General features: G+C 40.7%; 7 protein-coding genes across 12 annotated transcripts; 4 read left to right on the top strand and 3 right to left on the bottom strand.

The window, feature by feature from the left end:
* The first annotated feature begins 20,972 nt into the window (after nt 1-20,972).
* rgs17 (regulator of G protein signaling 17) lies at nt 20,973-37,157 on the top strand. Its single transcript, XM_029521789.1, has 6 exons — nt 20,973-21,130; nt 22,412-22,791; nt 28,767-28,897; nt 31,186-31,260; nt 31,358-31,589; nt 32,021-37,157. The coding sequence occupies exons 2-6, from the start codon at nt 22,789-22,791 to the stop codon at nt 32,207-32,209; spliced, it is 630 nt and encodes a 209-aa protein (XP_029377649.1). The 5' UTR covers nt 20,973-21,130; nt 22,412-22,788; the 3' UTR covers nt 32,210-37,157.
* Nucleotides 37,158-41,725: 4,568 nt separating this feature from the next.
* Nucleotides 41,726-66,359, bottom strand: pcnx2 (pecanex 2). The gene is made up of 40 exons (XM_029521176.1): nt 66,207-66,359; nt 64,524-64,726; nt 63,668-63,785; nt 63,531-63,567; nt 61,626-62,137; nt 61,271-61,465; nt 60,257-60,733; nt 59,981-60,155; nt 59,365-59,515; nt 59,102-59,244; nt 58,611-58,689; nt 58,339-58,474; nt 57,260-57,402; nt 56,998-57,151; nt 56,654-56,686; nt 56,202-56,373; nt 55,963-56,073; nt 55,454-55,545; nt 55,064-55,173; nt 54,517-54,625; nt 53,835-53,927; nt 53,542-53,692; nt 52,125-52,266; nt 51,834-52,011; nt 51,357-51,465; nt 51,133-51,262; nt 49,814-49,872; nt 49,407-49,622; nt 49,058-49,311; nt 47,857-48,090; nt 47,541-47,644; nt 46,918-47,062; nt 46,376-46,606; nt 45,729-45,886; nt 45,394-45,510; nt 43,967-44,145; nt 43,468-43,634; nt 43,285-43,359; nt 42,594-42,770; nt 41,726-42,121 (listed from the first exon to the last, which is right to left on the bottom strand). Exons 1-40 carry the CDS (start codon nt 66,357-66,359, stop codon nt 41,942-41,944), a joined length of 6,402 nt encoding a protein of 2,133 aa, XP_029377036.1. The 3' UTR covers nt 41,726-41,941.
* Nucleotides 66,360-67,741: 1,382 nt separating this feature from the next.
* On the top strand, nt 67,742-90,808 carry map3k21 (mitogen-activated protein kinase kinase kinase 21). 4 transcript variants are annotated; one of them, XM_029521310.1, is made up of 12 exons: nt 67,742-68,022; nt 68,577-69,405; nt 80,552-80,732; nt 80,831-80,979; nt 81,367-81,542; nt 82,968-83,208; nt 83,556-83,678; nt 84,883-84,978; nt 85,709-85,859; nt 86,366-86,460; nt 86,666-87,499; nt 87,593-90,808. In XM_029521310.1, exons 2-12 carry the CDS (start codon nt 68,613-68,615, stop codon nt 87,955-87,957), a joined length of 3,204 nt encoding a protein of 1,067 aa, XP_029377170.1. In that variant the 5' UTR covers nt 67,742-68,022; nt 68,577-68,612; the 3' UTR covers nt 87,958-90,808. The 4 variants fall into 4 exon arrangements, with proteins under 4 accessions (XP_029377170.1, XP_029377172.1, XP_029377171.1 ...); XM_029521312.1 differs by having other exon boundaries at nt 67,742-69,405; nt 87,623-90,808; XM_029521311.1 differs by having other exon boundaries at nt 67,742-69,405; nt 86,669-87,499.
* A 243-nt stretch (nt 90,809-91,051) lies between these two features.
* Nucleotides 91,052-98,585, bottom strand: il22ra2 (interleukin 22 receptor, alpha 2). Its single transcript, XM_029521113.1, has 7 exons — nt 97,688-98,585; nt 95,110-95,183; nt 94,306-94,426; nt 93,804-93,985; nt 92,675-92,817; nt 92,047-92,206; nt 91,052-91,533 (listed from the first exon to the last, which is right to left on the bottom strand). The coding sequence occupies exons 1-6, from the start codon at nt 97,825-97,827 to the stop codon at nt 92,057-92,059; spliced, it is 810 nt and encodes a 269-aa protein (XP_029376973.1). The 5' UTR covers nt 97,828-98,585; the 3' UTR covers nt 91,052-91,533; nt 92,047-92,056.
* Nucleotides 98,586-98,776: 191 nt separating this feature from the next.
* Nucleotides 98,777-109,347, bottom strand: ifngr1l (interferon gamma receptor 1-like). The gene is made up of 7 exons (XM_029521112.1): nt 108,998-109,347; nt 102,154-102,271; nt 101,539-101,720; nt 101,158-101,339; nt 100,739-100,910; nt 99,468-99,577; nt 98,777-99,327 (listed from the first exon to the last, which is right to left on the bottom strand). The coding sequence occupies exons 1-7, from the start codon at nt 109,056-109,058 to the stop codon at nt 99,007-99,009; spliced, it is 1,146 nt and encodes a 381-aa protein (XP_029376972.1). The 5' UTR covers nt 109,059-109,347; the 3' UTR covers nt 98,777-99,006.
* An 829-nt stretch (nt 109,348-110,176) lies between these two features.
* Nucleotides 110,177-115,173, top strand: LOC115055624 (uncharacterized). Of its 2 annotated transcripts, XM_029521563.1 has the most exons (3): nt 110,199-110,221; nt 112,440-112,572; nt 113,019-115,173. In XM_029521563.1, the coding sequence occupies exon 3, from the start codon at nt 113,068-113,070 to the stop codon at nt 113,857-113,859; it is 792 nt and encodes a 263-aa protein (XP_029377423.1). In that variant the 5' UTR covers nt 110,199-110,221; nt 112,440-112,572; nt 113,019-113,067; the 3' UTR covers nt 113,860-115,173. The 2 variants fall into 2 exon arrangements, with proteins under 2 accessions (XP_029377424.1, XP_029377423.1); XM_029521564.1 differs by lacking the exon at nt 112,440-112,572 and having other exon boundaries at nt 110,177-110,221.
* A 19,465-nt stretch (nt 115,174-134,638) lies between these two features.
* Nucleotides 134,639-135,520, top strand: olig3 (oligodendrocyte transcription factor 3). 2 transcript variants are annotated; one of them, XM_029521621.1, is made up of 2 exons: nt 134,639-134,835; nt 134,866-135,520. In XM_029521621.1, exons 1-2 carry the CDS (start codon nt 134,639-134,641, stop codon nt 135,518-135,520), a joined length of 852 nt encoding a protein of 283 aa, XP_029377481.1. The 2 variants fall into 2 exon arrangements, with proteins under 2 accessions (XP_029377481.1, XP_029377480.1); XM_029521620.1 differs by having other exon boundaries at nt 134,639-135,520.
* The last annotated feature ends 8,659 nt before the right edge of the window (nt 135,521-144,179 follow it).

Here is a 144,179-nt window from a genome sequence, read left to right on the forward strand (position 1 = left end):
AACGCATAACACAACAAACTCAAGCCTGACAGGAGAAAATAAAAGCTGACAAAAACATATTGGCACTTCCTTATTACCAAACTACAGGCCGGGACAAAGGTCGAACATAACAGAGTGGCATTGGTCGCATGTTTTGAAAAAATGTAGCTTTACAACTTTGACAGCCCTATAGACAATACATGAATATGGCCATTGATTATAGGGATAATAATGCCACATGCTCACAGGTCACAGGTTCTTAAAAGAAAAGAACACTTGCACTGTAGTGAACATGTAGATGGACTTTGCACTTTGCTTAATGAACATTATTTAATGATATGCTCACTTCCAATCAAAGATTTTTTGTGTAAGTCTATCGAAAGGACACCTCTTTCCTATCTCAGTATAAGTGAAGACGTGACTAACACAAAAGCTGTGCAAAATATAAGATATAGAGCTTCGCCGTGAAATTACACAATAAATATAATCAAGACATAAATGTTCACCATGAAGTTACTCAAGGTGAATTATGCTTTGTCCTTTCATTGAACTGTAACTTTTCTTGTCTCAGTTTGAAATAACAGGCTGTCTGAGTAAGTCTGTTTTGAATTTCTTCCTGTAAAACTCAGGTTGCATTTCTTCTCTGATAGTTTCTTAGAGGCAGCACCACTAAATGCAAGAAAAGTACCCTAGTCTCTTTAATGGTATCTGCTGCAGTTTTGAAACCTCCCCAGACCAGAGGGTGCAGCTCCTTTTATTTCTCTATGCAAATGTGTTTATGCATGAAACATTAGTAAGGAGGAAACCTCAAAAAATCTGGCACGGCCAGATTCTCAGATCTGGCGGCTTGGCTGTGTATTGTTGCTAACTGGCTAGAGGGAGTTGCTTGAAAGTAGACTACAGGATGACAGCAACAGAGGGACTCATTTAGTCCTTATGCATTGTCATAGTTGGTGCCTTATGGCCTATCGTATTGTGTTTGCTGTTGAAATCTGCTTTTCAACTCCACATCACACAGATAACGCCATCTTAACATACTTACGTTCTTCAATGCTATTAAAGAGAGCATGAAGCAATAGATGATCATCACTTGCACTGCTGATGGCTGGTAGCCCACATCTGTTTTTTAATGAACCCTCTTGTACGCAGCAATTCAGCCATCAGTTCTGGGTCCATTTTAAATGTGGAAAAGAAAAATTTGCCCAATTATCCCAAAATTGGGGCAGCAGGGCAGCATAACGGTTAGTGCTGTTAAAAAAGAAGCTCACTGGTTCAGTTCCCGGCCTGGGGCTTCTCTGTGCAGAGTTTGCATGTTCTCCCCGTGCCTGCATGGGTTTCCTAACCCTAACCCTAACCCTAACCCTACCATCCACAGACATCATGTTTGGGTTAACTGTTGACTCTAAATCGTCTGTAGGTCTGAGTGTTTGTGGTTGTTGGTCTCTGTCTGTCTCTTTGTGAGCTGGGATTGGCTCCAGCACCCCACCATGACCCAGAATTGGATAAGCGGTAGAAGATGAATGAATGAATGAATGAATATCCGAAGTCCTCTTTAAGAGTGCAAATTCTCCTGAAGTGAAATACTTCTGAATATTGAAAAAAAAAAATTGGAGCGCAGACATATCCAACTATATTTTGCAAAAGGTTCACATTAACATTAGGCCAGTGATATTACCTATATCTCAGCTCATGCTACCTAAAGCATGTCCCATGTACATATGTATTAGTTCTGTGAAACAGAAGTTTCTCAGCTTCTCGCTTCATAACTTCAACTATGTTGAACATACAATATCTCCAGATTACCCAGAACTCTTCGAAGATTACACGTAAAAATGTTAGTGGTTTAGTATAGGAGGTTTGGGCTTGCTATAAAAGTTGCACCGTTTTGGTCCTCCACCCATTTATCCATTCATGTCCATAACGCCAACATCACCCAGTGTTTTCTCTTTCACCTTGTCCCATCCTTCTTTGTATTCACGTCATTGCTGCACGGAAGCCCTCTCATGCTTTTTAGTATTCCCTCCATCACTTGAGTCCTTGCTTCTCATCTTTTGAAGTTCAGACAGAACAGACAGCAGCGAAAAGCAAAAAGGAGTGTGGATTGGGTGATAACATATCCATTCAGAGCTAAATGGAGTGGACTTCACACACTGTTCCCTGTTAGACAACAGCCAGTCTCACTCAATATGCTTAAAAATTCTTCACACTGATAGCAGTGCGATCTCTTCAAGGGAAAATGTTTGTAATCCTCATTAAATATCTCCACCAGCAAATGAAATAGCTCAACTAAAACCAAACATGGAGATAAAGTTTACTAAAATATTAAGGTCTAAGACCAGCCTTGGCTGTGTTAGGCCCGACAGACACTAGAACAGAAGGACGCTCTCTGGTTATTATTATTTTTTCTCACACTAACTTTACTCTTTAAATATTGAGGCAATTTATTGAATAATGCATAAATAATGAGTTACTCAAGTTGTTATAAAAGCTTTTTTTCTTTTTACAAGGGATGTGTAGGGATATTTCTTTCTGAATTTATAAATAATCAGAATTAATTTCTTGTACTATGTGGCGCCTTTAGAAACCAAACAAAATTGTCTATAGCATACAGTTCTGACAACATTCCAGTGCAAGGAATTATGCTATAATGCAAAACTTTCTTTCTTTATAAGGTTTTTATTTATCCATGGTATAATACATTTCATCTTTCTTGCACCAATCTGTCACCACTCTTTGTGTTTTATTATTTTCCATTCCGATGTGCTACCATCTGTAATATATATATATATATATATATTTTCAATTCTCTGAATTCAAAAACCTGTTTCATCTCAGAGTTACTGGCACACCTGGCATCCTTGTACATTTTGTCTCTGTGCTTGAAAGCTTTTAATATACTAGGTCACACATACACTCATAAATTGGGTTATCAGTGTATCCTGTAAATCACTTCATCTGAGTTTAATGTTACTTAATGATTTCATTAATAGCCTTTAAGCGAGTTAAGAGAGTTTGCCTCTTCCTCCCAGATGTGAGCTCACTGTCTACCGAACAGGAAGGACACTGTTAATTAATGTCAACTTACTATGAACTCATTTCACTCGTGTTGATTAGATAATTCAGTTTAATGCTGTGGCTGTAGCTGGAGACATTGATGGGCAACGACCACACATCATACACAGGGGCTTTATTTTGCAACATAGCCTGGTCTGATTAATTATATATATATTTATTATTATTATTATTTTATTTAATTTTTTAATTTTTTTTACATAAATGCTGCCTGAGACTTCTCCACTTCTCTGAGCAATTATCTGACAAGCCTGAAAAAGCGCATATTAATTGGACTGATTGGTTACAAATTATTATCCACAACCACAACCAGGTGGCTGGTGTTGATTTTTAAATAAGCAATCCTAATGAAGTAGAAAGCTTCACAACCAGCGAACGCAACATTTTTTTGATGGGATTTTTAGCAAGCCTGGCTTTTATAGCAAATCATTAGATCTACAAAATCAAACCTTTCAGTCAGACAAGAGGACAATTTCTGAAGAGCCCATTGCTGTTTTGCCTACAGCAAGTGTAGAGTGAAATCTTGACAGGACTTGGAACTGCCGACGTGTCTGGACCAGGATGTAATATGTTTAAATATTAAATGGAATTGGACATAAAAATTTAAGTAAACTCATTTAAACACATTCACATAATACAAACTCTATTTTTTATGCAAAGATATCTAAGACTAATGGCATTAAGTGAGTATAGAACAAAGTCAGTTGCTGTCTTTGTTCTCTCCTTTACCAGTTTGAGAACATACCATTTGTCTATGTTTGTACACATACACGTGAACGTTCATACGTTTGAGTCCCTGCTGGTAAACCATTTGGAAAGCACTTCCCCTGAGTGAGCTGGCACTGTGCTTTATCAGTCTTCAGGGGAAAGCAACAGCTGTCAAGTTAAACTTGCCCTCCAGCACCAAAACACTGTTTTTGATATTTTTTGTCAACGTCTTTATTCTGTCAGTGTCTTGGTGGCATCCATAAATTTAAGGCTTAATTTAATTTCCCTGCACTTTGTAATAAGGATTTATTAATACAGAGAAGTTTATGACCTGCCAAACTGCCTCAAAGCTGACTCAGAAACTAATTTTAAGTTACTAGATAGAAGTTGGTGGTATAGCTGTGAATGTAGTCACTTCAGGCTGTTTCACGGTGAATAAATGCTGATTTAAGATGGCTGAAGACTGAAGTCCTCCCATCTTCCCTGAGCGTTCATGATACAGGCCTCTTTTCATACTGCAACATGTCAAAATGTCTCTTGTTAAAAAAAAAAAAGTCCTCACTTGTGATCTTTTGGCTGAATCGGAACAAACTGCTACAGCCAACAGTTTCATAGCATCTTCCAGAGAAGAGTGGAGGTTTAGTGGCAGCATACTATTAGCACATTTAGAGCACAGTGTATCTGTCTCTACTGTATCTGCTGCTTCACACTGACCAGTTTATAGAAACCCAGTTATAAATATTTGATTGCATACTCTGTTATTTGTTTGTTTGCTGGGGTATAAAGTTTCTCTTGGATTTATATCAAGCACAAGAAAAATACACAATATGACCTTCAGTGATGTCTTACATTAGAATTTAGTTTATTCCTCCATCATGCTTCAGTCTCCGTCCTTTCACCAAGGTTAGATAATGATAAAAACGTAGACCCTGGTTATAAAGGCTTTCTCTGAAATCATTGTAACCATTGTGCATATTTGTTCATTTTTATTGTTAAGAAGCAAAAAGCACTTTTACTGGGCTGAAACACACTCTTTTTTAGATAAATACAGTATGAATGTGTAGGAGCAAAGACTGAGTGAGTGTAGCTCTAGTATTACCACTACTGTACAGCTAAATTCATTTCTGTTATCCTTACAATAGTAACCAGATTTGCAAGGTTTCTATTTAATTAATGCTGACTATTTGGTCTATTTGTGAGACTCGAGGCAGTTCTCTGAAGATGTAATGAGGAATCTGGTGTCTTGTCTACTAGATTAGTGCAACTACTGCAGGCATGATATACACACAAGTGTAAAGCGCTGAACTTCATCCACATGAATCATTGTGATTCTGTCATGACAAACATCAAATAGTGAATCTCTCAGAAAATGTCAAAACAAATGGAATAGATGAAAAAAAAAGCCTAAGTTAAACACCAAAGCTAATGTCTAAACTGTTGGATATTCGTGAAGTTTAATGTTTGTTTCTACAGCATCTGAATGTGCTCCATTGTTTGAAAAGCAAAAAGGGTACAAATATAGCTCCCATGAAGTGAAGAGCTTTTCGAGAACTGAGTTTTCTGGTTGGCATTCAGTTGTTATATCCAACAGTCTATTTCAGTTTATCAGATTTTTGCTGGCACTCAAAAACAAATACTCCACCTCAAAGAAGGACAGTAACACAACAGTTGGTGATCAGTTGCTGGCATTACAATCTTAAGATTTTATGCTGTTTAAACATTATTTGTGATTCAATATTTAAATTTAAAAACATTGCCATTATCATTTCAATCAAGGTTTCCTGAGAACCACCAAAGAGAGAATGCAAGGCAACGCCATATGACTTTGTTGAATTATATATGTAGAAGAACTGACTTAGATACTTAGATAGTCTTCAATTTTCACATTAGGCTTGTTATGTTTTTGTTCACACTAAAAGCTCCTTTTCCAAAATTTGCAAGTACATTTGTCCTCCACTTTCTTATGGGACATGCACCAAGGTTATGTTAATTGAAACTAAAGCCAATTAGATTGTAACACAATGTTGCTATTCAGCCGTCTGCGCCCCCCCCCCCCCCCCCCCCCCCACCCCACCCCCCCTACACACACACACACACACATACACCCCCACTGCATACAGATTAGTTCTGTGGCTTAGCTCCATTTAATTTGAAGCAACATCTCCTGACTTTATTTATTGTCCATTGTCAGCAGTTCCTGACTGTGCCACGGCCAGCTTTGTGATGCCTGATTAGAATACTTTTCACTGTTCACTGTGAATCCAAAAGCCTCCAGATAACAGGGGCTGCTGACATGGGTCATCCACTCCAACAAAATCCATTTGAACTTTATAAGCGTGTATCCATGGAAACAACAGTCTGCAAACGCCGAAGCTCTTTTCTTCGGCTGCTCATATAAAACCACTTTTTCAGCTAATTTCTTTTTTGTTTGTTTGTTTTGTGCGCATAGAGTGTGCAGGATGTGACTGTATAGACACACACGTGCACACACACAGAGTTAGTTTCGTTCAGGCTAAAAGGAAGTCCAATCTGATTTTGACAGATTTATCAATATGTCAGTCTGACCTTTGGCTGATTTTAACAGACAGATAGACCAGGTAACCAGTTTCACCTTCTGAAACGTTTTTTATGACTGGATCATCACTGGCTTTAGCAGTTTGAATGAGAAAATGAAGAGGCCTTTTATTTACTAATTACTAGCTACACAGGAGACACTAAGGAGGCTCCTAACCAATACAGGAATGCTGTACTTGCTACAAACAGGCAGGATATTTTTGTACAGCCCTCCACAGCCCTCCATGAAACATGTAGAGGCTGTTGCAGAGTTGTATTTAAATATTTAAATGTCTTTTCAGACATTTCTCCAGATACTCCTGGGCTTCATGGCATCTCTCCATTTTAACACCTGCTTCCAAAACTTCCACAACCTTGAAGACTTCCATTACTGTCATCAAAGCCATGGCCATTCCATCAGCCACAATTTCTCTGCCAAAACTCAATTCCTTCAACCAGCATATATAATATATACATAATACAATTTATAAATGCATATATAAAACAAAATGTAACTATCAAAAATCTAAAAAATAACAAAAAAAAGGCAATAGAATAGCAAATTTCCTGTTCGAAACACTTTGCACTCCCATGCTGTATTAATCCATCCATTATCTATATCAGCGTCAGGGAGGGGGGGGGTGTGGCCTATATTACCAGTCTGTCACACGGCAAACATATAGATACATACAGAGGCTAGTGACCGTTCAACCTATGTGCAATTTGAAGTCAACGTCTTACACGTGCATGTTGGAGAAGGCAGACTATGGGTTCCAACCTCCTGCTTTAGGTTTGTCCAGCTGCGGCTCAGGCAAGCTGGGTTGGGGCCTCGCTCCTCCTGTCTGCCTGTCCGCGTTTCAATAAAAGCAGTAAAAAGCCAACAGAATGTATTGATCCTTGTCTTTGTTAGGTCATTTGGTAGCTAACTACTTTAGCTACTACAGTTGTAAAACCTGTTGGCATTGTGTGTTGCAGGGTTTGTGCTGAAGCTTCAATCAGAAAACACACGTGGCAGTGTGGTGTTACAGCACATTATGTCAGAGAGGCCAAAGAAATTATCCAACAAAATGAGGCAGAGGGCACTTGGGAAATCTAGGGATGAAGAGATGTTTCAATGAACTCCAATAGTTTTTCTGACATAGTCAACAATATTGATCCTTTATGGACGAAACAACAATCACAGCAGATGCGGCCGCACAAAGAGACAGAGTGAGCACGACAGATTGAACCTTCCAGGAAAAAAGCTTCAGTTTCTCCTAATCTCCTGCACAGGAAAGCTGTAGTAGAGGGTCATAAAACCCAAAGGCTGCTGAATCATTGCATTATTGATGACTGTGCACACACACACACATAATAAATTCTTCTGTATTTACTCACACTGTTGCTGAGCTCTAATCGACACGTTCCAGCAAGCCCATACAGCTAAAGGTTTGTCCCTGCAGAGTTATGGTTTTAGAGCATTCACTATTCACCTCCAGAAAATACAGCTGCATTATCCCTGAAACAAAAGGCAGAAATAACATTCTGCCAATGCCCTGGTTTTGTGCCAGAAAGGAGTTCGGAATGTTTGGGTCAACCCTTTCCGTTTTAATTTAACTTTCATTATTAAGAAAACTGAAATTAGTTAAAATGGCAGAGTGGTTAGCACTGTTGCCCCACAATAAGAAGGTCATGGGTTTGGTTCCCGGCCTGGGGCCTTTCTGTGTGGAGCTGTTTGGGGGCATGTTCTCCCCGTACCTGCGTGGGCTTCCTCTGGGTACTCCGTCCAAAGACATCTTGTTTGGGTTAACTGGTGGCTCTAAATTGTCCGTAGATCTGTGCGTGAGTGTAAGTGGTTGTTGGTCTCTGTCTGTCTGTATGTGTTGGCCCCCCGATGGACTGGTGACTGGTTCAGGGCTTCTGCACCGCCCGTGACCCGGAAACGGATAAGCAGTTGAAGAGGAAGGAATGAAAAAAAAAAAAAGTTAAAATCTGAAAGGATGAATGGTAAATTCATGTAATGATGGACTTCTGCAGCACCTGTTGTCTTCTTATCAAAGGTACAAACGGAAAGATCTGAGTTGGGGGAAATTTCCCATCTTACTATGTTTAAACTTTTTAAATTCAAGTTCACAGCTACCTAACAGTGATTTGCCAGGAGATATTCCCAAAGAAAGGCACTTGCAAATTCTGTTGCATGCTCGTAAAGAAAATCCCAATGAAACAGAACTTGCTGCTCTGAGAAAAAAGGTTGATCAAGTGTTTGTCTAAAATTACTTTTTAATCTGATGAATCCTGACTTCACCCAGAAGCTGTGAGCATTCAGCTGAGTCCTGCCTCGGCTCAGCATCCCAGTGGACCATCAGTCTGTCAGGCTGGCGACAGCCTCACCGTGCGAGGATTCTCATGGCTGCATCTCCCTGCCTCTGCCGTCTCTGTCTCTGTGGGCAGACGATACTCAGAGGAAGATCATCCCTCTGGTTTTAATTAAGGCTTTTTAATTACAAGGAGGAGACACATTTCATGGAGACTTGCCCTGGCGCAACAGTGAAGTAGAGATGATTGCAAAGGGAGGGTGAGCATTTCAAAGTGATGTGTTAAATCTGTCAAAATTAATGCCCTTTGAACTAATAGCTTGTTTTGTTTCAATGAAAAGACTTTTGAAGCAAGCGGAATAGATGTTTGGTTTCCTCCAGGGAAGGTGAGCTCAAACAATTGATTCACTACATTCAGTCTAGGGAGAGTTATTAATCTTGGTGTGGCTGAAATGTAAATGTCATACATTTTCCAGGTTTGGTAAAATAAAAAGTGCTAAGGTTGAATACTGAATATACTGCCACTACCAGTCAAAGGTTTGGACACACTTCCCTGTTCATTTGAATTTTTTCACAGCAGCCATAACAGCTTCAACTCTCCTGGGAATGCTTTCCACAAGGTTTAGAACTGTTTATGGGAATTTTTGACCATTCTTCCAAAAGCACATTTGTGAGGTCACACGCTGATGCTGGACAAGAAGCCCTGGCTCTCGGTCTCTGCTCTAATTCATCCCAACGGTGTTCAATCGGGTTGAGGTAAGGACTCTATGCAGGCCAGTCAAGTTCATCTACACCAAACTCTCTCATCCATGTCTTTATGGAGCTTGCTTTGTGCGCCGGTGCACAGTCACATTGGAAAAGGAATGGGCCATCCCTAAACTGTTTCCACAAAGTTGGGAGCATACAAATCCCTGTTTCTCCCAGTTCCTGTCCTCACCCTGCAGGTGATGAATCATCACGACCCCATGTTCCTGCAGTGCCTGCTGCTCCCATATCCTCATGAACTCCATCAAGCACCATTTCTGTGAATTCCTCCCTGCGTCAGATTGCCATATGGTTAAGTGCGATTCGTCACTCCAGAGAACACGTCTCCACTCTGCTCTAGAGCCCAGTGGTGGCGTACTTTACACCACTGCATCCATTGCACTTGGTGATGTATGGCTTGGATGCAGCTGCTCTCGACACACTGTTCTTGAGCTAATCTAAAGGGCACATGAAGTTTGGAGTGAATGTGAGGAATGTTATTTCATGGCCATCCATCCAATGGTGGTTTACAGACTATTAATGCAGGAATGCAAGAGGTTAGTGAAGCTAAACCCAGTGTTTGATGTGAGTTGGTTTCAAGGCCTTTACTTACACCTTCATTATTCTGGTTCAGTCTCGTTGGTCTTCTGCTTTTTTTCTAGACCCAGCAGTCCAGTGATGCATTTAGAAGCCAAAGAGTCAATTTTCTCTGAAGTTCATGGAGAGAGAAGCAGAGCTAAAGAACAGTCAGTATTGGATTTATATTCATCATGTTGACACGTAAATCGAACTGAATGTACATACATCAACTTTGTAAATTGACAGTGTGTTGTTTTCACAGCTTTTCTCTACAAATGCCAAGCAGGCTAAAAATGTTAGGTTTATAGGGTTCATTTGCTCACAGTTCAATTTCTTCGTTGGGACTGTTTTAATGAATAACCATTTACTTACCAGGGATGAAGAAACATTCACTCTCCTTGCTCTCAGTGGTGGGAAATTTCACTGTAAACTCCAATCTGCTCGAAGATGTTGCACTGCTCAAAGAGTGGATTATAACCTCGTGTGTTGTAAGTACAATGACAACTGAGGCACCAGCAACCTTCAAAAGGGTTAAACAAAGACACAAAAGATACTATATAAACCAAGAAATAGAGTAGATCCATTCTGTTAAGATAATCTTTGACAAAAAATTATTTAAGATGTCCCTGATGTTTCTTCGCTTGGAAGTTTGAATTTCATTCTACAGAACAAAATATGAGCAGGGTTTAAAAACAGGATGTCACTTGAATGTCCATTTGCTGTGGGAGGTTATGTGTACCTGGACTCCTTTAATCTAACTTTAATGCTGAGTAAAGAAATTATTCTCAAGGCTAGATTTCCTCTTCACAGTTCAGCCAGCAGCACTATTGGCTGCTCCCTTCAACCACAATTGAAGCCTAAGCAATAAATCAGGGTAAATATATTGCCATATATACACTGGGTCAGAGAGGGCAGTATTGTCTGGAAAATTCTGCTTCATAATTGAAACAGAAGCAGGCAATTTAAGACTACAGCAACCCTGTCTTGTCTTTTTTTTTTTTTTGGCTCATATTCACCTGCAAAAGTAAATTTTAAGGGTAACTGAAGTTTCAGGAGAAGACAATGGGGCCCGAGAAGAAAACGAGTAGAGCTTAGACTAAAGCACAACATTGAAAATATAAGAGGTAGAAAGTCATGGACAGGAAGGATGGAGAGTGGAGGAAAGAGACAATTTTTATGGATACGCCATGTAGTCATGGAAACCAAAACAGATATGACTGATCAGTTGCAATATTCAGGGGAAGGTGGGTAGAGATTGGATGAGGCAAAAATTATTATCAAAGGCAACATTAAGTCGGGGAAATGATTATAGTTTGAATAACATGGACTCTTGTTCATCATGTTCAGGTTTTTTGAAATGTGAACTATCACCCAATAATTAGACTGATTTAGCTTTATTTGACAGATAATTGTCTTGGAGTGTAGGCAGATTTAATAAATCTACACAATTGCTCACAAATCTACATTTCCATTAAAAAAAAAAAAATTCTGAGAATATTTATAACTCTCCTATTGGCAGATGTCAGTGTAAAACATGAGGGTTTTTCCAATACCTGACCTACAGCACTATGGTTAGTTCACCCACGCACATTTGTTTTCAATATGCCACTAACAAATGTGACAAAAACAATCGATAAGCAACAATTATTAAAGATATACAGCTGCACACACAAAGACACAGCAACTGGAAATGGATATACACACAGTATTTGACTGTACGTTGGTTTTATTTTCCTTCCAAAGCAGAAACCCTTTCTATGTGTTTGGGAGGATTGGAATTAGTCAAGGCCATTCTCTCCTTCTTTTGTGACCCTGTACTATAAACACCATCGAGTGGCATCTGAATCATTTTGTCATTAACATTGCTGAAAAGTGTAAACTTTTTTGTAGGAAGGTCTGTTGTTGTGCCACAGTGCGACGGATGTGAACTGGAAGCTGACAATAAAATATATTATGTATATTTAGACATTTGTGTGTGGAAAAGATGCAAATCATAATTCTCATTTAAAATGCCTGTTGAATACAGCACCAACTGTGTAAAGGGATTTAATTCAGTCTTCAGTTAAATAAAAAAATAAAGCAGAAGCCAAAGGGTGACCTTTCCAACTTTGAAATAAGGGGGATGTTGAAGTGCAGCAGAAGGCAGATAATGGAAATAAGACAAGGTGAGTGGAGGAGGAGGAAGGACAGTAAATCTGATCAAACTGAAAGTCTGTGAACAGGGCCTATGTTAGAGGCATAAACTGATACATTTTAATTATTATCATCTATTGTTAAAAACATATTTGAGATGTATTTGAACAGTTTTGTTCATTGACATTCATTTCCAAGGTAATTTGGCAATGAATGTGCTTTCCACCTGCAAAAATATCTTTTTTTTTTTCTTTTTATATAATTTGATAAAAAGTGCAAAGTGTGAATGGTTCCAACATTAAAGACTTTGGCAAGCAGTGGCAAAGAAGCCGGTGTGCTGAAAGAGGAAATAGCTTACGTGCACATACTGAGTAGGATGAACAAGAGATATCATTCAGATCTGACACAAGTGATGAATGTTTTTTGAAACATCGTGTTCCCATTTGTTAGAGCCAATTTCTTCCCAGAGAAGTTAACTCTGAATATAATATAGGCTATGATTAATTCAGACAGGAGCGCAGCAGGACCGCTCAAGATGAATGGCTGTATGAACTATTCTTGGAACTTGACAAAAGAAATCAAACAAAAGACAGTGCTGTTGGGTTTGGTTTGTTTTGTTTTGCAGAAATTGCAAAAGAGCTCCATGGTGTAAAAGAACATTTTCAGGTGCAAAGGTTTTAAAGTAAAATCAAATCAATTTTATTTTGTTTATGTAGTTTAAATCTGTTCAGCATTTCACAGTGTCAAACCTCAGACCCTCCATTTCAGGGAAAACGGTCTTTTATGGAACAAATGGGTGATGAATTGAGGAGTATCAGGTAAATAGTTTGGAGTGAAGAGTGCAAATCCTTCAGTTTTAAACCCATCTTCTATTGAAGCCCAGACAGGAAATAATTTGACATTTTGCCATACTGCACTTCAATTTCTCTCGTTTATTTACCCCTGATGAGACTCGATGAGAAATGTTTGGAAAATGTTCTAAGAATGATGGTCAGAGAGGTCATCCTCTGCGTGACTGTATTTTTTGAGATTGTGAAGGCAAAAGAACAAATTTCTCCTACTTCAACTGAAATTGCCGGAAGTTTAATGGAGAATTTTTTTTATTTTAAATTATTATCTTTCATATTGGTAATAAGCTACAACAAAACTGACAGTCACATTGACTTTGGAAACAGCTGGTAAACATTTCCCTGTGTCTCTTGGCAGGCACACTGAATAATCAACTCAGCAAAGCTTTGCAGCAATGAAGATGAATTATTTAATGTTGTTTTAAAGGGGCTTAACAGAGAGATTCAGACCAAGAAAGCCAAATTGAGTTGGAAATAGTGTATCATATAGTTGTGTGTTTGGACCCAAACCAGGCCGTGCAGTCAACAGGTTTTGGCATTTCGCATTTGCATAATGAAAGAGGGCAGCTCCACAAAACTGTCTTGCCATGATTTTCTACAGAGATGAACTTCAGAGATGACCATGCTGAAATTCTGCTACTCTGGTTGAACTGTGGTCAAAATGTTAACTTTTAGAGAAAGCAAATTTGTCTTCTAAGAATGAACCCTAAAAGTCCATCAGCTGGAGGAAACACAACCATTACTCGGCACTAAAATGTCAACTGCAAAAAAGTCAAAGATGTGTGTGAGGATTAAAACGTCAAAATGCCTTTGAACAATGTTAAGATACAGTCGGTGGTCCAGTGCTTCATGTTGCACCCAGGGAAACAATAACTGGATGCTGAGTGAAGGACTGCAGTGAGGGGCGGCAGAGTAAAAAGCAGGTTGACATCCTGGAGGCCTGGCCGAATAGTCTGGACCTTTCAGGAAGATAAACTCAGGAGCCGGGCAGACAGGTGGCACCATATGAATGATGTTGCTGAAGGTCGGGATGTTGGTTGGGCAAAGGATGGTGTTGGATAAAGCACCAACGGATAATGACTCCAGCATGTCAGCTGGGACCCCAACAGCACGCCAGTCGCAGATGGCTCTCGGAGACGGGGACATTTTTTGACAAGTGCCTCCGCTACGTCATCAATTTGGTGATTTAGTGGATATGCTGTATACTGGAAAATCTCTTCACCTAGCTTCCCTAGGATGTCAGACTTCAGCCCTGGAGTAGTCTTCGTACTTCGTACTTCGGCTGGACCTCTACACTGTGTGAAAAAGCAAGGAATGGAGAATTCCCGTAGCCATGCCCATGTTCTCAGCTCACTGTCTGAATGCGGCAGATTGACGGTGGCATCTGAATCAGATGAGGAAAATGAGGACAATGGGGAACATTAGGACACACTGTGAGCTCCAGAGGACTCAGGAGTGCTTGGAGTGTTCAGCCTTGAGGAAAATTGACTCATATCCACAGCATTTTGCGTATACACAAGCTTGATTGTATCTCCATCTTGAATGTCATGTACTGACGTAATGTTCATCAACTCATTATTAAAGTCACAATCCATGAACTGAATGAAAAAGTCTCTTTCAATGCCAAATGGATCGCAATTTGCATTGTGCAAGTCCATCAAAGTCTTTGGCTTTCCTGAAGGGAGAGCAAGTCTTCTGAAGGCATCCTCTTTCACGATGACTCTCACCTTCAGATGCTCTGCCATTCTTCAATCTAATTGTTAAAGGAGAAAATATACAGAAATACAGATTAAAGACTGAATACATCGAACACATGAGCACAACATGAATAATTGTGATCTAATCTTTTAAGTGTCACCATTCGCCAGCTGGTTCAGTGATGGTGACTTGTGAAGTTGGACATAACTCAAATGCCCTAAAATGCTCCCTATACCAAGCACTAAACTCTCACAGACCGTCTCTGTGAAAAGCTGCTGCAAGGCAGCAGTAAACGTGAAGCTAATTAGCAATGAAATAATGGTTAGACTAGTGTCTGGCAAAACTAACATCACATCTCACAACGCTAGCTCGCTAGCTAAAGTTAAGACATGTTCCAGAGTTGTATTTCTTTTTCGATCAAAATGTTGGTTGAAGTAGAAATAAGAAACAATGACGACTATAAATTATTATACTTACCTTCTGAATTCAGATAGCCCTGGTACAACATAAAGAGAGGTGCCCTTTGCATTTTTTGGAGAGTGAAAGAAATCAGAAGTACCTTACCGAAAATGGCGGTATTTGTATGAGCATGCACAAACTGGAGAGTTTCTATGTGAATTTTTCACATATCTTTTTCGAGCTACATTTAATTGAGTCAAATAAATTTGTTTTATTTTTTCCAGAATATGTTGGAATTTATTAAATAATATAAGTGGAATTTAATAACTAAACCATTTACATTAAAATAAATTAAAAATTAAAATTAAAAATTAAAATAAGCTTGATTGAAATGTGTAACTTTTACAGAGGGCCAGAATCGTTTTTTTCAGTGTAGGTAAGGCATTACTCAGGCCACAATGGAGAGGTACCTGGCAACACCACCAAATGGTACAAGGACAATGATTTATCAACTATCGCTTATCTGATTGTTCTCTGAGGTGAAAGCAACAGTTAATTTCACGCCGAGTTTTAAAGGCTGTTTGATTCTTGAAAGAAATGTCTCAAAATAAATGGAACCGCAGACACAAAGATTTATTTGTAAACTAACAGAGCTGTAATTCCTGCTGCCCGTGCATCACAACCACAGGTTGGGTGAAAAATGCTGTATTGTCCCTCAGGAGCTCTGAGAGACAAATCAATTCTCCTGTGAGACAGACTGTGACCTTTTACCCTCTGATTCCCTCTGATTCCCTGCACTAACCATAACCCAGTACTATACAGTACTTCAGTTATTACATCAGAGCAATGTAATTATCATTTGAGTTGGGCCCTAATGGAGAGAAAAAAAGATTTTGTTTCCATTAAAGTCACATCACCAAAGAAAGGTAAGAATATCGCCCCGCTGATACTTTGAAGATTGAAGGTTGTATATTTTCTGTTTTGCAAGAACAGTCTCACTCAGACCAGCTCTGTGTGTCGTTCCCTATCATGAGAATACTGTAAATACATTATAGGGCACATCAACCATAATAGGTTATACAAGTCACAGTAGCATGAAGAGCAGTAAAGAAATAAAATGTCTCACAAGCTTCACACCTGCTAATGATCTTCTTTGAAGCTAGCATTCACAGCCGCTACGCTTATAAGTACCCAAAAATCTCTTTTGGCCTTTGTGCTATAAAGAAGACAAATAACAATTTTGAACTGCAAAATTGAAACACAAATGCAAATAGATGTTAATGAGTCCATGTGTCAAAAGAGTCACAATGCACTTTTATACTGTAAAAATGTATCCAAAAAATTACCAACAGAATTGCTGCAAATGACATGAATAGTATCTACAGAGATATTACGCCCATCTCATGTTATCATACAGAAATATCAAATGTTAAACAGCAGTGTGAAGAGACTTGCACTGAGACAGCAATGAAATCCAAAAGTGCAATTTAAGACATCTCTTTGAGATAAGGTCCTCACCAGGTAACTGCCTCCACCCTGAGATTGGATCCAGAGTGGAACTTATTGCTGCTTTCTGTTGCTCCTGACAAAAGCACAAATATCATAGAAATTGACATGAAATTGGTTTTTCCATTTCTTCGCTGAAAAATCTGCCTTTGAAAATGAATACAAGTTCACTTTTAACAAATTGTATGGGTGACTGTGTGATTTAAGATGTCAGCTGAAAGTCCACAATGTGAAATACAGAAGAAAGTAGCTCGTTAACAGTCGCTATTTGATTTTGTTTTCACCAGAAGACGGTATGTATCAGTTTTATGTCAAAGTCACAAGATGTATAGTGTAGTTCACACATCTTTACCAACCCCACAGAAACACAAATGTTACCATTGAAATTTATGGAAATCGTGTAAGTTATGTGCAAAAGCAATGACAAAGTCTTTTGACACGCACACGCAATGAAAACGATGTGCAGCTGAAGCTGACTGGGATGTTTTGGGCTGCAGAGCTCATGAATCCGTTTACTTGACGCATTATAATTCTGGCCTGATTGTGTAGCACAATGATGAGTTATCACAGTTATTACAATTAGACCAAAGTAAATATCATAGCAATCCATTCAGTAGTTGGCAAAAAGCTGCACATAAATTCACAAATGTCAACCCGATGGTGGCATTCCAGGGGTCCCCCAATGACATTGTGATGCACCAGCTGTCTGAATGTCAGTGTCAGTTATCTCCACAGCCATTGAGGATTAAAAAAAAAAAAAAAGTGTGACATTGGTCTGTGGAAGACCCTGAACTTCACAGTAGTAAGTTTGGAGATGGTTTAAAAAAAAAAAAAAACTTTTTAAAAACTGCTTGTATTATCAATGCTCCTCATGAAAATGAAAAAATGCCTCACATGTGTAGAATTTAAATTAATCACTGAAAAAAAAAACTGTATAGTCACTACAGAATTAATTACTGAACAGGGGCCTTTGGCAGTAACAGGTCTGGTGAGAGGTTGCTCTCACATATTTTCAAAACTAATTTATCTTAAAATGTAATATTTTGAAAATGTTTTTGATGAGCTGAGCTGTACAACTGAAAATAAGGTGGTATTAGACAGCTGTGAGAGATACTGCACAGTATTCAAATACAATGTTTATTAAAGTTGTTTATGAAATATGGATATTGCAAATGAAAGTAATGACATGACATTAATAGCTTCTCATTGGACTGAACTCAGCGACCCTTCGATTTTGTTCATTGAATTGAGTTCAGCCAAGTAAAACTGTTGTTTTTCTCAGATTGGCTTTGACTGAAAATACACAGGGGGAAGGTGGTACTTACTGTTGTTGTGAAATATTGATCTGCCCGAGCTGATATGTTTTTGCAAGTGCGCAGAAGCCCTCGTGATTTCTGTTCGTGACTCTGAGGTACAACGTGTCCTTCTATCCACATACATCTGTCAACTTTCACCTTTTCCTTACTGCTCCTCTCTCTATTTCTCTGACCCTCTAAACATGGGCAAGCACACACACAGACACCAGTGAAGTTAAAAAAAAAAAAAAAAGCAGAAAGCTTCCTGAGCTTGTCTTAATAAATCACACAAGCGTCATGACCACAAAGGGAAACATAACTCTACAGACACATTTTGGAGCGAACTTGATACTGTGTTCTCAAGATTCAAGATTCAAAGTGATCATTGTCATATGTACAGTAAAGAAACACAGTTCCCTATACAATGAAGTTCTTCTTTGCTGTCCACAATGAATGCGCAAATATATAGAAATATATTAATCGAATAAAACATTTTGAATAAGGTAAAATAAAATTGAATAAAACATGGCAATCCACCAGCAATAGAAATACAATACGATAACAGTAACAGCCAGTGTGCAAATGAAGCAGTCGGTGTGCAAAGTGTGTGAAATGTAGTGCAACGGTTGCCTGACTGTTACATGAGGTATTCGATGTAATATTAACTTTTGCTCAGGAGTCTGATGGCAGTGGGAACGAAAGAGTTCTTTAGTCTCCTGGTCCTACACTTCTGTACCTCTGGCCTGAGGGCAGAAGTGAGAACAGTCTGTGCTGGGTTGTGTGTGGGGGGGGGGGTCCCTGAGGATGGAGGCAGCTTTCCTGTGGACTCTGCAGTGGTAGATGTTCTGCAGAGAAGGCAATGGAGTCCTGCTGATCCTTTCAGCAGTCATCACTACTCCCTGCAGGCGTCTGCGGTCCATGGCAGCAGTGCTGCCGTTCCACTGAGGCTCTTAGGCGGCATGCCAAACTTCCTCAACCTCCTCAGGAAATTCAGCCGCTGTTGGGCCTTCTTGGCCATCTGTGTGGTGTCCAGTGTCCAGGTAAGGTCCTCAGTGATGAGAACGCCCAGGTACCTAAAGCTGTTCACCCTCTCCACTTCAAGTTCCCGGACGAACGGTGGCTGATGAGGTCTCCTCTCCTTCCTCATGTCCACTATCACCTCCTTCGTCTTGTCCATTTTGAGGGCGAGGTTGCGGTCCCTGTGCCATGACACCAGACTGGCCACCTCCCTCCTGTGGGCCACTTCGTCCCTGTCACTGTGGTGTCGTCTGTGAACTTCATGGTTGATGTTGTCCTTGTGGGAGGCCATACAATCATTCTGCAGGTTAATGCTGGATTGAGGATATACACACTGTTTTGTTTTTTTTTTTTGCCTTGCTGGCAGCATGGTTCCCAGGATGGCAACAACAGTCTATTTGTTGATCCACCATGGACCAAACTGAAAAACAGTATCTCAACATCTAATGGATTTTTTGTTGTATCAGCCGTCCTGGGAAAGTGTCTTAAAGGCTTTTGGTGACAGACTTTTCTTCTAGCAATGTTGACATTTGTGGTTTTGATTGATAGCCTGTATGGTTCAACTGGACTTGACCTTTTGTGGTTCTCGTGGTCCCCAAGCTAAAAATGAAAAAGGAATACTTCCAGAAACATACTGTTTAAAATTTACATTTTAAGACAGTCATTCATACGTTTGCACTCAGTTGGTTGCTGCAAATAGTTGTGTAACAAAAACCTTTGTACTTCATCTTCATGGCTTCCCCACAGGAACTTTCCTGCTCAGGACTCACTGTTGTTTGACAGCTACAGTAAAGCAGAATAGTGCTGTTGTAGCTTTTGACCTTGGGAATGCTCATGCAATTCATTGCAGTCTTCCTCAGAAAGAAAACCAGAGTTGATCCAGGCCGCTTGACTTCCCTATAAATGAGTGTGAAAATGAATCATCGATGGAGGGCATTGTGCAATTATCTATCCTGATGCTATTTCTATGCAGGTCTCCCTTCAGTCCTTCTCATTTTTAGAAATAGTTCTGCCGTATGAAATTATTTGAAAAGCACCAAACCAAGACTCTTAACAAATCTTTGCTACTTAGTGTTGGGAATAAAATATGTCATTTGACAGCTAAAAGACACTAACTGGCACGTGGTTTATAAAAATTCTTTGTCATCCTTTTCACTGTTATACAAGTGGATTTAATCGCATTCAGAGTTGTCTCTGTTGCTGCAGAACACGTGTGAGTCTGAGTGTGTATGTGTGTGTGTGTGTGTGTGTGTGTGTGAGAGAGAGAGCGAGAGAGAGTGAGAGAGCCGGAGAGCAGAGTTTTGGTGCCCCCCCGTGTTAACAGAAGGAAATCTGTTTGAGCAGCCATCGCCAATGATGCTTCATGTTCCAGCTGCAGCTGCTCATGAAAACCCACGAATGCTCTCATCCCGTCTGCAACAATGACTGCACACAGAGGTCTGGTGATCTGTAGCAGCGATATGGCTGGACGTAAACTGCGCTCAGCCGTTTGCTGTTTCGACACCATTCAATATTTCTCACTTTTTACATTGAATGAGTTTTCTTGGGTGAATTTCTCCTGCATGTTGTTGCCTGGGGAGTCAGTAGTTTGTGTTTTCCGGTAGCTGTTACCAAAATCATGCAGTTATTGTCCCTTGCTTTTGGATGAAATGATGGCCAAAGTGTGCAGGGAACAAAGTCAGAAAACTGTTCCATGCGGAATATTATTTACCGGCAACAAGATGGCCTGCAGCAAAGCTGATTATTAGAAACAAAGCAACAGCCCAAAACAGATCTGCAGCCATTAGGTTGATTCTAACAGTCAAATTACTGTAAGTCACAGCATCTCTTACAACAACTGTCAGTGCTGTCATGTGACACCGAATGAACGCATGAACATCTTTTAAGCTCAGGATAAACGACCTCGACTGCAAAAAGTTGCTGAAGAAACTTTCTCCCAAACTTCTCTGTCCCTGGACGAAATGCGGAGATATTGAGCGTACTTTTTGCCCCGAGAATAAATGCCCTGACTGCGGCAGAGCTGCTGGATCACGGCAGGGATGTAATGTGACCCTCCGTGTGCAGCAGACTTCGGCGGTGCATCCTCTCTCCGACCGGAGCCACAGAGCGGCGGCAGCAGCGCGCCTGCGCAGTGCATCCAGGGGCTCGGCGGCGATCGGTGCTGAAGTGGGGCGGATGGCAGAAAAAACAGCGGCGATGGACTCAACACCGCGGGATTCCCGCCTGCGATGTCGTTAGATAAGCATTGGGACGTGGCGTTTTCACACCCGTCGCCCCAGGACGCTGACAGCCCGGCAGGAAAGGGGTAAGATGCTGATTATCGCGCGCTAACTCTCCTGCTCCGATCGGCTAGCTGACGTTAGCTCGGCGCTAGCTGGCGCTCAGCTGCCAACGCCTCCTCTCGCTGAGAGAGATAGCGGATCTCAGGCAGGTCGGCTAACAGCTAGCGGAGAAGAAAGTGGGTGGTGTTTGATTTTTCTGACAAATTTCGGTGCGGCAGCCAGGAGCCGTGCTCTCCTCCTCTCTCTCACGGTGCTGACTGCGCCGCCCTCCCGGGAGGGGAACTCCTGTCCCCCCCACCCCTCCCCTCCGAACCTCCGGCTGCCCGAAACCTGCAGCGGTTCAGACGGTTCGGCCAGCCGCAGGAGGATCCGTGTGAAGCAGCCAGCCCAGCAGCTAGCCGAGCACAGCTAGTGCACGGAGGAAGACAGCGGGGTCCGATCAGCCTGATCCTGATCCCGATCTGAAGATCTGCTCGGGCCTTTGGGCAGATGCAACAGATCCAGTGCTGCGACAGTAACTGCACAAACTGCCCTGTCAACTTCCTCGATCTCCGGCTCACCGTGCAGTCACTGGAAAACCCTCTTTAATTGTTATTTTCATTGACTGTTTCCCATGGGTGTGTTGAGTCAGAGGAGCCGAGGTTATGTTGACTTCCTGATTCATCTCATTTAGCTCCTCAGCTGCTGGGGTGGAGACTTTTCTCTATGAAAACGTTCAGCACCGTAAAAGTGAAGTGGGGATCTTCATTTCCCAACTACGGAAACACTGACTGCAGTAATTACAATCACATGAATCAAATCTGTGTTTGCTCTGAATGTCCTTTGGCATGAAAACACCAGTTCACCTGTGTACTGGTTTTTAAGGCGCTTGGTTGTGTCTTGAGGAAGTTGCAGATAACACAGATCCTCTGTGGATTTAGGCGGTGTCAGTGTCTTCTGTCTTTTCATGTGATCCCAGACTGACTCCGTGCTGCAGAATGAATTTATCTTTGTGCAGTGGATGACAATCTCCAAAGTGTTAGTCGCACAACAATTTCAAGGGATTTTGATTCAAAGAAATTATGTTATAAATGGGTGTTAGCAATTTTTTGATATCTCAAATGGATAAAATCCATAGCGTTAAAAAGTCTACCTAATGAACTTGTATAATATGTGTAGTGACTGTGGATATAGTGCATTGAACCACCTTTCCACAGTGCAAATGGAGCAGAAATATTTCTGACCTATTGTCACAAAGATATGTCCATAAGTGGCCATAACTATGAAAAAAGAAAAAGATTTTCTTTGCTCTTTGTGTTTTTCAGATGCTGTACTGTAACTGCTCCCTGCACTCTCAAGTCCATAAATGATCCCAGGAAGCCGAGGAGGTGCAGGCGACCCTAACACGAGGAAGTGAAACAAGGAAACAAGGAGAGGAAGTAGTTACGCTTCACCTCAGCTCTCGTGTCCATCTCTGCGCCAGTTGGTCAGGGATGGTGAGACCAGTAACTTCTCTTCTGAAAAGAACCTCCTTGCCTTGCCCAGTGTCCACATTGAGCCAAGCAGTCGGTCCGTCAGCCAAACAGACGCTCAGACAGTCCACGAGTCAGTCACTCTGTCAACTAGCCTGCTATCGTCCAGCAACCGATTACCTCATGCCATGACTGCGCTGTCTGATCTGTTTTTAGGAACTCGCTAATTCATGGTAAGCGCCCCCCCCAACCCCCACTTTTACTACTTTGTTGCTCAGTACTTGCATTTACCCAAAGTTGAAAGGGATACTGATGTAGAAAACATTGCATGATGGGTTTTTTTCTTCTTCAACTTCATGGCTTTCTAATTTGAACAAAAGAGAAGACAATATTAGATAATTGATAATATTTGAGCTTAGAAACAGGAGTTTATGAATCTCGCAGTCTTTGTCATGGGTCAAATTCTCAATGCTAATTTCAAACATCGAGTGAGGGAGCACTGGGAAATGCTAATAAGTGGACATTGACTTTTCTTATCCTAAAGAAGTGACTTCATACGTCACTTCCTGATATAAAATTGTAACATAGTAGACAATATGTATGGGCTGTGATTGCTTCAACGGCATGCACAGTGAAGACTGAAAAATATTCACTATTACTACTTTGTTTCTTTAATGAATTAAATGAGATTTTTTTTCAGTGTACAGAAAAAGCCCATAATGACACAATGAAAATGCAACCTTTCATTGAGTAAAGTGAACACAGACATTCCTTATGTTACTCATGTAGTCAGATGGCTTAGGTTGATTTTGTCACAAGCATTTAGAGTGCCCAGTTAAAGTTCATCTGTGTCATCTTCCCATGAGCACACGTGATTGATCAGACACATAGCGATCTACAGTATGAAAAGCACCACAGTTCACAAACATACTGTATCGGAGAAAAATCAAAGCCATGAAGGGGGAGTTTGTCAGGTCAAACATCCTCTTCAGTCCAGATACTGAACCTCAGCCCTTTGGGTTCAAGCAGAAACAGCGCTTGATGAACCTGAAAGGAGTCCAGCTGCCTTCGACTCAAGCACTTCAGGCATTAAGTGGAATTTTTTTCTGTTGAAAAGTATAAAATGAGAAGAGAACTGTTGAGCATCACAGTGCATCTGCTCTCACACAGTGGACCTCTCATCAATGATTTGCTCTGCACTATTCACAAAAAATCCTAAATTTTGCCTCTGAGTAATATTTGTTTAACATGTTCAGTCATTACAAAGCTTTCAGGGGCATGTTCACTCAAACAAGAGAATCAAAGTGAGCAGGGCACCTTGTTTTACACCTCTTGTGACAATCAAAATAATTACTGTTGATTAGAAAAACACTATTCTTTCATTCCCTCTGCTGGACTTTAAGGTACAGAGGGGGGAAAAAGATGAAAATAAAAAAATAAAAACGCTTACAGAGCTCATACTGAACTTTTACGGCTGACCTCACTCCTGAGATCAGTTCTTGATTGTAAATCTCTCTGAGGCTTATGATTTTTGGGGTATTTTAATAAAACTGAAGTGCATTTCTTTGACCTGACTGGTAAGCTGCTGCCTCTAATGTTCGCCTGAGCCATTTATTTTGATCAAGTATGCACTATTGCTGATAAACCAAGTGAGTTAGATGAAACGCTGTGTGGTAATACTTTGAATGATAACTGTTTCATTTAGATAGTGCTGTAGCCTGAAGTGTTTGATTTAAAAAAAAACAAAAAAACGTTCACTCATTCAAAGAAGAAAATTAAAAACCTTCTAGGTCATATATTTACTCCTGATGGAGTGATACACAAACAGTGTTTTCACTGGTACATTTTTCAGGTAATTTAAGAGCCAAGGAGAGTTTGGATAGAAAAGCAGTAACATCCACAAAAGGCTCCTCCCCTCAGCAAGCTTCTGCCTCTCACATCACGGTATTACTCATTAGCCAGCCAGAGCAATTGTTGACAGAACCTGTCACTGTGCATGAGTGACTGTACAGGTGGAGTTATGAATGACTTAAAGACTCTGCTTCCTCACCCAATTTTGTCACTAGTAGCAAACGCTGCCAGTTTGATTGGTTTATTTAATTCGCATGGTGAAGATAATACAAGCTTCATTTGTTGTGCCACATGGACAACTTTCACTTCCCACTACAAGTCAGACTATTTTATAATAAGTGATCAAAACTGGTCTAAGCAAATGTTATTGCAGTTTGTCATAACTGCATGGAAGCTTTTTTCCCTATTGAAATTATTATTTGAATATCGCTAGATAAAGGAAAACCTCTATTGTAATGGAAACCCTTCCTCAAGATTCATTGCACCATTAACTGGAGAAAAGAAAAATCGAAAAAGTGATTTCCCTATATCATCAGATCCAACTCTACACAAGCCAATCTCCTAGCTGAAAATATTGAACTTAAAATTTGGAAGGATTTCATGTTTATATCCTGGTTCCTCGTGTCAACAGGTTATTAAGCAAGTTTCTGTTCTTTAATTTGAACATTTCTTGTGTTTTTATAATTCTTTACGGCTCTTCCTTTGGCCTAAGACTAATGGGAGAGCAATGTGAAGCCCTTTGAGTGCAGCTGGGTGATTGAATGAATGCACTGAACAATTTCTGGGCTGCTGATGTGTCCTGAATTTTGGTAGTTTGAACTTTTTGTCTTCTCAGGCAATTTATATTTTGACTCAAAAAAAAAAAAAAAATTCAGAAAAAAATAGAGAGCAGTCATAAAAACAACTTTGAAGCCGTTAAATGCATAACCGCTCTCATAGCTTTTTTAGTATATATTAACCCTGTCATCTCATTACATTTGTATTTCCACTCCATATTTGCATGTCCTGCCAATGTAGCCTCCCTCTCTGGCTTCAGAACAAAGCCGTACCGTTGCTGTCGTTTGCATCTAGCACCCTGTTTTTTCCGCAGATGCTGTTGGTAGCCGAATAAGTGATAGCCGCTCCGCTGGTCAGGTGACGACATTTGCATGTTGCATGCGTGTAGGTAATTTTACCTGCCATACATCATCAGTTTAGTAAATTGCATGTTTTTGCATTGAATATAGAGGAGAAAAAGAGAAAGGCTTCCACGTTGGAGGTGCGCACATAAATTTGGATTCTTAACTGTCTGAAGATTTTCATTTGAACCATGACGTTACAGGTAAGAGTTTGGTTTGATTAGTCGGACTTTTGATCTTGCTGACAAAAAGACTGCAATTAATTAGGAATTTTTTCACACTGGTCCTCTTGGCAACATTAAACTGAAATCCTAAGTTGTTTAGTGGAGTTTGTGTTGATTATTCAGTGAGAGCAGAAGAATTAGTTCTTACCTGCTATCCATTTCTTAGCTGATGCTCAGTGATTCCTCATTTGAATGTGTGCTGTTGAGCTACCTGGGCTTTTAGGAAACTTTTTCTTCTGTTTAAAGAAAGATGAAAAGTAGCATTACACAACTATACTGGGTGTTGTTATAAATTAGTTAAAGTGAGTTCTCATCCCGGTAGAGTTATTTTGGGCTCTATCAAAGCTCTCTGTGTGATGGTAAAGTCACCCCTCACAGCCCTCCTACCTCCAAGACTGAAACTACTGGCACGCTGACCTTCAAAGTCCCTGTAAAGGCCAAGGAAAACCCCAGGCCATGGCTGCCACAGGACTGTTCCCAGACACTCAAAGGAAATACAGAGCTAGTTGTCTGAAGTACAGTAAAGTCGATTAGGTGGCTGCTGCAACAGAGAAATATCTGACTCATCACGCTGTTGAGAGGAGCTTTCCCAGACACAGCAGTCCCTGTTTGGAGCAGCTATATGTGATATTTTATTAAAAAAAAAAGATAATTTAGCTGTGAAACACAACATTGGTTCTCACAGTGAAGAACATTTTTGTAGGAACTTTTTTGTGCTTGACTGGTTTAGAGCTCCAATCATTAATTGATTATTTGTTCAGTGTTACTGAAAACTGAAGTGGCAAAAATGCCAAAGTCTTAAATTGAAACCATAAATGTAAAGTATGTAAGTATAGATCCATTACTTGGTTTTACACTGGAGGTCATACGAACATAGCGCTGTTTTTGTTGACTTTGTAATGCTTGACTAACTGGGATAATAGTTAGAGAATAACTTAGTGGTTATTGGTCTGTATCTTACAGCTGGTACAAAGCACAACACAAGAGTCTGCTAGATTCAGACCAACACAACTGTGTTCATCCTGCACATGCGCCATTTAAAGAAAAAATATATTTGTGCTAATCTTTGGGTCAACAGGGCTGTTGGCTTTAGAGTAACGTGTAATGGAGTGCATTGTTGGCTCTTGGCAATCTTGGGAAAAAGGGAAATGAATTGCACACAAAAACCTGATCTAAAGGCAGTGGCACTTTCATCATGAACAAAGTTTATTTACATTTCTCACAATATAATACATTACATGCTTCTATGGAGAGCTGTTCACAGCTCAATAATTAGCTCGGCCCCTTTTGCCCCTCAGGGCACACAGAGCTGCTGCATGAGTTTACCATAACACTCACAATATATATGTGATAAACTGGCCACAAATGGAAACGTATTCTTTTAGAAAAGCTGCATGACTGTACAGCGTGTGTGACTCATAAAGGGACTTGGAGATGGCACTCTGGTTAATTGTTGAAACCGAAAAACGCTTCCATGATCATGTAATAAAACCTAGTACAACCCTGTTGGACCTTACAGCTGGTGGGCCAAGATTGTCCCCCCTTAAATTTCTTAAAAAGAAAAATGCAGACGCCTTTAATGCATTTGTACCATATGCTTCTCACTGTGTTCCTTGGTCTGTTAAAATAACGCCCGCTGTTTCTCAGTCTGTCCAATGTCAACTGATGGCTGATAGCTAGAGTGGATAAAATTTAAATCAATCACATGAGATGGCAAAATAGAAAACATGCTTTTCTTGATTTTTTCTTTTTTTTTTTTTTTGGGGTGAACTAATCCTGTAGCATTGCAGTCACTGCTGGCTTCACTCTGCCGGAGCAACCTGGCACATCAGTGCTGCTACAGATGTTTATCTTCAGTGAACCATGAATGCTGTGTTCTTCAGACATTATTTAGCCTTCAGAATCTTTAAAACTGTTGGACAATAGGTTTACTCTGACATGGAGGCAGGCATCAACAAATAAATCTTTATTTTTAGTCAGGCCAGCAGTTCTAGGGGTGGAGTGTCAGTCAGTTGGTCCACTAAATTTGGTCACGTGGACGTATCGTGGGAGACAAATCCCAGCAACTGTGCTGATCCTCTCACCCAAAGATACATTTTTCAGCAATTATTGGATAGATTATCATGGAACCAAATGCAAATGCACTTGGAGTAACCTTTTCTGAAACCCAGACAGAAAAACATTTTTAATCAGGTAAAGTCAGGTAAATATTGTACCTATAAAACATCAGTGTAGTCATTGTGAGTATATTAGCATGCTGATCTTTGCATCCACCCAAATGTGCTGTTACATAACAACCATGTGAACTGTTGGCTGAAGTGTTTTAAGTTTTCATTGCCTACATCTTATATTAAAGAGCAGGAATCTCATCAAAGCATTATCAGAAAGAGTACAATAGCCACTGTTCATGCCCTGATGTGAGATACATGTATGTGTGATGGCATGACTCACCATCAGCCCACAGCCGCACATTCATGTGACCACAGTGTCTCGATATAGAATTGGCACTCTTCAGCTTTATTTTAGTTTTTGCAGTGCTTCGCTGTTTAACTCTCAGCAGGGGATTGAAGTGGAAAAAGGTGGCACATGTACATGAATTTGTGCACTTATTGCACAGGTGTGTCTGTCCACGAAGGCGATGTGTGGACTCTGTTTTTCTTCTCCGTGTCTGTGCCCATTGAAATATGAACAGTGTCCATCAAAGCCAAGCGAAAGACTGGGCTTTATGCCAAATATCCTTGTACCGTACAAGGGAGGGAATCCTCTTCGTCCTGCTTGAGTGCTTTCTCTCTCTTTAACTCACTTCATCTGTCAAACGCACACACACACACCCACACACACAAGCACACACACAGGCACATGGTTACTTGTATCTTTGTACCTTCCAAAAAGATACATTATGGGTGAGCCAAAAGCAATACAACAAGGACAAATTAATAAGTGAACCCTGATTTATATTAATGTTCATCTGAAGTGTATAATACTCTTTCTTTTCTGTGTCTATCCGTGGTGAAGCCCCGCAGTGTGAGTGGAGTGGAGATGAGAAAAAGGCAGGCGGCACACATCGAGGCCCCATCCCAGGCCCCTGGACAGCCCCGACCCAACACCTGCTGCCTCTGCTGGTGTGGCTGCTGCAAGTGTCTCTGGTAAGAGTAAACTATACTGTACTATCTGTACTATACTCTGTGCTAGTCTCGATAGTCTGCTATAGTCTTTACTATACGATGCACTGGTCTACGATATGCTATGCAATACCCCACATTATACTATTTACTATCCTTTATAGTGGTTGAAAGATGCATGCTCAAGAAACTCGCGCCACATTTGGTTTTAAATTGAAGTGGTGATCAGCCTTTGTTTTAGATAAATGAATATTGAATTTCCCAGATGTTGTTACCTTTTTATGAAAAGCTTTACGAAAGCAAGGATCCAAAGACTGTAGAAACGATTAGGTTTTTTTTGTTTGTTTGGTTTTTATTTTTTATGATGCGCTGGTTTAAGTTTGTCCACAGTGCCTTTAAATTTTTATATAGTTTAATATATAATAACACAAGCAGTCTTCACAGCGCTGTGTCATCAAACAAAAAGGGCATACCAAGAACATTTGGTATGCCCATTGCTTTATTGAAATAAAGTTAAATGTGTGAAATTCCTACCGTTAAGGAACCTACAGCCAACATAGCAAAATATATCCTGATACTTTGAGGTTGCACTGTAGGCCAGAAACTTGCAGAAAGAGTTACTGCACCACGGTGCCCCTGAGCAAGGCACCAAAAAAAGTAACTGCTGTGCTGTTCTTACAGTTGCCTCACTGTGGCTGCACTCTGGCCTGATTCATTCACTCCTGGAGAGGAGTGAATGAATCATTGTTTGCAGGCAGTGAATGGTGAATGTGCTGCTTCTTTCACACCACTTCATCTGAAGTGGTGGCAGCCTGTGGACTTGGCCTGTAGTGAGTGCTCTGTGACTCCACTGTGTGTTTTTTATTCAATCAAATGCCGATGTTGGCCTCTCCAGAGCGTGCCTGGAAAATTGTCTTCAGTCTCCTATAAGTTTACTTATTTTAAAGTGCAGGTTAGGAGGGATAATAAGTCTTTTCATTGCAAGTTTGTGTTACACAGCTGAGACCTTTGTGTGTGCCGGTGTAAATCACTGAATGCTCTATGTGTCACTTTACTTTTTTTTTTTTTTTTTTCCCGCCCATCAAACCAAGGGAATTGGTAGATATCTGACTCGTCTGCTGTCGTGGCGAAGTTTTAGAGACTGTGGGTGAATGTTCACCAAAGTTTAAACACCCTCCAACTCCTCCTCACCCGCCCTCTTACAAGGCCCTTATCTGGTCGGGGTGCCTTCTATTTCCCTCTACACATCACATGCAAAACAGCTGTGAAGAACAGCCTGTATATTTAGCCGTATTATGAGGGTGCCCGGGAGCTCTGGACAGCTTAGCCCATTACCGCCGCACAATGGGGACTTTGACAAGAGACAGCAAGAGGAAGAAGAGATCCTTCATGGTTGGTCAAAAATAGACAGCTCAGTGTGTGTTGCATTGTGGACTCAAGTGTGACTGAGATGCAAGAGACAGAGGCAACCATGTGTGTTCGGCGTGCTTTCAGAAAGGCTTTCGCTGAAGAATTATTGACAGTTGAGGCTCACACTGAGAAACATCAGTGTACAATTATCATCTGAAAGACAAACAAGTGTGCAACTGCTGCTAATAATCAGTTTTATCAGTGCATAATTATAAAAAGAGTTGGGCACCGCATGTCAAAGAAATGCAGAAAGTGATACTGTAGGGTTTTTAATGTGAAATGTTTTGCCCGACTTAGTCCATAATTACAATAACATGAGACAACTAAAGAAACAAGAAATCCTCAAACCAAAAAGTAAAAATAGTACTATTACTAATACTATTTCTCAGTAATCTGAAAATAGTATTGCACTTAGTTTCAAACAGCAAGAGATGCATGGATGTGGATTTCTGTCTGCATCTGAATCCTGATCTTTGTCTGATTTAACTTTGATTTATTCAGCTTACTTTATGCTCTGACCCTGAGTCATGATCTTATATCACATGTATCTGATACAGGATTGCAGCAAGTGACTATTGTCATTACTGGCTAATCTGAATAATGTTTCCTTGTTAATGGATTTTCTTCCTTTTCAATGAAATGCAAATTACGGCTGTTTGTAAAGTGTCAGACTCAGCCTCTGGACATTATTCTGATGAGAAATGCACTATTTTTAAACAAAAGATAGTACGTGGTTATTGGCATGGAGAAGTGATGTAAACTGAAGCCAGCCTTTATGCCAAATATATAAAAAGAAGTGAATGAAAGTTGATCATTTAATGCTACCTATGTATAAAATATGTATTTGAACAACAGGTCTTTTATTTTTTTCAACTTAACTTAATATCATGTCTCTAATTCAGGAACGAAGACAGGATGGAGAGGAGTGAACGACAGACCTGCACCAAGATGGACAGTATTGAAGCTACAGAAGAACAGTAAGTCTGGTCTTGCATGTTGGGTGACGGCAGGTTTCCTTGCCCCCGTCAGTCCCGTAAATATGCACAGTCTCAAATGCCTCTTTTCCACCTGTAGACACCCCAGTTTAGACGAGGTGCTGTCGTGGGCGCGGAGCTTTGAGATGATGCTGCGCTCGCTGGAGGGCCGGGAGATCTTCCGCGAGTTCCTGCGCTCAGAGTACAGTGAAGACAACCTGCTTTTCTGGCTGGCATGTGAAGAGCTGAAAAAAGAGACGAATCCCTCTGTGGTGGATGAGAAAGCTAGGATCATATATGAAGACTATGTGTCCATATTATCACCCAAAGAGGTACTAACTGTGTGGTTTATGTCTGTACACTTGTCTGGAAATATGTCACTTCAGCAGAAGTGAATCAGCACAATAGAGCAATTAGCTGAAATTCAAAAGTAATTTAACGTCTTTTCATCCCACGAGACCAAAAGATGCCCGAGACTTGAGAAGTAACTGTAAAGAAAAATGATCCTAACACATTGAAATCCAGACTAAGTAATTATATAGCAGGCAGACTTAAACGATCCAGACTGAAATATTGAAGCCACTATTGAATTAATTGACATTCAAGACCCCATCAGGAAAAATTGATTCCATAACTTTCCATTTAGTGCCATCATTAGGTCCAATTTTGTCTCTGTGATGCTGTTATAAAGCAACTGGTGTGACACGGGCTATTTCAAAACGCCTCTGGGGTTTATAAAATTGAATTTGTTTCCTTACCTCAGGTGAGTCTGGACTCACGGGTCAGAGAAGGAATAAACCAGAGCCTGGCCGAGCCCAGCAACCTAATGTACGAGGAGGCCCAGCTCCAGATCTACACCCTGATGCACCGTGACTCTTTCCCTCGTTTCCTCAACTCCTCCGTTTACAGAGACCTCCTGGCCAACAGGAGGCGCACCTGCCTCGACACCTAGACCTGCCCACTCTCCCTCATTCCCATCGTACACCAACAAGACTACTACTTTAACTTCAAATACTACTATGGTGCCAGAAGTCGGGTTTGGAAAAATCTCTCCCTCTTTTGATTGAAAAGACTGAATGACATCCAAGATAGCTGGTCTTTTGTTTGTTTTAGTTTTTTTATTTATATTTTTTAAGCAATTTATAACTCCTCTGGAGCCAGGTCGGCCTTTGCTGGTTGGTTATTGGTCAGTTTAAGACCAATAATTCTGGCCAGTGATTGTTTTGCGAGCAACTTGTGCTGTTTGTTGCGGTTGACAGGCCAACCCACATGTCAGCTGGTAGTTGAAATGGCCAGTCGAATGGCCAGCTGTTGGCTACCTGTGGACAAGGACTCCTCAGGCAGTGAGGACAGAAAGAGAGACAGACAGAGAGAGAGAGAGAGAGAGAGAGAGAGAGAAAGAGAAAGACAAAATGGACAAGCCAACAGTTCCTGTACTGTAATATTTAGACCTCATGCTTTCTACCCTCACGTTAATGTTCTCTCTCTTTACTCACATGACTATGTGGTTCTAATTCTCTCCGATTCCTCAGATGTGTTTCATTTGTTCATAATTTCTTCACTGTCCAAACATGACGCCTAGTTGATGGTGGGAGTTGGGGCGTTTCTGCCCATTTAACCAGTAGAAGCACTGGCTCTGCATGTAACTCTCTCTCTCTACAGTAGCTTGACGATGTAAGCCGCGGACTGCAACCGTTTTGAATATTGATGTTTTAGGACAGAGGACGGGTCCCTCTGTCTGGCTGTCTATGTTCAGTGAAGGGAAAAAGTACACTTCTGCTAATTTGAAGCTTCCTGCATTTTTTTTTTTTTTATTGGGGAGATTTGATGGCTTCTGCAGCAAAGGCAGCAGCTACTACCCAACCATCCATCCATCCATCCATCCATCCACCCACCTGTCCATCATCCATCCGTCTGTCCAAGCACTTTCCTTTAGGATTCTTTAACCGGGAGAAGTAAGGGCTAGAATTGTGGTTGGGCAGCTACATGTGTTATTATTATTACTCATGAACTTTAGACAAAAAAAAAATCTCTTCACTGAGAAAATCACAATGCCTTTACGTGTAAGAAAAGGCAGCACAAGCGCTGCTGGAGTTGTTCTTGGAAAGCAACCACAGTTTGTCCAACAATCCCTACCTCCCATCACTTCCCTGCCCCTTCCTCTCTCATTTTCCTCCTTCCAACTCCGACCATCACAGCCTGACAAGCACAGGTGCCCAATGCGGGGGATAAAAACACACTGCTGGAGAAGCAAAAAAGATAAACCCACTTTGTCTCCAAATAGCCATCTACATTTGGAAATTACTGAGCAGGAAAAGAGGGTTTACCTGTGAATCAAGCATTATGGAAAGCTGTTGCTGCTGGGGGAGCATCAGTAGATGCAGCAGGCACTGATGTAGTCAAAAGGGGTTATTGAGCTCCGGGCTTTTTCTCTAGAAGTTATATGAGAGTCCCTGCAGTTGACCATCCATTGTCTTGCTGCAAATGCATGAACCAGTTGCCAAACGTTGTGTCACAGACGGTGTGATGAAGAGATATTAGATGTGACCTGGACACCGGTCTTTTTCTCCAGCAGTTACAGTTGGTTGTGTATAAGTTAGTTCTGCAGTTAGCTGCTGCCCATTGAAAGACACTTTTGTTTCTTTTTACCAGAGCTAGTGAGAAGGGTTGGTATAACAGTGCTAATGTGCTATCCTTTTCAATATGGCAAGTATGTTTCCGCATGCTGAGGGACAAGCAGTTAGCATCCTTATGCTAACCATGCTAATCCTCCATCCCACTGCCAGCCTTCATACACTCTGGTTTGTTTTTTCTAATCTGACTTTGATAGCATGCGATGATAATGATTATGTGTGTGTATGGTACAGTTACACACTTATCAAAAAGAACATTAGAAAAAAAAAAAAACTTTAGAGGGTCTTGCCAAATGCCCCATTAACATTTTTAGTATGGAAAATTCTATTTTGTTTTTTAATGATGTGGACGTCTGAACATGAATTTGTTCCTGGCCTGTGGACGTGCAGTAGAAAGTGCATGAGTGCAGTATATGCTATTTTTTTAATCAACCAGGCCTCCAGGTGTATCCGTCATGCCATGTGATGGATAGCTGCAGTCTTGGTTTGGTGGTTAGTGGAGTCTTAAAGTGTCAAAGAAACAGTGCCACCTCTCACTGATAAATGTAGGCATCCATGTTGCCACCTCCTTTAACTACCTGAAGTTCACGTGCCAAGTTTGGTTTAGACTAAATTTATGAGAAGACAAAGCAGGATGTCTAGAGGACGATTAAAGTGCAATTGGATGTAGTTAGTGATAATAGATTGTCGTCTATTTGAAGCTGTGTCAGAAGGTTATGGTGTAAATTGCTAATCGTGAAATCTGTCATGATACTCCAAATACTTTAAAGCCAATGCTTGATAAGCAAATTGTCTTCTCTTAGTTCATAAGTTTTACTGGGGAAGTTTGTCTTTATAGAAAAAAGAAAGGATGAAAGAAATGGTCGCTTTCTATACGCATGGATGGTGAACTATTCCTCCAGACTTATTTTTTCTTGCAGTGACAAGATGAACCTGTCAGTTCAAAACCAAGTTAACATAATCCTGCAAACATTTTCTGTCTGGTTATAAATCTGTAAAATTTACTCTGTAGATTTAAGAGGGCAAGTCTAAACCAATAATCACCCAACAGTTTTACAGTGTCCTTGTTAAAAATATACTATACTTATCCTTTGGCAATACAATGCTCACATGCAAACTACATTAATATTCATAAGGGCTTGATTGATATTGCTTGGCTGCTTTAATGAAGAGCTGTGCATGCATGCGCCCAGTTGACCAGAAGCAGAGGAATCCTGAGTTAATAACTAACTCTCATGGTAAAGGATCAGTTTTCATACTTACTCCTTGGAGCAAGTCTTCATCTACAGGAAACATAGGCATTTTAGATGTTTGTTTTTGTAACTTTCTGAATCCGCAGAAGAATGCCTGCCACTCACGAAGCTCCCTTGCAGACAAATCCCTCCTGCACAGTAAAGCTATATTTCCTTGTTGCTGAGTCTTTACAGTAATTAACATGAGAATGTTTCATCAAGAACCAGATAGTGAAATTATGGTGCAATTAAACCAAGTTTACATTTATAAATTGTGAGATGTGTGTACCTTATTAAATAATAGTAACAGCGGGGAGCTGTGTGTCCTCAGTGGGAGCAGAGAAGGTCTCTGCCCAGCGCTATCTGACAGTCGTGAGTTAAAAAGTGGGAGTGTTTTACACAGAGGACAGGCAAAGCAGAACCCAGGTTTCATGCTTACGTCGTGTCCTCTTAATTTATTGTGACTTTTACAGAGTGGGGAAAAGTACACGGTTGTTTATTTTTAATAACTGCATTTCAAATGTGGATTTTACACAAGCAATGATGATGAGGTGAAGTGATGGAGTGTCAACCCTGAGTCTAGATTTTTTCGTCTTCAAATTTCCTTGGGTTCCAAGTGAGGGGATTTGTGAAACGTGGGCTGTAGTTTTGTTGACAAAAAGAGAAAAATAAAAAAAGATTGAGAGGTTGAGAGCTGAACTGGTGGGATGGATGAGGTTTGCGAAGCTTTGGCCTTACTGACACGTTTTATTTTTTTTCCCTTTGTACAAAAAACAACAAACGTCTCTGTAGGCTTTTCACTACCTCTCATGTTGGTTAATTTATTTCACATCTAGTGTTCAATGTACAAGTTGTTTTTAGATCTACTTGAAGCCTAACACTGTAAACAAAAATGTGCACAGAAAAATGACTATGTGTATGAACAGAGGGGTTAAAGAAAGCTTGGCCTAGTTTTTTGTTTGTATGTATGTTTATTTTTAATTGTGTTGAGCTGAACTAGATTTTGCATCTCTATAAAGAATTCAGGAATCCACTGTCTAAGGGCTAATCCCATTTTTGCCTATGCAAATCTGTTACTGTGGGTGAGATGGGAAAGGGCGAGCTACCGTACCTTTCACCTGTTTTAGATGGACCATGGTTTACATTGCCCTTTGCTGATATTCTTCAATCTTATTCAGCAAAATGTACGCTTATTTTTGTTTCTATATAAATATTATATATATAAATATATATAAAACAAGTAATATAGAGAGAAAATAGTATATGCCTTCATGATGATAAAAAAGAAACCTTGCTGAAAACAAATAAATGTGTTGTTGTCTGACATTATGTGGCTGTGTGCTGAAGTCTTGGTAAGATAATATAGATGACTGGAACTGAAGCGACCGACTGACCGACTGTCAGGAACAACTCATTACTCAGGCTACAACACTAGTAGCTGACCCTGTGTGGGATTTCCTAACTGAGCGGGGAAACATTCAAGGAGCGACCGCATCATGACTTTCTGTGATTAAATATTATTTTTCAGCCCCAGTCTGTGAGCTAAATAATGTGTTTGGGTCACCCAGGACTTGTTCTTGTTGTATTTTTCCACAGTAAAATTGGGTAATTTTAAAGGCAAGACTATGTAACTTTTGCTAAAAATAGGCCACTGTTGCCGCAGATAAGAGTTAAGAGATGAGAGTGATAAATGACTGTGTAAAGTAGCACAAAGAGGAAAATGAAATCACAAAGTTGGCAGTCTTCTGGTCACATCTGAAAGGCCTTAATGCTTAAAACACTGAGACTATTCAATTGAGGGGTATGTTTTACTGCCTGTGAATTCAGCTTTTCATTTGCTACAGTTGAATTGTTTTATTTATATTTATTCATGCAAAAGTTACACAGTCTCTCTTTGAAGGGCTGGGTCAGAGCAAACCCTGAAACAAGCTGAGTTGTTCATAGTATCTGCCTTTGAGATGTGCACTGTCCATACACGAGTCACATTTTATAACCAGTAATTCATGAATAAAATTTCAAAAAAGAAAAAATGCCACTTGCCATGAAATAATGATAATTTCTATTATGATGATCGTCTTGGGTTTTTTTGGGTTTTTTTTTTTTGTTTTTGTTTTTGTTTGTGTGTGTGTGTGTGTGTGTGTGTGTCTTAGTGGACACTGCTCAGCTTTTGTGACTTTTGTAACCAGATGAGTGCAGCACCGTGTCGTCAGCAAACAGCAGCAACATATTTTTCTATTCTTCAACTTCTTTTTGTAGCCACATCCGGTCAGACTATCACTGTGTGACTGCAGTAGCGTTGATGTGGAGCACATTAGCAGAAGTGGGTTGGCTTTTTTATTTATTTATTTATTTTTATATATATTCTACTAATGCAAAATATAAGAAAAAAATCAATATAAGATGCTTACAAAAAATCATTTACTCAGCTCTTTTGAGCCCTTTTTAGCTTCAAGTTGAGTTTTGAGCTACTGCTGTTTTTTTTTTTTGTTTTGTTTTTTTTGTTTTTTTATTATTAGTAATATTCTTTACTTGTACAGAAAACTTAGCTCTTGAATTGTAACTGAAGCGAGAATAAGACATTTGACGTTGTATGGCTTTTTCCCAGAATTCCTCTCGATGCATCGTGGCTCAAGGGAAGACAGGTTTATTGTCTGATGCTGGGTTGAAACTCAACCTGCTTTGTGTGTTCCCTCTGTCGACATTGGTGCCTCTTTATGCTTCACAACAGACCTCAAGCTCTTTTTCCGTCTTGCCGTCTGTCTCACTTTTTTCTGTCTTTCGGGCTCTCACTTCCTATCGCTAACGTCACGCATGCATCACTGTTAAAAGCAGTGAGTGCGGAGAAGAGCCTGTTTCACATGTTTGCTCCTCCTATGGTGAATGCTGACACGTTCATGTTATCTCTTTCAAACATCCTCCGGAGATGTTTGTGCAACACTGGGAAAGAGATAATGATCGCGCAGCTACTGGTTGAGTGTTGGTTTTTAAAAGTTTTAGGCAATCACTTTTCTCTTTATTGATTTAGATGCCTAAGCCTATTGGTTTTTGTCATGCCTGTGTAGATAGATCACAGTTGTCAGGAGACGATCTGCAGGTGAAAATAAAAAGAATTTTACTGTAACTTTAGGCAACTGAAAAAGTGATTTATTTTTTTTTTCTATTCAGCATGCTTTTTTGCTAAATAAATGAAATAATTCAGTTATTTGCTATAAACGATACTGTATGAGTATGTATTCAAGTACTGCAGTTTGCAGACAATTAAAAATATCAGAAACTCTTTTGAGAGGTTCATATTTTTCTTCTAGTGTGTTTCACTACTATTGAAAGTTATGGGTACTTAATTCTTGGGTTGAGTGTCTCATGAATGACCAGAATGACTAAAGGACCCTCTTTGTATAAACAAATATAGACTACAGCTGGTTATTTCCACATGCATGACTTGCAGAGCAACTTTCCCAGGACAGTGCTGTTGCAACAGGCTTTTCAAGAAATCAAACTCAACTTTTCACGATTTTCCACAGACTGCTTGATAACTTTTGATGATGCTTGAGATCCTGACTGTTTTATTTACATGGAGACAGGCGACATTCTCAACGGGGCAGGATGGAGTGAACACTTTTTCTACCGCACAACGTCATGTTGCCATACAAAGCAAAATGGGACTTCTGGTTTGCAGAGTTGAATGGCTAGGATGATAACAGCTTCGCTTCAATCAGCAGCCAGGGAGAGTGCGCTCGTGAGTGCAAAAGATTGTGCAACTTCCTCAAACATCTCAGAGCACTGTGTCCCTAACCTCCGGGGTCGTGCAGCTCAAGGATCTGATTGCTTTTCATTGTGACTTAGAAATATATCAAAGGAAACTGACTATCAATCCTTGATCAGCATCGCTGTCTCTGCGCCGCGAGATACAGGAAGCCAATAATTGTAGCATTGAAAAGACTTTTCTATTTTATTAGTCCAACCTTGATGAAACAGCATCCTCTGCTGTGGAACAACAGAGGGAGGGCCCATCTCATCTGGCCTCGTCTTACAGGGCTGCAAATCTGTTGTTCGAGACAGAACCAGTATTACAATTAACAGCACTGAGCATTAGAGAATATGTACATTGTGAGAAACATTTCATTTTGTGGATATCAGAAATAAATTCTCTGTATGATAGTACAATGCAGACGTGACTCCACTTTTTTCACTGAGGGCAGTAGAATAAAGAAGAAGAAGAAGAAATATGGACTTGTTTTGGTTTGTACAATGACACTAGCTGTGTGAAACTGTTGTTAAACTGTGATGGGTGAGGAGAAGTAGTCTGGCATTTGTGGGAAAAATAAACATATTTACTTTTGTTTAATTTACACTCTTATCTGTATGTTAATAATAAAGCTACAACCATTGGCTAGTTAGCTTAGCTTAGCTTAGCTTAGCCAGGACTGGTTGGCTAACTGCAATCCACAGTCCACATTACAAAAACTAACCAACGCAATATACTTGGTGCATATATAAAATGTAAAAATAAGAATTTATGGTTTTATTGAGGATAATTTGCAAAACAGTTCCTGGCATATCAAGAGATATCAGGGCTAAGCAAAGCTAACATAGTCTGCTGGCCCCCGCTTCATATTTATCATACAGACTACAGCACGTGAAGCAGATAAATATAGTTCCCAAAAGTCCTTTAAATAATGTTAAATTTAAATGCACAGAGGGAAGAACAATGTTGAATTTGCCTGCCAGAGTGATCGATGCAACTGTTCCAGTGATGCTTCTTTGGTGGACAATGTTCCAAATTTATATTCTACCTTTTGTTTAAATGTAAAGGGGTCAAAGAAATTGTTGGGAAAAAAAAACATTGCATTAATCTGTTGGACTCAAAATGTTCCTCACAGAATATTTTTATTTGTATCTTCATGTTAATGTCGTAAGTTTGTGTCATCTCTTTGGGTCAACCACACGCGGTACACTTCATCATGTAACCAACACACCTGAAGACTTTGTGCCCAGATACAAAGTATTTTGGAGTGTCGATGATGTGGACTACGAGCAACCATATCAGATCCAACTGAAACTTTGACTGTCTGACAAGAGAAGCTGTTAAGTAGTTTGTTTTTTGTTTGTTTGGGTTTTTTTTTTTTTTTTTTACGACAACAAATGGCTATCAGCCTTTGAGTTCATATGAATTACCATCACGACAACAGCGTGTTTAGTTGTGGTACATCTTGAGCTACAGTTTAGTCTCTGTCTTTGTTTACACAATGACATCTTGTATTAAGAGAAGACTCCAATCTATGGTAACTGCCCTTGGATATCTGTATTTAAATAGTGCTGCTAGAGAAAGAAATCTACATGTAAGAACTTATAATAAATACTTAATAGATTTTTGACAAAAGTTCACTGTGTCTTTCTCTTTTTTTTTAGAGGAAGTCATTCTTCCCACAGGATGAATTCTGATAGTCGCTCTGTCTAAGTAGTTTTTCAGTGATATGGCGGTGGTTGTGACGTTCTTTTCTTTTGGTATGACATGTTTCTGACTCCGCCCTCCTACTTCCTCTCTTTGTTTCATGTTCCATTTTTGTGAGCATGCCTGATCCCATTTGATGATCGCTTTGTGGGTATTTAAGCCTGGCGTGTCTATCAGTCTCTGCCGGATCGTGCCAGCATTGTTAACCAAGGTTCTGGTTGCCTTCGTGTTTGACCTATGCCTGTTTTGGGCCTGACCTTTTGGATTCTGTTTTGGGAACCTCTGCCTTGCATATTGCTCCTGTTTGTTTGGTTGTGCTGAAGAAACATTAAACCTGCGCTGACCTCTGAACTGTGCTGTCTGCTAGTGGGTCCTTCTCTCCAGCAAACCTAACAGAAATCTGCTTATTTGCGTTATTGCCTGACCTTTTTCCAAGGTGGAAGTCTTGAGTTCATCCAGTGTAATATCTCGGTATCTAGCTGACAGACTGGTACATTTTGTGCTGGCATTCATGACTTTAACTGCAGATGGTCATGAGGTTGATAGTGGGTTTCACCAAACATTGCATGGATTATCTGATCTGTACTTCATATTGTTTAGTACTGATTCAGTTCAGGGCTGTGATTTCAGAGAAATTAGGTCATGTGTCCACCAACGCACTTCTCAACATATTGCAGAAATGTTTAAAATTATCTAATGGGTTTTAAGTTTTTGCATATTTTAATTAATTAAATTGCACTTCATGTATATTTTAGTTCCCAACATGAGACCATTTCAAAGTTTTCACATTTTATATTTTTTCTGAGTACTGACACATCATTCCACAATTCCTCCACTTCTTCTATTTCACTGTATATCGGTGTAAAGCTATTGTTTATGCCAATTTGAGTACAATAGTCCTGTACAGTGTTTTATTTGCCTTGAGTAGAATTGTCATGACACTGTAAACTATAAAATCTGAAGCATCACATGTCGGCTTCAAACACTATAGTGGTCATCCTGGAGATTTCTTGGAAAGCTGAAACAGTCAAAGCATCATTTGTTAAGACAACTTGCTGTGCGAGTGTTGTTTCACCACAGCTGACATGAGGAGAGGTAGAAAGAGGCAGCCTCATTTAAAAAGTTCTTTAATTCATCCACCAGAGCCAAGGTCGTGTTTTCAGAAATGTTTACATTCAGACAACAGGGTGAGACCACATGCTGAGGACAGGAGAGAAGGCAGGTTCGTGTCAATGAGTGCTCCCTCATACAATCCACTGTATGTTTGTGTACATGTGTAATTATGTGTTTCGTAGTCCTCTCTGTATACAGGCATGAGTATGGGCTCTCTCATATGTGTGTGTGTGTGTGTGTGTATTCTCCCTCTCTCAGACAGTCTTTTGATCCGTTGCCTCTGGAGCTGTTGAGACTGATGTTGACTCCTCCTGGGTCTTTTCTAATCCCTGGCTGGTGACCTGGCCTCGGTCACATGACTGTGTCCCATCTTTCGCTGTGACGGCTGCGTTGGGGTAGGTTGCGTCTATACTCTCATATGGCTCTGACGTCCACTGAGGGAGACGAATGGGAGGGACAACAGAGGGTTAGGGTTAGACATTAGAAACTTTATTTTTCAGCCTGCATTGAGAACAGCAAAAGGAATTTTTACCTGCAGGACAAAAAAAAAAAAAAAAGAGGTTTGAAAACTTATTTAACTGTGTGATAAACTTTACAGCTTAAATTTTCATCAGTGGTCCTAAATGCTGCAACGCTGATAGGATCTGACAATTACAAGGCCTGGAAGTAGGAAGTAACACACAATGGCAACTGTTTGATGCTCATAGGGCCTTTTAATAATAACTGGGCTTGAAATGTTGAACTTTATTCTCAGTGTGTATCCCCCCTGAAATTTCAGCCTTCCTCTCACAATGTACTTATAGTACAAGATATGATGATTTGTCCATTATAATCTAGTACTGAATTAATGACATTGTATAAAGTAGAACTCAAGTTTTGCACATCTGCCTGTCGATTGATCCATACCTGCGTGGCCCTGCTGCTGGATCTATGTGAGGGCCCGATAGCGATGTTGACGCTAGACGAGGACTGTGTATCAGTGGTGTTTCCCCCCTCAGCAGCAGACAGCCCAGAGATGACCAGGCCGCTGGAGAAACTACGCTTCCCAAAGAGCAGGCTGAGAGTGGACGAAGATGAGGAGACCTGCAGACAAGCAACGCAAAAAGAACAAAATAGTTTATATAACAGGCTTATAAGATGGTGAGGAAGCACTATTTCTCATTTCATTTGTATGCTGACAATACAGTCAGTTCACTCCAGTCTCAGATCAGCTTGAGGAAATTCATACAATTTGTAAGTTTGTAAGTCTGAGTATGTGTGTGAGTGGTTGTTTGTTTCTGTCTGTCTCTGTATGTTGGCCCCCCAGAGTGTACCCTGCCCTCGCCCAGTGTGAGCTGAGATTGGCTCCATCACCCCCTGTGACCCGGAAACGGATAAACTGTAGAAGATGAATGAATGAATTTTTTATGTGCTTTCTAAAGCATCTATATATTTAATTTCGAACATGCTTTTTTGTGTAAACCCTTGAAGGGCAGTATGACCAAAAAGAATTTCTGTGAGGTATACTTTAAAATAAAAAAATCTGTGTCAAAAGTTGTCATAACTAAAGAACAGACCAGCACAAAGGTTAGCGCGGCAAATGTGTGACAGGTCTTACCTGGCTGGAGCGCTGCTGATGTGGTGCTGTCTGGAGCTGCGAACTGATTCCACCGGCTCCTGAGAGACGAGGGACCTGAGAGGAGAGATAGCAATCCTCAACACTTAAACTTCAATTTTACAAAATGCACGACTGCGTATGCAGTTTGTGCGTGTCTGTGTGTGTGTGTGTGTGTGTGTGTACCTGGGAGAATATTGAGGCTATAGATGTGTTGAAAGAGAGCTGACTGTTGGACAGACGCTGGACAAGCCCATGGGTGGAGCCTGAGTCCAGGATGGGTCCTGATTGGCTGCTGACAGGGGGACGCTGACTCTGAGGCTGCACTGAGCGACTGCGGTACTCTCTCCTAGCTGTAGAAGCACGCTCTTATTTATTTTTTTTTATTTATCTATTTATTTAGCACAGTACAAACAAACTGTGACACAAAATGTCAACATCAAGCACAAGATCACAAGTACGTCTGTGTTTTCTAATGCCACCAAATGCCATGAAAACACCAAAACAAGCAACGTGTTCGTCTGTGTGTGTGCATGTGCACCATCCTGGTGGCTGATTCACAACCATTTCATAATTCAGACTTGATTTTAGGAATCAGGGTATTAATTAGGTCTTTGTGAAGGTCACAGTAAGTAAATTATGCAGTAAGTAGACGTCTCTTTTGTGTGTGTGTGTTGATGTGTACCTGCATTGTGATGCCTATGGCTGTGTGTCGTCCTGGCTCTGTGCTGGTAGAGGCTCAAGCTGTTAGATGTGACGGAAGACGGGCGGTTGTGGCTCAGTGAAGATGAACCTCCGGCACCGCAGTCGACATCCTCCATGTTCACACCGCTGTTACAGCTGGTCAGGTTGTCCTTGCGTACCCTGCAGAACACACACAGCATTGATTTACTTATTCATGTCCACATCAGCGCAAGGGACACAAACTGGCAGAAGGCTATCAAAAATTTAGCAAGCTTTGACTATAGCAGCTGGTTAAGCACACAAAAACGTACACTGGGAGAGAAGTGTTATGTAACTGCACAAACATACGTGACACACACAAGACTGGCCTTTTTCTTAAATTAGTTAAATGTGCTGTGGCTGAAGAGGCGCAGTCTGTCCTCTTGATCCTCAGCTACTTAGGGAAATTAAGATAGCAGCTTTAACTGAAGGCCAATGAAACAGGATTAACATCTAATCTAATCTGAAAGGAAAACTCAGCTACTAAGAAGCTTAAGAGTGAACCAGACACATGTGCAAATGCATATACACATCCCATTAAGTGACCCACGGGAGTTAACGCAGGGCCTGTACAATATGCTATTCTGAAAGTAATGTGTAAAAGAGGGATTTAGAAAGGAAGGAGGAGATAGTGGGAGAGATGGACATGGAGCAGGAGGAGGAGAGAGAATGAGGGAAGTGAGAGGCAACACTGCCGCCACAGTAGAAAGTGCAGGTTTTTGGCAGCCATCCCACTCTAAACTCCCACTGTCCCTGGGAGGAAGTCTGTCCCCACCACTGACTTCCACCAAGTTTTAGTTTAATCAGCTCAGTGCATGATTGATTTTCCTGCTTCTATGAGAATTCATTTCAAATGCGATTACGTACTTACCTTTGGTTGTAAAACTTTGTTTATACTGTCCTTATATGACCTCTTAGATCTTTGACGGCACTGTTTAGGATTAGATACTATACGTTTCTTTGTTTCTTACTTTGAAATCTTATAAACAAAATAAATATCTTGTGAAATGTAATGATCTCACTTTGGTGGAAAATATTGCAACAAAAAAGCTCATAAAAGCAACAGCTTTTCAGCTGTCGAGCAAAATCAGTCATAAAATTGACAGCATTCTCAGCAAAAACATTAGCTGAAACCGAGCGTTCGAAAAGAGATTGTAAGGGACGTTTAAGTTTTAATTAGTTGTGTACTATGAAGAAAGTCAAATAAATCAAACCATGTTTTTAATCAGCCTCTCAGATTCTTTTTTATGCTACGATGGTTGTTCGAGGAACTGAACCCACAATCTTTCAGTTACAGTGCTATCTTTTTACCCAGCAGACTGGACTACATGAAAAAGTTAAGGAAGAGAAGACCGACTGGACTATTGAGATGAGATAAGATAAACTGACCGTAACCATTTAGTGCAGAGCCAGGAGCGAATGGCATCCAAACTTAAAGCTCCTCCTCCAATGCTGCGAAGTGTATGGTGTGTGCCTGCATATGACGTCGTCAGAGGTGAAACGTACCTAAAACGTTATGAAACACATTTCATCCAATCAGATTATTGGAAATCAATGATAAAGAAGTCAAACACCTCAGTCAAAACTGTTGTTTTTTTGTTTTTGTTTTTGTTTTTGTTTTTTTTATAAATGCTGCGAAGGTGAAAGCACCAACAACAGCAGCTCTGCGGTGCCGCCACGTGTGGCACTTGTGATATGGCAGCATCGCTGCGAATAACACGTACATGGGATATCCGAGGGGCTGGTCACAGGACGAGTTCACCATGTTCCTCAGAGCTTGTTTTGAGTTCTGGATGCTGCCACGTTCTGGGTTTAGGTTCCGTAGAAACACCAGCTCTTGCTGCTGGCCTGCCCACAGACCACGCACACATTCCTTATTGATCTGGAGAGAGAGAGATGAGATGGTACAGGAGCTCATGGAACAAAGGCCCAGACAGAGCATGATGGCAAAAGTACTGTTGCACTGGCATTCCCTGGACACTGGACTATCATACCATGAAATTTCTAATTCTATGAAAGCTTCTGAATGGAACCATTTCAGCATTTGTGTGCCAGAAGGCCGGTCACATAGAGAGCAGTGAGCCAGGGTAAGTCCCAAGATTGTAAGTAAAGATCAACATAATCAATGTGATATTACTGTAGCAACACGGTTTCTGAAGGGGCTGCTCCAGTGTCTCCATCCTCAAAAATCTCCTCACCAGCACCTCTAAAGCTCCCTAAAGGATCCTCTTGTTTGATTTACACAAAAAGCAGTTGGTGTAGTGTGATTTAAAGGTGCTCGCAGGTGGGTTTTGTTACCTTTTCCAGGCTAGCGATTTCTGAAATTTGAAATACTCTTCACATTTAAAAACCTCCGGCAAAAATCATTTACCTTTATGACCTTGAAGCTGAGGTGGCGTTTGTAGAGCATGATGATCTTATACTCGTCTGTGCCGTCATCGATCATGTGCCTCAGAGTGAGCAGGGTGTCACGGCTCGATAGCACCGCCTTACGCCAGGCAGGGTCACTCTCGTGGCAGATGACCAGGCTACTGCGGTAGTTTGTAATGGCTTCATACAAAATCGATGCCTCCTCGGTCTCCTCCAGACAGGTGAAGTGATCCTGAAAGGGCAGGAAAGGCATGATGGAACCCAGTGGGACGTAATCTGACTTGAGCAGTACTTAAGTACCCAAGGAGGGAGAAATTATCGACTACATTTGTTATTTGATAATTATATACGGCAATCAAAGCATAAAAAATAGAGATAGTCAAATAGAAAGCCAAAGTAAATAATAATCACAACTTCCCAGCATTTGAGGTGCAATTGAAAAAAATTGGCCAAGACAAAAAGCAAAAGAGATAGTAGGAGTCAGAAGAGAGGCAGGTTTATAGTCCCAAAGCAGCAGCCACTTCACAGCACCATGCACTCCACCTGATGTAGTTTGAGGCTCATTCTGACTGCAGGAGCCACCACCTTCTGCAGGAGGTCCAGATCAGCAAAAACCCACTCATCTTTTGTCGCGATGCGGAAGTCTCCTTTAAACAGGGTGTTGAAACCGTACAGAAATGATTCCAGACTGTGGAAGGCAAGCAGGAGATGGAGGGGAGAAAAGGGGATAAAAATGGACAGAGATGTTATGAAACTATGAATTATTTTTAGAAAAGATGTCCAGTGACAGTAGTATGTCTGACTGATGTGCATGTTTAAAGATTTAGAGGCTGACTCCCCCTTCTGGTGTTTCTCCCTAACTGCAAGTAAGTACTTTTAGAAATGTCGTGAAACTCTTTCATTTATTAATCACAACAGCACTGCCTACAACATACGCTGCTGGAAACACAAGAAATCCAAATTATACGAACCGGCCTATTGTTAGCTCCCACCCCTTTGTCCTCTATGGATGAATCATTAAAAAGTTACAATTTAATTATTATTCATGATGCGAGGACAACACCAGCATCCCACTGGCCTAGAGGACAGTTCACTGTCCAAAAATGTCTTTAACAAGTTGTAAAAATCATCATGACCTTCCCACATTACAATTTTCTGAGGTTTACCTGTTGGACATGTTGTGGGACGCCGTGCCGAGAGACCGCCTCCCCAGGACAGAGAGAGCATAGGACAGAGTAACCAGGGGAGAGTCTTCATCGCTTTCCACGGGCTGGACAGAAACAAAATCTATGAAATCTCAGACATTCGCAGTTTCCAGCTTCCACGTTTGTGCATTTTCTTTGCCTTAGTATTAAAGGTTGCTGTTGGATACACAAACCAAACCAAACGAACAGAATTTGGGCACAGCGGCCGTCACCAACAACAGCAGAAAATCGTTCAGCTTGTCTAACCCATAACGAAGTCTGATTAAATGTGATGTACCGTCTCCATCTTCCCAGCACAGTACTGGATCCACTCCAGGTAGACGTTGCAGAAGCTGGCCCGTGTCACCCCCTGTAGGCAGTGCACGTAGTCTTCATCGATCTTCACACTAAAGACCTGAGGGTCTCGCTCAATGTGGTGCCACTTGGTGTAGGACTGCAGTGCCTCCTGGATGGCAGCATCCTTGAGCCAGGTGGACAGTTTGGGGGAGTGGACCAGGTAGTAAATAATACTCTGATGAGCATGAGGAGGAGACAGACAGAAAGAAGACTAATTGTAGCACATAAAGGGGGGCCACCAGGCAAAAGGAAAACAAATGGAAAGCGAAATGAAAATGTGGACTTTTACATGCGTATAGCTGCTGACTACATCTGGGCTCACTAGGGGAAGGCTGCCAATTTGCAATTATGTTTAATGCAGAAGAAGACATTAGTTTTACTGCCAACTCAAATATTTCACTATAAGCCAAGCTGATCTTTAAGAGCCTGTTTAAACAAGTGGAATATTCAATTTTCTGTCCAACACTGGAGAGAGGCTGATTGAATATGTCCAAAGCTGCTGTGTTATTTAGGTTTCCTTCCATACTAGTGACTCCTGCTGTCAAAGTAATAAAAAGAAAAACCCCACTTTGACACCACAGGTTTAGTAATTATTGGTAAATACAGGTGTTTTCAAGACACTTAAAATAACAGGGAACCACAGAAATTATACAAATGAGAGGGAGTTTTTTTTTTAGCAACTAGAGTACAGGAGAAAATACCACAGAAGAGTCATCGGCCATTCTCACAGTTCTGCGACAATATTATTATAGAGATGGGGACATTAACACCTAAATTAACTGTGAGCGCGAACAAAGAAACCAAAAAGTCATGACACTAGCACAGTTAAAAGGTCTTCTTTAGAGTTTGTATGAGTGAAAGCAACATCTTTCCTACTTAAAATCAGCGAAGATACTTGTGCAATCTCGAGCTCTATCTTTTTTCAACCCAGGCTGAAGAAAGAATTTTCACTGTATCTCTCTGTAAACTGCCCTGCATCTTACATGTATCCAGCGCGGTCCAAGTACGACACCTCAGGCATAAAAACTGTGCATAATTTCCTTTAAATTGAACCGCTATAATGAGCAAATATTAACCAGTATCTTTAAAGATGAAATTTGTTAACATATACTAAGATGTTTCATCTTGAAGTGAAAACGTACCTTCAGGTAGTAGGTGATGAGCAGCTTTCGGAGATCGTACACCTGCAGCATGGTGGCGGCATTGTTCTCACTGATGCTGTAACCCTCCAACAGGTACTTGGTAGCCATCACCTCCCAGGCCAGCCAGCGCAGGTTGAAAGCAGCATTGCATGATAGCATGTGAGGCAAATGGCCCGGCTCACAGCAGCAGCACGCATCATCCTCCTCTACTCCCTCTGTGATGGCCTCCACCTCTCGCTGCTGGCAGTATGTGCCTGAAGATGGAGAGAGGAGAGGAAGCGAAGCGCGTAGTTATTTCTCCACCCATTTGGAAATGGAGATGGAAACAGGAAGACAGGTATAGCTGTACCTCTGAACTCCAGCCCCCTCAGCTGGAATGTGACCACCCCATTGCCAATCTCAATAAGGTGGACGAGGGCATTGAGGTAGTCTGAAGCCAGGATGAAACAATCTCCAGAGCTGTAGTTGCCCCATCGGCCCAGCATGAGGTCGCCACAAAGTGAATGCTGCAGCGAGCGAGTCAGGTACTCATAAAAGATGGAATTGAGGTTGTTATCATCACACCCTTTAAGAGAGGCACAGGGGGAAAGTGAGTCAGATAGATGGCTGAGTTGAAAGAATGGCTACTTTCTTCTTAAAAGATCAAATCTTTGCTGAGTGAAATGTAAAAAAGCTATCTTGACAAAAAACTAAATATAAATGATGTAGCCGACGGCTGCTACATTTATATATATATATATAAAAAAAAGAACTCACCCGTCTCTTTATCCACTTGGGACACCAGTCTGCTGTTGGAGTTGTCAATACGCTTTGTGCTGCGAGAAACAGAAGGCAAACAAAAAAATTGCAGAAATCACATAGAATGGTGAAGGAAGAAATCCAAAGTCAGCATTTATCATATTGTGATGAGCCATTTTTAAGTGTCTCTGGTGGAAAATTATGATAGATGAGCTACAACATCAGATTTGAGTAAAGTCAAAATTTTGTTTGTTTTTTCAAACAACATTCCCCAAATCAGAGAGGGGTTGATACAGATATTTAAATCCCCTCAGGACTGCTTTACTTTTTCTCCTTCGAAAAAAAGGAAGCTCAATAAAATATATCCTCTTATAGTGAATCTTCTTCAGTGTTTTCTGAAGAACACATCATATCACACTGACAGGAAAGGGAAATTTCTGCAGCCATGAGATTTAACTAAATAATTTAAAGATGAAGACCACATGATTTTTCGGTGTCCACCCACCTAGAGCTGACTCCAGCAGATACGATGCTGTCAGTGATTATAATGTCACGAGTTTCACTACAAATACTGTCAACACAGTCTAAAAATAATCGCAGGCTACCACATGTAAAATTACTGCAGTGTGCACAACAAAGATACAGAAGTATTTTTGGAGGGCTCTCGGCGGGGCTGAAGCACAAACAGCCTCTCACATCAATAAGTGAGATGGAACAGAGGGCTTATGTTGTCTAAGTTTGAGAGAGACAGGAGGAGGACAACGAGGGGATGTAGCATCTCTCTGCTAATCCGCCCTAGCTCAGCTCAAAAAGATGAGATTGATTTTAGATGGAGGTGATAAAAAAAAAAAAAGCAGACAAATGCTAAAAACACACACAGCTGCAGCACATTAAAGGCAGTGCTGTCTGTGTCCCATGGGCACAGTGGTCGGGAATGTTACTTCACTTCTGAGCTGTTTTACTGAAAATACCAAAACCAACAATCTATTAACATTTATTAGTAAATGTTCATTAACTGTTTCGTGAATGATACTCAGAAATCTGGAAACGTCTGGTATGGTCTGGGAGTATTCTTAGCCATGGATTGCATTAAAGACTATTTGAAACTGGCTCATAGTATATGTGGGATTAAATCATGCTCATGTTCATAGTAATAAGAGAACGTGGTGTTGTTTTTGCATATATTGGAGGACTATTGCACAAAGAAATAAGATCGAACAGCCTAATTGAACACTTAAATGGTTCAATTTGACTTTTGATTTTTTAGTGGAAGGGTCCAGCATTTTTCAGTGGCATGTCCAGGCTCTCTGGGAACCTAAAGCTTCACTCAAACTTACTTGTAGTTTCTCTCCCAGAACTTAATGGGCCTTGGATAGGAGGAAATAAAAATGGCACTGCCCAGGAAGGGGGCCAGCGGGGTGTAGAAGACAGTGGTGAGCAGTGTCTGGAGCAGTAGCATGGCTGAGTCTGGACGCACACTGGTCAAGGAAAGAAAAGCAGCTACTGATACACTTTCACTCACAAACACACAACGCACACAGAGGTCTTGGAGAAAGGATACGGGGCACAGCAAACGGCTGAGCAAAGGCATGGAAAGCGCTGCCCCAGGCAATCTGCCAGGGAGCGATGTAAACCAGGATGAAATGAAGCTTCAGCAACAGCTCACGCATCTGGATGGAGAGGAACACACTTAGTGCCTGATGACAAGAGCTCACACAAGAAAACCCTGCAGGAAACGGAGTGATATCTATTACTTTCCACCTGAAAAGGATTCCGTGTGGTAAAGTGGTGGCATGAAATACATTTATTCCACTATGTAGGCAAGTCACTTAATTTAACAAAAAATGTAATTCAGTTGAAAATATTATATTTCTTTCTACGTAGTAACCTCAAACCAATTCATAACAGAGCTTCGCTAAAAATGTGCAGATTCATGCCAGCGCTGACAGTTCAGGTTATTTTCTCAGACCCTGCGAAACTGTAACTGTATGTTTCTAGACGGAATACATTGTGTCTTGGAGGACAATCTCTGTTTCACCTTATGGAAGATGATAGACATGATGAAGAAGTCCAGCAGGAAACTCTCAGAGGCATGTGGACAGTCGAAGTGGAAAAAGACGAGTGTGAAAAGCAGAGTGAGGAACTGGAAGCTCGGGTCGCAGAAGGAGGAGCGCAGGAGTTTCAGTCCGGCGACTGTTGTCAGGAGAACATCACAGCTGGAGGTGGCACAAGCACGAGTTCAGAAAACAGATTCAACAGCTGGTTCAGCAAACGCACACAAACACACCGTATTGATGCTGAGTGTGTGTGGCTGTAAGCCTCCACTCACTGGATTCCGAGCTTTTTGCGGTGACTGAGGGCGAAGCCATCATTAGTGAGCGCGCTCAGGACAATGGCCGGGTACACCACGTACTTCTCGAAGCACAAGAGCCCCACGTACAGTCGCTCAAACCACATCAGCACAGCGTCCTCTGGAACACAAGCAAGGACAAAGAAATTACAGTACACAATCATGTCAGAATCACAGCCCTCTAGTGCACACAGAGGTGTTTCTTGGACCATGTGTTATTTGTTACACAGTAAGGAAGCGCCATGGTGGCTATCTATCTATCTGAATCACTAATCAAAATCTGCTATAATGTGACTGCACTTTCGCTTTCTCACAAAACGTAGTTCACTCTATTAAAACATAGTGAACCATTATTTTTCATTCTTCATTTCCCCGTGTTTCATATGTAACATTTTTTTCAATCACAGATCTCTGATTGAGTCAAAAGTTACGCCTGCCTTGTCGGAAAGCGAAAATGGAGTCATATTGTTTTGTCTTAATATTCATGGATGAGATTTAATATTCTTCACCAAGATTAAGAGAGTGCAACCGAGTAGTGGCTCTGTGAAGCCATCAGTGCACGCAGCAGTGCAAACATCAGCATGCCATCATTCCTACAAAGACGACGGCAACATGTTGATGTTAGCGGGTGTATTGTTTATCATGTTCACCATTTCAATTAAGCCCCTTAGCATGCTCACTTTTGGTACTTAGTATTAAATACACAGCAAGGCTGTGGGCAACACAAATTATGTTAGTTTGGAAGATATTTGGTCAGAAGCCACATTATGGGAGACCGGGAAAGTAAAGGAAACCCAATGTCTGTATGAATGAATCCTGTCCATGGTCATCCATACAGTGGTTGTTGAGATATTACTCATTAGCAGTTGTGCGGACCGAAAGTCAGAGAGGTCATCAGAGTTAGCCAGATTCATCATCTGGGGACTGTGAATGTCGATACAAGATGCCAATCCATCTAAAAAATGTCAAGTAATTCACATGAATCAGAATTATGTTCTTGCGGTTGCAAAGCATGAAAAAAATACGGTGTCACTGTGTCAGACAGAGTCATCATTGAAGTCTCATTAAAGGATATTGGCACTGAATGTCATGTGCATGCACTTGATATATGACCCATTTGGACCAGAGGGCTGGAGTGACTGACTGACATCACCACCCTGAGATGAATGCTGCTAATTGGGTCTGAAGATCGAGGCTACTGCCGATTGTGATGTGAATTTTTGCGATGTGCACATCCTAATACCTATTAAACATTTTCACTCATCAGCATGACAAATTTAAAGAACTGCGCACTGTGAAGACGATGCTCTTCCTACTTATTTATCTGTGCTTTGACGTAAGTACAGAGTAAATAATTAGGCGACAACTCCAGACCGAGTAGGAAAGGGATGCTGACCTCTGGGCTCAAACTGGTGGTACTCCTTGGTCTTGAGAATCGGGTGAGAGATCCACAACCAAGGGTGATGTTTCCTCAGCTGGGGGATCAGGTAGTGAGTGACGAAGCCCACTGTCCCCGCCAGAGCGTACAGCACAATGGTCACAAAGGGCTGGGAACAAATTATAATGACATGTGATGAAGATAAATATTTGAATAAATCAGATATTAAGAATTATTGGACTCGGTAAAATATGATTCATACAAAATACGGCAGAGCTTAAAAGTGTACAGGCAATAACTGAGGTTCTCACCCTTAGTGAAAGGAACACAGTGCTCGCAGTTATAGCGAAGGTTAGGATGTAGGCAACAGAGCAGATGACCACATCTGACAGCAGGATCTCTTTCTGTGGCGCACAAGAAGGAGGAGCAGCAGCAATATTTAATAATCCAGGCTGAATGAAAATGCATTTGTTTGTCAGGCTCATTTAGCTATGTGATTACTTCTGTCTAATTGTTCTAAGCCTTTCATTTCTGCAGATCAAAGACACAGCAGCTTGAGCGGAGTTGAGAGATTCACAATCCCCATTAATACTGCAAAAGGCGGCGGGCTGGTGGGGGGTGGTTTTGTCTGATGCATAATTCCCTGTAATTGCACACAACAGTAGACAGCTAACATTATTTTACTGTCTCACTCACAGCACTAAGTTTGAGGCTGTCTCCTCCCACGAAGTATGCATAGATTCCAGACCTCAGGTAAAGTGTCATTAAGTTTTTATTTTAAATTGATCATTATTGTGATGGTACTGCAATTCAAAACAGCAGAATTTTTTCCACTGACTCCTCAGGAGAGTAAAATGAAAACTGGTTTGGTTTCATTGAGCTAGATCATTCAAGTGAATGAGAATGACCTGAAGTCATCATCCCAATCCCTCCCCAAGCAACATGACTGATGTTGCATGATATCAGTTTAATTTGATATTAAGCCTTATTTACCACTGAATTCTGAAGTTTCTCAGGCAGAGGGTCTTTAATGTCAGGAGCTTCCTCCTCCTCTTCCTCACTTTCCACCAAGGCAGGCATTACCTTTGACTTGATCAGAGATCTGTGATTTTAAAAAAGTTACATATGAAAGAGTGGAAGTGAAGAATGAAAACTTCTAATGGTTCACTATGTTGAATAGACATTTTGCTAGAAAGCGTAAAATGACTCAAAGCCAGAACAACATTTTGTTTTTATGCGTGAAATATTAACATTTCACATGATTTATGGAACAAATTCAACTGCAAATAGTTTTTAGTTTGACTCGTGAGGTTTTTTTTTATTCAGAGAAACAATATTGGAGGAAGAAGTCCTAGTGAAGTCTCCCCTTGTAAATACCCCAATCAGCAAATACATTACCATTGGCCTTCATTTCCTGATGTCAATGAATTTAGCTCTAATGTCTCATTTATTTTAGAATCATTACATTGTATTAAGTGGTAAGTCAGGCCCAGTGTCTGCATGAAAACACACACACAAACACACAAACAGTGATACTCACAGCAGTACTGAAGGATCACTGCTCTGTCTGCTGAGGTGATAAGAGAATACCACCAAAAGGCCACAGAAACCGGAGAACAGAGCTGGGGTATGCTGCTCATCCCATGGTTCCTGTTACCATGCACACACACACACACATACCACTGTGAATCGTGCTTCAGTATACTCTTTTAGTCACTTTTGAAGGATGACTTGCAGCACTTTGCGTTCTGCTGCAGTTCTGCTTATTTCCATCAGTGAAACTTCCTGGCTGCTATTTATAACTGCCTGTCTTCCTCTAATCGACCAGGAGGATAAGCATGAACACAAACTCTGAAAAAGGGAAAAGGCTGTTGCTGTTGGGTTTTGTTTTGTTTTTTCTTGTTTGTTTGGTTTTTTTTTTTCTTTCTACCTTGAGCGCACCAAAGCAGAAACCGTACAGCAGACACACAGCAATCAGACTTCGCAGGATGCTGTAGATTGCAGAGATGAGACTTGTTGCCGCTGAGACACACAAATTAGAAGAGGATGAAAATACAAGCAGCACAATAAACAATGAGAGATGAGAGTCACCTGGAGTAAAAAGATAAACTGTCAAACCTGATGGATTTGCAGTCCTGGTGATGCAAGTGACCTGAATTTTTGCATCCTAATTTTTTTTATATCTACACACCCACATACATACTTAAAAGCTCACTGTTAATATGTAGTCATGAATTTTTAATTTTATCAATGGATATCAACGACAGAGAGTTGAGGTTGAAAGTCAGGAACTTTGGATGTTTAAACAAGAATACAAGCGATGCGGATTACATTTATAGGCATCAAACCAGACCAACAAATCCACATCCAATAAAAATTGAGGATTAAAATGAAAATCCAATCGGATTAATGAACAAGATTAGAAACAACTTTGCTAACCTGTCCCTCCAAAAAAATGCATGTCAATCTGCTCCAGCAGGTAAATGGTGAAGGTGTTGATCTGAGGGAACAAGCCCACTAGGAAGGTGATTGGGAAACAGTAGGTGAAACCTGTAAGCACATGACACAAAAGACATCTCTGTCGAGGACAAGGAAATGAATGATATAGAGAAATAAAATGGGTGTTGTGTAACAGCAGGACTGTCTGAAACAAAGTTCTACGGTATGATTACCCCTACCCACTAACAGGTCTCGTAGGAAGCGCAATGCATCATGGCAGACAATGGTGACCCCGTACAGGGTGGAGACAGGCAGGTCCTTCAGCCTCAGCAGCTGCTCCAGCAGCCAGATCAGAGCACAGAAAATGCAGAAGTAGGTTGCTCGACTGTAGGCAACCAACGGGTTGTGACCCTGGGGAGACACAACACATACAAATTTGTGACTTAGTGGGGGCAGGTGCTCTGTAGCCATGTTGCTGCTATACAAGTCAAAATTTCTAAATATGAACAAGGAATTGTTTTGAAATTCATTACGCGCAAGAGAATGACAATGTACTTCACTGTACCAACACTAGTTATGAATTGGAAATAACCAACATGGATTTAAGGGAGGATAGACTTTGCAAATATTCTTTTTTGCTAGTATTGGTCTACCCTTTTAAAACTCACACACAAAGTAAGATTAAACTTACATGTGTTGGTGAAGCTGCATCTGGTTGAACACTCTGTAAGGAAAACCATAGAAGCCAGAGTTGAATTACTGTATGGAAATGAACATTAAAACAAACTGAAAAACTGCGTTGATACAAGCAGGTTGATCAGAGAGGTGAGGGGGAGCAAAGAGCAAGGCTGAGGTCAGTTTCTCTTGTAAATGACATTAGGCCACAATGGCATACTGTATCAGTAAATGTACAGTTCTTGAGGATAATGCATGATCAAATAAAACTGAAAACCATAAACATAGCCTTTCATTGAAATAACGTACTAACAGGAAGAGGCAGTATTGGCTGCCTTCTGCAGAAATGTTTGTTTATACCTTCAGTAATGAATACTGGCAGCTGGCGATGACAAGACAAAACTGGAAGACCCAGAAGTCTTTGAAGCAGCCGTGGTTGAGAAGCACAAAGCCAAGGAAGGAAACCAGGAAGGCCATGAAGACTGAAAAGAGATTCTCCAGGACATCCTGATTTCTGTACAAAAAGCCAAAAAAATGGTCACAGTGCAATCAGTAGCTTATTAAGTAAACAGTCTCCGCTTACTGATGAGGAGGGTCAGCAGACAGGGAATCTGTATGCTACCTATCTAAAAGGGCAAGCAGGGTGAGTCTGTCGTATAAAATGTTGATCCACTTCCCAGGAAAGAGTTCAAGTTTGTAATAAATCTTCCTAGTCGGTTTTTCCTGAGTGGAAGTCTCTGATGATTCATCCAAGGAGTCTTCTTCCTGTGCATGAAGACAAATAATTTATACCCACATGAATTCAGCTGCAGTGACACAGGAGCAAAAAAGGATGTTTTATATCTACCTGATATTCAATGTGCAATAAATCAAAACACAGTCAGGGTCATAATAGTTACACAGAGCAACATATTTCTCACTCTGTGCAACACAAGTCCAAACACACACACACAAAGCACTGCATTAATGATTCAGTAGCGAGTGTGTGTTGCTTCAGCTTCAACAACTGATCCAGCACTTTATGTCACCACTGCTGGTCTGCATCCAGCCCCGATGTCCACCCAGTTAGGACTGATTTTTCACTACTCTTTCAACAGCAGCATTGACTCAAGTCAGTTTTAAGAAGAGAAAACATTCATCATATCAAAGAATTTATGTCCACTTCTGGTCAGTTCAAATTTCAAATGCAAATTTAAATTAATCTTTACTCTTTGGAAACAATTGATTCATTATTATTGTCATTATGTTATTTATGGATGTGATTTATTTAGTATTTGCTGACAGGAAATAGCTTTATGTTGTTAATTTTTCACGACTTGGAGAGATTGATTGAAGTCTTTCTAGTGTTTGAATTTAGTTCCTGTGCAAAATTTTTGTAACATGTAAGATGTATGAACAGTGTATTAACATTCGCTGAATTCTTGTTCAATCACTTCACTGTCATATTTGCTACCTTTTTCAGATGTGTTACTGCTACCAACATTTGATGAATAAAATAAACCACTGTGGGTGCTGGAGATCATATCACCCATGCGTGAGCTTGCATGGAAATTTGTGGAGAGAATTCAACTAGTTTGCTGGAAGAACACCATATTTATATGCATATACTCTAACTACCTCAAGTTTTAGTAAACCAGATTTGGTCAAAATGGATGCAATTGTAATGCAGAATTACACAGAAAAAAATGAGCAGATAGACACCTGGAAGATCTCAGGGTGCGTCCTGCGAGGCCGAAGCCTATGCGCAGGGATGATACGTCGCTGGAATGGACAGTCAGCGTGAGCTCCTGCCAGACCGTCCTGACACTCTGAGTTAGACGAAGTCGACAGCAGGTCACTGAAGATACATGCAAAACACAAAGATAACAGGCTGAGGTTAATGTGTGGAATAAACCTGATTTCCTGAGGTAAGATATAGTTGCTGGAATGAGAAGAAACACAATTAAGAGGGTACAATAAAAATTTTACAATACCACATGTTCCCAGTGATGAGCTCAGCTCCTAGAGGCAGGTTGAGGGCCCTCTCTGCATACAGCTTACGAGGCCTGTCTCCTGGTTAGGCAAGCAGATAACACGTTTGTCAAAGTGATTCAAAGGAATATGCAGGATTTATTTAAAATTACAGACAGACACCAGAGACTGGACAATGACTGAATAGGTGAGCAGCATCTGGATAATTTGAGGCCATTCCAAAAAAAGGTCATTTAATCAGTCATCTTTTTGAGCTGTTTCACCTGCTGGCAGTGCCTCCCACACATACTATTTGCGCAGATATTATCAGACCATCCCAGCACACTGATAGAGTCTATTTGCAGCACCTCATTGTTGTTTTCTGACTACGTATGACTCATCTCAGTTTCTCCCGGGCAGAAAAAGCGGAGCATTTCCAGGTACTAATGGGAGATCATCTGTAAATACTGCAAACATTTTCGAATTTTATATTAGTTGAGGAGAAGCTGCTTACTGTGTACAGTGTGGAAGGTGTAGGCTTCCTCTTTGTTGGTAGCCTCGGGTCTGCAGATGACTTGCAGCATGGAGCTCTCTGACTGAGAGGTTTGTGAAGGCAGTGAATCATAATCTGGATCCTTCTCTCTGTCCGTCTGTGGACTAAAGGCGCACAACGCAATCAAAATATAACAGTTTGTGGAAGTAAATGTCTGTTTGTTCATGAATTCAGCTGTTATTTATTTATTTTATTGATGCATGTAATTTTACAGTCATACATACCTGTCAGGGGAGACTATTGGGATGTGTGGGGGTGGTATAGCTTTTAGTGTGTCTGTGGGCAGGCTGGTTGGTGGCTTGGGTCTCTCTGGTTTGTTTTCCATGTTGGTCTCTGTGACTGTCTCATCTGGTCTAGAAGTGAAACTCAAATTCTCTGTCAAACATATAAGGTGAAAATTGTTTTTGCTTGAATTAATAATAATAAACATGAAAATTCAAAATGAAACGTAGACGCTAATCACTCTATTTATCCTTTTCAACTCTGCAGCAGTTATAGATGGACACTTACCTCTGTGAACTTTTAGCCTTATTCAATTGTTTTGGTTTTTAATGATTAAAACTTTACTTTTCTGATTGAATTTGACCTCCCTCGAAAAAGCGGGACAACCCAAAAAACAACGATGTTGCTGGCCTACTTCTGCCATTGGAGAAAAAGTCTATCTGCACTCTTGATGCTGCTTTGATCAAAGCGGTTTGAAAATAATAACATGGGCTTCTGTCTAAGCAATTGCACGCCCCTAAACCCCCATAGTCCCCCTAAACGGGTGTTTTCATTTATTTCAAAGGTGTAGATAAAGGGGATCTAGGTAAAGGAACAAACCTTCGTGTTGTGAGTCACCTTCCTCAGCAGCTCCCACTTCCTGTTTGCGTTCCAGCCCCTCATCTTCCTGTGTGCTGGCCCCACCTGCTCTGGTGCTAAGAGACCCCAACAAGGAAACAAACTCCAAAAAATTGGATTCGTTGGGAATCTGGCCCTCCTTTGCCTCCAGATCTGACTTGGAACTGGTCATTGTCTAATGCAGAGACAAATATTTGTCAGTATGCATGGACAGATGGATGGAGATCACTATAAATAAGATACAGAAATAAAAGCAGAGCTAAATAGCCTACATACTGTGCTGTGTGAGCGGTCTGAAAGTAGCACCGCATCTTTTCCACTGTCCATGCTCAGCCCTCGGATGTGAGTTCTTCCACCAGGCCCATAGCGACCCAAAGCCGGTGGAAGACGCAGGAAACCATGTGAATCCACGTTATGATCAAGAGGGTCTGTGTCATCAGGGTGGGAGTGGACATCAATACCCGATGAGCTGTTATCATTTGTCAACTGTGGGCTTGGCGTACTGTCAGTGAGCATCTGTAGACCGAGATGTTCATGGCCTGGATCTGGACACTCCAGTGTGGCGGACTCATCACTGGTTGTTTCTTTACAAAGGTGAAACTCTTCACTTGTTGTCTGTTGCAGTTTCAGGGTGGGGTCATCCTCTGAGCTTGCCGCTTCTTCACCTTCTTGTGGCTCCTGCTTGTCCTCCTCAGGGGAGTCAAAGGTAATAACAGGGATCTTGATGTGACATTCTCCAGCATCCTTCTGAGCCTTGAAGGACACACAAAGACACACCCACTATCCTTCAAATGCAACACCTCAGTGAGAATTGATCTGCTGTGCACCCTAACATTAATCAATCCAATAGAAATGTGGAAGTCAAAAAGTTTTCAAAGATACCAAAAACATTAGAATGCATTTTGGGTAAATGTTCAAAGATTTTTTTATAATATTTCCATTTCATGGAATAATTCAGCTTTGAGAACTTTGAGAAAAAAATTCTACAGTATGTATCTTTCTATATATTAGGGGTGTAAGTCATTTCTAAATCATGGTTTGGTGCATTTTTGTACAGAAAAATACCAAAAAATGAAAATAAAAATATTCCTTTTCCATTTATTGTCAAATAAAAAATAAATAGAACTAAAAATAAGTAATACAACAAAGATCAATTAAAGTGTGGCATGTACAAAACACTGTAACCAATTTTAATATATATATAAACACACACACACACACAGCAAGAGATGGATAGATAAGCATGTTTCATGGGGTCCATTAATCATGAGATCCAAAATTAATTCTTACTTGTGCGTTCTCCAGAATGCTCTGTTTGACGCTCTCCTCCAGCTGAGCAGCAGTCTGAGGGTCACAGCTCATGGTAATGATGATCTTGACTGTGTCATCGTCGTCCCGGTGAGCAGAAACAGGCCTGGGGCCAGAGTTGTCCACCAGAACCACTTCAATCTCATCAGAACAGTACAGCTCCTCTGGTGGCTTGACCTGACAGATAACACAGGAGTCAGAGGGCAGAGTTCCACTGACAATGAGGAGAATAGTCAAATTACAACAGTAGATGAACACCTTTGCATTGAGATAGTCCATTTTTTGGAAGTCCCGGGGCATCAAATTAAAACCGGTTCAAAATAACTGACAAGCTTACCTGCGCAGGAGGCTCTGGGGCATCAACAAAATCATCCTGGCTGTCTTTGGGTGTCTCCAGTGAGTTATTGTTGGCATCAGAGACCTCCTTTTGTCCCTCACTCTCCTCCTCGCTCTCATCCTCACTTCCCTTGGAGGAAGGCAGACCTTCATCAGCTGTTTCCCCGTCCGCAATCTCTTCACAGTCTTTGTCCTCCGTTCTGTCCTGTACTGAGTCTTTCTCTGCTGTTCTTTCTTGGTCAGCCTGCACTCTGTCAGTCCCCATCAAAGAGCTCTGAACATCCATTCCTTCATGTAAAACTCCATTTTCATTCATCTCTGTGTCCATTTTCCCACCAGCAGATCCAGGATGCATCTCTTGTCTCTCAGCCCGGGATGGGGGCCTCTGCTGGGCCTGCAGCAGGGGGGCAGCTTGGTCAGGATTGGGACTAGAGAGGTCATCGGGAGAGGGCTCTGGTCTTGGGTACAGGCCTCCCTCTATAGGTTTCTCCTCTGAAGCACTCTCCCCCTGTCCTGGAATGAAAGGAAATGTAATTCCATTTCAGATTTTTAGATTAATAATCATAAAATAGCTCTAATCCTAAAATTCCTGCTACAAAAAGGTGATTTCATTGAGGAGCTGTGACAACAGACAAAATCCACACTTAGCCAGCAACACATCAATGTTTTTCCGTTGCAGTAAACTGCCAAAGCCAGATCGGTCCTGCTGCTAAAACAGATACCAACATCTTGGTACAATTGTGCAGTCATGTGATGCAGTGCACCCCAGTGGTTATTTCCCCTTTTCTGATCAGCTGACTTCACTCTGACTAATATAAGTGCATTACGTCATAATGTATTACTGGAAGCAGTCAGCTGGTCTTTATGGCTGACAAACTGGCTGGCTGCTAGTTCTATGCAAGTCTGAATATATGTATAAGTGATGTGTTTGCAGTAGAGAAAGCTGTCCATCTTTGTTAATGTGTTAGAAAAGAAGAGCAGGGCTGTATCCTACTGGAAAAACCAATTCTGGCAATACACTTGTTCCCCCAAATCACGCAAATCCCCAAATAGATAGAAGGTTTATAGAGGAATTACTGGTGCCCTTGGGTTAAATATTGTGTTGCATGAAATAAAATGGCTTTATGCATCATTGATTTCCTAGGACACATGATAAATACTTTCATGATATTGGAAATCAACAAAATGTTATCGAGCGTTTAAAATACAAATGGGGAGATGAACAGAACGCAGTGCACCTGTTTTCATGGATTCCACTAATTTAAAAATAAAAAACCCCTGCAGAAAATGGGCCCAGGTGCCTTTCTCTGAGTTAAACATAAGCCATCTAAGCACATTATAATTTCATGCGTTTCTAACATTCAGACTCTGTTCTGCTATTTCTATTTTGTTTGCAAACAGTGCTGTGTAACACCTCTGACAAAAATCAGAGAGATGTTCAATTGGGTTGAAATCAGGATTCAGTTTATTTCAGCCTGATCTCTCGTCCTGTCCAAATAAGTAAAAAAAAATAAAGAAAATTTGTTGTATGCTTTTTGTTACTTGTGACACTGAATTTTCCTGGTGGAATATCTTCGGGTGAGAGATTTTTTTCTGCAGGTTGCTTTCTGCTGGTCTTATTTCCTCAACATTCATACCAAGTCCTGCTGTAGATTTGTGCAAAGCATGAATTTAGACGTCTTACTGTTGGTTACATGAGTCTATCTTTGTGACATCGGCCCCTGGTGACCATGAAGGCCAAAGTTTATGATTCACATCATATTCGCACTCAGCAGCCGTCAGTGATGCTTCGTGCATTGAGTTGGGTATGTCTCTGTTTATTTATTTAGGTTTCTCAAGTAATATTGACCCATCTGACTCCTTCAATAAGGTTTTTAATCAAACCAACAGAAAAAATTTGTATCACCTTCCAAGGTCTTCACCTCATCTGACTTTGAAAGGTCCTGTGTGGAGGAAAAATTTAGACACGTGATTAGAATTAGAGCAAAACAAACAGGACAGTGTTTTCCGTGCTGTATGTTCACAGTGGCAAATACCACTCACCACCCCAATCAGACCGGGGTTGGTTTCAGTCTGTTTCACCGTCACCTGGATCACCGGACTGGGACGTTTACGAGCCAGCATCGTCATGGCAACACTGTCAGGGACTGTGCTGCTTTTCCTTTCAGACAAAGACAAGAGACGTGGGAGAAATTAAATGACGAAGAATGGGGAATCTCTGTGAAAGCAGATACATCAATACTCCAGTTCTCAATACTCCATGAGTAAATCATCTGCCCTTCACTGTCAGTCTCTCATGCTCAGAATACTAAAAGACAATGATTTATAGACATAGAAATGAAAAGAAATGCAAGGAACGGGAGAGGATTGATTTCTTTTATTAGTCTCTGTGTAAGTGTGTCAGAGCAGAGTGGCTCACACTGACCTCCTGTCATTAATTTGCTCATTTACCAGAGCTGTACTGAGTCTTTGAAATACAGTGGAACCTTTGTCAAGATAATAATCTGATCTTGAAAACAAAGATGTCAAAGTGAATAAATGCAAAGGGAGAAAAGCTGACTGAGTATGTTACACAAGTGGATGTCAAGCCTGTTAAGAAAGGTTATGCTAAGTATCCGTGGCATTATTCTGACGGGACTGTCAATAATTTAATTGTATTTTAGGATTCTGCCCTCTGGCCTACAGTTTGTAATGAGTTGCCTGGCAAGGGGAGCTACATGAGGCAAAAGGAGGAAAAAATGCTAGTTTGTTTAATGTGATTATACTGCAAATATCTGAATGGCCTGTAATCCATCCACAAATGTGAAATCACATCTGGGGTATTGTGAAGGAATATTTGAGCTCTTTGACCATGTGTGAGTGTGTGTTTGTGTGTGTGTGTCTGTGTATGGGGCTTTACCTGATGCTGGCAGGCAAACATGAGTCCGAGGCGTTACTTTTCTTCTCCTGGACCTTGCTCAGGTCAGAGAGGCTGCTGCGGACCACTGCCTCACCCTCATCGAACATCAGGTGCAGCCGGTAGTTGGCCAGCTTGATGAGGATGAAGAAGACGGTGATGGAAGTGCAGTAGATGCTCAAAGCTATGGTGGTGGGAGGCAGGGCCTGTGAAAAGAGGGGGAGAGAATATGATTTCTGCACCAGAGCAGTGTTCGATTTGATGCTTGAAACTATAGCAGTCGGCTTTAGATGGAAGAGCACCACCTGTCTTTTCTCTACCTGTTGTATTTAAGTGACATTTGGCAAAAGGCAAAGCTTATTCGGTCACACAGCCGCACTGTTATCAAAGTGTGTGAACCGTTATATCGCCTTTGATTAATTGGTGGATTCATTAAATGTACTTATTCCCATGAGAGGAATGGCCCAAAGCATAGAACAGGAAGCATAAAAACAAAGCATGCTGACACACATGAGTTATACTGGTCCAGAGAGACTTCCTGCTTTGTTGGGTATGGACCCTCATCCATGTCTGCAAGTACAAATTTGCTGTCTAGTTGCATCTATGCTTACAATTGACTCTTCCTCACATTTGACCTATTGTTGATCTTTTGTTGTATGTTATGCATGACCTTCAGATAAAATGCTATCAAAATAGAAATTTTAAGCATCTCTCTCATACGGCTTGCAGTAATTCTCACAAGGGGAAGGAGAAGTTGACAAAACATTTCAATATTAATGAATATAAGTTGCAAAGCGCTTCAACATCCAATCTGTCACTCTCACAAAGTCTGCTACTTTTCCTTTCTATGAACTATAGTATGAAGTTATAGAGCAGCACATAAGTCACATGCATGTTTGATGACTGAAAGTGGCCCGATGTCTTGCACCTGGTTTGCTGTTTCAAGAGACTGAAGAGACGTGGGGATCAAGCACGTCAAATAAACATAATTCATCAGTTTGGTGTACTGACAAACCCAATGAGTTACATTCAGCAACAGTAGGTGTGCATGATGAGATCACAGCCAGTACTGTAGGCCACGTAGCAACTGTCGGCTAACAGCTAAGGTCAAGGTGTCTGACCTATAGCTGCAAGTCTTCTCTTCATTCCTGCTTTATAACACAGTGTAAAGTGAAGGGAACACAAAGGTCAACGACGATGTCCCTTTCAATTTGGAGGTTCATTTGAGCTATCACTGTGTTGAGTTGAGTCTATAAAAAAATTAGATTTTTCCTCCAGTGTATGTTAATATTCATCTACAAAGTAAGCGAGTCTAACTAGTGATGTCCCGAGTTCCTCGCTCGGGGTTTTGTCGGAGAGCGCAGGGCAGCCTGTGTTACACACCATACAAAGGCCATGACATGAGGGCATTGTTGAGCCACAGTTTCACGCTTCCTGCCTCATCCAGGAGCAGACACGCGTTCCGTCACCGCATGCGGGGAGAAACACTGCGACAGTGGCGTTTTTATAGCCTCCTTTCCCCAACAAGCAGCCGCACACTGAGAGATGCTTGTCCAAAGAGGGATAAACGGTGGAGGATTTAAAAATAAATAAATAAATAAACAGTCTCACCCATAGGTAGGCTACCATGAACACCTAACACCCCCTTCACGGCCTTTAAAGTCATGTCCCCTGATAGAAACTCACCAGATGGAGGGACAGGGGCAGCATGAGGAGGAAGATCCACAGATAGAGGTGGCAGGAGTTGTTGAATTTGTTCTGGTCCGGTTCGTGGTACCAGCCCCCGGTCAGAGATGCCCACACTCCCTGACGCAGGGTCTGCACAACCTGGGTGCCCATCTCTCCTCCTCTGTCCTCCTCTGCGCTCAGGTTGGACGGACGGATGATGATGCTGATGATGATGGTGACGATGATGCTGCTGCTGCTGCTGCTTCTAGGCTACGATGAAATGATCTCCTTTAAAGCATGCTACAGTCGACTCGCCTCCATGTTGGGGTGATAGCTACAGCACGTCCTCCGGAGCCTTTCATGCCTCATCGGTCTCTCTCGACGCCGTCCTGTCGTCTGTCTTTTCCTTTTCCCAATGTCGACTCGTCCGCTGCTGCTGCTGCTGCTGCTGCCGCGGTCCTCATTTTGTCCCGGTCGTCTCTCTCCTTCTGCCTCTCCTCTCGGGTTGCCTGTACAGATGCGCAGCTCTGACTGCGTCCCCACCCCTCCACCCCCACCCCATCCCCTACTCCCTCCCTCCCTCCATCCCTCCCTCTCCATCCTTTCCCATTATGTGGATCAAACCTTCAGTCTTTATCTGCACACACACAACAGACATATAATCACTTCATAGTATCTATGTGTTTGACTATTTGGTGGTCTGCCTATATTTGTTTATACATTTTTTTCTATAGGTCTATATGTGGACATGCACATCTATATTGCGGCTACCCAGTTTCCATGTTCAAAGTGTAATACATTCCAAACAAGGTAGTGTTATAGTGTGATAGTACCATATTATTTTATATAATATTACATTAACTCGAAGCCAGAGGGGCGCATACCTTAACACGTAGCAAAATTACATTTTCCTTTTCTTTATTTTTCAGTTAGCTTCGGAAATAACTGAAATTGGAACATTTGCGATGAATTATTATTTCAATTAAAATTGGGCTATGGTGCCTATGTTGCTAGACCACATTGGTTTAGGCTTGGCGTCCCTAACACACTGCTAACTTAGTGTTCAGCGTGGTTCTCTTTGTGTAGTAGTCTGTGTTTACTGTCTTTCATACTGTCTTTCATTTAAAGTGTGCGCAAAAAGATTTTTCTCATAATAATACTAGTAGCGGCGGTAATATTTATTTGCGCACTGCAGGCTTATTATTTGTGTAAATTCCTTCAATAAAAAGAAATAATCTGCTTCACACCTTCATATATTTGATGTTGGGAGAAGTGTTGCAAAGTGTGTGTATGTGTGTGTAATTGTTTGGTCCACTATTCCCATCATTTTCCTGAAGGCGCGCTCTTCGCACACATTCCTCCAATGGCTCCTCCCAGCCCCGCCCCCCTCCTCATCCTCACCCACTGACGCTTCGGTCACATGTCACAGCACCAACCAATCAGGGGGCACCTCAGCCAGCACCGACAGCAGCGGCGGCGTCTTACCGATCGGCCACTGCAGGGTCCGTCTCCGCTTGGTGACAACGGCGACTGGGGGGGGGGTGTTGTTTTGATTAAGGTTGACGGGGATATTTTTTTTTTCTAATCTTCATGATTCATTCCTTTGTGATTCCTTTTAAATCCAGGATGTTTGATTTGCGCTCCAGGTGTTTGAGAGCTAAACGGTCACCGTTCGCGGCACCAAAGGAGAGATAAAGTTGGAAATAACCGGAGGAGCAACTTTTCCAACTGGCTGACCTATGCTAAGCTAACAGACTAGCCCTAAGTGAGGAATTTGGTGTTAAAAGTTCCAAAACGAGGAGGCGAACTTTACAGCTGGCTACCCGGTGACTAGGTGAGATTTACTGGCCACTTTGGCGGAGAGAGCCGCCGCTTGGAGGCTCAGTTTATCCGGTTGGCCGGTGCAGGTGCACCTCTTGCGGCACCTGCGAAAACAGTAACTTAGCCCCATCGGCAGAGAGCTAACTTTAGCTCATTCACGTTAGCATGAAATAGAAGCAGTCCACAGTCTCCGTTGTCAGTTTTCTCTTATAGCTGAAATAATTTGAGTCTCGAGACTAAAGTTTTTAAGTTCCAATGTTGTAATGCTATTCACGTAGACTGTCAGCTCTTAGAGTGGTGACACTGGCTAGAATAATTTCGGCTAACTTTAGCCAGCAGCCTCGCTAGCTAGTCATTGACCCCCACGCACTCGTACCGGAGTGGCGACGTGGATCCGGGGCTGCAGACTCCCTCTCCCTCAGGACTTTGGACACGGTTTGACCTGCCGTGGGCTGCGCTCTCGCTTCCCCCCGCTCCTCTCACCGGCTCGCCTCGTAGATGTGACACTATGCGGATTTCAAAAGGTCTCGCCTTAATCTTTTAAAAGTTTCCATTTTGTTCTTAAAGCTCTGCACCCTATGGTGCCGCTACGGCCACCGAGAAATGGATGTCTCGCAGGCCGCTTTCCCAAACGGTGAAGGGCGGCCGGGCGGTGATGGGACCCGGGAGCATGCCTGGACAGATTCCCCCTCAGTCCGGGCTTGGGCTCACTCTGCCCCCCTCTGCCCGACTAAGTCCCTGTGGACAGCCGCGTACGACTACGAGGCAAGCGGCGAGGACGAGCTCAGCCTCCGGCGAGGGGACGTGGTGGAAGTCCTGTCCAAAGACGCAGCGATCTCCGGGGACGAAGGATGGTGGACGGGTAAAATCAACCACCGGGTTGGGATTTTCCCCTCCAACTATGTCACCTACCAGCCCGCTATTTACCGGCTACCAGCTGCTGGGGGATCGGCCGGGGTGCGAGAGAGAGTCCCGGGCTCTCCCGTGCAGATTCCTTTTTGTGAACTGGTACTAGAGGAGATCATTGGCGTGGGTGGATTTGGCAAAGTTTATCGGGGCACATGGAAAGATCAAGAAGTTGCCGTGAAGGCGGCTCGACAAGACCCAGACGAGGACATAACAGCCACCGCTGGCAGCGTTAAACAGGAGGCAAAACTTTTCTCCATGCTGCAGCACCCCAACATTATTAAACTGGAAGGAGTGTGTTTGGAGGAGCCCAACTTGTGCCTGGTTATGGAGTATGCCCGAGGCGGGACACTCAACCGAGTACTGACCGGAAGGCGCATCCCTCCGCACATCCTGGTCAACTGGGCCGTACAGATCGCACGCGGGATGCACTATCTGCACGAGGAGGCCGTAGTACCAATCATCCATCGGGACCTGAAGTCTAGCAACAGTAAGCAGAGATTGAAGTGTGTGTGTGTGTGTGTGAGAGAGAGAGAGAGAGCATCTTTGTGCTTAACAAATGAAGTTGAACAACATCCGTTTACAAGAACACTCATATAGTCATACAGGAGAACCGTCCATCTGTCACACATGCTGCACCTCCTCAGTTTAATTTATAACTACACTATAGTTCAGTGGCAGATCTCTCAATTCAATCCTCTGTGAACCCATCCTCAAGATTGTGATTGTTGTCAGTGACCTATTTCATGCATGCTATTACAGATACACAGCTTTGCAGTTACAGCCCAAACCTGAGTTTTCTGAAAACAAATAATTATACATCACATCACCAGTACAACACTGCCCTTTATTCAGGGCGGACCAAAAGAGGTGCACAAGGTCTGTGGTTTCATGAAGTGCTTGAGGGGGTGGTACTTTTCAAGAGGATGTGAAGTAAAGTCAGAGTTTGTTCAGCTGGGCTACCCCCTTGCTCTCACCCCCTCATCCTTTAACATGCACAAACACGCACACACATACACACACATGCATGCACACACTCACACACCTCACCAGCCCCCTCTCCCCCCAGACCTGAAATGTTGTTCAAATAAAGTCAGTGATTTACCAAGCAAATTACCAGCACACTTGGTCCACACTGTCAGACCAACTTGACCGACTACAGCTAATGCCAGAGGTCACATGATAAAAAGTATACAGAACTGAACTAGATATGGTAAGAAAAAAATATGGACTCTAGGATTCTGTGTATGATAATAAATTACCATGGCATTTTATTATGACCTATGTCTGTATAGTTAGATAGTTCCTAAAAGTGTTTATAGTCACAGATGTAGATTATGTAAATTACACTTCTCACTTGTGTGTTTCTTGGTAACTTAGCAGGTTCCTGTTTTAGATCCTTCAAGGACTGATAATTGTCAACAGTGCCACAAATCATAATTTCCCAGGAATTAATTATAAATATACAAGAGTCTGAGCCATTTCTCTGTCTGCTCACCTCAGCTCATGTATGCTTATGTGTGTAACATGACATTATTTCTTTGTGACCAGAGTCTTAGCTAGTGCCATGTGGAAAACAGCTCTGGTATAGTGATTTTTGTTTATCTCCAGCTGTGACCAAGAGTAAAAGTGTGAGCAAAACATGTGAAATGAAGACATATCAAACTGTTTATGATTACCTGATGAAGACATTTTGACTGGCTTTGAAAAGCGTAAGCATTTATCTGCCACAAACATGACCTTTATATATAGTTATAGTTTCATGTAATAAATACCAGGGATAGTGCAAGTATGACATTAATATATGTGTGTGTGTGTGTGTGTGTGTCCATACATACATATATTCAGTGTAATTTTTGAATAGTTTTTCAACACAAAAGTAAATCTGATTCATTCTAAAACAACATTTTGTCACACATTGTAGAGGTTTTACCTGAAAGTGCTATTGCTTTTTTGCTGTTTTTTTCCCAGACACAAACTAAAACAAAACTTCAGTAGTGTGGTTTATGTGAATATGATACCTTATGATCACACCACGTGGTGAACAGTGTAGAAGAGCTCAACTCTAAAAGTAGTCTCATTTAAGATGAGGATTTGTGTTAATTAAAGGGCAGATGGAGAGAAAGGATTTAACTGCTGTTTGGACTGTTTGAGTTAATCGGATGTTTGGTGAATATACACAAACAAACTCCCTTGAACAGACACAGTGCTGCTAACGCAAGTTGAGGTGTTTGTCTTGCCTCTTCACTGTGGCCAAAAGACAGTATAAGGTTAAAATGAAGAGGGACTATTTGAAGCTAAACTTAGGAAAGGAATTTTCAATTTCACATTCCTCAGCAAGGAAACTCTTAAAACTCAATGCCAGCACAATAGTTATCAGTTTTTCTGAATGTATTTCTCATTTCCACAGCTTACCAAACACTATGTTGTTGAACACTAATAAAGACCAAGAAAGAAACCAAATGCTGTTACTAGTTGCAGGTAGTTGATCATTCTAGGATCAGAAGTGAGAATATATAGTCTTGTCTAACTATAACGGGAATTGAACAAGCTAATGCTTTGAAAAAGAGCAGAGAGTTCGCAAACAACTCTTTACTACACAAACACACAAATGGCACCCTGTGGTGTTTTGGGTTTGTTTTCCCCAGAAAAGACTGAGAATAATGCAGCTTAGACAAGTTGCATCTACAGCTGTTGCATCAGTTGCCTGTGCGGGCCTGTTTTCTATCTGTCTCAGTGTTGTTTTTGCATCAGTCTGTCTAAAAGGATAAGAAGAGTAAGAATTATCTACGTAGGGGGTTAAAAGAAAATGATAGTTTGCAATAAGTGGTTGTTGATCAGCGATCTTTCTCTTTTTTTAGTGTTTAAGTGGCACAGTGTCTGTTGATTTGGTTGTATCTTGTCTCTATTTCTGGTATGTTTTGACTTTAGTTTTTAAATCCAGGACAAGTCCATGTTTATGGTGGCAGAAAAAAACACCTAAAGTTCTTCACCTTCACTGAACTCTTCAGCCTGTCATTTATCAACTTGCAGTGTACACATGCTCCACACAGACAAATATACAGCTATTTGATCAATGATTAGCCTGTAAAGTAATATGTTGGAAGTCAGCAAGATTTGTTCTCTCTCTTTTGTGTTTTTCAACCTAATCTGTAAAATCCCAGCCTGCAGGGAGGAATGTTGCTAATGAGGGATAAAAGCTTAACATACGTTTGCACAATGGACTGGTCAAGCAGCGGTTGCTAGGCTACTGTGGCCAGAAGAATGGCTAGGACTCGGAGGGTCTCAAAGCCCTCGTTTTGTTTTGTTCCGTTCATATTTAATCTCCCAGAGAGCAGCGGTACTCTTTTATTGCCACAAACTGAGGGGGTTTTTCTTCCTACTTCGATATTTTTCTCCTTACTTGCCTTCCTTCCCTTGTTCCTTTCTGCTCCCTCTTGCTCCTTATTATTTTGAATGTCTAATTTTGCACCAACCCAAGTTTTAAACTTTAGAAGATAATACTAGAGTTACTTTTTATTATTCAATAGTAATTGACAAAGTCCCCCAACAGATCAAATACAACAAAGTAGAGCAAGTATTGTCTGTGTAGCTGTAGCCTGTAATGGCCTAATGTGTGACGTGGAGCTTGGTCATTCAAACACTACTAATACTGTTGTGTGGTTGTATACACATATTCATTGATTGAAATCAATATGCCACTGCATGTTTTGTTTTTGAGTTCCACATTTACAACACATTTCCAATTTATAAAAGGATATTTACCAAATTCTGTGTAATGACAAAATGTCACCTTTTAGTTGTTTTTAAATGACAGTTTTATGGCATCTGTGTATAAGCCATGTTAGGCTGAAGAGAGTATACTTGTTAGGGGGGTTTCTTGATTAAGGACTGGGTGTTTTGGATCTTCCTTCCTCAATCACAGTTTTATTTATTCCCTCTCATGTTGACCTTTCCCTCTTTCTAATGCCATGACTTCAATTTAAACTTTCTTGCTAGTGCTAAGGGTGCTACTATTCCTAGAGCAGCAGATATGAACAAGAAATCACACTGAAACCTGGCCCTGAGCCAGCAACCATAACCTACATTAACTTTGGAGTTTCACTTCTTGTGGGAGAGATAGTATGCGAGGAATGTGTGCTTGAATGCCATTGAAACTGATGGAGTTCTGTTGGGATCATGTGCAACTGCATTCTGCCATCAATCTTAAGCTATTGTTAGAGTTCATCGTGCTGCCTCTGTATTGGCCTCCCTCCTCTTGTCTTTTTGCACACAGCCATCATTCTGTAGACCTGTGGTGAAGACCACGCAAAACTTACCAAACAAAGGAAGGGTTTCCCTCTATGTTAATATTAGTGCAGAAAAATGATAGCAATGAGAGCTACAACAGCCACACCATTGAAACATTGTGTTGTGACCCAATAGTGGCTGCACAAAAAAATGCTAGGGCTTGGGCAGGTGACAATGGCACCTATTATTTAGCACTCTGTGGAAACAAGTCTATTTTTAGATGAAAATGGATTTGTTATCATATTGTTATCAGCCTGTGAACTTGTTGTCTCATAGTTTTTAAACAGTATCAGCTGAATTGTTGGGCAGACCAAATAAGTTATTTGAAGACATTATCCTGGAGTAATAATTTTTCCTGTCATCTAATTAAATTGAGAAAATAGTTGGCAAATTAATCATCATTCAAAATATTGTACATTAGTTGTAGCTGTAGTCTAGATCATATTTGATAGATGGAAATTGGCTACCTACAGGATATCACAATAAGGCTGTGCTTGACAAATGGACTGTCACTTTACGAAAAATTGTCTTCCAAAGCAATATGTAACTGTAAATAAATCTATAATAATCCTGTTTACATGCTTGTCAATAGAGACTTTACATGACATTATTCTTATGAGAGGCTCCTATTGCTATTAAAAATAGATTTAAAAAAAATAAAAATGAGGGATGCACACATTTTCTGTCTTGATAAGAGACAAGAAGTTAGATACTAGTGTGAATTTGCATGCCTTTTCCTTTGGGATTCGGTTTTCCCAGTGAAGTACTCCACATATGTGGGATCAACATTGCAGACGACCACCTCTAAAACCTAGCATTTTATAACTAGGTCATAAAGAGGTCACCACAGGACAGAGAACAGTGAGGCTGGATGTGCCTCAAGAAAATTGTCCTTCTGGAATATCTTTTTTTTTCCCCCTGTTCTAATTTTTATGTTGTGCCTTTCTTCTGCAGAATCTCAGAGGCTCAAAGCTTGACTAGGTGATGCAGGGCAACTTTTTCTCTGGCTTCCCACAATTACCCCTGGTGACACACAGACAGTTACTGCCTGTCTTTTCTCTGTTTAGAGAATGGGCAGAGGGGAGAGAGGAGGAGTGGAGATGCTTTCACTGTGTTTTTTATGACCTCTCCCTGACTGCACCTATTGTTGCAGGGCAGGGTGAAAAGGAAAAGGGCCCACAGCTGAGAAAAGCTGCTTTCCAATCGCCCAATCCCTGCAGTAGCTCCCCAAGTACATTAATAGTTACTAAAGCAGCAAAAGGTGCTAGTTCTCCACCTGTAGTACTTGTTATATTTTAATTAGCCTTGTTACGGGTTAATTGGAGCTTTAATAGACACAAATCAGGAAAGGAAGGGGATAGACAAGCGGCAAGTGGCCCAGAGAAACATGACCAGGATAGATAGATTTAGCCAGCCATTAGGCCTGATCCTTTTCCCATAAAACAAAATGCCTGTGGGAGCTCTAATTTAGGCTCGGAGAGACAGACTAGTTGGGGAACATTTAAGATTCATTTGATTCTGCCTAAAATATTTCCATGTCAAGTTAGGAGGCAGCACTGAAATATTTTGAAGTACATTTATTGCACTTTGATATATCTGTCTGGGAATGCCCCAGAATCATGCTTAAAATTAATTGCTTTAATTTAGATTTTTTTTTCTGTAATAAATGAATATGCAATGTAAAAAAAGAAAATTCCTTCAAAAAGTTTTAGCAAATTGGGTTAGAGTTGGACGACTAGAGCACAGCACTGTGTTTTAGTACTTAAAGATTTACTGTTCTTGTCTTTATCACGTGCAAGGGATGCTGTAGGTATGATATGGGTGTAGACAAATTATTTATTATAAGGGAAAGTACTTGATACATTAACACGTTTTTTTTTGGGTTTTTTTAAAGCTGCTTGATTTATGTTCTATCTTCAAAAATTTCAAACATTTTTTTTATTCCATTACTTTTAATTTATTGTGTGAAGCTGTAGATAATTTAGTTTTATTGAAGAGGAAGGACTTTGTGGCCAGTGTTTCCCAAAAAGTGTTGGGTTTTTTTGTTTTGGGTTTTTTTTTTTTTTTTTCCCTCCCCTATTTACCTTGAGGGGGAGAAGGCAATGGGAAGAAGCGTGGGACCTGCTTTGAAGGCAGCAACTCTACTTCTGATCTTCCTACTGTTCCACCATGAAAGATGGGTCTGCCTGACGTTCCACTGTTGGAAAGGGGAATAAAATGGGGGTTGGACTGAGGGTGGGGTCTGCCTTGGGGGCATATTCATCTCCAATTGCATTGCACTGTTGTCCGCTTCAAAACATTTTCTTTTCAAAAGACTAAGAATATGTAGACTGAGAAAAAGCAGCAGCAGCATGGAAAACAACATTTAAGGTCTTTGTTTTTTAGAGCGGTCATATTAAAGGATTACAGGACATTTTTAATATTCATGACTAATTCAAAATGAAAAATGGATTGTACATTTGTGTTAAATTAACAGAAACAAATGCCTTATCCATTTGAATAGTTTTACTACACTAACCACTTGTATAGATGGCGACACAAATAAACAGTAGTGATTAGATAATTGAAGGTTACTCACAGCTGCATTTATTAATGTAAGCTATAGTTTACTGTCAACAGGGTATTTATCAATGACACAAGCTTTAGCCCTTTTTTAAGTATTTGAGAATATTGTGTTATTATATTTACATGTACTGTCCTCAGCAACAATTTTAGTGGAGTTAAATATGAGAAAAGTTGGGTTACTTCCCCTTAGTAATAACCCAAGTGTAACAGCAGATTCATAGATATTTTTATGCTGTTTCTATAGCTTTGGGCTTTTTTTTTTTTACTGCTTAACGGTGAGTCATTTTGCAGTTCTTAAATTTTCTGACGTGGGATATTTTTGCAGGATTAAAATCATGAGCTGCATAAATACTTATTATTTTGCCATTATTCCACATACTAATGTTGAACATATTCATCCAAACATGGCTTTAACTTGCTTGTTCAAGCAAAACAGTACTTAGCTCCAGCTTTATTTTGTGCCTTAGCTCAGTTGTAAAGGTTTTACTGGTTCTAGCATGCTTTGATTTATCTTTTCAGTACAGGGTGGGGTTTAGCCTGGTACTTGATTTTAAGGATGATTCTAAATAGAAGTCAGCGAGAGCCAGTACATCTATCTTTGCTTTTTGAATGCATAAGGAAAGTATAATTTAATAACATTGTCACAATAACTCTTTTGCTTGCTTTGTCATTTCAGATAGTGCACTTTTGGCACAGACATTGTAACAGAAGCAAAATGTAAAAGTTGAAGTGAGATTTATTAAAGATGGAATTCATTTGAGTGCATAGTGCCACCAAGCCTAGGCATTGTCATCTAACAGGCCAAAATGATCTTGATCTGTATCAAATGATAACTAAAATCGAATGGCATTGTTTCCCGGCCCGTTCACCACTCACCTCACACAAATTAAGTGAAAATTTGTTGGAAAAATTGCTAAATAATTTGAACCTGACACTGAAAACCTGACTTCAAAGTAGTGCTGGTTGCATTTGTTTAATGGAGGGAAAACTGTTACTCTTTTTTCTGCTCCACCTAGTTTTCCAAGTACTTTATCCAGACCATTTATGTCTTGTCTTTGGTCAAGCTCAGGCTTTTAAGCTTTAATATTAATATTTAGTGAACACATTTTGAACATTCATTCAGTGATGACTGAAAGTAGAAAGTGAATAACTGAAGTCTGAAATCAACAGTATCTAAGCATCAACATAGGTGTTAAACGTATTCAAGTAGAGCATCAAACAACTCTTCGGATGACAGAAAATCAATCAGCAACTGTATTTCCAATGGAAAAATGTTTCATTTTTAATGAAAAAAAGCCAAAGATTTGTTAGTATAACTTTTTAAAATGAGATTATTTTATTCTTTTCTTTTGAGTCTTTGGTCAGACATTTCAAGATATCAACATAGATTGTGGGATAAATGTAAATAACTGGTTTTTAAAACTATATTGTAGTACAGTAAAAAGCTGTTTTAGTTGATAAATGTCACATAAGCACATTAGTAATAATCATAATGAATTTTGCTGTTGCATAGTTCAGCTACAAAACAAACAACAGCCTGGGGGTCTATAAGAAACTGTTCCAGTCAGATAATTGAGTTGGCTGCTAATCGAGCCCAGCAGCCAAACAAAATGGCTGGGGTTTAAAGGTGTTTTTATAGCATGACGTCAGCACACACTCATGTAGACAGGAGCTGGGTTGTTTTGGTCAGAAATTTCTAGAGGGATGACACTGAAGTATCATGGACCTACAAAGAAAATGTTTGCCATGAAATTCTATAGGCCAATGAACATAGAAGGGTTTATCCCAAAACGGCTGTTTTTCATGATTGTCTAACTAAGCCATCAGAAGTCAGTACAAACCTACAGAGCCTGCTGGGAGGAATCTATGGAATCACTGAGAGAGGACTTGACAACAGGAAGTGGGAGTATATCATTGGTCGGGTGAAACCTGTTTGTAATGGAATTCCCATTGTTACAGCTTTGGTAGAGGATCCCCTCTGTGCCTTAGGCTAGTAATGGCACCAATACCCCTGTGATTAATGGAGACCCATAGGAGTCACATAATGCTTGTGCTTAAAATCATGAACATTGAAATGCTTATTAAACACCAGATAAAAAAAATTCAGTGTCTTTCTGTAACTGGATTAGAGTCTACAAAAGAATAAAAAGGCAGGAACCAGTTGTCTGCTTGTGTGTTTCCTATGTTATTTTAGGTGGTTCCTGGTGTGTTAAAGTGCATTTGTGTTTACAGTAGCAAGTGTCCTCAGTGGCTTATTATGCCAAATTATGCATGAGATTACACAGATTTAAGAAGTTGTCTGAAGGAGGATACTATAATATGATATATGGCCATGTTTGTGGAGATATTTCCTTATGAAAAGCATATTTATCTTGTAATGTTATTTTATTATATTATGTTTATTGTAATGCATTTAAATATCTTTAGATATGAGATCAAGTAGTACAGGATATATAACACTGTTGGGGGAGAAAGAACAGTGTTCAGTGATTCTGCTTTGGGGGTATTGAGCTGACCTCAGTGTAGTGATGAAAATGCCTTTTACAAGTACCTAAACTGGTTGGATGTCCTCAAACAGCTAGTTTTGAATGAATTATCCCAGTTAGACTACACAGTGTGATATAACAACACTTATGTAAAAGTGAAAAGGTGCATCTGTGCAAACTTTTGAGTGGAGCCTCCTGACTTTAACGTCAGAACGGTCCTCCTTCCAACCCCTCCTGCATCGTTCCGTAGGTCCTGTTCAGCTATGGGGCTTTTGCTGTGCAGCGCATTCTAAATAAGGTACAAGTGTTCATTTATTTTAAAGAAGCAAATTTTGTCTCACAAAGTTACAAAAATGTGTGTATTAAAGATGCATAAATCTGGATTACTGTGATTGACGATTGTATTGCAGGTGTGTGCATGTCCTTTGGCAGGTTTTAGTTTGGTGATACGCTGGAGGAGTAAATCCAAGGACTGCCTGTGATAATAAAACACAGAGTGTAGCTGCTTCATTCACATAAATCTTAAGCGCGCACACACAAGCCACTATTAAAAGTTGTTAACAGACATTTACTTTGTGATACAGGAGGTGAAGAATGTAAAATGCCTTGACGTGTTTTCAACATTTAAACATCCTTATCATTACATCCCATTTTTTCCCATGGGAATGCTATTGTACTCACCAACAATACAGTGTTTTTTAATCCTACCAGTTTACTTTAAATAGTAAACTGTTGCACCTGAGTGCTTCTACCAGACCACCTAAAGGGAGTCTCAAGCTTTAGTATCTCGGCTGGATTTGACATTCACAGCTGATGGGACATGTTCAGACCAACTGGCAGGGGTTGGCCTGCATGTAAATAATGAAATGGAACAGTTTGTAATGTGAGGAGATCTTGGCAGAGGCAAAGGCAAACGTTGAAAATAATACAGAGGGGATAAAAGGATCAAACGGTCTGTTTTGGCTTTTGATACAACGCCACTTCATGGCAAAGGCTGCATTGTGTATTACCAATAACAAGAATATCTGGCAGTTAGTGCATCAGCCCACTGAGGAAATGTTTAACTACACTCAGCACCTCTCTGATGTGTATTAATAATAGGTGGAGCAAGCGTCTACTCTGCTTATTTTATTTATTTTTTATTCATCATTTTTGTGGCATTAACTTTGAAACGAGTACTCTTACTCGAGTTCAGATGTCTTCCTTGAAATTCGTACAGTTTACTACAGTGTCAAAAATTGTCGTGCTGGTAAACAAATATCAAAGGAGTTATTATATCAGCTTCCCAGTTTCTCTGTATTTTTCAGTTAAGTATCATATTAATAATTAAAAATAAAAATTGCTTCCCCTCTATGCTTACAAAATATGAGACTCTTTGTTTTTATATTTTTATTGATTCTTTCCTATTTACTGATGTAATTACAGTTGTTTTCTTCTGGGAGTATTCAGGCTTAGTTCTTTTGTATATTGGCTACATTTAGTAGGAATACATATGTCTAATTAAAGCTGAAATGGGTCTGAAAGCTCTTTATCTCAACAGGACTATTAACAGTGGAAACATTTTAAAGTATGCAAACTAGAAAACGATAAAAAAAACAAACAAACAATAGCCTCAAAAATGAACATTGTAAGCACTGCATTGGTCTTAATGTTGATGTTCCTAGTTCGACATAAAAAGCATGCTGCAAAAACGTCTTTATCTCTCTCCACTTGATTTTTTTTGTGCCAATAACATGTGTGGACAGATATGTCTTTGTCTATACCCAGTCAGAAAACGTATGTAATGTAAGTATTTTCATTTTGTCAACACTTGATTTGTGTCGAGGGTTTTCACTCCACATGCAGACTAGTTGTGTCTCCACTGTGGCAGGGTTCTCAGGCCAGGTGTTGTGTTACGGAGATGTTTGGAGGGTTCCTGCTGTCTTTAAAGTGTTAAACAGTTTTAGGACCTGAGGACAGGTGCTTTGTGGCGCTGTCAACCTTCTGTTTCTACAGTAATAAATGGCCTGCATACCGCTGTTGGCCCTGTTGAATATCGACTATCATCTCCTCACCTGCGTGGTTGTCTTTTCCTCTGTTCCCCACTCTTTGTATCTGCCTTTCCCTTTCACTTGTCTTTCTCCTTCTGTTCTACCCCCACACATCTGTTACGTTTATCACAAACCTGTATTTCCCCTGGTTCTCTTTTCTCCCAGTCACTCATCACTTGATATGACCTTTACCCCACGTAGCTTTATTTCCATTTTTTACCTTCATCCCACCTCTTATAAATGTCCCCCTCTTCTCTCTTTTCAGTTTTATTACTTGAAAAGATTGAGAATGACGACATTGGGAGGAAGACGTTGAAGATCACAGATTTTGGCCTGGCTAGGGAGTGGCACAAGACCACAAAAATGTCAGCAGCGGGCACCTACTCTTGGATGGCCCCTGAGGTCATCAAGTCTTCTCTCTTTTCCAAAGGCAGTGACGTCTGGAGGTAAGATAAATAACTTCTGCAATCGCGCCAACCCAAGAGTAAATTTCTCATTTGCCTGACATTATTACCTTGGTAAATATTACTTCCTCATCCACCAGCTATGGTGTCCTGCTGTGGGAGCTGCTAACAGGGGAGGTACCATACAGAGGAATTGATGGTCTGGCTGTTGCTTATGGTGTAGCCGTCAATAAGTTAACTCTACCAATCCCCTCCACTTGCCCTGAACCCTTTGCCAAGCTCATGGAAGGTAAATTAACAGAGGCAGAAACGTATTAATCCCCTGCAACCCAGAAATGAATAAGCGATAGAAAATGAGTGAGCGAGAAATGTAGTGTATATCCCTTGAGCAGACCCCAGAGTAGTTACATTCTCCTCATCTGTGCATGTGATTAGTCTATGCCTCTCTCATAAATAAGATGAAAATGATGTGTTTATACTGATATTTTTGTCTCATTTTGTTTTCAGTCTCAATAATATTGTGATATGATGCATGATAACCCAGCTGTTATAGGCATTACAAAGTAGAGTTTTCTGGGTAATAGTAGTTACCATGATAGAGATATAAAGTTATATTCTAAAATGAACATGCAAATATATTCTCGTGATTCATTAATCTATAATTGCCCGTTTCCAGAGTGTTGGGACCAGGACCCCCACGTGCGTCCCTCCTTCTCCTGCATTCTGGAGCAGCTGTCAGCGATTGAGGAGGCAGTTATGGCCACCATGCCCCAGGACTCTTTTCACAGCATGCAGGACGACTGGCGTGTGGAGATTCAGGAGATGTTTGATGAGCTCAGGACCAAAGAGAAGGTAGAGAAAGGCCTCTTTTCTGCCTCACACAGAATGGAAAGTTGGAAACCGGTTGTACAGTATGTGTGAATCACCTCCTGTTCTCCTTGCACTGTTCTCTACTGTTTTTTCAGTGACGGTGTACGTTCACTCATATGTTAAGATTGGACCCAACCCTGCATCACTTGGGAAAAGATGTTACAGACTAATGAGTTTAATTAGTTAGTTTGAGTGGACAGTCTAATCACACATTTAAGAAAATGAGTCATGAGTGCTGAGGTGCTTTAGCATACTTCCCCTTGTTAAGACCTTAATCTGCTTCCTGTATAAATCTCCTGTTACTGTGTTAAAAGGGCAGTTAATTAGTGTTTGGAGAAACAGCAGGATCAGCGCAGAGACCTTAGTCAGGGAGTTGTGACCTGAATGACTTTGGTACAGGTGGTCGTGTTGCTCAAGACATTTAATTTGTGCCTGTATTTATTCTGTTTATTTTTGTAAGGTATGCGCTAAGTTATATTGATTTAATGTCTTTGTAGTTTTAAATTTGCATACAAAATGTTACTCAAGTTTATTCATGTAGAATTATATGTTTTTCTAGTTCGCCAGTTTGATATGCATTAGTTTTAGTCTTTTGAACATGTGCCTTTCTTACATCATCCTCAAACACTCAACTGCCATAATCTTCCATGAATCAACAGAAAGAAAAAAGTTTCCCTTTGCAAATTATATAAAAATGCTTGTAGATTTTCACTGTGCATCAGCAGATTTCCTGCTTAAATCCTACAGTAATCTGTGTCTAGGTGGGTGGTTTAAGGGGTTTAACCGTAAAGCTGCTTTATAGAAGTCATCCAGTAAGAAGTATTAATACTCAGCTGAAAGCAATTAAAGAGAAAATGGAGAGAGCAGCTTTTATGAGAGATTTTTATACCTGTTTGTTTTTCCTGTAACATGTTATGTCTTCTTCATTAGGAAGGTTAGAGTTCATTTAAAACTCAGGACTTCTAAAACTAACCCAAACGGAAATTTCAAAGTGAGAGTTGGGTCATAATCCTGACAAGGTGAAAGAAACACTTTTTGGATTAATGAAGAACTTTCCAGTTGTGTTGTAATTATGTCTATTTTGGGAACTTCTACAGCTTCGTTGAATCCACGGTGGGCCGTTAAAAGTAGGCACCAAAACTGATGCAATAAGGACCACCTTGCACTTACCTCATCCATAATGCAACGTAACTACTTCCAGTTTGGTTGGAGATTTGGATGATTTGGATGACACAGAGATGGCTTTCATTATTCTCATATTCACATTCTGTTGCACACATGCTGGAGTAAAAGACCTGTGAACAGACAAAAAAACGTGTTGAACGTGTTGACATTTGTTAAGGATTCCTCATTATTCAGTAGTCCATAACAGAAGTACTTACAAATCATAATACTTGGTTTGTGCAGGAGCTACGTTCCAGGGAAGAGGAGCTGACACGGGCTGCTCTGCAGCAGAAATCTCAGGAGGAGCTGCTGAAGCGTCGGGAGCAGCAGCTGGCAGAGCGGGAGATCAACGTGCTGGAGAGAGAGCTCAACATCCTAATTTTCCAGCTCAACAAAGACAAGCCCAACGTGAAAAAGAGAAAGGGCAAATTCAAACGTTCCCGTCTCAAACTGAAGGATGGAAACCGCATCAGCCTACCTTCAGGTGAGTGAGCAGACTGAATGATGTCTTGGGTACACACTTCATATCTCCATATTACAGTGATAGAGGCGAAACGAGCTGAGATCTAACTTTGTCTGACCTCATGATGGAAATTAAAGGCATTTGACATAAACCATGTCCAGTGGGTACCACCATGCAAAAGAGAAGCATCTGTACACCAAAATGTTTCAGTGATTTGTCATGTAATTTCAGTCAGTCAGTCTTAACTCATCACAGTTGAACATTACAGTTGTGCCAGTTTTAAGTTTGCCAAACATTTAAGGATACATGTTGGTGTATAATCTCTGACTGTATTTCACCAGTCCATATCTCCATGTTGCATTTTACAGACTTCCAACATAAGATCACAGTGCAGGCGTCACCTTCTATGGACAAGAGGCGGAGCCTTCATAGTACCAGCTCCTCTCCTCCCAGCAGTCCCACACTCATCCCTCGGCTACGAGCCATTCAGCGTAAGTTCAGCATGTTTCTTTTTTTCTGTATTTAAGCCTTTTTTTTTTTTTTTTGTGAGTGCTGGTTTTACTCCTCCAAATCTGCATCAGGGGTCTTGGTCTTGACCTGAATGATCAAAACTGTGGATTACTTCGGAAGAAATTGCAGAGAATGTCATGGGAACCATGAACATGGAAACATTGTCATTCACAGTGACAGGAGCTGCGTGAACAAAAGCTCCAGGGCCACAAGCAGTCATCCAGTTGTTTGAACGGCTGATAATGTTGTTAGTCACGCGCCGACGCCCTTGCAATAACTGGAACAAATTCCTCTTGAGCATTTGTGGTGCATAAACAGAGGGGAAAAAAAGTGTTGTTCAATATCACTCCATCTGTTTTGTTTAGTTCTAATGTTGATGATAGAGGGCAAACTGCAACACAACAAAATCCAAAAACTATTTTAAGGTTTTTTACAACATGTATATTTCACTCAGAAACATACAGATAAGCCCAATACATGAAATATACACTTAATTATGGATTATGCATTTATTCAGTCCACAGAAAAGCATTTGTAGATAATTTCATTAATGCCCTCATTTTGTCTTTAGCAGAAATTAAGCGGTCAGCATGTGTACCTAATGGGCATATTAATCTGAGCAATAACTTCCTGTCTCTCTCCATTGTCTCTATCAAATAAAAGTGTAAAATGGCCTAAAAAAAACATATGGATACATGCAGTGGCCAGACTATACCTGTGGACAAGGACCTTGTACATTCATGTCCTTAAATACTGCATCTGAGACCACCTCACTGTTTTTTTGAATGGGTAACTAGCCTCAAACTTTTGAACCTCACTGTATATTCCTCCATATACCTCCATAGATGACTTGTCTCAAGTGTTATTTAAAGGCCACACAATTCAATATGAAATCAAATGCTTCAAAGGGCAAAATTAAGTGAAACGTGTGTGGAATTATATACATACGGATTGCAAGTATGAATATATGTATAAAATGTTCAGCTTCTTTATGCAATTTGTAGCAGACAAAACAAAATTCCTGCACAAGCAGGCTTTGATTGTAAGAGCTACACTTACACTACACTAAAGTACATTAAAATTTCTGTTTCACAGCAGATCCAAGTATTGAGCTTAACTACAATACCTGTGTCAACATTTTCATGTACAGTAGGTTAGAGGTAACATGTATGTTTCCCTCTTCAGTGACATCCCATGTGCGGAAGGACAGTTTGTATGTTTACCAACAGGATGTTGATCTGACCAGTGAGCTCACAGCGTACTCTGGGCTCAGGAGCACAGGCAAGCTATTTGCTACCCATGTGCGCTCTGGCTAATAGCACCAAGCCCTGAATGTGGTGTTTTGCCGACTTTTAAAATTCAAAGGGTTTGTTGTCTAACAGTTTTCTGTCAGTGGTGGTTGCACATGCTGATTTGGTGTCCTGTTGTGTGGTTTATAACATTGGTGTTCGCCACTGGTTTACATTTTTTCATTCCACTAAACCAAAACAATCAAACAAGAGAAGGTGGGATTTATGCAACAGACCGGTCAGTCTGCCCATCATTTTTTTTTTGTTTCAGCATAATTTGGCTTGAATCATGTTTAAATTTTACCAGGCATACTGGTGGTTGATGTTTCACTACTTATTTTGACCCATCATGGTTGGTGGATCCTGCCTTCTCTCACATATTATTCACAATAACTAACTATGTATAAGAAGCTTTGGAGTTTTTGCTTTCTGTTTTTTGGCCTTTTTTGTTTTACATGTGCACGAATGAAGATTTTATCATTTGATTATATTTTATAGTTACTGAGTCTTCATTGTATCAAACTTAGTTAAGATGATGAAAAGGCTCCTCCTTACCCAGTGTAGAATGGCCCCAAAATGACAAATTCATCAGTAATGTGGTAGATGTTGAGACTTTTTAGCTAGTGTTGAACTCCATAAACTGAACAGCATAAATAGTCGTAACTTGCCTTGAGCAGATCCCTTGCCAATGTGTTGCAGTGACACTTCTGTTCTGTTAACAGTTACACAAGATGAGAGCAACCGTACATGGGGCCGCAGCACCCTCTTCAGGCCAGAGGAGTTTGATGACGTGAAAAAGGGAATCAAGAAGAAAGGAAGAACCTGGGGCCCCAGCTCAGTACAGAGCAAAGAAAGGCCTGCTGCCGCTGAGAGGTAGAGTGTACACACACACACACACACACACACACACACACACACACACACACACACCCCTTTGGTTTCTATTCCTTAACCAACACAACCACATTCAGAGGTGTTGTTTTAGGGATTCTATTAGTCTCACCTTTGTCATATAAAATAATATACTCCCTAGGAATATGCGACCAAAGCTGTGACATTTAAAGTCAAAGAGAAAATATTTTCACTGCTGATTAGTTCATTTCTGTGACTGCTGTATTCCTCCCACCATAACAGTTCTACAGGCTTCCCTGATGATTGTAAGCCTTATTTTCTTTTTTATTATTTTCAAGCTTTTCAATCTTTGTAAAACTGAAAACCACATGACAATGTTTTGGCCTCACCAAGCATCATGACCATAACGAGCCCTTGTCATATGGTTAGATTTAGTGTAAGGGTAAAAGTTGTGCATCTAATTGCAAAAGTAGCAGTCTAGTCCAGTTCATTTTTTTTTTTTCTCTGTACCTGTGCATCGTTTTCAGAGTGCGCCCTCTGTCAGACGGCAGTAATCCCTGGTCCACCAGCCTGGTGAAGTCACAGAAATCTGTCCCTCTTGCTGCTCTGTTTGCTGAACAAGGTGAGCTGAACGTCCACTGTGGTGTTTGAAAAATAGAAACATTTGTACTTTGAGTACTGATTGTGGAATTTTTCTCTCCAGTTTTTGTTGATATTTTGTCCAAAGTGACTGATGGCTGTTGCTTTGCTGAAATATCAAAGAAATATTGAAGCTGTTAAATATAATGTATAAAGGGAAAGAATCAGATATGTGTTTGTAATTTCAGCAGGGGTCAGTAAAGACGAAGCCTTCGCCCTGGAATGTCAGGACAGCAGCTCCAAACCAAAGCAGCTCAAGTTCCCCAACCAGGTGTATATCGATCTACCTCTGTGGAGGGACGACCAGCAGCCTCAGAGCCCTGGTGGGCATTGTGGGCCGGGAGATTCCGGGGTAGGGCCAGCAGGTCAGGGTAGCCCGCCAGAGGCCGCAGACGACCCCTATACCACCACATCCACCTCGTCCACTTCCACCACCCCACAGATCACCCCCACCAACAGCCTAAAGCGGACATCAGCTCGCCGTAAGACTGACTCTGTGCTGTATGGCTGCGGCTCGCTGCTGGCTTCAGTTGTGCTCGGCTATGACATCAGAGAGGCTCTGAAAAACTCAGCCCCTGGTGAAGATTGTGAGCCCCAGCGTGAAGAGAAAGAGAAGAAGAAAAAAGAAGGTCTGTTTCAGCGTGCAACCCGGTTTCGCCGCAGCACGTCGCCACCAAGTGGTCGCAGCCGTAAAGACGAGGCCTCGTCAAACCACACATGCACCCAGCCCGTCAATCTCATCTCCATGTCAGCCATTATGGAATGTAACTCCACCAAGTGTCTCTTACAGTCTGAGGCGGAGGTGTCTGAGTCTAACCCTGGAAAAGTTGAGCTTGTGGTTGTCAATCACCACACAGGGGCACCCAGACCAGGCCCAGCAGGGTCCGCAGAAGGCCAGGGTCAGGCCAGGACTGCAGCTAAAAGTCAGAAACCAGTGCAAACCCAAAGCCAGCCACCAGAGCAGAGCAACCATAACACAGGGGCGCGACTACGCAGGAAGAAATACACCACTAACCACAATAGTGAGTTATTCACAGAAGGGGGCAGGGAGTTAACATGTTAAAAAGATGATTTATGAGTAAAATGTGTAATCTATATCTTCACTCTGTTTCCAGCTAATGGCCCACCTACTCTTCCTCCTCCAGCCACACAGAAGAAGCAGGAGAAAGATGGAGCATCAGAAAAGCCCTCTGGCGGGGAGGCCTTCTCCAGACCACGACCAGTGTCATTCCGGGCCAAACCCCATGCCTGGGCACTGCTGCGTGGACGCAATAAGAGCTACTCCCTGGGCCACTACTCAGGAGAGAAGACGGCAAAGAACCTGAACATGGTGCTGTCGTCAGATGTGGGGGTGGGCTGCTCCCTGCTGGACATGGACACAGAGGGCCAGAAACGAGACTGCACTGTGCCGCTCTGCCGCATTCAGAGCTCCCCGGCACGGCCGTCTGTCTTCGAGCTGGAGAAAGAGTTCTTCTCTTAGGTGCCTTGAAAAGTGATCTGCTGTGGTCATAGATCTTCCTGTACATACTAAAGCTTTCCCGAGCATTTACAGAGTCTTTGGCCTAGAACTCCTGGAGGGTTTAGAACCAGGCTGACTTTTTAAAAAAAAGAGATCTAAAACATAGAACCCAGCTTTCTTTTAGTTCTAGAACATCTTGGTGTCATTGTTCTAGAGCATAACCAAGTGTGAGACTTCGAGAGGACTCCTGTGTCACTGAAGTTTGAGCTTGTGCACCCTTAACTCAGTGTGAGAGCAGTTTTTCTCTGGGTGATGCCTTACACATTGCCATGTCTCGTCATAGCACACACAAACAGTTTTGAAAGCTGAGCAGAACCTTCCAGAGCCGGATCAGCCTCTCTTCTGATCGGCCATCTGTGTTCGCTCATCCCCCTCCCTCCCCTTTGTCATCCTCTGTCTTTCTCGTTCTGTCGGTGCAGCTAAACGTTGACCGCTGCTGCAGCTTTCGCAACACAATACCCTCACCTTTTTATTTATATATATATTTTTATAGGTAATTTAATATGAAAAGACTTGACCTTACCTTAGCAACCAGCAGGAGATACATTCCATGCCAGTTTCAAAGTTGTGTGATCACACATTTAGATTTTTTTGACTTGAGAAATCATGCATGCATGTACCCTTAAAATGTTGAACAAAAAAAATTATTATGCCTTGTTTGTAAATATTTCTTTTTATCCATTATCAGCCTACTGATGGCAGTTGTTTTGTATTGCATCTATGCTGTTTAATGACTGTTTTTAAAGTCAGATGCTGCAGTTCATACTAAAGACAGGTTACATACTGGATCGTAGCAAAAATGCTTAAGTATGCTCCCCCCTAGAGTGCCCTGAAGATTTTAGACATGCAGGTAGAAAGACACTGAAGGTCCCATAAAGCAGACTTGAAATCTTTTCACTAAAAAGATGGTTTGATTTTTGAAAGGCTGTTTTGGTCATGTGTTGGTAAAATAGATTTTCCATGATTGAGAGTATTTCTAGAAGCGTCCCTTTGGCTAATATTTCATGTACACAGCACTCTGCTGCAGAGGAGTGGTTGGGGGGGGGGGGGGGTGACATGGATTTTCATGTCAGGAACACATGCACCAAACTACTGAATTTATTATTTAATCCTGCTATTGACAGCTGATTGGCTGCGCCTGCAACAGCACAGCGTGATATCAGATTAAAATTGTTGGTGGATTACCACGCAGCCCGGGGGTGACCTCGCAGGAAGACAAAATTTATTTCAAGGCACTGTTTAGAACAGAGAGAGCACAAAAAGCAGAAAGCTGTACTGTACTGCGTCTTTAAAGACTTCACATCAAATTGATGCCCTGAATTTTATCACCGTTTTCACACAGCTTTCTAATTTATGCAAGCTTCTTATTTATTCCTTCATTTTTTAAACACTCAATTTTGATTTCTTAGCATCTTCAATCGTAACTCTCATCACTGTTACTTGTTTAATGCATATAATTGCTCTTTTAATGTTTAGTTGGTGTGACATTTAGCTGAGTCAGCATGTTTTTGTTTTTCAGATTCTGTTCTTTCAGTGTAATAATAAGACTTCCCCCTGCAGCCAAATTTCTTATCTCAGGAAAATCTGGAGACATTTGAGTTCAGTATTTGGCTAAAGAGGGTGAAGACACAGTTTACCTTTCACTGTGCCTGTACTGTAAACCCAAACCCAGATTGTTTGACTTCCTCAGGATTAACAAAGGGCTCATTATCCTGATTTTTTTTTTTTTTTTTTATTATTATTATTTTTCACATCTCTATGAATTTGAAAGTCTCACTTTGCAGGATATATACTGTACCTAATTCCACGGTCACTCCCGGGCTCTCTCTCTCTCTCTCTCTCTCTCTCTCTCAAAGTATGAACAAATGAACTTAACACTCAGTCTTAAATGTTAAGAGGGGATTATATTCCTTCATCTTTGTATTGCTGTCTTAAGTCTGTTTTTTAGAGTTAATTAGAAAATGTGTCTCCCATTTGGAGGGCAGAACAAGGGCTCATTTACAGTAAGATATGAATTCCCAAATGGTGTAAATATAATTGTGATTCCTGATGTGTATGTCACTGTGGCATCTTATGATGATTTTGAATATTAAGTGTCCCGTGTTCTGTACTTTGTGACCACTGACTCTTGAATCTGGTCCACCACTGTCAAGGCCTTGCTAATCAGGCTTTTAAAGGTGCTGTTTACAAAAAGAAGAAAGACAATTTTAAAACCACTGGATTTGAAATTGAGGGTATCTGTAAAAGCCGCAGTGCACTGGTACTGTACATTACCGTTCAAATGTTGTATTTCAGTTTGAAGCTGAACTGTCTGCCGTTTGTCATCTCGTCTCCTAACTTTGTTGGCCAGTGGTAAACAGGGTTTTTTCTGTTACAGTTAAAGATGGCTCGACATACCCAAATTAACATTCCACTGCTTTCGACAAACCAGCCATCAATGTGGCGCATTAAGGCTATGGGACCAAATTCAAGTCTACCGGCACTAAGGCCTCTGTCTTCAGGACCAAAACCACAAAATGAATGACCTAGCTGCTAGTGAGGAGTTCTCACAAAGAAAAGTGCTCCGAATGAAAACTTCACAAACGACCTCAGAGGCTCAGTGCAGAGCTGTTGCTGAAAGACCTGTCTCCTACCGATCAAATAACAAGACTTCCTGTTCAGTAGCAACACTGAAGATCACAGGTGTCTTCTGTCACACTGACGGTGTCAGATTGACCTTGTTCATTGAATCGTTTTTAATATCATTACAGTATTGGCTATTTCATGCCTGATTGATCAAGAGTATCAAGTTTGTCAACATTTTGAATAAAGTCTAAATCATGACTAATGTTGCCTTTTTGTTTTTCTTTTTTGGACGTACTTTTTAGATGCCACTTGAGTTTTAATAGGAAAGAAGTGAAGTAGCAAAGCTTTGAAGTAAATATGCCGCATTCCAAGTTCCTATTCACTGTTTTATAAATTAAATAAATACAAAAATTGGTCACCGTCATTTATCTTTTCCATTAGAGGTTTTCTAAAAGTAAAGAAGGTTTCACCCAAACCGGAGACAAAATGACTGAGTGTGAAAACGGCCGGTGGCTTTTATTTGTAGTGTGACATACAATACAGATCAGCTGTAGCGCGGCTGAAAAGGAGCTCAGAGAGCATCCTGTAAGCATATACATGCTGCATTTCATCAACAATAATAATCTGCATGTAACACAAAAGGTCTACTCTGGCCATATACCTACACAGACTGTTGGATCTGCAAAATTAAATATGCTGACGAATGGTTCCATCATTCACAAGAAACAAATAGAAATGTAGAGTCCGTCAAGAGAATTGTTGGATATTTACTTCCAGGCTCACTTACTCATGACAGATAACGGTGACAAAAAAATTTTGTGTACACACTTCGCATGTCGAATCCTTAACTATGAGTGATAAAGTGCATCCGTTCCTACTGGTGTGTATGTTTCAGGCTGCAGCCGTCGAGGTAGCGATGGATAGTTCAAACTGATGGATGACAGGCCCACCAGTTCAGAGTATCGTATTCGTCTGCAGCAGAGAGAAGAGCGGGAGCAGAACAGACAAGATTAATGACCCGCACAAAGGAATAACTGTTCCACTGTCGCTGCCGCACACAACATGTATGTGCAGATCTAAAAATAGGGGGGAGGGTGGAGTGAGCGCAGGTAATTACAGTCATTGTGGAGAAACTCCTGCTAAGATTTCTCCTCCAGGAGTTTCATTTTTCCTCCCTCTTTCTGTTAGACCGCCTCGGGTCACTGTTGTGCGACAGCTGATACTTGACTTCTCATTTGGTAACCTTTTGTCAGAGCTGAGAGGTCCCCTTTCACTGAGTGACGACACTGTCCAGCATGGACACAATCGCACAAACTGGACCGGTGAAACATGTTCTCACAGATAAAACACCCTCTGACTGTGTCTTCATAAAAACTCCGCAATGAAAGAGTTTGGTAAAATGTGAGAGCCAGCCTTTAGGAGGAGACACGGCTTTTCCAAATTTCAGTGGTTGTGTCTTTGTGTGTGTGTGTGTGTGAGAGATACCTGTGTGCGATCAGAGTATAGTGACACATTTGAGAATGCTGCGAGCGCTGGTCTTGGCCTGTGAGGCGATCATGGTCTGGGCCTGCAGACAGTACTCGGCTTTGTGGCTCAGCTCCTTCAGACTCAGCCGGTTGGAGCTGTGGTTCATCTCAAACACTTCCTGCTCAGGAGACACACACACACACACACACTCAGCACGTTTATGGATAGACACGTGAAACTTTCTCCACATAACATACTCTTGACATTACAAAAGAAAACTTCATTCTGTTTTTTTTTTTTTTTTTAAAGTTATTTGTTCATTTTCTCTTCCTCTTCCGCTCCTCTTCCTTCTTGTTCTTGTTCTTCTTCCTCTTCTGTTTCGTAATAATGGAGACTGGAATTCAAACATAGTTTCTCATGTACAAACTGTGTGTGAATGTTGTGTCATGTCTTTTGCATCATCTGTGCCGTTTCTCAGATTATTGCAGGCGTTAAATATTCCTTCAGTCCACATATATAATATCTGTGTGTGTATATGAATCCATGTAAACATAAAATTGAAATCGCTGCAGCATACAGTAAATGTGGTCAATATGGCTGTTAAAAACACTTTTTGTGTAGCTCACAACGGAAGAAGTTGACAAACCTCCTCTCCGCTGTTGTGTATGAGGTAGATCTTGTAGAGCAGTTTGCTGTGCATCTTTTGGACCAGCAGCTGAGGGGCCCTCACACGGACCACAATCCTTTGCTCTGTGACGTTCAGTCTCATTACAGGTGGGCTGAGTTTGGCTGCAGAGAGAAGGATCTCATTTATTCATTGTTTTAATCTTTTTTTTTTTTTTTTTTTTCAGAAGATGAAACGCCCAGTGACACACCGGAAGCAGAGTGGGTTTTATAATTGTTCTTGCTTTCATGTACAGCAAAGAACAGATGATGCAAATCCTTAATGTTAATGTTCCTTCGAGCACAGTTTAAACAGCTAATGTTGCTGTTATAGCATTAAGGGCTGGTGCAGCAGGTGGATTCATGGATTTTTCAGGGTGTGCCTTAAGTATGATTTCTTGTTGTGCTTACTGACCTCTGATTTAATTTTATTTGGCACACTCCACTCAAAAATCTGTCAAAATGTTTTAGTGCGACTTTGGTAAGAAACGCAGCCGCTCCTCTTGATGGCTGACACAGAGAGTTGTGTTAACGTTGGTCTTTTGTTGGATTTGGGCTGCAAAGTCAGACAACGTTAGATAACTGATAATGTGGTGCTGGCAACCAGCCACCATCCAACATTTAGTCAGTGTTACCTTACTATAATTAGACGTCAAGCCAACGTGAGGTTTTTAATGTAAACCCAATTTTCAAATCCACATCATAATCCAATTATAATCAAATGTTTGACAACGCTGTTCGAACGTCACACTAACTTCAGGTGCTGCTCTCCAATCAGAAAACAGTGTGCAGTACGCTTAGCTCCGCCTCTTTTTGTAATACCGGTACGCATTGGGCTTAAAAAAAAAAATAAATAAATAACTGAACCGGAAAATGCGAGTGCAGTTTTCTGTATTTGTCAAAACTGAACAATATTCTGAGTTATTGTGAGTGAGTTGAATAAAGTTCAACTTACCTGACTGCTTTGTTTTGCTTTATATGTTCGATCATGCGCCTTATGTATGAAAATAGAGCCGTTCATTGATATTGTGCCTTCTGGTCCGCAAAATACGGTGTATATATAACCGCGACCCGGAAACAGAAAAGGATGGATGTATACTGTAAACACTTACTGTCCCAGCGTGGGCTGAATCTGGGGGAGAGGGCCCAAGCTGATTGGCTGCTGGGTGAGGAGGAAGCGTGCACTCTGGCATAGTACCACTCTCTGAGGTCAGAGGTCACGTTGCTGAGGTCACACTGACGCTTCTGGATCCCCTGACAGCCGTCAGCATCCACCCACTGAGGCTCCCCATAACTGAGGACGACACACACACACACACGGATCATTGTCACACGCCGCGTCTCTCTGGGGGTTGTCTGATCTCTTTTGCAGTGCAGCAGCATTCGTCATTGTGTTATTGTATGAGTAAAACAGCAGTGTTCTTTTACTGAAGTACACAATAGCTCCACAGTCCCATATATATGTATATTTTATTACTTAACTGTAATTCCTGCCTCATAAACATGGAAGTCACAAACATTGTTCTTTTACCTTCTGCTGGCTACCTATAAAATATAAATCCATCCAGTTATTGATTCTATATTTGGTGTGTATGTCTGAGTGTGTAATCTCACATCTTCCACTGGACGTAGTAGTGCACTGAGGTCTTGTTGGTTGACGGAGTCCAATGCAGAATGTTTTTATAGTCCAAAGATTCAAACCTCACCTGGGCAGGCGGAGCAAGCATCCTTGGCACTGAGGAAGTTATTAATTATGTCCTTTAGTGGTTGAAGAAGTGATAAAATAACGACAACATAGCAAATAGTGGTCAGTCACAATGAATCTGATTTCACTTGCATCCATTCAAATCAGGCTTCTGCTTTTTATATGTATAAAAAGCAAAAACTTTGTCGATTTAACAATAGGCCTTAATGCTGTGTCGTATTTTGCCTGTGGGATCAGATAAAATATGATGCACCGAAGACACTGCACCTCTTCTCCTGCAAGCACACGGTTCGTTTTTTTTTTTTTCCCCCCCCCAAACCCGCTGCTTCACTCATGTTTCTCTCTTTACAGCTGACCGTGGCTCATTCTCAAGTCCTACTTTTGGTCAAATTTTAACTCCTCTCTTCACACAAACAATTCTTTTTCTTCTTTTGTTGGCTATTGGTGTTTTTATTTGTGTCTTCAGGCAAAGAAATGAATCTTACACATTAGCCTTCTTAATTAATGTTAAGTTAGATATTGTGATAATGAGACTGACTTGTTGCTCTTATTCTGTATCCTCGAAATGAAATTTAACACATCATGACATGAACAACACAAAACGTTCACATGAAGTACACACTCACAGTGTGTGTAGACTTTCAATCCAACTCGTTGTGACACACCGCGGAATCAATCCAACTCGTAAGTCTTAAAAGAGGAGTGAGTCTTACCTCGTGCTGTGACACAGATGCCCAGGTGTCCCAGCAGCGCGGTTCCCAGCAGCAGGCGGTTCATGGTGTTGATGCTGTAGGTGGACAAGACACACAAACAGACACACACAGAGCGACAATGGACTGATGCTGGAAAGCAACACCACAGCCTTTAATAAGATTTCAGGTTCCTCTTTTTTAAATTCCACTCCATTCCATTTATGGCATAGAGGTCACGGAGGGAACGTTACATGACTCGACACAGTGATAGTGTTTCTTTACAGAAGTACATTTTGTGCACTTTGTACACATTTCAAAACACACATGGATAATTTTACTAGCATCTGTGCAGAAGTTCTGACTGAGATCCACGTTGGCATCGAATATCAAACACCTGATGACGCAACCACTGACTGAAGACGAACAATGTAGACTTCACCTCCCTAGATCGATTTCAAGTTGTTTTTAGTCGGAGGGGGAAAAAAAAAAAAAAAAAAAAAAGTCCTAAGCAGTCTTGTTCCCAACAGTCTCACGGTACGAACACGCTCCAGGCAAGCAACACAATGTCATACACTGAAACATCTAAACGTGTGAGTCAAACAGGTGACTATTCATCGTTGGACACAGTGGACGTTCACTGTTTTTTGGACATGAAAGCTTAAAGAAACGTTCAGCAGCAGGATCCCGAACCTCCACTCATCTGAGTGTGTGCAATTCCAAAATAGGTAATGTTTCGTTTGTTTGTGAGTGAGAGAATTAGCCAAAAAGCTGTGTTTTTCACCAGACTGTTTGGGGGTGGAGGCCGGGGAACTGCTTTAACTTAGCTGCGCCTCCACTCACAGCTGCGGAGCCATGAGTTTTTATTTCATTTTCCATTTTGACACTAGTTTGTCAATTTCTGGAATTTTCAGATCAGTCCAATTTAGGGTGTTGACCTCCAAGAGCTTGTACAATTTTGTGCAAATACTAATCTGGATCTGACGGAGGACTGTTTGGGGCTGCAGAGACTTGACAGTAATGGACAGAGTGCCCATTCACTTCACACTTGAGATGAAAACATTTTCTGCCAAACCTTCCTGAAATTAATTGTGTGGGTGGCGCATCTCTTTAAACAGCTTTGTCCTTTGAGCGTTAGAAGAAGTGTCCGCATGTCCTACTTCAGATTGACACAGACAAAAGTGTGTGTTACTGGAACTAGCTCCTGTTAGAGATGACTGTCTACTGTTCAGTTTACTGGAAATCAGTTTCAGCACCAGCTTACAGGAAGCAGACTGCATAATGCTGACAATAATGGATAAGGGTAAGAAAATAACATCATTCCAGTTGCACTGCAGTTTGTCAACCATTCAGCTGCTTTAATTACATTTTTTATAACAAATGAACGGCTATCGTTGTTTGTCAAGGTATTTCAGTGAAAGATTGCAACACAGCAGCGACTTTTAGATCCTGGTGCTCATTTGGGTGAGCTCAGCTCCTGTGTGGGTGCTCTGAAGTTTCAACACATTTTTAAACATGAGAGGATTATGACCCGTTTATGTTATGTAGGTATTTCAGTTTATATGGGTTTCTAACACCCTCAACAAAAATTAGAAAGAAATCTATTTAAAGGCAAAATTTGTGTCAGAGAGGTGTCAGCAGTTCAGGGGTCCTATAGTGAAGTCTGTTATCTTCCTCCTCACACACACAGTAAAGAGAGGAAACATAACCAACAGACATTTGTGTAAACAAACACAAAAGTGGTCTTCCTCGCTCAAATGACTGGTCTAAGAGGAAGAAACATAGATTGCTCAAATGTCATGAAATAACATGACATGTGTGCTTCTTCCCTCACATAGAAATTCTACGTGACACAACATAATGGAGAGATTTAAATAGGCCACCGGTAATAACCCAGCTGAAATACCAACTTCCCTTCCTTATTTGGTAGCATTTGACATTAAGTAATTGAAAGAGCACAACACTGAATGTGGGATGCTATTTGGGAAGCAGGATGTTGTTCATGAACTTCAGTTTCACATGATGTTGTTCATTTAAAGTAAATACAGAAAGGGAGTGTGAATATTTTTATTTGAATGGTGTAGTGCTGAAAAAAAAAAAAAAAAAACTGAATAAGAAAAATTAAACAAGCTGCAATTGAGAGGCAGAGAAGTCTTTTAGAAATGAGAGGCACAACATATTCATTTCACATTAAGATAAACAGCCATGATCCTGACGACTAAGCAGTACAGATAATAGATGGACTGAGTTGAAGTAAATACAGTGGTGACCAATAGTTTTTGGTTCCAGTATGTTTCGATTATTTTAGCCAACCAATGATGATGAACTTTTCCTATTTGCTGCACTATGTGTTGACTTAGAAATAAAAGCTACTGATGGCTTTCTGTTTAAAAACAATATCACTTCACTCTTAGTGTCTGAAATGCCGAACATAGTACTGTAGATGAAACACAATACGTATTATTTTTGCATACAATATAGTCAACAAAAAAACTGACTTGAATGCAACAATAAGGCATACAAATTTCAATGCACAATTCATTTTACATATAATCACAGCACTTTATCTCTGCTCATTTCATGAGCATGTGAAGACACTGACCTTCTCATTTTTTCTTTCCCTTGTCTCCTCCTGATCTGCCAGCAGGTGAGGCAAACAATTCCGTACAGCTCCTCTACAGCCACGCTAGGGTTCCTCTTTGCATCTGTATTTCTTTTCTCACAGAGAGCATCACATTTCATCACGTCACATGCATTTCACTTTAAAGTGCTACTGATCTAATTAGACAAGAGTTCATTTAAATCACACAGAAAACACAAATTACACAAAATTTGCAAAAACATTTAAGGCATAAGGAGCCGGCAGTGAAAACGGAATATTCACTACTTAACTTTGGAATTGGTGAATAATGCTTGTATGCACAGAAGAAATGTGAATAGATGTTACATGATAGAATTATAGATTAAGCCCACTTTCTTTGTTAAAAGGTGCACTTGCATGGCGAAAGTTAAAAATTCAGCAGGTCAATCAACAAGCTGCTACTTCAGTTCTCAGTCCGCCCTCCTTGTCTCACTGTGTTTCTCTTACTATACAGCTCACAAAGTTTTCTTTAAAACTAATATGTATTTCCTTTATTTTCCATTTCACCATGCCAGTGCTATTCTGCCTACATCTCAACTCAATGGATGTAGTAATAATAAGTTTGGAAAAGCTAGGATAGTGCAAAAGTGCCTTCCTTTTTTTCCCCCCCTCTTTACAGTTTATTTGCCATTTGTTTTACTCTCACATAAAACAAAAGAACACGATTTGGAGTTGTAGGCTCGGCTGAAGACACTTTCTTGCAAAAAACAAAACAAAGCAAACAAAAACAAAAAATCCCAAAGCAAAACAAAAACAAACACCGATATGTACAAAACTTCGCAAAGTTGCCAAAAATATGTTTGAACCTGAGAATTTGAAGCAGCTGACCAGGACAAAAATGAACAGTCTTCATTTTAAAAGAAGCTTTAAGATCTACCATTATCCAGCTTCTGCACCTGCTGATGGTCATAGGGATTTTCTTTAACAATGCTAAGGTAAACAGAAATGTAACAGTCTACTCAAAGCGCAGTATTGTTTATATTGTGAATAGCTGTTAGCTGTGCATCACATTATTCCCATGCAATTTGACTAATTGATTGTGTTTACAACTTTTTTTTTTTTTTTTTTAATTAATTCATTTCATTTGTGGCTATTGTTTTCTTTTTTGTCCAAGTCTGGTTTATGCGGTTTTAACGTATTATGTAACTGATTTCAGAAGACATCTAAAGAAAAGGTTCCTCTTTAAACCTTTCACTTGGGATTATCCATTAGGACCTCATTTGACCTAACATTCAGTATGTCCAAATTCATAGCCCTCTGCCAGTTACACTTGCCCCGTCTCAAGCATTACGTTTCTCGTAACCAGAGGAGGGATTTTCAGTCTCATCTTCTTCATCTTCTTCCAAGTTGTTGCCTTCCATGTACCCATGCCCATCATTTTCGTGCCCTTCGTCAACCACAATGCTCTCATCTTGTTCCCTGTCTGACACAACAATGGACAGATGGAAGTCAGGCTCAGCCAGGGAAGTGCCAGCAGAAGAGGATTCACTCTCTTCTGAGGATTGAGGGAGCAGAGGCGTGGGTGAGGAAGGCTCTACTGCTGCCACGGTGAACTGATCTTGAAAAGTTTCAGCTCGGTTCCTTGACTTTGTACCAATTACCTTAAAGACAGAGAGACAGATGCATCTTAAATTAGTGTAGAAATGTACAAAATAAAATCTGATTTCAGCATCCTGAATCTTAATAATCAGTACTGAACAAGGCTCAGCATCAAAAATCTGATATGGTTGAGGGAGCATACCAAAGACAGTGGAAACTTGGTTGAGGGTCTGGTCATTTCTTTGTAAAAAAAGATGGCAACAATGACGAATGTTACACAGCTCAACACTCCAATTATAATGTAGATGTAACCTAGACAAAACAAAGTGAATAGATTTAAAAAACAATGAGCTATCTAGCCAGAGCCAGCTGTGGTAGCTGGCTGTCAGTGACAGATTGCAGAACAGTACAGAATACTGGATGGTTGGGGATTTCATTCATTGCATAGCCTGCTATCCTTTGTGGTGAGTTTTCTTCCATCCATCTCAACCTGACAGTAACTGATGCCTCAATTCCCAATTCTTAACCTTTGAAAACTAGATCTTGTCATGTGCTGCACTCATAAAATGTGGTGCAGTGAATGCATGATGTGGTCAATGTAGCTACAGCTGAGCTAAATCAGACACATCTGTTCATCTAGACAGGTGATCCTCACTTTTTTTTTTTTTTCACAAGAGCCACATAGGCAGAGCAAATTCAAGAGGAGAGCCACACTGTTGTTACTCGGAACACCTGATGTTTGACTGCTCATCCCCTCTCCAGCGTCTTCCATGTGGATATTCGTTTGCTGCTTCCTCAGACTCTTTATCCTCACTATTCGTTACAACGCTGTGTGTCTGTCCGCTTGGTTTTTGCCCCCCCTCTTTTTTTTTTTTTAATTAGAAATCGATCAATTTTGCACCCGCATCTCACGCTGGCTAGCGGAGCTACAGTAACGTCACCAAGTGTGGCCGTGTTGTAGACAATGCCGTAAGTGCACTAAGTTGCCAGGTTTGACAGAGAAAGGAGAAGTATAATGCAGATGTTTGTAGTGCAGTGTTCCGTGAATATTTATGTAGCACATTAAAAAATTAAAAAATAAATAAATTATTGGCTGGGATACCATATTGTTATAGGCTACCACACAAGCCACCAATTAAAGCTTGATGAGCCGCGCAGTGAGTATCTCTGACCTAGACCCTCTGGTCACTAGATGAAGCTGTTTACATGAATATCATGAAATGTGTGTGAGCTACACTGTCTTTGCTACATCCATAATGGTGGTTAATATTCTTTCACTACAAGGATTATTTCTGTATTTTTAAAACTGATGCCAAATTCCTGTGTTTTAGGATATAAAAGATTAACAGGGACAAAACTGCTTGGATTCAGATACAGTGTAATCAGAATTCCACCAACCATCACTTCTCAAAAATTACAATATATGTTACTTTTTTTCTTCATAGCAAACAAATACATAATATTGAACTCAACTGTTTGGCATGGGTGGTATTTCTTCTGCTGGCATGGAGCAGTATAACTGTGTGGATTTAACTGCCATTAAATCCACCTCTCCTGTGATGTTCACACAGTGTTTGTTCCAAGAGGGGTTAACTGGGAGCGTTTTCTCACAAATGTCCTCTGAGCACCAGGCATGATGTTCATTCTGTGCACACAAAAAAATTGAGTTACACATTCACATGTTGCAATACAGGCATATACTGTGAAATTCAAAAATAAAAATGCTCCACTGACAAACATTTTATACATTTATCTCTGCCAAGCCAACTATAAACAATATAAATGTTTGACTACATATCCACAAAAGGGAACACAAAAGTCTACAGCTACTTTCCCCTGCAGCTATTGCCTCTTTAATGCCTTAGAGGCTATGAAAAAGTGTGCTTTCTGACCTGGTTGTTGACCACAATTTCATAGTTGAAGCAGTGTTGTGATCTTATGCCCAAACATGTCTTTTTTTGGCTATCTGAAAGGTTTCTCCCTTGCTTGTGATACCGCAAGGGATGGATGAAGCTTAACAGGATTTCGTCATTTGGCTTGTTAGTGACGTTAACTGGTGGGAGGTCCAGAGAACCTGGAAAACAACATGAACATGGCAATATTTTTTTCTTTTCTTTTGGTTGTTGTTTAAAGATTAGCATTGGCAAGTACTGCTCTGCTTTATACTGGCCCCTTTCATTAAATATTGTCTTTATTCAGGAGATTGTTAGTGAATGAACCCGATCTTTAACATTTTTAAGAATAGTCTGGGAAACATTGACATTATTGCTTACATTTCTGAATTGTCTGCATGTCCTGGAAGTAGCTGAAAGAGATCCCATCGGTAGGGGCGGTGATAGACTCATTCTCACCGACTACAGCAGCAACATCAATTAAATAGGAGGAAAATGGATCAGAAAGAAATGACAGATCAGCTTGTAGAGTTGGTGGCTCCACCCAAAGCACTTGATGTTCACTGGAGAAAAAAATGAGATGTAATGAAAAGCCAAATACGATTTTGTGTATTATACCAATTTGTCACAAATAAGTCTAAGTCTTACAGACTGGGGCTTTAATAAAAAAAATCTCAGTTGCATGATAAATTATTATTCACAGCAAACTAAGAATTTGTAGAGCTAAACGCTGACTACTTCTAAGCATAACCAGCATTACCAGTATTGCTTGTGCAGCACTGGTAATGCTGGTATTACATTTACCAAATTAGTAACTCAAATATTTCAGAATGCAGTGTTACAACACAATATAGTGTAGCATACATATTGTCCAAGAGCATGCTGGTAATCAACACAAAGTGTATAGTTTAACAGAGATAGTCAATAAAGATACTGTTATAAAATGAGAAACAAAGATATTTGGACGGTAAAGGGTAAGAGGAAATGAAAACTAACCTGTCATAAGGTCTGATATTGACTTTGAATTTAATTCCAGGCAGGAGTATGCCATAATCCCACTTCAGGATATTGTGCAGGTTATGGCATTGCAGGGAGACGTTGGTCGGCGGCTCCACTGTGGAAACGCACACAAGTGTTAAGACTGCAGATGTTTTGAGCCCTAATAAGTTAAGAGTAAGCTTCTCGAAACACCAAACAAAAAACATTTAATTAATATCAGACTGCCAAATTGTTCTGCTGTATGTGACTCCTGGAAGTCAAACAGCAAAATACTAGTGGGGACCAAAAACATAATGAAGGCTGACAGAGTCTGTAAGAGTAAGGCTCAGCCACTAGAGAGCACAATACATTTAAATGTGTTACATTTCATGGGCCAGTGCTTTCCCACCCATGGGGACGCAACAATAACATAAAAATCACTCTTCCAAAAGCATACAAATAATGACAGAAATACGTTTCTGAACAGGGGTGGGGGTGGAGAGATGATGGATGTAAATGCTGCTTTAGTCCATGTGAAGCATTTTCCAAATGTAATCTACCAGAAAATGGATTGAATCGATTGTCATTTCTGGCACACACTCAAAACTGAGAAGCCTACGCCTACTTCCTCATACCAAAAGCACAAAAATAGTTATTCTTATATTAGTGCTGTTCAGCAGCAGATCAGATAAACACTGCTTTCATGTATTCTCGCTACTTCTTTCATGTGCATGTTTACACATGCCTGACCTTCATACCTTTCTTACAGGAAGCAGGCCTGCTTCATTTAGTGGAAGTTAACTGTGTCCACACACGACAAACACACGCCAGAGATTTCTCAGCAGGCAAACAATGAGGGTAAAAAAAGCATCTGGGGTGTCAGGTGAGGTGAAATTACACTTTGTACTGATGTGGCATCTTGATAATTTATTGAACACACTCTTATGTTTCAGGCACCAATAGTATCACACAACCTATAAAAAAAATCCATACATTTCACTTTCATTTCAGGTGTCACGTGCCTTTGATAGATGACACTACGCCCACGCAAACACAAAAGTTCAAAAACACACGGAGGTGAGGGGAGGGGAAGACAAATCTCAGATGGCTGTGTATGTAGCCTACTGTAAAAGTGATAACCGCAACAGTCAAGTTGGTTGTTGAGGGCTGTCACCACAAGGCAGCTTCAGGCAAACAGTCTCACACACTTAAACCACACTATTTAAATGTTTCCAAATGTTTGTTTAAAAGCTTCACAGATAATCTTGGTAACCTGAAAAAAAATGTAGTCTCATATCTGGATAGTTATGCTTTTCCCATGCTGTAAGAGAGAAAACGTTTGCACCCCACCCCTCGATACACAGACAAAGGTTTCATTTTTAAAATCCATGTGTATTTTACACATTCTAATTAATACAAACGTCTGCTTTTTTAAACAAATAAATGTAATCTGCAATAAACTGCAGGTCACAATAAACTACAACCTCATTTGGAATAAAAATTAAATAATAAAATACCAAAACCAAATGTTAGATCCATACCAGTGTCATTAGTCAGCTCCACTTTAGTGAATCCTAGACCAGAGCTTATTCTGGAGGGAGGTAAGGGAGCACCAGTTCTTTCCATCACAGTTTAGTTCAGAAAGTCAGGTGAGATGTGTGAAACCAAAATATTAGGCTACATTAGCTCCTTGACTTTGTTTTACATTGTTGAGGCATTTGCATCAACATAAAAGGTGAGAAAGTTACATTTTGGACATGCCCCCGGCTGATGAAAAAGAACACAGTGAAGACTTCTACTTGGATGAAGTAGGTTGTTACTGTCACGTCTCAAAGATGGAGAACAGAAGCAACAGGAAGAGAAGTGGCTGCTTTATGCCTGCGATGCAAAACTATCAGTCACTCAGGAAGAGACAGCAGATGCTATCAACTTGAAAAGAAGGTCACTGGTAAATGACATGCCTAAGCGCTGCTGCAAACTGTTCCATCAAGCCCTTAAGACCGGATGCAACATATGAATGTATAATACGACAGATGCAGGTGTCTGGACTAACAGTCATTTTGCACAAAAACTTTACCACGGGAATGAGATGAGACAACGTGATGTGCAACAAAGCAATTCTGTACATAAATGGCAGCATGCCAGGTGAAAGAATGGTAGATTTACACCATCCAGCATTTCAGCGTCTCTTGATGTAGTGTCTGGTATTAATGAAGTGGAAATGAAAACCACACATGGATTGACAGGCACTTAACACGCTTCTGAAAAGTGTTGAAAACGGCTTCTTTCTAGGACCATGCAATTTCCGACATTTTCCAGCAATGTCTGCACCTCATAATGAGAAAAGACTTTACAGAAAATATGCAACACAAAGCACGTCGGGGGGAGGGGCACACCCAAAATTGAAACACATACAGGATCACCCTGTAACATCAGTGCACACCCACACAGAAAAATTACAAAAGCAGGAAGGAGACCAAGCAATAACAAACCAGCCGTAATGTGGGGACTTCAACTAGTTGCTATTCTCAAGACCTCAGGAATTTTACAGCAACTAAAAGCTACTTCAGTTCCTGTATTCCCCTTTATAGATGAGCAATGGCAAGGATCAGGGATCTGTATCACAAAGCCAGATTTCATCTTAGTGAGGCAACTTCTGGGTTAACCCTAAACTTTCAGTATCATGAAGTTATCTTCATTATATTCTGAAACTATTATTTGATACTCATCAAGACAATTTTTTTTTAGTTCAGTGGAGGGCTGCTGGGTGATGGGGGACATGCATACCATCCGTATTTGATGACCCCTATCCTGACCCTGGTTATATTATAGTAGAACCACTGACCACTTAGAACCATATTCATTTATTTGTTTGTTTTTTTGCTCCATGGGAGTTGTAACTGAAATAATGAGGTTCAAATAGTAAAATAAGCAGTAAGGGGGGGAAAAAAAAACATTAATTTATGGGGAACATACATTACAATGTGGTGCAGAACTAATATTATAATCCCAGTAAATTACGCATTGACAGAGTTGCTTATTTTTCCCCAGCATTCTTTGCTGCATCCTTCTACTGCGACTGTGCTACTTTTTTCTTGAATAATGGATTTGTACTCCTGGTATTTTTTTTATTTTTTTTTATGTATATCACACTTCACTCCTCCATCGTGAAATATGCTGCTCCCCTTTTATGTGAACGCACATTGATCTAGATGGGAAAATGTCTGGGTTCACTTAGCGAGTTGATATCCGGCTTCGAGATATTGATTATCCGGACTGCAGATGTAAGTTAAACTGGATAATGAAGAGAGATCCGGGGTATGTTAACCCAGCTCTGTGATGCAGGCCCCAGATTGAGCTGGTTGGGACCAGGTCCAGATGCTGAGAATCATTAGATGCTGATCTTTCTGCTTTACCCGACGCAGTACACACAGTGAGATGAGACAAGAGGCAGTCAGTGAGGAAAAAGGAAAGAAAGAAAAGGAGATATTCATGCTGCTCATCTAATACATTGACACTGTTTAAGTTATCTTGTTTATTATGTTATAAAAATAAACAGACAGTTACTGAGGCTGGTGTTTGTTTATTGCTGTGTCGCGCTGAAGATCAAATCAAAGCTACTGAGTGACACGTTTCTTCGAAGACTAAATGAAAGCAAAGCTAAAGTGAAGCTGTCAGTTTTGTTGGAAAGCCCCTTGAGCCACAAGTTGCATGACACTACTATACTAAACCATCACAACTGTGCACAGGGCAACTGAAAATGATTACACATTTGATTACCTCCAGTATCTCATCACCTTGTCAGTCACTATACAATGAAATTTACACATCAACTTTATGTTTGAAATTAATTTCCACGGTTTTTGACAAGCTGCCAGCAGCTTTCAATGTTTGAAACATGACGAGCATTTTAAAAGGTGTAAATCGGGTGACATTTTTGTTATTAGGCTGGCTTCTTGTATTCAGTCAGTGACCCTCTGAGAATGATCTAGTACTGACCCATACATGTGTTCAGGACCGAAGTCTTATTGTTTGAATTTGGGCCACATTTGACATTGAATGCTGGAGTCATTTAGATGAAAAGTGCAAGGCCTTGAAAGGACATAAATTGGACCAAACTACACAGATTAATCATCTTGGCTGAAATACTGTTGCCATTTGGTTAGTTGGGGTACAATCCAATCCCTAAAGGAATAATAATAATAATAATAATAATAATAATAATAATAATAACAACAACTTATTATAACTGTATAACTGGTACAGATACAATGGAAGTCTTGCACTGTTGTTCGGGCCCTAATCAGGCACGAATGACGATCAATAATTATGAAAATTCTGATCCATCGTGATCCATCCAAACATCCATATTTGTCCCATCCCTACATGAGTCAGGATGACTACCTGATTCTGACTCATAGCAAACCAAAAAAAAAAAAAAATTCATCTCGGATCATCTCTATGAGAGGGACAGAATGAAAATGATCCTGCAGATCTGAGCTCCCTGATCAGCTGTGACGCTTTGGTGAGCGCTGACAGTTTTCATTATTGTCACTGTCATTTTTTTTTTTTTTTATTGTTGTTTTTTGCACTAACAGAAAGAAAAAAAGAAAAAAAAAAAGGTGTGTCATGCTGGCGTAATTCTGCATTTACCTTGGAAAATCAATCCTCTTTAGACTATTTCATACGTTTACCCTGTAATGTGCACACAGAAAAGAGCAATATTATTTCTGTTGTGGCTAAATCAGCAAGAATTTAAACAAAATGAATCAATATCAGCATTGACATTGGAAGATCAGGAATCACAACTAGATCTCCATCACAATACAGCAGACATACAAAACAGGGGTTCATTTTGTTCACAAACCTTTGGCTCAGTACAGACACGGGCTATAAACAGGATTTTAACCAGGCAAATTTAATTCCGGTCAGTGATTGAGGGACTTCTGCATCTCAATAAGGGAATGTCAGTCACCAGTGGCTTAAAATGAGAAGCTTTGCTCATGAGAAAGACAGTGTACAAAAAATCTGCGTAATGAGAGTTTGAAGTCAGTTGGAACTGCTGCACACAAAATTAGAGTACAGTACAAGTACCAGTGACTTTTGGAGCACCTATATTCTTGCTGATACAGATCAGAAAGAAAAAAATAATCAAATAAATGCTTGGTTTTGCCCATATCCAGGGCCTTAGCATCATTTGAGACATCAACATCAGATGAAACCAACAGCAAGGATTTCAATTCCGCTGATAAATTTCACTTCATGTGGGGGGGAATGCACATGACCACTGCTATGGGAAATGGGAAAATGCTTTTGCTGCTGAGATTGCATCTTTAATGGTACCTCACCATTGGTACACTCCATTAAAAAGAGGCTAAACTGCAGCAGAAAAACTCAAAAAAAAAAAAAAAAAAAACGCACATGAAGAAACGGTTTATATATTTCAACAGATCAATATTGCAATAAGAGTCTTCATTGTGACAGATAACAGGTGACCATCTATCATCTTAATTACCTGTTTATAAAAACAGATAAAGATTTTTCTTTAGATGTGTTTTTAAAGATTATTATTCTGCAATGTCAGTGACAGATGAATCAGTTCACAGTGTCAGCATGAACATACAGATACTGACAGAATCAAAGCTGTCTATTCTGTTTTCCCAATCCGCTCATTTTTACTTTTACCCATGCAATCTTCAATTTGAAGCTCTTTCATTTGATCTACCTTTTGAAAAGCCCTTACTGACAAAAATGTGCTGCTGCTTTTTGTGGTTTTGAGAAGTCTGACTCAAGCATTTGTGTACCCACACCCTTTTTCATACGCAAGTCTGCTTGCAAACTATGGCACAATCAACAGGTCTGGGCTAACAGTGAAAACTACAAAGAGGAAGTAAAGAAACGGAACAAGAATCTCCAGTCAGTCAGTCAGTCAGTCAAGACACTTAATGTAAGCTGACAAGTCCATTTAATTAATATACATAATTGCAATATCCACAAGTTCATTTAAATTATGGGGTCAAATATTCCCAAGGTATAAAGTTGTTTATGAGACAGCTCAACTAACATTTAATCTGCACTACTCCATATCTGTCAAATTGAATTGACTACAATGTGCTCATACTCAGACAGTACAGCATCTATGGCCAACTGCCCCAATCTATTATAAATTAAAGAACATTTATTTATAAAAGGTGCCAATTCATAAAGCAGTTACATAAAGGAACTTAACATAGAAAAAACCTCCTTTCAGAGGCAGAAAACTCGAGCAGAACCGGGCTCAGGGAGGGCAGCCATCTGCCTCTACTAACAGATAATACAAAAAAAGAGCAAATCAAAGAAGGGAGAAGATAAAGCCAATAGAGAACATTATGATAAACCAAATAATTTGTGGATCAAATGACAAATGAAAAAAACACACAAACCATAGTTTCCTACACAAATTACAGCCATTCCCTGTTTACTGAGGATCTGGTGCAGTGGCCCCTGGACCACCTGAGTCATCGGCCAGCAGTGACCCCATGGTTGGTCAATAAATGAGCTTTAATACTGAGGGGCTAGTAAATGCAAACTCAGACTTTACTAAAAGCAAACAGGCCCAACAAAAGTTTTAGTTTAACTTCTCAAAACCTTACACAACCCTACACACACACAAACACACCAACGCAACAAAGGGACCAAGGGATGGCCGGAATGGAAGGAGGAAACAGGCCTCTCCATGATGTTTAGCTACACGGCAGCTAGCATGGATCTGTCCCCGCTGACGCCTTCCACACGTTTCCTCAAACCCGCTCCACATTCACAACGTTCACCAAGTAACACAAACAAAACAACTGTTGGTTTGAGCTTCAGTGCCGCTACTCACCGTGGGCCGAGATGACGGCCAAACAGCAGAGGAGGAGGAGAGGAGAGCGGCTCCGGGCCATCGTTTGGTTTTTACGTTTCTTTTCGTCCCCTTCCGAGATGAATTGCTGTTTCCAGACTATAAGGACAGGCCGCCCATGTTGCTACTGCAGGGAAACCGTGAGGACAGCCGGCGTCTGTCTCAGTCTCAGCCTCAGTCTCAGTCTCAGTCTCAGCCTCAGTCTCAGCCTCAGTCTCAGCCTGTCTCAGTCTCAGTCTCAGTCTCTGTCTCAGTCTCAGTCTCAGTCTCTGTCTCAGCCTGTCTTTGTCTCTGTCTCTGTCTCCGCCTGTACCTAACAGCAACTGCACAGAACGCTCCCAAAAAACATGGCGTGATGCCTTCCTGAAGCCTCGGAATTATGACTTACTCAACCAAAAAAAAAAAAAAAAAAAAAACAAAAGGACGCCGTGTGCCACAAAGCGTATTTAATGGCAAAATGTGAGTCTTGAATGAAAGGACTACAATGTTTAATGCTTTTTTTTTTTTTATCATTCAGTAAAAGAAAAGCAAAACTATGATGCAGATAAGGACGGGTCCTACAAATGAGGAGGGGGGGGCGGCAGGTGGCTCCTGTCAGCCTGTGACAGCCTGTGCCGATACAGCTGTCACCCTTCTGTGTGGATTAAAGAAAATAAGAAGTACAATTTGAATTGTCCAACGGTATTTGAATGCAGCACACGATAACTGGAATTCACCAGTTTTTCCTAAGCCTTCAGCCAAGAACACCTCCTGGTCCTGTAAGGAAGATACATAGCAAACTACTGTCTTAACTTCACTCACTTCAATTAATAAAAACATGTTAAACAGTTATTGCTTATGACCTATAGTGAATAAGGACTACTTATGTGTATTTGCACGATTACAATTTACAAATACCTATAGTATGCGTTTGTGTTGTGAATCAGAGCTCTATGGCATCTCTACCAAACAATCTTGTGACAAATATGAAGACGCATGAAATACCCATCTAGATCATTTTTAATCATCTGTAGTTATATTATTGAATAGAATGGACACTCGTATTCGACACTCACTCCTTTCTGATGAAAACAAACATAGAAGAGTTGAAACTGAATTCAGTCTAACACTTCCCCTTCCTGACGTCAGCTGGCTGTATTACTTTTCCTCCCCATCCCAGCCTCACGCTGACGCATTCACATATCAGCTCTTCAGCAATGGCACGAGGTAAGTTGCGGTAGAAATTTGGGAAACTTCTTTTATATCTCCTGATGTGAATGAGAGCGCTATAAATAAATTCCTGTTACTTGTGGGTGTCCTATATGTTAAAGCTAGCCTTCTGTATATTCTCATTTTACATTGCATAGCTCATGCATTCCTCTGACTGTGTTATATAATTCAACTATTCCCGCAAATCTCTTCAGATGAAAATCAGTCAAGATGTACCACAATTAATCACGGCAACTTATGATGGTGAATTGAAACTTAGGGATCCTTTATTTCACTGCAGAAAATGGCTTGTCACCTTGTTTTTAACATCTAATGAGTTTTCCTTAAGGGATGAGACAGAAGTGGCCAGTGCATTCATTTCAATAGAATTTGATTTTCAGAGTTTAAGAGATTCAGCGCAAGCTGTAGCTTTTCTTGATGTTTGAAACCCTGGAAGAAAAAGTTGGCAGTTATTACCACCCTGGAAATGTGGTGATTCATTCTTTGTGGGAAGAAAGTCTGAAAGTCATGCACTAACTTACACACAGACACACACACACACACACACACAGCTTGTATGCCTGTAGGTGACCAAGCACCATCAGTGCTGGAAGAAGTGCTTTTCCGGTTGAATTTTACTTAAATAAAAGCACAAAATAATCAAAATCTACTTAAAATAAAAGTGTGCACTATTCAGTACAGCTCATTTAAAAATGACTGTTTGTTGTTTATTGTTAGTGAATGAGGCATATCTGTACCTGTCCATTTAATGCTACACATGGAAAAAGCAGAGCAAATTTGAACCATCATAAATTCTTTTTGGGGAAAAATCATTCTACCTTTATTATTAATCAGACCTGAACAGTTATTAATTAATTGAAACTGCAGTAGTTGCTACTGAATTGTATGGAATCAGAAGACAATGAAATTAGATTACACATACCTGAAAATAGGACGTAAGCATAGTACCTTAGTAAATGTGCTTTCTACCAGTCAGCAATATGTCATTATTTAGACTGACATTGATGATAGTGAAGCTATAACAAATATTTTGATGAACAATGATGTAATGATATGGGTATAGTTGAGTACAGGCATGAAAAAAAAAAGTAGCTATCTTGAATCTTATGCAATCATTTTCTTCCCACTAACGCCTAATTCTCTGTCAAGTCAAATTATCATGCATCATTTCCAACGCAGCATTGCTTCACATTAGTGGACCAGTTGCATAGGCAGTGAGGTAAGAGGGGAAACTAACAGATATCCATTTAAAACTCACTGATGGTCTTTACAGAGCCAAAATAGATTTACAGCATCCAAGAGAAAATTAGACCAACTCATTGGAATTCCCTGACCTTCCTGAGCTCTCACCTCCGAAATGATCCTTCCTACTGAAAACACGCATCATTAAGAAGTATCAGTATCAGTATGTCATCACAGAATTCACACGGCCTAAAACTGCTGTTATCAGTTTAATCACTCATTTGTGTCATTAAACAATGCTTAAACCTTTTTTGTTTAGTATTGACCTTGAAATGTTAGATATTTCATATTTTATTAGCAAATAATACACAGAAAAGTAGTGAAGGCCGTTGTGCCCCACAGAGCCACTGTTGACTGAGTCTGTGCAAGGATTGTAGGAAATATATCAGGGTGAACTTGGGTTTGACTGAAATAAACTGAAAAAGAACATTACATAAAAAAAGAAGTTTCTTTCATTTGTTTTTTGACATGAAGGCAAAATAGCAAAATAAAAGATGGAAAACCAGATTTTAAACATACTGTGGATAACTCTCTATTTAATGTTTCTCAAGGCCAGAGCAAGAATGTAGCGGTCAGCTCCACTCCAGCTACAAAATGAGGGAAGAAGTCATGTTTCCTCTCTGATAGTATAGCCAAACCAGAAAATCTACCCAGACCATTGTGAAAGCTACAATTTTAAAACAATGTTTTCTCTGGAATCTCAAAGTGATCTCCACTCCACACTTATAATTTTCTGAATGTGTGTGTGTGTGTAATTGAGTGTAGAGCACGATGAACACACCCATTATAGAAATTCCACATACACTCTCTTCACCTCTCGGCATTAGAGACCTACAGGGCAGCCATCCCAGACCATTTCACTCCAATAACCAGTAACAAGAATCTCCTGTATGAAGGTTGCCTTGATCTGAGATGGATGGGTTCTCTGACTTAACATGTGTTTACTCTCATATGAAGTTTTTTTTCCCCTCAGTCATGCTGGCTTCAACATGTGGCTGGAAGACAATCAACAATAATCTCAGATGTCAGGCAAATTTTCCATGCTCTGTGCATTAATGCATGACAACCCACAGCAAGACGGAAAAAATTCACACCCGCTCCCTTGGGTCAGTCACAAGTTGTTGCCTTAAATCACGAACTGAATTAGTGCATTCAGAAAGTATTTTGTCTCTTGTTTTATTCACATTTCTGCTGTAGCCTTGCAATGAAGTCATAATTTCCCCCCATGAATCTCCAGCCAATATCCTGTAATGACCAAGAAAAAAACTAAAAAGGTTTTTTTTTTTTTTTTTTGTAAGTCTTTTAAAAAGTGAATACTGAGTTGTCACAATAAGTTTTCAGACCCTTTGCTATGATCCAGCTGACAATGCAGATCAGAGTAAAAACCAAACGGCAAGGTGGAAGAGGGGAGGATTCTATAATTCCTAAATGGAAGAAGTTTAACTCACAGGACTTGTTCTAGTTGAGGTGACTTAGAAAATGGAGCCTGTTGGTGTTTTACCTTAACATTTGTCATATATCAAATGTATTCTGTCCATTGGCTCATGTTTAGAGACCTGATCACCAATCAACATGCTGCCTGAGACTCTCCTCCAGCAGTGATGCCAGCCTTCGGGCCTCCTGCTTTTCTCCTCTGTGTGCTGCTGTGTGTGTCAGTGGCTCTGCAGCGCTCTGACCTGCGCCTGGCTTATGTGACCCACAACAGCTTTTACTACTACACTTGCAGCCAGGACCCTCAACCCTGCAGTGTCCCATCGCTCACAGACTGCAGATGCAAGGACATCCCGCTATTTACGCTGCATTACCCCCAGTCTCATTCGTCTCCAGTCTTCCGCATGAGGCGTTTAACCGTTTGGTTTACGTCACCACTAAACACTGCACGTCTGCTCAACAACTCTGAGGTGAGGCACCTCACTCTGATCCACTGCGGTCCTGGAGGATCTTCTTCCCCGGAGGCACATTTTGCAGTGCAGCATCTGGAGAGGCTGACGGTTGTCAACCTCCCGCAGAAACCACTTCAGCACTGTCCAGATGCAAATGCAGCCAGGAATACCAACACTGACCTAGGCAATAGCGCTCGCCTAGATGCCAATAATTACAACAAGGACATTGACACATACCTGGACCAGATCAGTGACATGAGAGAGAGAGAATTCTTGGGTTTGTCCCCATCCCAGATCCAAGACATCTTCCTGGGCAGGGAGCTGGGAGCAGCATATCATGAACAGGCTCGGCTGGGCATCATCCACAGCTCCGTACTGCAGTGGGGAGCAATTATCAAAGCATACACAGTCCAAACACACATAGAGAGTGATGGCATGCTTCCATTTCCTGACCTCCACCTGCCAAAATTACCAGAGACATCTGTCATTTATGTCAGCTTTGTGTACTAATACCAAGTAACTCTTTGAATATTTTGAATTCACTTTAAGGATTCTGCCTGTTTATGTTTTGAAAACTAATCCCTTTATCTTCTCAAAGGGTAAGATACAGTGTACCTTAGTTTGCAGCTTAAACTCATTTAAATTTGGGTCAAAAGGTAAATTTCTTCAAGCTGTATTTATGAAGAAAACAACACAAAATCTGCCACATTAAGTGTTATTTTGAAAAAGATGAATCATATACAAACAATGAAAAAGACGGGAAATGGTTTTCAAGGCTTCAGTGACAATTGTTTAACAAATACAGAACTGCACAAATTTTCTACAAGTGGTCTCCTGTTGAAATTGTTCAATGCTCATGAAGAAATGCAGAGTAGGAAATGGAATGTATTTGGGAAATGTTGCAATTATTTTCATATGCAATAGCTTCAATCATTAGTTTCCCAAGAGAAGCTGTTTAGAACAAACTATCAGCAAATCAGAGACTCTGTGGGGCCAAAGCGGCTGACCAACTCCCTCCAGCTCAAGTGCCATGTCTCCAAATGATGTTTACATTGAATTCATGATATAATCCCCTACCAGTGTTTGACTGTTAATTTCTCTATCCACTTTTTATTTATTTTCAACAAAAATAGAAAATTGGAGCTTCCACCATCAGATGTGTCCCAGAACATCTCAGATCCAGCTTTTTATATACACGTGTACATAGCGTCCAATGCATTTGAATAATCAGAGACCTGTCAAAGTCAATTAACTGAAAAAATGTATGACTCGCAGATGTATTTGGTTTCAAATAAGAAAAATAAGTTCTGTAATTTATAAACCATGGGCTGTTCTGACTGGGAGAAACAAGAGGATTTGGCACACATCTTCCTGTAAAGGATGAAAATCCCCCAACTCATTTCTACAGCTGACCTCTGACCCCTGGTCCTAAAGAAAGGGAAAATTGTCTCTCCTCTGGAAAGTCACAGTTCTTTATGCTTGTGAGGAGTTTTCACGCCAGACAAATGTGAAACTGGACCACAAGATGGCGGCAGATACATTAGAGTGAAAGCTCTGAGGAGAGCCAGAGCAGACTGACAGCATCAGGGAAAAGGTTGTGTTTCCCAGCTATTTTTGAAAATGTGAAGAAAACCATTACAGACATTGGTTAACGCCACATTGATCAGCTGTACCCAGACACATATCAGCACTTTAAAGAGCTTATGGACCGTGGGACACAGTTAAATATTGACCTGATATTTATTTGCTGAAGAGAAAATAAATGAGCAATGTCGCCTATTGCATTTGCTCATAGAAAAATAAATGTACTCATTGTGTGCATGATGATGCAGTTACAGTGGCATTTCTAACATGAACTTCCTCTGATGGATTGTACACATTATTAAGTGTAAATGTAACTTTTAAAAATGGGTGCAGTTGATAAGGGCCAAATCAGAAGGGTTAATGTGAAAATTGCATCTTCTTAACATTTTTGGCTTCGTTGCGTTTGCATCACTGGTCATTGGGTAGGAGGGCTGTCAGGGTTACTTAAGGCGCTGCATGCGCACGGTTTGCTTCTTGTTGTTGTTGTCTGCGTGTTTTAGTTGCGCACCTGCTTATTTGCATGATAAACGGTGCCCTCCCCCACCACCGCCCTACTCCGCTCCTATAATGCAAGCTGCGCGTTGATGCCGCACCTGAGAGGGTCAGCATCCACGCACCGGGGGCCATTACGGGCAGAGGAGCGAAGATCAGCGCTTATGCGAATCAACCCTGCGTTTAGTAGTTATAGTTGTTGTTGTTTGTTTGTTTGTTTGTTTGTTTTTTTTAGGTTGGTATGACCCGTGGCCCGCGCTCGGGGAGAAATGTGAACACAAACTACCTCCAGGAAAACAGAAAATCAATTACATGCTGGGTGCGATAGCGAACGCACTGATGTCAGCGTGAAAAGGTGGACGGGCCCGGACTAAACGGGATTGATTTGAGGTGCCGGTGTGTCCCTCCTCTCTTCCCCTCCAACTGAGTCTTTAACCACGCTGCCGCCGTCTCCTCACCGGCAGTTTAGCAGTAAAACATTTTTATAATCAGACGTTATTGTTCGCCGCCTCCTTGTGGGAGATGCGCCCATGTTCATTTTTTAAAAGGGCAAATCAGCCATAATTCAGTTTATAAACTGCAGAGCGCGGGGGAGAAATGCCTGGATGAATATTCATTAGATCCCGCCCAAACTGCCACGCTCGGTGATTCATTAGGCATATGTAAATATCACTCACTTTAATTGCCCCTAAACTGACTCAACATAATGTTGTCATTAGCAAATTATTACTTATTTGTGATAGGCTGCTAATGGTACGGTATGCTAACAGTGCTGAAGCTCCACATATATGATTGCAATTACAGCTCTTTTTATTCACAGGGTGAATCTGATGGATCTCTTTCTGTGTGTGTGTGTGTGTGTGTGCGCGCGTGCGACTAAAGTGCCAACAATTAATTTCTCTGACACATGCATGGGCCATCTGAGTTTAAACATACAGACTGAACCAAAACTTCTTTCAACTACTATGTCTTCTCATCGTATCGGATTCACTCTTTTCAGCTTACAAGAATTATAAACCAACCTGCAGTGTGGTCTATTGTGGTTAAGCAAAATAAACTAACGCTTTCACACAGACAGACAGACAAAAAAAAAACAAAAACAAACAAACCCCTCCATAAATGACAATGAATAAACAATCATCTCTCACTTTATCTAAATTATTCCAAAATCCATGCTGTCCTTTAAAAGTGCAGTTCAATTCAACAATGTTGAAGAAAATTCCTCTCATTTTTGATTGTGCATGGAAAATTCAGTTTATAGTTCAGTGTACAGTACATATTTAATATTGTGTATTGTGATGTGGTACAAAAAATAGAAATATTTCTTTTTTTCTTGCAAATACAGCAGATCTGCATCCCCCTCAGAATATTAAAATCCAATCTGAGCAGCTCTGAGTGTCAAAGTTTTTGTAATCAGTGGAGCACAACTCAAAGAGCAGATTTTGTTTTCAGAATAGAGTCCAAAAATGCACAGAACTCAAACACTGTTAATAACTTATTACATGATTTTAATCTGTGAATAATTCAGTTTAGACAGATCCTTTTAATCCTAAAGGAACAAACTGGTCTGAATTACAAATTTAAATACAGGTTTATGGTAACATTTCAGAGAATCATTATATTTTGTTGTTTGTGGTTTTACACCTTAGATTAATTAATAACTATATTTCATCAACCTTACTGTGAGAAAAGAAAATTCAGCGTCAGATTTCTGAGATTTAGCTAAATCCTCTGACTCTAAACTTATAACTTGCACTCAAACCTGAGGCTGTACCCCCCCCCCCCCCAAAAAAAAAAGGAAAAAGAAAAAGAAACAACGGCTTCTTTTCTCTTTTTCTTTCTTTTAAATCTCCTCCCTGCTTGTGACAGGCTGGACAACGTGACTCAGTTTGGAGTTGTTTTATAGAGGTAGCAGCAGTTTGAAACAACAACCATGACAGAACAGGCCCACAAAACAGAGGGACAGAAAGACAGGGAGGCAGAGACAAATGACCGTGTATGTGTGTGTGTTCGTGTGCACGTGGATGAGTGCATGTGTGTGTGCATCTGTGAGAGAGTGTGAGGGAGCTAATAAAGTAATGTGATGGATGATCTCCTTTCTCCCAGAGGGACCAGCACCATGTAAATTGGCCCACACAATACATTATGGATAAGGCAGTTGAGATTATAGCTTGTTAATGCGTGTCCCCCCCCCCCCCCCCCCCCCTTCTTGCATCCTTCTCTCTCACTCACTCTCTTTCCATCCCTCTGCTTCAGCTCAGGCAGTGACATGGTCACCTCATTGTTGGGGCGCGTGGGTCTTTTAGGTACAGATGGAGAGGGAAAGGAGCTGTACTGCAGCGATCTGCCAGCCATAGCAGAAGTTTGTGTAGCTGTGTGTGTGTGTGTGTGTGTGTGTGTGTGTGAGTGCACGCCTGTTCTTAAATTACTCACGTTGTAGGGACCAAAGTGTGTTCACATGGTCAGATCACGACCTGTTATGGGGACAAAAGATTTAGATAAATTTAAGTCACTGTCCTCTTAAGGGACACAAAGAAGCTGCTCTTGTGTATATGTTGGCTGGTCCTCATTTTTGCCAAACCTTCAAAGAGCTGTTAGGTATAAGAGCTGGATTTAAGGTTCAGGTTAGAATGAGGTTAGGATTATACATTCAGTTGTGATAGTTCAGGTTGGGGGTCCTCACAAAAATAGACATAGAGACATTTGTTTGTGTGTGTGAAAGACAGCGAGCCAGCTTCAGGCAGCCAACAGGGACAGTCCGTCAGCAGGGGCCAGGGCTGTGGACATATGTCTCCCCCCTCCCTTAACCACCCTACACCCCCCCGTCAGTCCTCCTAAGAGGGTGCCAAGCCCCCTCAACCTCCCTTCCTCCCTCCACCGGCCTCACTTGTTTGTCCCCCTCCCTCCACCTTGCAGGCCTGTCCAGGGACCTGTCAGGCCATCTGTTGACGCAGGACCAGAGGAGCTGGTCTTGAGGAAATGCTACTGTAGCTTGTATATGTGTTTTGCCTGGCTGTCGCTAATGAGCAGGGGTAATGTCTGTGTGTGAAGGCAGTGTGTCCCTGGGTAAAAGGTCTCTAGCAACAGAAATTGAATGGCAGAGTGTTCACCTCCTCCTAGGCTCAACACTTTTTCTACCAGATCTGCTTCAATTTTTACAAACTCAGAGTTCTAATATCATCAATAAACTAGATCCTTATTGTATATATTGAGAACCTGTTGAAAAAATATATATAAAAAGTCTTATCTCATGATATTATGCCTCTTTAAGATCATCCACATCACCATGTAATGGTTTCTTTCCCGGCCAATGCTTCATCCCTCCAACAAATTAGGACAACAGTTTTTATCTGGTCCAGTTGGCCCCCATAGGGCCTATAACTCAATGCATTTGTATGTGTGTGGTCAGGTCATTTCTTAGAAATTGTTTGGATGATTCTCTCAATTAAGTTGGAAGTATCCCTCCACTGAGAGGCATAGTCAGAATGGGAACTGTATAAGTGATAAAAAAAAACATTATTTGTCTGATAAAGAAATAGTTTATTAAACACCAACATAAATATAATAAGGCCTCTCAGACGTGCTTTAATACGTCATTGGTAAAACCCTAACCCTGCACCTGGGTGATTTTAATGTAAACATCATAAAATTAAGTGGGGCTTTTTACCATCTCTGTAAAATGTAAGCGATTTTTCAGGTAGGTTTCAAGTCAAAACTTTCATTCTTTAGGACTAACGGCAAAAAAACTCATAGTATGCATGGAAAATGGTCAAAAGGAAGATAAAACATGCACTTAGCATCCAAAAGCAGCTGCATTTTCCTTTCAGTGGGAGCCAAAAGAAAAATGGCTGAGTCCTCCACTGAGGACTCAACACCTGCATACACTCGGTTCTCCACAACAGCTGCCACGATACACTGAAGGTGTTCATGGTGGTGATCACATCGCCATCTTTGTTTACTCTGCAGTTTTCCTTTTGGGGTACAAGAACCTGCAGTTGAAACCTGGCCGTATGCTTTTTGTCTGCGAGTCAATACTATGGATGAAACAGGCACACTTTGGTTGATTACATGAAACTACCAAAAGCCAGAGCTTTCCAAATCTGAACATCCATATCTGCCAAGTCAGTGCCATGTTTGTTTGTTTGTTTAGTCATATTATAATATAGTAGTCATATTGTTCTGACTGAAAAAAGTTTAGTGTTGAAACAGCTTAATTCAATATTGGTTAGTCTGGGCAAAATTATCAATTTGTGAAATGCCAGGAAAATAAGTTGGTATCACAACTTCTCAAGAGTTTGTGGCTTGTGGTTAACAGCAATGTAAAAGAAAGAAATGCAGCATGTTTTAGCAGCTGAAAGCAGGTGATGTTTCGCTTCTCCTACGCAGCCATTTACAATTACAATTTAAAATGTTAAATCAACGGTCAGAATTTTGGTGATGATGTTTGTCAATCAATGCATCAGCCAATCACAGGACCAAGTGTTTTGACTGCCCTTGAAAACAAGTTGTGTTCCCAGCTCAGGACATCTTTTTTTGGCCTTCTAAACTAAAGTCTCTGTCCGTGTCTGTGTGTGTGAGAGTGTTAGAGTGTGTGTGTGTGTGTGTCTGCGTGTGCGTGAGTGCGAGTGGACCCTCCGCGGCTCTGTGTGTGGGTGGTTGCCTCCATCCATTAGAACGGGTCATCTCTCTCTCATGGAGAGTTTTCATGGCTATGGAACGGATTAGGAACAAGGAAACAAACCGAGAGAGGGGAGGAGAGAGAGGACGGAAGATTATTGGGCAGGCTGGAAGGAGGAAGAAAAGAATCTTAAAAAGAGAGCATTAGCATCTACACTTCAGCATTTGTTTGTGGTATGTAGCTGACACTCATCCGGAGTGCCCATGCGTACAGTGACTACAAATGAAGGAACAAGTGAACACTGGCATCTCATCAGAAGTGGCCTTTGAACAAAGGGGAGAGGAGAGGTCTGACGATAAGAGAGAGGATAATGTTGGGTTAAAGGGAGACTATCCCAACACAGTCATTATTACATGTTTACAACAATACCAGAACATTTTTAAGGAGAGAATATAAAATTGATCAAACTTGCATGTTAACTCTGCGCAGACACAAATTTGGCCCCAGAGAAACTAGAAGTATGACATTTAACACATTTATGTGATGGAAAGGCCAGAAAGCTTTATAAGAGTCAACAACGTATAGAACTAAGAGATTGACATTGTTGCTTCTGTATTTGAATGTCCTCCAACACTGACCAAGCAAGATCTTTTTTTTTTTTTAATATAAATTTCAAAAAAATAAATAATAGTCATTGTATTTTCTCTTTCGATTGAGCTCACTATGCCTAATGTTTTTGAGTTGTCCATCCATCCATCTGCTCATTTGTGTCTGTTTCACAAGTAAAATATCTCAGAAATGTCTTGAGTGGAATTTCTACACACATCTCTGGCACAAATATTTACTGATATTATTCGGCTGAACAGTTACATTTTGGTGGGCAGAGGTCAAAGGTCAAGGTAACTACAGCTTCACAAAAAACATTTTGACCGTAACCCCCAAATTCATAAACTATTTGACATAATCTAATTTATCCTGTTTTATCCTCTGAGACTTTCAAGTCTAGCAGGATAAAATAATGATATAATGACTTTTTATATCCATATGGTCAACTTCACAGTGAGATCATAATGTTCTTCATTATTTAATGCTCTAACAGAGGGTGAGTTTGTGACTATATTTCTTAGCAGGTTGGTGAAGTTTTAAGGCTGCAGGGGTTTAATTCTGGCAGTGTTTTTTTGCTTCAGTTTACAATGCACAAGCCATTTGAAAGGTGCAAATGGTTTTCCTTTAATCCTGTAATTAATCAATCTGTTGTTACTATTGTTAGTTGCTATTCTGTCACGCTTTTTTAGAAATTGCATGCTATCTATTTTTCAAACTTTTTCCACCTCTGTGCAACCGCAGGCAGGCAGAGAACAGTCATTTATTGGAAGATATAGGGACAAACAATTGCATCATAAAATGTCTAAAGGTAAATTTAGCATTTATTAGAACCATCTTTTCACGTTATAATGGTGTTGCATTATAGTAATACACTGGTCTGTTGTTGCTGGAGAGAACCATGGTGTTGCTTTCATTTCTGGGTTTGCTGTAATTGTGATATAAATGAAAACATTCAGAGATGTTTTCCTTTACAGCTTCCCTTCTGTGAAAGACACACGGATAAACACCTGAAAACATGCCATCACAAAGCAACTACCTCACTCCCTTCAAGGTTCATCATGTCCCATCTCATATTCATAATGCATTTCTGGTAGAGCAGAGATGGATTCACAGGAATATATAGCTTTCTTTATGGAACATTTACTTCACATCTTAGTGACTTTCTGAATGGATCCTGAAGGTGATTACGATTTAAAGTGAACTGAACATTAACTCAGAAAAAGTTTCTCATTTACAATTAGAGTTTGAACTATTGTCTTAACTGCTTTCTCTCGTTCACACACACACACACACACACACACACACAAACAAATAGACACAGACACCCGCCCGCACGCGCACACACGGAGCACCAGCCGCCAGTTGGTCTTAAAGAGGCAGATTCCTCTGCAGCATTTTCTCAACATCGTAAAGCGTCTGCTGTTTGAGGCGATGTTTTTTCAATCCGTCTGCTCTCCCTGACATTTCCAGCAAACGTTGGTGTTCGGTTGATTTGGGGGAAATTTGCACACCATATGCTGCAGTGTCAAACACCTACATTTAAGCGGGCTATGGCTCTGCATTCCATAATAGCAGCATCATTGCCGCTTGTTTATCTAATGTGCCTGTTAATGTTATTTATTGGGAGTCTGCCCGCTATCCAGTTCCTCCATGCATGCTAAGGAGACAGACATAAGATATGCAAATGCTAACGTCGGCCCAACTTCACGGCAGTAAAACAAAGCATTTGCATTTGATGTAGCACATAATAAACTGGTTATTAGCATTTTAAATGCGTCAAACAAACTTGAAAAATGTGGCCTGTGCTGGTGTGGTTTTTATATTGCCGCATGCAGTCAAAACACACGTACACACGCCACAAATGCTTTTATACACATACTGTGTGCATGAGCAAGCACATAAATATAAACCTGTTGTGCACAGGAGCAAACTGCTGTCAAAAGGAAAAGAGTCACAGGACAGATGATGAGTTTGATGAAGTTGTTTCTTATCTCTCTGTCTGTTTCGCTCTCCTGCCATAAACTCTCTCTCAGAGCATTAGAACACGCAATTCATTTCAGTGACGATTCATCCTTCAACTTCTGGAAAAAGAGGTCTGGTTTCAGCCCTGAGAAGCACAGACAATGAACAACAGTGCAACTTCTGCCGTCCCTTTTCCAATCGGGTGCTGCTGGTGATTCATGATGGGCCTCAAGTCAGAAGAAAGCTGACCTCTTAAACGCAAGGTCATTCACTAAAAAAAGCCATTCCAGAAATTTCAATTGTGTGAACGGTATAATAAGACACAAGTCAAAGATCATATATGTATACCAAATAATTGATTTCATAGCAAAAAAAGCCCCTCATCGACACAAACACCAGCTATAGAGCATACATCTCAGCAGCATTTACCCACTATTATCTACCGTATATGATGTCTCACACTGCTGCTGGTATTTTCTCCCATTATCTCATCCTAAATGAAGCAGTAACCTGTTGAGCAAAAGTTCTTAAAAAAAATTCTATATGGCACAAATGGGAACGTGTGTATATGATCTATCTGCTAAAAAGGGAAGTAACACAGCAGAATTAGTGCAAGAATGACAAACATTAGAAGCTGCACAAGAAAAAAAACATTGCAAGATTGTGAGGGTGCAACGAAATCAGACTATAGGCAGGATGGCTGCAGTTCAGCGCAGGCATACAGTAAAGTTTATATCGTCACATTTATAGCATTACATTAACCTCAGTATGGAAACAGAAAACGACAAAGTGCATCTGGTGGTTCTTAGTCTGTATTCATTTTGAGTATGTACTGTACATTTCCATATAGGACAATTAGAGTCTATGCTAATTATGATAATTGCTTGAGCCACTCTTTAAGTTTAACTTCTCTGGAGCTGCCACACTGGTGAAATATCCACCCCACAAACTGGGTGTTAATTTCAGCTGCATTAGCAGCATTTTCCGTCCAGATAGTCATGACAGCTATTATTTCCTCATCATCAGCACAAAATATAACACACACACATTATGGTGTTGCAAAGTATCTGAGCTGCATTCAGTTGGATGCAGCTTGCTGGTACCAGAAACAGAAGATGCAGTGTGCCGAAATTTCATGTAAAGATATAAACATGTCAAACATAAAGCTAAACTACGTTGAAAATAAGAAAGTAGCAGGTACCGTTACTCATCTGCTTCTATGCACACTTTTAATATCTACACAGAAAATCTTAACGAAGATGGAAAAAAATGTGGGAACAGGTTTCTTTGTGATCCAGAAACACTATTATCGAGTTCAGACAGTGGAGCTGACAAATGACAATAACAGCATTCTATTTTCTTCTATTTTAAAATATCTGAAAAAAACTATGATGTCTGGACTGATGCAGAGACATCCTTAAATAAATATATTATGAGATAAATGGTATATAATTTCTGTCCTGATGTTCACATTTACCCAGAGATCTTTGTGACTTCTTCTCAGACAGGTCAAACACGACTGAAGAATCTCTATTTATTTAAATCTAACAACCTCCTAAAATTAAATGATAAAAAAATTTACTTGTGGGAAAGTTGGGAAAAATTAATTTATATATTTCAACTGTATTTATTTATATAGTTGAACAAGTTTATTCAGTGACAGTTTTCTGTTCTCTTGCCTTTTTTCTATTTTTTTTGTTTTGGTCCGCCCAGCAATTCCCATTGTGTCTGGAATTCGTTGAATAAAAACAATCCAGAGTTTCAACTAGAATAAGCAAGAAGCATGAATGACTTGTGTTTTATTGCCCCTGTTAAGCAGCAAATCTTGAGCGAGCGCTGAGCGAGTGCAGAGCGCAGGAGGAGAGCTGTCTGAATTGGTTTTTCATTAGTGGTTAATGATGTGATAATCTCTCGAACAGTAACCAGGCCTTACACCCTGCAGCCTCACATCCTCACTCTAATGGAGTGTGTGTGTTTTCCTGCATGTTTCTGCCCACACATATGTTTGTAGAAGAGCACTGAAGTTGTGAATGTGCATGGTTATAACCCTGGGTTTGTGATGATCTTGTCTCATTAAGATTAAGATGGATACACACTAGTCCATTAGTGTCTCACACACACACACACACACACACACACACACACACACACATGTGCCAGACCTGATCTGAACTTGCCTCTCTACATGTAACCCCACTCACACACCCTCACCCCATCACACCAGCTTAAATCCTACATGTTAATCTCTCTCCTTCTCTCTCGCTTTCTCTCAAACACACACAAACATACTTGCTTTCATTCTCCACTAGCGGAGACCCCTGCTTCATTTTCTGGTCATCTGCATCTATTGCAAGGGGGCGAAGCGGACACAAAGTGACACAGGGCGCAGAATGGGGAGGAGAGGAGGCGAGGCTGGAGCTGCAGCCTGAAAGGAGGCAATGGGAGGTGTCCAATTGTCCCACATTGAAAGGGACAGTTAAAAAGGAGAACCTTGTTGCAAAAGCTGGTGGGTTGGGCTCAAGGCTGGTTAAGTGCTGGTGGTGTGTGTAACTGAGTGTGTGTGTGTCTCTATGTGTACTTGTGTCTGTGTGAGTTTAACAAGGAGGAGGAGGATGACTGATGACCAAGGTGAGGGTGATACTGGAGAGGATGATTATAAAGGTTAAAGGAATATTATCACAATGTGCTACGAGTATTTGCATTTTACAAAAGATACCAATATGATCTCTTTCTGCTTCACCCAAACCTATAACCCATTAGCTTACCAGATTTTACCACAAAGACTCCAAACAGGAGGAAAACTAGTACATGAAAATTTCACTTCTGTATTTTGACAGTACGAACTTGCTAGTTTAAAAAAATTTATCTGGTTGCACCATTAAACACTTAAAATGTTTTAGCTGGTTCAGATGGCTAATGTGTAAATCAGTTGGAAACATCTGTAGTGCTGTCCAATCAAAATAAATCAGTTACATAAACAAAGGCCAGCATGATTTCCAAAACTGCAAAGATGTCTTTTGTAAAATGTTTGTTACTGTTTCAGTTTTTCCTGCATATCTAAAGAAATTACACATTTCACTGCTATATCAGACCTTAATGATTAGAGCATAATCAGGTTCATATGGCATTTTTTACTCTGTGCTCTAAATAAGGCCTAACATTAACTTTGTCTTTTGGTTCAGATTCCATTCACGCTTTTGTTTTAAAACTGATTTCTAAAATGACAATCATCTCCGTCTACAAAAGCGTTTTATAGCTTCACATCACAGACAGATGTGCATCCATATTAAAACACAATCGTACATAAACCAACACTGGTCCTGTATGAACCAGTGGTATCAGGAAACACATTGTTGACAGTCAATTCCTAATTAGTTGCATTAATATGCACAACTTCACTGAACAGCAGCTGCTGGCAAAGACAAGGTCAGTAACACTTGAAATCTGTAATCTCAAGGCTGACAGGAGCCAAACTGATAGCAACTGGATGTGACTATGCCATTGCTTCCAAAGGTCTCTTTTTCCAATCCAGACTATTCTAGATAACAGCAACAGCATTTCCAAAACGGGTCTTCCTCAGGGCTCTGAAAGCCAGGGAGTAGTGTGTATGTAGCCTCAGTTGGCTACATAACAGTTACACCTGGAAGTTACTTTATGTAGCTATTGGGTAACAACTAATCTGTGAAGATTCATTTGTGTCATGGCGGTGTCACATGAGCTGCTCTATGAATATTCTTAATTGCAAAAAAAAAAAAAAAAACCAGAACCAGATTTTTCAAAAAACATCTACAAACATAAGGTGACAGGTGTTTGTCCTGGGGCTACTTCAAAAGAATTGGCTGGTTCAACCTAAGGGTCATTTTCTGAAGCCACTAGTTTTGGTCAACCAAAACCGGAAAGACTTGTTAATAGAGAACAAGACCATGGACATCAACAACAGAGTATGTGCTCATTGGGACAAAGTGGACAAAACAGTGAGGCTGACCTTTGCAAGTCACTTTCGGATAATTTCTGATCGAACGATAAATTTTAATGGATGTCGTGTGGCAGGTTACATGGCTGGAGAGAGATGTTTGTGCTATTTGATAGATGTTATGAAGTAAAATACATGCACAGTATTTTTCTTGTGGTGAGTTTTGGTTCAAGACTGTCGCCCCCACAACTACTTCTTGAAACTTCAAAAATGAGTTTTAAGTAAGTGACAATCATTTAGCAACACATTATTTCAGTCAGTGGTGAAAGATCTGACCCTGAATCTGGATTTCAGATCTCTTTCATTGATACGTGGCAAACCAGTGATTTAAATTAAATTGTGCCTTTTTCACGCCATTTAATATTCTTCTTTGCAGGTAGACAATCAAGATACGCACACCATGAGCTGCTGTGCATTGGGATGAAAATTGCACAACAGAAAACATCATTGCTTCTGTTTGACAAAACTCATCATCAACATGCTTCAGAAAGCTTTGAGATGCCAAATTTGTATCAGAGCGCGTTCAGACAGAGAGAAATCAGAACATGAAGGTATGTTTCTCCATTACTGAAATGTTAATTCGACTTGTTTTTGCCTAATTAACGCCAATGTTTTCCAAGAGCAAAACAGCCCCACAAATATTAATTAGGACCTCAATATTCATGTTGGCGGAGATGACTGTGAGGTCTGTAATTAACGAGTTTTTAATCGTTTGATCGTCTCCTTAATTAAAGGCTTGCTATAATTTGAAGGTTTGTTTACTTTTCACAAAACAAAAATGAGAAAGACAGAAATCTTATTGATATTCTCTTTTACCCAGAATTTTCCCAAAGTAAACTTAGAGGGAAAAATCAAGCTTTTAAAACTCATCCAAACATTTTTTGAGAGGTTTGGTTGTCATTAACTTTTCAAATGTTACACTTTAATCTTACAAGTAATAAAATAAAAATACCCAGAACTACTTTTGATGAAATCTGGAGGGGCTTGTGTGGCTTTACTTCAAGATTTCAAGACTTGTGTAGCTGTCTTCCATCTGCCATTAAAATGCTTCAACCTTTGTGATTCTCTGTTTGTGAAACTTCAAACTGCGGTTTGATGGTGTCTTTGATGGGCAAAATGAAAAGAGTATGGATCAACAGTTAAACATGCATTTGGTCTAATACACCTACTTAGGACTCTGCAGAATTGTCAGGATTTTATTCACATGGCAAAAGAGTAAAAAATAAACACCCTGATATTTAAAAAAAAAAAAAAAAAAAACAGAGCCTCAATCCAGCTGGCTCATATATTTCTGCTGGACAGGTCTGCAGAGTGAGTGAATGCAATTTAAAATTCTGTAGAAGTTTTTATGTTGTTTTCATTTCAACATATACACACATTCCCTTCTAAAAGAAAACAAACAAATGTGCATAATTCCCAGATCAATCAAAACTAAAAGTACCTCGATGTTCTTCATTCAGGGCACAGTCATCCAGGCCGCAGAGCATCTTAAGTTTTTTGTTTATTGAAGTCTGTTGAAGATGAAGAAACTTCACTGGCTCACACATTCAACACCTGCAGGTGTTACACCGCGAAAAGGAGGCAACAGAAAAGAAAACAGCCGGACACACCGCTTCTTTGGCGCTAGCTTCATTCAGAGTGAAGCATCGAGGCCGAGAGCGACCCCTTCCGACCCCTTCAGGCAAAACTAATCAATCCCGAACATCCTTTCAAGGTTCAACAGGTGGATCGCAGATCACATCATCAGGTAGCAATATTCCTTCACGTAAACATTTGAACCCTTCATGGAGCATGACTTTACATTTGAAGAGCATCTATTTATAAATGAAATTTTCACTCTTTTTGTAACGACTGGTTTTATTAACCGTTTCTAATGACTCCCGGTTCAAGCTGAGGGGGAGGGAGTTGCGCACAGACTCAAACTCCAGTTATTACGGTAGCCGGGAAAAATATCGCGTTGACATTACTATTAGGGAGCATGCGCGGCACCCGGAAACAGAGTTACGCTGCAGAGTTAAATACGGAGCCATCCGAAAAAAATACAAAAATATGGAGCCATCCGAAAAAAATACAAAAATATGGAGCCATCCGAAAAAAATACAAAAATATGGAGCCATCCGACAGAAGAGACCGGCGGCCGTATGAACCTACTTATTTTGTGAGCTTGCACTAAACCTGGTTTTGTTTGTGTGTGTGTGTGCGCGCGTGCGGGTGAGGCGAGGCGAGGCAAAAGTGCGAATGGTTGTGACGTCGTACGTCTGTTTTTGAATGGAATTCCTGAGCTGGCGTTAGCCACAATGCTAACACTAAACTGTCACTGTTGTTGTTGAAAGTGTAGATAATGATGATGATGTTTACATAGCCATGAGATGGCAGTAATAACATTTTATTTTCCCTTGCTGCAGTTTTTTATTATTATTATTATTTGTTTGTTTGCTTGGGCCCAGAGATGACTGACTTGCCAGTAAGAAACTTCTTACTGACAACTCATTTTCTTTAATACCCATTGTTAAAATACATGGACATGTATTTCCCTGTTATTTATTGTCCCTGTTATTTATTTCATAATGATAACATTTGATTTTTGAGCGCCACGGTGGGTTAATGTAGTAAAAACCTGGATGTGATTTAGTTGTGAAATTGACAAACAAGTTATCATTACCTGTTTGTAGTGGAATAACCTAAATGTTGTATTTATGTATTTATATTCTCTGGATGTGATAACAGGAAGTCACAAAAATGGTTGGACTAATGAAAGAGGAGCTCTCAAAGTATTTTTAGGCTTGCAGATACTTTATCACCTTTAATCCACCAACAGAAGCTTGTTCCGCCAAAGAACTCCTCGTTTACAATAAGCGGTAGTTTTTCTCAGTTCACTGAATTTACTGCAAATGAAATAGTATTTTTGTAACAAATGTAGTGAGATTAGTGAATTTTTGAATTCTCTGTGTTGAATAAACCCTAAAGCACTGAGGCTAATCTGTGCCTCCAATTGTCAAAACCTGAATCAACCAACACATGATGATTCCCATCATCTTAATCTCCTGATAAACAAAGAGCAAAAGGGCTTTTTTCCTGATGAGTCTTCAGTAGGAAAAGAACAAAATGTTTATTAGTTACAGTTTGTCCAGTAACAATGCTAACATTGTTTGAATTCAGACTAGACGTTGGCCCAGAAACAAAATGAACAATACAGATCTGAATTCAGCCTCTGCTTTTTTACACAACAGATAACTTCAACACAAAATAGTGGGCAGTGTCATTCAAAAATCATTTTTGTTGCATTTCATCAAGAATTTGTTACTGAACTGTACAAAATGACAACAGTAACTGGAATAACTGGTTGTCACATGCACAACCACAGGACTGTGCTGCTTTGATATCTTAAGCTGAATTTATAAATGTTGCAACCATAGTAACCTAAATCTTATGCAAAATTATTGTTAGATTCCGTTTATCCCTGCAAACATTTGCATTTGCAGGAGTTTTATTGTCAAGTGCCAGCACTGAGATTGTTAGGAAAAGATTTAAGGTGACGTTGTGCACAAACACTGTAAGGATGAATCCTCCTTTCTCATTGATTAATTCAACTTCAATAAACATCCTCAGCATAAGACATCCCCAACTGCACCACTCTTTCTTTGTCACTGATTATAAGAAATTCCCTAGGAGGAATAACTACAAGAAAATGAATATATTACATGCACATTACTTTACATAACTTTAAACAGTGCTTTAATGGTTACTGATTGCCATAGATAATCAAAAAAAATAACAGAAACTGACCTTATGCTCTGTGGATTCACGTTTATCATTTACAAAATATGCCTGAGTGAAACAGACAATGTTATAGTGAATAAAAGACTTGAACAGCTTTGGCAGTGACCTTGACCTTGTGCCTCCCGCCCATTTAGCGCTGTGCTCTTTTCAGCTCAGAGATGTTTGGGTTACACTGCTTGTGTCACTGATAGTGAGACAGTCGCTGCAGTCTGCTGTCTTCCCATACTGCCTCCAGTCAATGTTTACTGCCCTGAGCTTATTAGAGTGGGTATAGTGGCCTGGCCCACCCAGGAGAGAGAGACTGATTGGGAGTATTTAAATCTTAAATGTTGTTACTTGTATGACACAGACTGAGCGAAAAAATTTTAATGAGATTGCTTGTAAATTTTATAGTGCATATTAGCAATCATAGTAAAGTAAAGTAAGTTAAATTTCATTTGTATAGCACTTATCACAGATATAGTCACAAAGTTTCTCACAGATTAAAATAATCTATAACTGGAATCTCAATTATTCACAATAAATCACAAAGGGGGAAAAATTAAATACAGAGACATTATAACTGGCAATTTAGTCTTTATTTTCACTATCAGTGAACTCATACAGTATTAGTGCAGATGAAATCAGGTTGCAATTTTGAGTTGTTAAAAAAAAAAAGTTTTGAAATATCAAATATAAAGAAAAACTGAGAGTAGAAAATGAATGGTTGGGTTTTTTTATTTGCTCCTTTAACAACCAAAGCTGCAGCAGTGCTCGTGTCTGTTAGATTAGAGAGACATTATTGTTCAAACTGAGTCATCTGTCTCATTCTCTTATAGTACAGTTTTTACTTTATGTGAACTCCTGAGGGAAATATCTACCTCTGTAGCCCCTAAATGCTCCACTATGTTGACCAGCTGCTGTGTGTGTTTGTCTGGTGCTGAGCGGGTACCGTGCGTTGGATTTTTAGAGCTTCTGCTGTATATCAATCAGCTGCCTGAAATGAATCTGCAGGAGAAGTTCTAATGAACCCAGACAGTAAAGTTGCTGTCAGACAGCTGAACAATGAAGTGAAACTCACTATAAAGCCAAAAGGAACTGTATGACAGATGGATGCCAACATCTCGTCCAACAGCTGAGGGGAAGCCTTAGATCCAGGTGATATTTCTCCGTAGGTTCATGTTAATTTGACATTGGCTTGTTAGAATGACAGAAAGCTAACACTAAAAGAAATCCTGCTTTTGTCCGTGTAAATTTATTCTATCAGTGAAACAAAAGAGAAAATAAATTACCTGCCTCCTGTATTCTATGAAAACTAAGATCATACAGCGATAAAGAAACTGAACCAGCAAGAGTGAATGTGAAAAGGGGGTTTTCAACTACCGACACATTAGTGTGTGAAATGTTATATGGTCTTGAATGAATTCTAAGAGTTAGTGAAGTTTATCAGCATCACCATTTTAATTTTCTCATGTTGTTTGGGACAGTGATCTCCCCTCCATGTCAGCTTTTAAGAGATAAAAGTCCAGTTCGGCTCAAATGTTCAAATATAAAATAGACGTGATGCTATGTGAACTTAACCAAGTCCCAGAAGTTTTGACCAAATTATCATATTGGTCTGCATTACTGCTTAATTGGACCCAGTAAATGCAACAAGTTCGAATTTCATCTTTAAAATATTGTCATGAATTTCATCTTGTGCATATCAATCACTGGTTCAATTCTGACCCAGGGGTTTTTAATGTCTTTTTGCTGCCCAGAAATGTGATGTGATAGGGCAGACGGTTTATCAAAGACAGGGAGATAAAAAAAAAAAAGAGCGAGAGATGGGTTTTAAGAGAAGAAGCAAGCAGAGCCAGAAAGTGGAGAGAAGTAGGGCTAGAGACGAGAACTGTGAGAGGAGGAGAGAGGGATAGAGATAAAAGATACGCACAGAGGAATGAAAGGAAAGCAAAGAGCTTACGCAGTGAAAAGAGCACATTAGGGGCGACCTGCTGCGACAGTAGTGTGGAGAACGGTGAATAACTGCCTCCATTTAGACCAGTGTCCTGGTGGTGTGGAGCAAGGGGCCTCAGATGGACACACACAATCATACACACACACTGAAAAACACCAAAATACATTAATAAAGCAAAAGAAATCCATTCAAAAGTATGTGTTCCTGCACAAATTGATGCCTGACACACACATACAGGCTCACACACACACACCTCCGCTGAGCTCTCCTCTGTCCCTCTCATTCACACATATCTCCACATTGGCTGGATTAGGAACACTTTCTCTTGGGTGTGCGAGGCTGCCCCACACACAAAGAAACACTTGGGGACAGGATTAGTAGGCTTACAGCGGATTCACATATGTCCAGTTCAAGCAATTGGTATTCAAAGCTTTACACTTTCAAATGCCACCAAGAGAGAGCAAAGCCGACCAGCGCTTTTCTTTGCATTGGCAGCACCTTTATGAGAAGGGCTCTTTTGCTGGGCCAACAATGAGGCCATGAATACACATTTTTACTGTTCTACCAGGGAGATCTCATTGGAGAAAGATAGAGCGAGTAGAGTTTGGGACAGACTTTATTATCAGGGTTTGAAGTGCTGGGTGGGTGGGTTTGCAGATGGATGGATGGAAGGATGGACAGATGGATGGATGGATGGACGGATGGATGGATGGTTCAGTTGTGGTCAGAGGAAGAGTGCCTCAGTTACTTCCAGAAGTTATTGTTGGTGGTTTGTTCTTCCACTCCACCTCCACAAAACAGATCTGGAGTAGACTCTTCAGAGTGGAGAGAGCAGCTCAATATAGACAATACTGACTCAATTTAGTGTATTCTCCCAGTAGTATAAACAGCCGAGCTATTACACATCACTCTGTTCACCAAATTCATCAATGAAACATGTTTTATGATAGATTACTGCTTTTATAATTGGGTTCATTTCCATAAATTTGTTTATTTAATCATTTTCAAAATACAGAAAAAAAAATTCCTGATTTTTAATTCGACAGGGTTAGAATTATTATTAAATGCAATTTGACATTTGTAATTCTACTTAATTTTTTATTTAATTATTTTAGATATATTTCATGTGTGTGAATTAATCCTCCCTGCGTATTTGTATCCTCCCCATGAGAGGTAGAATAATTCTTTTAAATTGTGTTTTTAGGTATAATCATTTATTCTGCATTTTAATTAAGTGCAAAATGTTATTGATCACAACAGTTCGTCCCTGTTTTATCTTAGAAATACGCGATACGAATGGCAGGGAAATGCAGCAACAATAAACATAATAATTGTAATAATAATCATAGTAACAGGATGGAACGGGGGAAATAATCCTCTCCGTGGTGATGTGAAGTTTTATGGGGTCCAGACATGAGGTATCTGGGTAAACTCTGACGCCCACATGCTGCCATATGGCCGGCAGAGTGCCGAGTGTCGGAGCGGGCATGTTACCTCGGTCCCAGCGGAGGCCCTGCACCCCCCGCTGCAGCAGGAGCTGCTCAGTGGGAAAGCAATTTCCCCTCCCATTCCTCCTCACTCCCCCTCGGGCAACCACCGGCCGGAGCGCGGAGACTTTTCCTTTCTGGCCGTCCGGCGAACACCCGTCCTCCCAGCGAGGCGGGCTGCTGAAGTCACACAGCCTGCTCTCTCCTCCCGCTGCTTTTAATGAACACATGCTTGTCCCTGCGAGACACCAAAAAAGTCAAACAAACAAACAAACAAACAAACAAAAAATAGTTTTCGCGATGATACAGTTGTCGGTTTTGTGCGTAAAATGTTGGTTACAGAGAAGCTGGCAAAATAAACCAGAAGCTCCATGCAGAGCTTTACCTAAAAGGAAATGTAGAGGCAATAAAAAAAAACTGAGAGGAGAAGAGAAGCAGAAGAAGCTGTGCCCCCCAGCAGTGTCCTGACAATGGCAGTGAATGGTTGCGCACCGCGGTCGCTGGGACAGTCAGAGCACACCGCCCCTTTCTGACGGGCACGTCATCCTCCTAACTAGGCGTTATGAATAGGAAAGCCGCTTTTGTCCGCCCGCCTGTATAAATACCCACAATCAGTGTCCTCCTCACCGCAGAGACACACCGAGGGAGACAGGCGGCCGTCGAAGAGCAGGAGACCCGCTCACCGATGTGATAAGAGGGACAGAAGCGTGAGACAGAGAGGGGACACGGACCAAATCAGGTGACCAGGCAGAGAGGGGGAGAGACTAAGAGTGAAAGTGAGAGAGAGGGAGAGAGAGGGAGGAAGCCAGCAGCGACCTCCTACCCAACAACCTCGGAAGCGAACCCATAAAATGAATTCAGACTCCAGCCCGAGCAGCAGAGCCTCTTCCCCGGACATGGACGGCATGTTTCTCCGAGACCACCACCATCACCACCACCACCACCACCACGTCGGCTCCTCCGTGTCCTCCTCCACGCAGGGCGCCGAGCAGCAGCGCCAGAAGATGTCCGGCGGAGAGCACCTGCGCTCCGGGGACGCCAAGTCAGCGTCCGTGGGAAGCAGCAGCAGCAGCAGCAGCAGCAGCAGCAACAAGTACAAACTGAAGAAACAAGTGACGGAGGAGGAAATGTACCAGCTCCGCCTCAAGATCAACGGCCGGGAGCGGAAGCGCATGCACGACCTCAACCTGGCCATGGACGGCCTTCGCGAGGTTATGCCCTACGCGCACGGGCCCTCGGTGCGGAAGTTGTCCAAGATCGCCACGCTGCTTCTGGCCAGGAACTACATCCTGATGCTCACCAGCTCCTTGGACGAGATGAAGCGGCTGGTGGGGGAGATTTACGGGGGGCAGCACTCCGCCTTCCACTGTGGCACCGTGGCGCACGCCGCCGGCGCCGGCGCACACTCCGGCGGACCGGCCGCTGCAGCCGCAGCGGCGGCAGCAGCAGCAGCGCACCAGGTGCACCCCCTGCTCGGCAGCGCGCTGTCTTCCTCCACGTCGTCCACACTAACGAGCGCGCTGCCGGGGCTCACGTCCATCCGGGCGCCCCACTCCCTGATGAAGGGCAGCCCGGCCGCCCCCCCGGCCCTGCAGCTGGGTTCCGGCTTCCAGCACTGGGCCGGACTGCCCTGTCCCTGCACCATCTGCCAGGTGCCTCCCCCTCCACACATCCCCATCACCTCCACCGGCCTCACGAGACTCACGGGGGAGGGCAAGGACGGGATGAAATGATGGCCGGTCTGTCAGACAGACACACAGAGACTGAGAGATGTTTGTAAATAGAGAATTCAGGGCATGGGGGGGGGGGGGGGGGTTGGCCTCACTGCTGCATGCTGTTGTTTTGTCTGTTTTCCTGTTTGGCGTATATGAGAAAAAAAGTGTTATTTTCCTCCTTGTAACAAGGACTTATGACTGATGTTTTTGCCAGTTACAGGTAAAAAAAGGAAAAAAGTTCTGTCATGCAACAAGACTCCACGACTCTCTTGTGTTTGACCTATTTTTATTATTATTATTATTATTTCGTCTCATGCCATAATGTTAAAGGTGACTGAGGTTGCATGAACATTTAGATTTCAATTTTCATTTTTACTTTTTTTTTTTTTGTATCAGGCGTCATTTTGTGAAAACGAAGAATGCTCTTTGTGCCTTGTACCAAGGATTTTAAACTTGAGTTCTCTATGAAAATATTGACATTTATGTATTTGGCTAAATGATTTTGCCATCGCGAAAATTTGTTTGAAAATCTAAGTTTTAGATTTATATCTATGTCCATTTGTGCTCTGAGTTCCAGTTTTTATTTGTATTTTTATTTTTGCATGGTGGTATAATTATCACAGCATGATTGTTTTTTCTGAACTGAATTTGTTATGCCCAGAGACCCCGTGTCTTTATTTTTGTACATTGTTGATGACTGAAAAAAATATTTATTATCGCCCAGCGTCACTGGATGAAATTTCAATAAAACTGAAATTATCGATCACACCCACTGACTTCTACTTCTTCTTCTTCTTCTTCTTCTTGAAAAGTGAACATTAAAACGACGTTTTTCATGTAAACCCTGTCATGTGAAGTCCAATTTAATAAATATGACGTTTTTTTCTACATCTGCGCACATTTACAATTTATGGTAAGGTATTAACTTTTGCTAAATATATTTTATACATACAAAAGAACCTTTAATGCCCTGAAATTTTCCTTTATTTTAGCTACAACATATTTAATGCTCACATTTTTCATTTCAATCTCATTTTAATTTAGATTTTTTTGTGCGACACTCCAAACTCAACTGAGGCCTCATTAAAACCACCAAGACCTGTTTATCTTAACAGACTTTTTTTGAATTGTTATATTTTTATTTTATTTTATTTTATTGGTTATTTTTGAATTGTGGTAACATAAAACGTAAAATTAATTGCGCTGAATTTTAGAGAGAAATTGATCAGAGATAATGATGTTAGAAAATCTTCAAATTGCAATTACTCAAATAATAACCTTTGTTTGCTTCCCTAAAAATCACAAGGACGCTAAAATCCCCCATGTGAGCAGAGCAGACTTTGAAGGTCACATTTGTTTGTCTGCGTGTATTCAAATGATTATACAGGTGCAAAATTAAACGGAATGAGGGAAGACAGAGAGCTTCCTGCAGCTACAGACCACTTAAAAACAATTTGACAGCAGATATTCTGTCAGCTGGTCATCTGATGTTTGCGCGTCTCACCTCTGGCCCTCAGACCAAACGCTGCGCACCGACACCGCCTATGAGGGGCTGTGAGGGGCCAGGCAGCATTTATTTAACATTTCCGAGCAGCGGACACAAATGCTCGAAAAGGGGAAGATGAGGGTGAAATGAGGGAGTGGGCCGCAGCCTAATGGACCCCAGTTGAATTGTTCCCCGGTAGCAGCTAGAAAGTGATCCGCCTTGAAAGTGATCCGCCTTGGGGAGCGCAGAGCAGTTTGTCCGCCGGGTCCCTTGGGTGTTTCCCCGTCTCATCTCTGCAGCGACAGAATGTATGTTTGTGGAGATTACAAGTTAATTGTTCATGGGGGACCAAGAGGGAAAAAAAAAAAAATCACATCACAGAAAGGCGTCGGGATTACAGGCTGCTAAATGCAGAAGATTATACATTCAGACCCCCTCCTCGGCCTAGCCGCATGTAAATGAGTGTGTGGATTAAAAAAAAAAAGAAAATAAAGAAGGACAGAAACAGAAAAGGAGACGAAGCTCTTTTGTAACTTATTTGGAGGGAAGAAAACACAGGTTTTGTGGCTAAGTTGAGAAGGAGTGAAAGAGTTCATTTTACATTTCTTCTTCTTCTTCGTCTTTTTTTTTTTTTTTTTTTGTCTTTAGGAATGAGTAGGCTATAGCCTGTCTGTCCCTCGCAGGCTGCCAGATGGGATGTAAATAGCTGGGTAGCTGCAATGGCCTTTTAACCACACAACACTGAGGAGGATGTTGTCAAGGGAAGCTGGCGGTTTGCGAGTTAATAGTCATGAGTTGGGGTAATTACTTAAGGTTTATTATGCTCTGGTTTCAAAGGAAATGGACTCTTCAATAGGGCGAGAAATACTTCTTAATTCTGGCTAATTAGGAGCTGAGTAAAGCAGAGACAACTGCTGCTGCTGCTGCTGCTGACATCCAGCTCTGTCACATTCATGGAGGGGGACCATTTGTAAGTAAGCCACAAATTAATGCACAAAACAATCATGCACATGCAAATAACATGCTGCAAGACGATGCAGATCATGGAAGTTTGTTGCTAATGAGACAAATTGAATTGTTTTTTGCTACTTTTACATTTTTATTCTGATACTGTAAATCTTATGTGATTTTTTCCTTATGATAATCATGTGGTAATAAGACTGGAAACGTTCCTCGTGTGGAAGTTTAGGGTCTTTTGTTTTGTTTAGTTTTTTTCCACTTTAATTCAGTTAAAAGTCTTCACTACATGCAAACATGGAAAGTTTTGATAGACTTGCAAACGATGATTGAATAACGTTTTCTGGCACTGTTTTTCATCATTACAATACTTATCTTCTTAGCATGGGCTCACAAAAAATTTCCCCATTTATACTTTTACCAAAGCATGAGAATCCCACTGAGATCCAAATACCTCTATTCCTTTAGGGAGCCAAAGACAAGAGGACATCATAATGATACAGTAAAGAAAAAAAAAATACTGAGGACAGTATTTTTCAGTTAGAGCAACTTTTTAAGACTGAAGAAGCACATCAGTCTTAAACTTTTCTTTCCTTTTGTTCTGCTTTGTAAAAGTTTAACACAAACATCAGATTCCCAAAGCTTAAATGGGAGATAGACCATGTGTGAACTGAGGGATAAATGAGCCAAAACAAATACTGAGTGACTTTTGGGAACTTGGTGAGCTCTTCATGCAAAAAGCAAAGACTGAGAGCATATTAAGATACATAAAGGACAATGAACATAAGAGATCAGCTAAGAACAATATAATCGTCTTGAAGCCAAACATGCTTAACAGCATAGATGATAACAAGTTGAATAGCCTCAAGGTACATATCAGCAAGACTGCAGTACAGAGAAGATATTATTTTTCCATATTTGTGTTTAAGTTTGCAGGGTGGTCTGAATGGAGCCGTAGCTAACCCTCCTCTTTTCATGAAACTTGAAAAATGACTGGTGCTTTAGACACCTGTCACTGGGAGTCAGTCGAGGTTTATCACTTAGAGCAACACTGCTTTATTCACCCTCTCCATACACACACACACACACACACACACAGTCACACAGTAACAGGCCTTTTTTCACTCTTGGACACTGATCCTAACAAGGCAGCAAATGCTGTCAGCCTCAGTCTGTGGCCCTGTGACCGAGCTGCCTTTTCCAAAACATAACCTCCAAATCTGCAATCTGCAAAGTTGTTTTAATTAAAACACATTGACAGATGCTTGCCAGCTCCATCATAGATGTGAGCTTTACAAAGCTGCAGATATAAGGCTTTTTAGTTAGATATGTACAAACAGTGGGGGCATTTAAGGCTTTTATATCTCCGGAGTTTGCATAAACATCTCATTTGGCAATCACAGATGTTGTTGCATTCAGTCTGAAGAGTGCAGCCTGTGTGAAGTGGTCCGCTGGTTTGTTCACTTGTTCGGTCAGTGAGCTGCTGCAGGGCCGATGCCTGAGGGCAGCAATTGAAAATAAATTTCAGTTGAATAAGGGGCAGCAGCCGCATCAGCCGAGTTGCTGCTAGAACAAAAGCAGTTGAGAAGATAAGTTATTGACCGGGTTGACAGCTTGAACGAGGCTGATTATAACCGCCTGGTCATGCTCTGGTGTGTGTGTGTGTGTGTCATAGCCATAGTTAGTGAAGCAGGTGCAGAGGCCATTCCCTCTTTGAGTCTACCTCTCTCTCTCTCTCCCTCTCTCCCTCTCCCTGTCTTTCTGTGTGTGTGTCCTCAGGGAAAACTCGGGGCCCTCTGCCCTCCTGTCCTCAGCTGATTCCATAGACTAATGTTTAACCCATACTGCCAAAACAGAAAGCATATTTCCATCATAAGAGCGCTTTGCCATCGCCATTAGCGACTGAGCTCATTTGCATGTTAATTGTGCAGTTAGAGAGGTGGTGTTGACACTTCCCTTTGTCCATGCAGGGTCGCGGGAAGTGAGAAGATGGGGCTGCAGAATGACATTCATGTGCGCTATTGTTTCATGCTGGTCGTGTCATCTGTTATCATTAGACAATAGGAAATATATCAGGTTAATCTAAGGAGAGGGAATCCAAACAATCAGATTCAAATAAAGCTTTTAAAAGAAAAGAAAAAAAATATCTGAAACTGAAATTATTTTTCAGCCATAAAGAGTAATGGTACAAAATAATTAAAAGTATTTACATCCAGTGGATTTGGTAATAAAAAACTTAATAAATATCACTGTGAAAGTTATAATCTACATTAGACAGATTAATTAATAATTTCTTTTGTATTACAGTGTTTGCATATGGAAATCAGGCGCCGTGTTATTAAATACTCTGGATGAAGTCAGGATCAAAATGGTTGTTTCATTTTACTGATATATGACTATGACACAAAACTCATTTTGACAAACAGCTTTTAAACATTTGTATAGTGAAACTTGAGCATTTTTATTTACAAAGCCACAATTTACAAACATAATCATTGATTAAATCTAATGGCAACAACATCGACATTTACAACACCAAAACACAAAAAAACTAAAATCGAGTGAACTTTATGCCACTCAAAGATGTTTTAATAACAAGCTATATTTGCTTATTCGCACACATTCACACAGTATATAGATGATCATCAGGGACAGTTTGGGATTCAGTATCTTGCCCGAGGACACTTGAAAATGGGAATCAAACTACTGACCCTCTGATTGTGGACAGTTCTTGACCTCCGGAGTCACAGCCGCTCCTGGTAAGTGAAAAATATCACACTAACACACTGACTCACAAACGTCCACACACATCCTGTACACTACAACTGCAAGCATGGCTTGTTGCATGTCTGTCCTATGGAAGCACCAATGCCTGTTCTTCTTGCCTGCTCCATGTGCAGGCCCCTCATCCATTTCCTGTTGATGTCTTCTCAGCTGTGCCCATGTTCCACACTGGTAGTTGTGGCAGCCTCAACTTTTGACTTCCCAAAAATTAGTTCCCCTCATTTTATTGCCAGCTCTGCTCTGAAGCCACAATTTCTCCATAGCAGAAAGCATGACAGCAGTGCCAGCATTAAAAGTAAAGTTGACCATGCAAGTTTCTGTTTTTTTTTTTATGGCAATGAGGCAAAATCATTTGGATATAGGCACTTAATGTGCCATTAACTGCAGCAGTCTGTAACTTCACATGCGCAGTACGCCAGAGCCCCATGCAAAAGTCTCAGAAGAGGCAACATGATACATCTGAATGAATTGACCTAGCCAAGTGTTAATGCTGTTTTCCAAGTAAAAATCTGGAATCCAGAATTCTTAATAGTGAACATTATCAGCAAAATGCACCTAAAGAAACAACACTTGGATCAGAAGTGTCCCTAACCTGTTTAATACGTACAATTACTATTCAAGATAAATAAGGGGATAATTGAGACAACAAATTTGGCTTATTTTGTAAGGTATTGATGAATGGAGGGGAATAAAAATCATAAAAAAAATCTACAGTCCTCGAATAAACATACTTATTTTGGTTACTGTCTATAAAACAATTAAAATAACCCTAGCATGAAAACCTTTACATGGTAAGGCATTACTGTAAGAAAAAGCGCAGTAGTACCATCAGTCCAACAGTTGATCATTTTTGCAGCTTGAATCAAAGACATCAACAACATTTGCCACAATAATTCAAATAGTTAAATCATGTTATTTTAAAACTTCACCTTGGAATCCATTAAACTTTTTAAATGATTAATTAATTAAATTCTTAAATTATTAATTCAGTATAAATATATATATATATATATATATATATGTGTGTGTGTGTGTGTGTGTGTGTGTGTGTGTGTGTGTGTGTGTGTGTGTGTGTGTGTGTGTGTGTGTGTGTGTGTGAAGAAAACATCCTCAGCACTCTTTCTTTAAATTCAGTTGTGGTTACTTGTACCATTGTGAAATATCTTGGTACAGTAAATAACCACGTGTGCACAATAATGGCCTATGCTGATAATGATGAGACTGTAAAACAAACAAAATACAACACAGAAATTCTTTCTGAACAAAACAGACATGCTGTGTTTACACACATTTTCAAAATATGCACAAGAAGACATACTCGTGCACGCACACATACACAAACACACACAGACAGTCACACTTTGATTTGTCCCCACACAAGCCAGTTTTGGTGTGAATTTCGGGGAATAAATACAGATTCAGCCAGACGGAAAGTGCCTCAGTGTGTGTGTGTGTGTGAGTGTGTGTGTCAGCAGTAATATCCTCCTACAGTGACTGACAGATGGCGTTCAGTGTTTGGCCGTAAATGTGCTCTCTGAGTGTTTGTCTGTGTGCCAGTCGCCTGTAGTTTTTGAGACTCCCCGTGAGAGTCTAACTGTCCTGACACTGCTCAAAACCAACTGTCCTTGATTGTCAACCACGGATGAACCGTAGTGTGTGTGTGTGTGTGTGTGTGTGATTATTTATATATATATATATATATATATATATATATATATATATGTGTGGGTGGGTGTGTATGTAGTGGCCTTCTGGAGAGAGCAGAGCAGGCCAGGGGAGCAGATGTTAGTGGTAGAAATATATCTATCTAAATCTCTGGCCACCACATGCTTCAAATCTGCCCCAAGGAACAAGTCTCTCTGCACAATGACACAGGGAAAACAGAGTAAAACTATTTTTCTTCTTAAATATTGGAGATGTAGACCTAATTGTGTGTGTATGTGTGTGTGTGTGTTTGTGGTGTGTGCCAGCCCCAGGCCTGGCACAGTGCTGGGTGACAGTCCCCTCTCAGCAGGGAGAGCCGGGCGACAAAGTGAAACATGGTCGTGAGGAGAGCAAGCCACGACTGAAGCCAAGAACAGACAACACAAATAGAGAGATCAGAACACGTCTTTGTACGGTCCAGTCCAAATGAAATAAAAACCTGTTTGATAGTGTTTCTTTAGTGGAAACAAAATGAAAACAGAGGACAAAAAAGTTTTGAAATGAAGGGAGTTTGAATGTGAACCAAGTTTTTTTTTTTTTTTTCTGGCTTTGAAGACAGCATGATGTCCTTTTGTGGTTGATACAGTAAATGTTTTTAGGAGTTAATGGTCATTAAAGCAGACAAATCTCCCTTTGCCTTTGCCTGCTGTTGAATCCCTTCCACTGTGGATATATAAAAACTGTCCTGTCTTTAATTGATAGTACATCCTCCTCGGTCGCAGGTGCAGACAGAGCAAGATGGCTTGCAACCTCATGCTGAAGGTATGAAGCCGCAAAAAAAAAAACAACAACAACAACAAACTAAATGTTTAGTAGTGATATGCAGCACATCATGGTGAAAGCTCAGAGACTGAGGCGGCAAAGGCTAAAATACGCATATATATCAGATTCAAATACCTTTTTTCTTTGGTTCATAAAAACATTCATGTTCAAAGTGTTTTTCCTTCAATTTTCTCTCCCTTGTAATTGTACCCATATAGATGGATCAAACAGACTTTAGGGATTTGCACCAACACCTGTGTAAAAAAAAAACAAAAAACAACAGACATTACGTCCCACCAACTCTCCGCAGTTACACCCGGTAGTCTAACTCTTTGTTATCAGTTGGCAGAAGAAGTAGCATATATACATTGCACCTCTTTACTATCTCACTCTGTCCAGATGTTGCTTCACTTTCCGCAGCCAAGGTATATCTGATCAGGCTTTCACCAAAGAACCTAAGTCACCTTTGAGGTTTCTCAGAGGATTTCCACCCAACCTTTTCATTACATTTTCTCAGGTTTGTCTCTGAGTGTCTGATTTGGCAGTGTTGTTAACCCATGCGTTAGCCCGCTACCTAACCCTCTCTGTGTGCTGGCAGTGATGTTAAAGCACACATTAGCCTCCTCCCTCTGGCCTGGATTCAGCTGGCACATTCGGACCTCAGTGATGCCGCTGCCAGGCGGACTCCATCACAGTTGGTGATTTTGATCAATGTCCGCGTTAACAACACCCAGACAGCTTGTTGGAGAGCAAACAAACATGTTAATAATGCGTCAACACGTTCTGACGTTCTGGACGGGCTGGTTATTGGTGGAGAGGGCACTGAGAGATAGACATTTATATGACCTCAGAGATCACATCAGTGTGTGCGTGTGTGTGTGTCTAGAATGTGTGTTTTACATGTAAATCTATAATCTTTTGATAAAAGTAGTCTCACTTCACTCTATGTTATTTAATGATATTGTCTCTCTAAGGGAAACTTCC

This window comes from Echeneis naucrates, chromosome 15, assembly GCF_900963305.1.
Source record: "Echeneis naucrates chromosome 15, fEcheNa1.1, whole genome shotgun sequence".
Taxonomy (NCBI): domain Eukaryota; kingdom Metazoa; phylum Chordata; class Actinopteri; order Carangiformes; family Echeneidae; genus Echeneis; species Echeneis naucrates.

Bases quoted from the DNA above. Each gene is read 5' to 3' on its own strand.
- LOC115055624 (XM_029521564.1), top strand. From the start codon at position 113,068: ATGCCAGCCTTCGGGCCTCCTGCTTTTCTCCTCTGTGTGCTGCTGTGT.
- map3k21 (XM_029521310.1), top strand. From the start codon at position 68,613: ATGGATGTCTCGCAGGCCGCTTTCCCAAACGGTGAAGGGCGGCCGGGC. The intron at 80,980-81,366 runs GTAAATTAACAG...GCCCGTTTCCAG, and splicing joins CTTTGCCAAGCTCATGGAAG to AGTGTTGGGACCAGGACCCC. The intron at 86,461-86,665 runs GTGAGCTGAACG...TTGTAATTTCAG, and splicing joins TGCTCTGTTTGCTGAACAAG to CAGGGGTCAGTAAAGACGAA.
- rgs17 (XM_029521789.1), top strand. The intron at 28,898-31,185 runs GTAAGAGTAAAC...TCTCTAATTCAG, and splicing joins GGCTGCTGCAAGTGTCTCTG to GAACGAAGACAGGATGGAGA. The intron at 31,590-32,020 runs GTACTAACTGTG...TCCTTACCTCAG, and splicing joins CCATATTATCACCCAAAGAG to GTGAGTCTGGACTCACGGGT.
- ifngr1l (XM_029521112.1), bottom strand. From the start codon at position 109,058: ATGGCCCGGAGCCGCTCTCCTCTCCTCCTCCTCTGCTGTTTGGCCGTC. The intron at 100,911-101,157 runs GTCAGAAAGCAC...TTGTGTGCACAG, and splicing joins AAATTGTGGTCAACAACCAG to AATGAACATCATGCCTGGTG. The intron at 99,328-99,467 runs GTATGCTCCCTC...TCTGTCTTTAAG, and splicing joins CCAAGTTTCCACTGTCTTTG to GTAATTGGTACAAAGTCAAG.
- pcnx2 (XM_029521176.1), bottom strand. From the start codon at position 66,359: ATGGGCACCCAGGTTGTGCAGACCCTGCGTCAGGGAGTGTGGGCATCT. The intron at 47,063-47,540 runs GTAAACCTCAGA...TGCCTTCCACAG, and splicing joins TCCCACAACATGTCCAACAG to TCTGGAATCATTTCTGTACG. The intron at 45,887-46,375 runs GTAAATGATTTT...CTCTCTCTCCAG, and splicing joins TCAGCTTCAAGGTCATAAAG to ATCAATAAGGAATGTGTGCG.
- olig3 (XM_029521620.1), top strand. From the start codon at position 134,639: ATGAATTCAGACTCCAGCCCGAGCAGCAGAGCCTCTTCCCCGGACATG.
- il22ra2 (XM_029521113.1), bottom strand. From the start codon at position 97,827: ATGAAATGTGATGCTCTCTGTGAGAAAAGAAATACAGATGCAAAGAGG. The intron at 94,427-95,109 runs GTAAGACTCACT...TAACTTCCTCAG, and splicing joins CATCTGTGTCACAGCACGAG to TGCCAAGGATGCTTGCTCCG. The intron at 92,207-92,674 runs GTTTGTCAACTT...TCTCCTGAGCAG, and splicing joins TACACAACAGCGGAGAGGAG to GAAGTGTTTGAGATGAACCA.